Below are 143,524 nucleotides of genomic sequence, written 5' to 3'. Positions count from 1 at the left end.
CATGAAGGCATGGGGGGTGAAGCGTTCAACTTGTACTTGAGAGCAAAAGCACCTGCACTGAGATAGGCAGATGCTGAAGCAGCTGTAATTTCATGAGAAGTTTGAACAGGGAGAGATGGAAGCAATGAGGACTTTTGCTCCAAATGGAAAAGGAGAAAACTTCAGTTCCTAGAGATGCTCCCAGAGATAGTCCTAGAGATGAAGATGAGGAAGACCCTTTGCTCCCAGGGAAGGAGAAGGGCCTCTGTTCTTAGAGATGAAATGCTCCCAGAGATGGGTGAAGAGAACTTATATTCCTGAACGGCTCAACCTTAAAATTTTACCCCAGTAATTTCAAGAGTGGACCCTCGAAAGCAGTTGTGGGAAAAGCTGCAAGTTGGCAGGGGGAAGGGACTCACATGCAAGCAGAGAACCAACCCAGGCGGCTGTCTCATTGTGATAATGTTTTCATAGCATGGACAAGAGAGACTCCTCTTCCTAAATGGACTGAACAAGGTTATTATGGAAGTGGTAAACAGACTGAACATCTCAAGGGTTGTCTTTTTACTTTGTCAGTGGGAGAAGAGAGGAAGGTGGGGGGAGGAGAAGTGTTCTGAAGGTGTGGTATGATTTTTTTTTCCTTCTTTTAGGTCTGTTAATAAACTTCTTTATATTCTTTCAAGTTTGGTGCCTGCTTTGCATTTCTCCTAATTCTTATCTCACAGAAGATAAACAGCAATGAGTATTTTGGACCAAACCACTACAGTAAATTGGTGTTTCTGCCTGGTTACGAACCAAACCCGCTACGCACAGTGATTTCATTTCACAACTGGCCAAACTCATGGTCTGTCACTGCAGTGGAAAATTCAATTGTGGGTCTTGGGGGAATGACACAAAGTTATTTAAGTACATATTTTGTGCTCATAAAAAGTCCAGACAACCGGGTTGCTACAGTTGGCCCACATGTGACTGCTGCGCCTCTAAATTTATGGGGACGTGACATTTTAGCCACTTGGGAGTTGCAATTGGCACCAATTTTTAATAGGGGTCATTGTGCAGAAGGGCGGTTGCCAGCCAGTAACACCTCTACGATGGTTAACTGACCATCACGTGCAGCAAGGACAGTGGCCTCTAACACAACAGAAACTCGCCACCCTGAAAAATTTAGTTGATGAGCAGGTATCGCAAGGGCACATAGAGCAATCTGTCAGCCCTTGGAATACTCCTGTATTTGTGATTCTAAAGAAATCAGGCAAATGGAGATTGGTGCATGATCTGAGACGCATTAATGCAGTCATGGAAAGTATGGGTGCACTGCAACCAGGCATGCCATGTCCTACTATGATTCCTGCAACATGGGACATTTTAGTTGTTGATTTGAAAGATTGCTTCTTTACGATTCCCTTACATCCAGATGACAGACCAAAATTTGCATTTTCAGTACCAGCTGTTAACAGTGCTGCACCTGTAAAATGATATCAATGGAAAGTTTTACCACAAGGTATGAAAAACAGTCCAACTATTTGTCAAATGTATGTGGCCCAAGCTCTATCGCCTATTAGAGAACAATTCCCTAACAGTTATTGCTATCACTATATGGATGACATATTGATAGCATCTCCTTGCAAACAGGATTTGCAAAACATACAGCCAGAGCTTTTAAAGGCTCTTCACAAATATGGATTGCAGATTGCACCTGAAAAAATCCAAACAGAAGCACCCTGCAAATATTTGGGATTAAAAATATTTGAACGTACCATATGCCCTCAAACTGCTCAATTTGACACTACAGTGCACACTCTAAATGATGCACAGAAATTGTTAGGAACCATTAATTGGCTGCGTCCCTATTTAAGACTCACCACTGCACAACTTTCTCCTTTGTTTAATATATTAGCAGGAGATTCAGATTTAAATTCACCAAGATTATCCCTGAAGCTCAACAAGCCTTAGATAAGGTGCAACAAACTATTTCCAGTCACCATGTGTACCGTGTGGACCCTGACATTGATATCGTTGTTTTTGTTGTAATTCCAGAATTTCATCCAACAGATATTATTACACAATGGTCTGATCATTGGTCCCCTGACCCATTGCATATTCTAGAATGGATGTTTTTATCTCACAAACCTAAAAAACAGTCACTACAATTTTTGAATTGATTATTAACTAAGTAATTATTAAGTGTAGACACCGATGCCTGCAAATTGCTGCCAAAGATCCTGCTGAATTTACTATTCCTATTCAGCAAGATTATTTTGAGTGATCCTTGGCCAATTGTTCTGCATTGCAGAATGTGCTGCAGAGCTGCACAGAACAAATTGATTACCATTTTCCCAGTCATAAGTTACTACAATCGCTGAATACCACCCCATTATCAGCAAAACCTAAATTAAGTCGTACTCCTGTAGATGGGCCTACAGTATTTACAGATGGGTCAGGAAAAACAGGAACAGCAATTGTCACCTGGAAAAATGAGGAGGGATGGCAGACTTTGCAGGGTCAGGGTACTGGATCCGCAAAATTGGTTGAATTAAAAGCACTTATTGTGGCCTTTAATCATTTTAATGAACCTTTTAACCTAATTGTTGACTCAGCTTATGTTGCAGATGTTGTACAACGAGTAAATTGTTCCCTTTTAAAAGAAGTTAATAATGCTGATTTGTTTCTTTTGTTAAAGGCTTTATGGACAGCTGTTTTGCAACGCATGTATCCTTTTTATGTTTTGCGTATTAGAAGCCATACAAACCTACCAGGATTTCTTGCAGAAGGTAATGCTCATGCTGATGCATTAGCTAATCCTGTTTGGGCAGTTCCTCAGACAGATAAACTAGCCCAGGCTAAAGCATCTCATGCCTTTTTTCATCAAAATGCACGCACATTGTATAAACAGTTTTCTATAACACCTACAGAAGCTCATGCTATTGTTAGTGCTTGCCCAGACTGTCATAACTTTAATGGACCTTTACCCTTTGGAGTAAATCCCCGTGGCCTTTTGGCCCTACAGCTTTGGCAGACTGTTGTTACACACATTTCAGATTTTGGTCGTTTTAAATATGTACATGTATCCATTGACACCCTTTCTTCTGTTATATGGGCTTCTGCCCATGCTGGAGAAAAGGCCCATCATGTAATTTTGTACTGGCAGCAAGCCTTGGCTGCTTTAGGCATACCTGCCTGTGTAAAAACTGACAATGGGCCAGCCTACGCCTCTCAGAAAGTTAGGAATTTTTATGTCTATGAGGCATCTCTCAGAAATTTGGTATTCCTCATTCTCCCACTGGTCAGGCTGCCGTTGAACGTGCTTATCACACACTTAAAACTGTTCTAGAAAAACAAAAAGGGAGAATGCAAGGGGAAACCCCACAGTCCAGACTTTTGAAAGCTGTATATACCATAAATCACTTGACCATACTGGCTCATTCAAACAATCCCTCAATTTTAAATCAGTTTTATTCCTTGCAGTGCACCAGTGAAACACATTTGCCTCGAGCTAAAGTATGGGTAAGGAATTTGCTTACCAGTGAGTGGGAAGGCCCCTGGGACCTTGTCACTTGGGGACGTAGATAAGCTTGTGTTTCCACAGATACTGGACCACAGTGGGTGCCAGCAAGGTGTGTGCGTCCTGATTTGCGGCAGAATATCCCACCGCCTGTTCGGCCAAATCCTGAGGATAACAGCAACACAGGGATGACCTTGGCAGCATAGTTCGAGCTACCTCTGACCAGAGAAAGCGTCTAGCACCGGTGACCAAGGAGGACTGAATCGCACTGTATATCCTTGTGATCAAGGGGTATTGGCTTGCATTGAGATGTACTGGAGTGCAAATGGCAATGAATAACAGAAAAATGCAGGTGCCAATATGGTACTTGTCAGTTTTGCTGAGCTTAGTGCCTGCTATTTCTGCTTGGCCTGTTAGTCAGCCGAGAACCAATGTGTGGGTTACCCTAGCCAATGCGATGGGGCAACATACTCTGTGCTTAGCCACTGCTACTCCTGACAATCCTTTTCCTACCTGCCTTGTTGGCTTGCCAATAGATGACTGGCCAAAGCCTAGGACAGTTAGCAAGCTTTTACAATCACGCAATCACGCTGATGCTTGGGATCAATGGGTTTCATACCTTCCCCGTGCAACTCTTGAGCTGCAAGAAATAGAGCTTTTAGGATCCGTGAAAATGGACCTTTGTGTTAAGTTTAATTACTTGGGATCTGATCAGTCCAAAGTATGGGATGTTTCTCCTAACCAACCCATATTCGCAAATGAAAGTGCCTGGTGCAATTATACTTCACCACATATTTCACACTCTACTACTGTTTCTCTAGCTTTGCCACCAGGGGTGTTTTTTATTTGCAGAGACTGAACATGGGCTGTGATTCCATCACACATCAAGGGAGGTCCTTGCAGCTTAGGACAACTCTCACTGTTAACACCTGTTAAGTTTTGGTTTAAACCCAGAAAAGCAAAGCAAGCTAAGTCTCCATGCATAAACCGGAAAGAACTCAGAAGGTTCAAAATATCCCCAGAAACGAGATTAAAACCGAATGAGGTTAGATGTTGTTGCCTGTCCGTTTTCCGCGCTTCATGTGTCGGAGGAAAATAACTTCAAGGGATGGGACTATGCAATTACACGAATTTATTGTTTAAAATAACAAACGCATCAGTCGAGGCGTGAGATTTTACAACACCTCCGAGTAATGGTGACTAGTCACAAGATTTAAGGTTACATCATAATTTATAACTTTCTAATCCAACAGATACTTAAAACGACACTTTGTTTTAGATTAATGACCTATCACCTGTGGCACTTCTCACTGCAATGCAGCTATGTCTTGACCAATAACTTCTCATGTCACGTACACACAGATGTCTCTCTTATACCATCTACATTCTTAACTTAAACTATATAAAATCACACTATTATATTTTAAAACCCTTCACCAAAACACCCAGTGTACAATTTAACTTATAATAATAGGAACACAAGTTTGTAATCCTTTTGCTTCAAGTCCACAAATCTCTGTCAATTAAGCCAGACCTAGTCTCTTCCAGGGTTGTAAATCAAAGCCTCCTTTAATTGCAGGAGTTTCTACTCCTCTGTCTCCCACAGTTGCCAAAAAATGGATGTATCTCATTTAATAGTAAAAGAGGCAAAGAGAAGGGAAGAGAAAAGAAAGAGAAAAAGAAACAAAAAAAAAGAAGTGTGCGTGGGGGGTGGGGGAACAGGGAGAGGTGACAGGGGTCAGGTGGAAGCATATCACCCCTCCGAGGGTCCCAACGATGTCTCACTGTTCCCCTCCATCCGGTCTGCTGGTGGTGAGGGTCCCCCATCGCTGCCATGGCCATGCCGCTACATGCTGCCATACGCCACGCCACACCACCACACCACACGCCACCACACGCCACCACACGCCGCCACACGCCGCCACGCTCTGCCACACGCCAAAGAGTGCAGAATTCCGTGGATTAATATACGCTTTGGGCCAGGTGGGAACGCCCACGTGCCTCTCTTGCAGAGGCTGGCTTGACACTGTCCCTTGCAACACTGAGGGTCTGTTGCATCATCTCTGGTGCTCTGGTGCAAGGTCTGGGGACCCCTTTGAGGGGGGCCCCTGTGATGGGCCATGTCACCCCCTTCTGCTGTGGATAAGCTCCCTCCCCCGCCGTGAGGACCCCTCAGCTGGGCTCTGCACAGTTGGAGGGTGGGCAGTCACTGTGCCTCTGACCACAGGCTTTTCCAAGACACCCAAAGCCTCTCCTCCTTCCACCCCTTGGTGCGAGGGTCTGTGTGAGCCTGGCAGCTGATAGCCCTGGGGCTGTGGTCTTCATCTTGGAGGTGTTAAGCCTATGCTCAGTGAATGTCCCCAGCCCTGAGTTGTTACTTTATCTTATCTTCATCAGTGAGCAGTGTCAGGCCTCAGGGCCCCATCCAGGGTCTGGTAGTCTTCTCTGCAGCTTTTGTAATACAGTTTTAAAAGTCTTTTAAGAAAATGTTTAAGTCATATGTTTCAGTCTCTGACAACACCTAACACATCTATGATTTTACAGCATAAACCACGGAGGGGAAAACGTAGCATCCATGCATTTGCCCCTGATTGTGATGACACCACCAAATTTTGGCCATCAGGTACTCGATGGGCTGTTTCCTTCCTTTCTCCACAAGTAACAGCTGCTAAAGCATTGGGACTGTTAAACAAGTTAGGATGTTGGTTAGCTTGGCAAACTAACGCCACTTCGCTTGCTTTAGCTGGATTATTAACAGATGTTGGTTCAGTAAGGCACGCTACACTGCAAAACAGAGCTGCTATTGATACTCTGTTGCTAGCACATGGACATAGATGTGAAGATTTTGATGAAATGTGTTGTATGAATTTGTCTGATCATTCAAAATCTATTCATGCCCACATTAAGGAATTGCAAACTACTGTGTCAAAATTGCGTGAAGAATCAGAATCTGATTGGCTTACTAGTTTGTTTGGCAATTGGCAAATTGTGGGATGGATCAAAAATCTACTTAAAATTGGATGTCTGATCCTATTGGTTATTTTTTGCGTCCTGCTCATTGTGCCATGTTTATTGTCTTTTTTGCAAAGGACCCTGCAAAAGTCAATAACCACTGCCTTTGTAATACAAAAACAAAGAGGGAGGCCTGATGAGGCTGACAGCTGGACTGGAGGCCTCACAGAGTTAGACCTAAAATCGATCAGAATTTACCCGTGAGAATATTGCAGTGAAATTCTGCAGCTTCAGTGAAACTCACAAAGAAGGCCGGGAAGATAATTAATAAAAGAAGATGTTCTGGACATGAAGGGAGGATGTTCTTGTTATGGGACATTTAGAGTGTACAAGGAAGAACTTGTGGATAATATGTAGCAACTATACTTTTGCTTGTATAGCTGATTGTTTTATGGTCTGAATGGTCATTGTTTGTTAGACAGCCTTGTCATTGTTTTCTAAGCAGCCAATTTTAAATTAGGCCACAGCCATTTTGAAGAGGTATAAGAATAGCAGTAGAGAAATTAAAAAAATCTTTCTACCTTTCGACTATGGATTATGACTAGTGTGGCTTTTATGTCTGCCTCGACTACAGCCACACCTCAGTTAGAGAATCCTCTGAGGAGCCCCTGCAGAACTGATTAACCTTGAGAAGTGGAAAAGATCCCAGCTATCCTTATGATCTTTTTGACCCAGGAATTAATGATCCAAAGAAAGAGCTTGATTTATTCCCTCCGGACTCACATGATAAATGGGTTGAAGTTGGATTGCAAGCATTGGAAGCAGGCGATGTAGGAGTAGCACAGCGTATTGTAACTCCTGTCACATACAACCCCCCCCCCCCCCCCCCGTCAGCTAGCTAAGTGGCAAGGACTATCTTTTAATGTTATTAATGAACTCCCGCGTGCCCTTGTGGAGTTCGGCATATCATCACCTTTCTTTACCAACATGTTGGGGTCAGTACTTAAATCCGATACTATGACACCTCATGATTTAAAGACATTTGCAGACTTGCTGCTAACACTCATGCAGAGGACACTCTGGGATGCCAGTCTCACACCCGCAACAGCAGGCAGTGCCGGACTGGATGTGGCAGCAGGCACAGATGTAACTCTTGCTGACACTACTGTTCATCTGATCCCCACGGGAATTTGGGGGCCTCTTGGAGGCAGCTGAGCTGCATTGCTTCTAGGACGATACTCTACTACTATTCAAGGACTCTTTGTGCTGCCTGGCGTTATTGATGCTGATTATACAGGCAAAATCAAAATCATGCTGTGGACTCCTACACCTCCCTGCATGATAAAAAAGGGCAGTCACCTTGCTCAACTCATTTTATTCTTCCCAGCTTACAACAAGCCTTGAGGGAATACAGTCTGTAGAGGATCGCATGGTTTCAGTTTCACCTGTAGTCCATTGGTCTCTTGGGTGCAGCAGATTTCTGATCAATGACCCACACTGCAATGTAGTTTGAAGTGGGGAAGTCACAAAACTGTTTTAACAGGAGTGATCAACACTGGAGCAGATGTCACCGTAATTTTGAGTGCTTGATGGCCTCCTGCCTGGCCTTTGTCATCAGAAAGTCATGCTTTGACAGATGTCTGCATATACTTCAATTATAGCAAATCAGGAAAGAGGTGTAACAATAATCCATACTGTAAGATGACTCAGGATTTTTCCCCAAGTCAGTTATTATTTCACAGTAGATCTTCGTGTTGTAATCAAACCATAACAAATGAAGGCCGAGTGTACTATGCACCCTCAGATTCTCTCCCACAAAAATTGCCTCAAAGGATATTTTTGATTTGTGGTGATCGTGCTTGGCCTGCTTTGCCTTCGCAAGTGATTGGCAGACCTTGCACTATTGGCCACCTCACACTGTTAACTCCTAACTGAACCATGATTATGAACCACACTCATCAGGCAAAGCATGACTGACGCAGGTGTTCACCTCAGGCATTTACTGCAGAGTGTGACCCAAATGCACAATTTTGGAATCCTCCACTTACTGGAGTTACTTCATTTTTTACCCCAGGTGTTGCAGCAGCCAAAACCCTTACAAATTTGCAAAAGCTTGACTGTTGGCTGGCTCAGCAAACAAATGCAACTTCTCTGGTTCTTTCTGGCCTTTTGGCCATTGTAGATTCTGTACACCATGCTACTTTGCAAAATCGTGCTGCTATTGATTTTTTGTTGTTAGCCCACAGTCATGGATGTCAGGATTTTGAAGGGATATGTTGTATGAATTTATCTGATCATTCTAAATCCATACTTGCCAACATTCAGAATTTGGAGGAAAATGTTAAGAAACTGCAGTGGAGTGATGAAGCAGATTGGCTAGGTCAGCTGTTCCAGTCTTTAAACATCTCTGGATGGGCTGAGAGGTTATTATGAGTTGGAGTTTATGTATTGGAAATATTCTTATGTGTTCTTATGATTGTGCCTTCCTTATTGACATGTATGCAACGAATGGTTAGTAACGCAGTTCAATGTGCTGTATGTAGAACAGAAAGGGGGAAGTGTTGCAGAGAAGAATGAGTTAAATACAGCTGACTTACTGAAGTTGGTCCATCAGGAACTATGAGAAAAATACATAAAGAAGGAACTGCAGAAATCACATCTTTCTGCACAGAACAGAACACCCTGCTGAAGACTGCAGAATATCCTGCAGCAAGATAAGCAAGTGCAAAAGAGAAAAAGTAACATTATACCTTGCTATGCATTAGCTAGCATGTAGACAGAACAAGTGGAAATTGTTATGTGGAAGCTAAAACAGTATAAATATCTGTGCCTTTGTCAATAAAACGTCCTTGCATCATCAATGATTTGTCCGTGTGTTTCAATCACTGTCAATTGGTGCCTGTAATTTGGTAACATTGGAGGATAGAAAAACAGAAGTGGGCTGAAAACCAAAGCAAAGTATTTCTGGCTTAGGTAGCCTGAAGCTCCTTTTCCCATCTTCTCACTTACTACTTACCCTAAGACATTCCATGTAGAGGAATTCCTTGTGGAACAGGGGCGTATGGTACCCCAGGAGAGCATGGCCACTCCAGGGTTGTTGCAGAAGCACCCTGACGGGGCCTCAGGCTGAAGATAGGCTTGCAAGGCACCTGCTAGCCAGCAGCCTTGAACAGCCTTGGGAAAAGGTACACACTGGTCAGCTCCCCTGCTGCTTAGAGGCTTTCTCGTGGGAAGGAGGCGTGAACTTTGCAAAGTATAACTTGGTGTAAGTAAACAATAAAACTGGAGCACGATGCTCAAATCGTATTGGTGTTCGTGTTGTGACTCTGGCTGGTTCCCCTGCACCCGAGAACTCCCTCCCCCGGCTAAAATTCCACAGGATTCTTATTTTTTGCTGGATTTCACTAGGACAGAATATTTCACCTGGAGAGTCCATATTTTGTGTACTTTGTCTCTTTTCTGGGGTTCCAGACTACAGCAATTTTCAATCCAAATCTCTGAAAGGAAAACCCACTATATAGCTTGAAGTTGGAGGACTATCTTTTACAAGAAGCACATTGTTTTCTGAGGCTGTCCCAGAATTAAAGATTTTTCTTCTATGTGCAGACTGGTAGCATCAGTGGTGAACTTCATAACATCAACATTGAAACCATAGAGTAAAATTTTGTATTTTCCGTGTGTAGCCCCAATGTTCAAAGAGCTGAGGATGTAGGCACCAGTCCAGGAAAGTATTTTGAAGATGGCTGGGACTTCTGCTGTGCCAACAGAACACCACTGTTGTTTAGGTAGACCAGTGGCCTTGAAAGGGATAAGCTAATTAAGGCAAAGCAGCTAGTACAAAAATAACTACAGACAGCACACATAGTTCCTTCTACTATTCCCTGGAATATACCTATTTTTGTGCTCCCATGTGTTGGGAATTATTAAAGGATCAGGGACATGGATCATTCATAGAATTATGGGATCAATAAAAGAATTGTAGCAAGAGCCTGCAAGCAAAAGGCCTGTGTGAGAAAGACTCTCCATGAGAAAATTCTTGTGTGAGAACCAAGCCTGAGAAACAAAGAGGGAGTTTTGAAATGATGCAGCTGTGCTGATAAGATGTGCTAACCGGGAGAGAAGGGAGGTGAACTTTGAATTCTCTTAATCATAACATAACGGTAGAAGCTTGCCAATGTAAGTCCAATTATGTAGAAGTAGAAATTCGTTTTGATAAGTTTTAAGCCACTTAAGAGTTAACAAGCTGGTATACTATATAAAGCCTCTGGATTGCTAATAAACAGAGTTTTGCTCTTATCAACCATACTGGTTTGGACTGCATTTCCTCTCCCTGCCGGAGTCCCCGGGTCTCTCGGTGTTGGGGTCTCTTCCCCCGCCGTGTAGCCCTGGGAGAGGGGCCCTGAGGGCACAGACACGGGGTTTCCCTGCCCCTGCTCAGCCTTGTTCCCATTGGTTGGTTTGTGTTCCCCTGCACGGGCAAAGGAGCCTTGGTCCGGTGACTGGAACAGTTCCTCAGCAGAGCCCTGGCCATGCGGCTGGAGAAATAAACATCTCTCTGAAACATCTATCAAGAATCTGTCTGTCCATATATATTTCCTTTCCACGGGACTCCTGGTTTGATATATGCGTGTTACAGTAATCCCCACTGCAACGTAATGGTGGGGAATTGCGAGCAGAACCATCCCCGATCCCTAAGCGACCGATTTGTGTGAGTAACTCTGGAAACTTTCGATTCCTCTTCTTGGTTTTGCTTTGCTCTTCCATATCTAAACTATGGAGGAACCGTGGGAAGACTCTTGGCTCTCAGAGCCGCATATGGACATTTATCTTAAAATGATTCTTGAACAACAATTTGTAAATTTTAGCTTGATTCAAGCTCAAAAAGAACTGAAACACTTCCTGGCATGGTTGTTTAAGAACTTTTTCTATGTTTCTTGGGATTTAATTCTTACCAAGGGCTTTTGGGAAACCGTTTGGACACAGTTAATTTTTGAGTCAAAATATATGCCAATGGAAGAATATTTTCATGAATATTATTTAATTACCGAGACTGTTGAGCAATGTCAGCTGTGTCCTGGTGAAGGGAAGCCTGGCTCAGGGACCGTGCGGCCCAGGCCATGTGCACCGAGAGCTCTGCGAGCAGCAGTGAGGCAGTTCCCACACGAGCCGCAGTGTCGGGAGCGGCGGGACCCAGCGGTGCCCACCCAGCCCCGTGCAGCGCATGGTGGAGCGAGCCCCGGGAACGCCTGACCGAGAGGGGCGGCGTGCGGGCGGTGGCTGGCAGCAGTGGCGGTGGAGCAGAGCAGCGCCCAGCCGAAACGTGCGCTGGAGCAGGGTGTGAGGGGGTCATTGCTCCGAGGCCCGGCCAAGATGTGGATGCAGGGCGTGGCATAGGCAGCGCAGCTGAGAGCAGAGGAGGCGACGCACGGAGAACTGAGCAGCGTGGCCCTGCCCGGCCTGCGCAGCCCCAAATGCGACCCCGGGAAGAGCATGCAAGCCCCAGCAGCTCCGAAAATTCCAACACAGGAGCGACCGAAAGAGAGAGCAAAGACGCAGTGAGACAGAAAACAGCAGCTACTTGGAAAAAGGAAAAGATCATAGTAGCTAAGATCTTAGGGATAATGAAATGGTATAATGTTAAGCAAAATTATGGTTTTATAAGAAGGTGTGACAACCAGCAAGACATATTCGTGCATAGAACTGCTATTAAAAAGAATAACCCTGAAAAATATATCCCAAGCTTGGGAGATGGAGAAGTGGTAGAATTCAAAATTATACAAGGTAGAAAAGGGTTACAAGCATTGCAGGTCACTGGGCCTGATGGTGTTCCTGTAAAAGGCAGTATATATGCAAAAAATTGTAGTCATGTTAGACAATATCTCCATTGTAAACCCCCCCTACAGTCTTCCTTTCCTAATTCCACCTTTCCCTTTTACCCTATGTCCTATTACCCCCAGTGTATTCCCAATCCGTTTTTTCATCCATGGTTTCCCTCACAAAACCATGCTTTTGCCAATTGTTTCCCCAAAAATCCCTTTCCAATGCCGAGTGGGGGATGAAAAGGGGGAGGGAAGAAGTTAAACCATCTCCTGCCTCAGTTTCCCCACAAAGCATGCTCAGAGAGTTCTGTCTCCCTTCTGTCAGCCCTAAGATGTTCCACAGAATCTGTTTGGACATTTAAAGACTCAGGAGGGTGGCTTGTTTTTTTTTGAAACTGTTCTTGTTATGTTTATCCAGTTGTTTTCATTCTCCTTTTATTAAAATAAAACGGGTGAGGTGTTGGGGTCCCTCCCCTGCCGTGCAGCCCTGGGAGAGGGGCCCTGAGGGCACAGACATAGGGTTTCCCTGCCCCTGCTCAGCCTCATTCCCACTGGTTGGTTTGTGTTCCCTGCGCGGGCAGAAGGACCCTCGGTCCGGTGACTGGAACAGTTCCTCAGCAGAGCCCCGGCCATGCGGCTGGAGAAATAAACATCTCTCTGAAACATCTATCAAGAATCTATCTGTCCATATATATTTCCTTTCCATGGGACTCCTGGTTTGATATATGCGTGTTACAGTATCCCCACTGCAACATCTCTTCTTTTTACAATTCCAACATTTGGCGCCCGAACTTGGAACTCAGACTGGGACTGGCACTTCGGGTTTTTTTTGACTTCGGTGGGAGCCAACGTGGCACTGATTAAGTGGCGATCGGAGGGCAAAAGGTCAACACCTGCTGGCGAGTGTCTGATCCGTGCCTGGACTGACCTGACATCAGGGGTCCGCTGAATCAGCTGACAAGGGCTAAACCTGCAAGGCTGCATGACCCTGACAGCAGGGACAGCGGTAAGATGTGGATTTTGCGGTTAGACGCAGGGGGTTTGTGGAAGGACGCAGTTAAGGAAACAGAGGTGGCCCTTGGCCCTTTATGCTTTTTAGAAAAGCGGGGACTTAAAGAAGTGCACCTTTATAAGGAACTAGCTGATCCAAGATCGGTTAAAAAGAAAGCTAAAGAAACAAAAGCTCTCAAATTCACCTGGAGAGCAGTAACTAGCACTCTCGCAGAAATAAAAACAGAAAAGACGGTTGCTGTAGCTGCCACAGAGACTTTAGAGAGTGGCAGTGCTGGCTGTAGCAGCTCCGGGAAAGAAACAGACGCAGGTCTTACAGAGAGGCGGGCAGAAGCCAGAGCCAAGTCCGGGGTAGCACGGTCCTTCAGGCTGGCCGCGAGAAAACCGGTTAAAAACACAGCAGCACCCGTCCGCTCACTGCAGGAGCTGCTAAACTCGGCAGAGCCGGATGTTATCTCTCCGACGTCTGAGAGAGGAATGGCTGCGAACGCGGAAGCAGAGACACCAGACTGAGGGGGCGGGGCGCAGGCGGGCCAAAGAGACACAGGCAGTCCTGGTGTCCTGCCGAAAGCAGCAGAGCAACGGAGAGGTCCTAAAACCCGGCTAAAATTGGCAGAGAGTAACCCTCCCCCTCGCCGAACAGCAGGACGTCCGGCAGCAGCGCGGCTTCTGCGGTTTCGTCACCTGCAAAGCCAAAGCCAAAGCCAACCGGGGGTCAGCCCCGGGACTGGGAGAAACACCAAGAACTGATACAAAAAGTAATCAAAAAGCTTGCTGACTTATCTACACAAAGCATTTTGCAGTCTATCTTTACAGCAGATGTCCTGTGTTCAAATGACTACATCAGCATCGTACAGTTGTTATCAACCCCTTCACAGTTCCTGCTCTGGGAACGAATGTGGACTGCAATGCTGCAGAATGTCCTGCAACAACAGGGACAAGTCATCGCTACATCACTGACCAGAGCTGTGTCCAGCAAAGTGGTGCCAGGCTACAGGACCCCGAAACGAGAAGGCACAGTCAGCATCAGCTCCTGAGGAAAGTGAAGCCACTACTTCAACAGCTGGGACTCTGAGACCTGTCCCAAGGAGCCTTGGGAGAGGCTGCAGACGTGGCTGAGTGAAGGAGCTGAGGACTTGCCAGATCCACCACTCTCCGTAGCAGGAGAAATAGTGAGACTCTAGGGTGAATGTAGCAGCTGCCCTGGGTGGTTGCTAGTGACTTGTGGTGGGTGTCGGGGAACCCTTTCCAAAGACAAAACTAAGAAGAAGAATTGCATAAATTTTTGGGTATATTGCATAAATTTTTGGGTATAACACCAAACACAGAAGTAAAGTGAAAAATTGTTTTTTAACTGTCTTGAAACAAGAGCATTAGCAGGCATTTTCAATCAGCTGTCTGCCCATTTAGATCAAGTAAAAGCAGTTAATTTAGTTAGCATTTTTGTTTTCACCTGGTACTTTAACAGCCAGGGCTTGCGGTATTTTACATAAACTTGCTTGCTGGGTGAGGGATAAGTTTAATATGACGTTGCAAATGCTCAATAAGTTAAGTGTGTATGTTATTAGTGTTAGACATATAATAAGATTAAGCAGCCATTGATTTTCTACTATTAGCCCACAGCCACGGCTGTGAAAGGTTCCAAGGTATATGCTGTATGAATCATTCTAACCACTTTTTCCTACTTCACAAGCAGATAAGTGAGTTACATCAATTAACTACACAATTACAGAAAAAAGAAGACGGTCTCAACTTAGAGGGATGGTTTAAGTTATTACATTTAAAATCATGGCTAGTTTTATTTGTGTAGCATTTGATTACTGTAGGACTAGTAATATTATTAATAACAGTGTGTTCACCTTGCCTTCCAATGCTTGCAAAGGATAATATACAAAGTCACTACATCTGTGACCAATCAAGTATTGCTTGTACAAAAAGAAAAAGGGGGAATTTGTTGGGAATTATTAAAGGATCAGGGACATGGATCATTCATAGAATTATGGGATCAATAAAAGAACTGTAGCAAGAGCCTGCAAGCAAAAGGCCTGTGTGAGAAAGACTCTCCATGAGAAAATTCTTGTGTGAGAACCAAGCCTGAGAAACAAAGAGGGAGTTTTGAAACGATGCAGCTGTGCTGATAAGATGTGCTAACCGGGAGAGAAGGGAGGTGAACTTTGAATTCTTTTAATCATAACATAACGGTAGAAGCTTGCCAATGTAAGTCCAATTATGTAGAAGTAGAAATTCGTTTTGATAAGTTTTAAGCCACTTAAGAGTTATCAAGCTGGTATACTATATAAAGCCTCTGGATTGCTAATAAACAGAGTTTTGCTCTTATCAACCATACTGGTTTGGACTGCATTTCCTCTCCCCGACGGAGTCCCCGGGCCTCTCTTCTTTTTACAATTCCAACACCCATGGAAATTGGGAAAGTAGCATTTATTGCATGATTTTCAGACTATCACTGCAGTCATAAAACCCATGGGTGCCCTGTAGCCAGATGCCCTAAATCTTCCTTTGTTGCCTGAGATTGGAATTTGTTATTGGCTTAAAAGAATGCTTCTCTACTATCCCTTTACATCCTGTTGATGAGGAGTATTTTGCCTTTTCTGTCCCATGCATCGGTATCACTGGACAGTGCTCCCTCAGGGGATGATAAATAGCCCTACTATTTGTCAGCTTATTGTGGCCAATGCCCTGGCCCCTGTGGGGTCTTGGTATCCTCAGAGCATCATGTATCATTATGTGGATGATATTTTAGTTTGTGGACAGGATGGTTCATACTGACAAGATACTATTCGGCATCTTAATCTTACTCAGCATGGGTTGCAGCTGGCCCCTGAAAAATTCAGTAGATCCCTCCTTAGAAATATTTAGGGTGGATATTAACTGCACAAGTTGCAAAACCACAGCAATTAACTTTAGAGCCTGATGTCAAAACATCGAATAATTTACAAAAGTTACTGGGATTAATTAAGTGGGTAAGACCCATACTAGGTTTAGCCACTTGTCAATTAAAGCATTCGTTTGCTCAATTGAAAGAAGGCTCTGACTTCCCCACCAACATTATCTGTAGAAGCTATTCGAGAATTAGATATAATTAGCTCGCGAATCTCCACTGCAACAGCAGATAGAATTGTGCCGGCTTTACCAGTTTGCTTTCTTTTATTCTCTACTGCACCTTACCCTGCAGCCTTAATAAGCTAATTTAATAGGGAGACAGAACGATCTACATAGAAGCAATTTTTTTTTACCAAATACACCTAAGAAAAGTGTCACTACCCTGATAGAGCTCTGTGCATCTTTAATTAAGAAGTGCAGAACCTGCATCGTGCAATTGATGGGATATGATGCAGAGGCTAGTCATTTACCACTGTCTCTTGACAAGTTATGAGTATTTGTTAAAAAATTCAGACATTTTTCATACAGCATTGGCAGATTTTCTGGGACTGATTTTCTTTCTCTTTGCCTTCAGAAAAACCATTGCAGAAATGTTGTTCACTTGCCTTTAACGCTACAAACTATCATGTGCTGTAGCCCTATTCCTGGTGCACATAATGTTTTTTATTGACAGAGGAAGATGCACAGTGAAGGCAGTCATTACACGGCAAGAAGATCATGAATGGAAACATGCAATAATTCAAATGGGTGGTTCCACTCAACAGGTTGAACTTCATCCAGCAGTGTTAGCTTTAACGATTTTTACACAAGAAGCAGTCAATATGATTCACGATTCTGAATATGTTGTTTATGTCATTACATGAATACATAGAGCCTTTATAAAGGCAATTAGCTGTAAGATATTTTTTAATGTTACTCATATGCCTTCCTATTATTGTTTGCGGTTTGTTCATTGATAATTTAGTTAAAAATAAATGACAAAGCCAAACTGCTTTAGAAACTTTCACATAACCTTGTATAGTAATCTGCAAGAAATATATCATTTTCAGAAACCTTCCCACCTGATATTAATAGAGGCTTGTTTGTAGGATATTTTAGGGAAAACCCCCCCAGTCAAGACCCTCCTAGGCTCTGGCTAAGCCCTGTCCCCACTGGCCAGGAAGTATGCCATCAGACCCAGGTGTTTCTGTGCTAAAAATGTAATCAAGTCACTTTGACTTGCTGATTTGGGCTTATAAAGGCTGGACCCCCTTTTGGGATAAATTTGGAAACCTTTCCCGGGAAAGGTTCTCCAGGTCCTCACTGTAAAATGGGGCTCCCCAGCAATTGCAGACACTGGGTGATGGTAAAGCATTTAGGCAATTGATGCTGTATCTTTCTCAATCACTATCCTTTTTCTAGTGTACTAATGATTACATGTATTACCTTGCTTATTTTTGCTCAGTGCTAAAGCTGAGCATGTAGTAAGCTTAATGTTTTATTACAGGTATTGGTTTACTTTTGTGTTGCCTTAATGTTCATAGTAAGAGAAACGCATCTTATTAAAACAAAAAGGGGGAATATGGCCCCTCTAGAACAATTAGATAATGCAAGATTTACACTAAGGTTTTGAATGCAGATCATCAATCTCAATCCCCAGCAGAGCAATACTGCTCTGAAGGTTTGCGTGCACAGAACCAATTTCCAAAAGTTTTGCATAAGGATCCACAACTGGGGGTGCAATGGCAAGGCCCAGCTGATTTACTAACCTGGGGGAGAGGATATGCTTGTGTTCTATCCCCTACAGGTCCATTGTGGGTACCAGCTAAAGCTGTCAAACTGTACCATGAGCTGGAAGGACGCCCAGCAGAATCCTGTATAGGAGATGATCAAGCTGAAGCTGACCAACCCATCAACAGGAAAGAAGAGGAATAGAAGTAAAAACATAACATGGGGTGATCTCAAGGCTCTGGATGCTGATGCACTAGAATGATGCAGTGTGTGGGGGCAGAACCCAATGCCACAAATACCTTCTTGGCCTACATGGCCGTTGTATTGGCTAACTCAAAAGTAAGACCTTTGCTTTATGTTTTGCTGTTTAGCTCTTGTGTTATGAGTGTCAACACGCAAATATGCTGGGCTCATGTTTATGACCCTCTGGTGTTTCATCCAGTAACCTGGTGGGACCTGGAAATTCTCATTTCTAATAACAACTCTAAAATGCTAGGAGGGGAATGGCTCCCTCCGTCTGGGTCATTAACTAATGGGGCAGATTGGCTATCAGTTGAAGGAAATCAAACTTTTGGAGCAGATTGCCATCCCTTATGCTTAACTACTCACAATGTCAGTACTTGCACCCCTTTCACATTGCACATGCATTCGGTAAAGCATCATACTGGCAAGAAAACAACCTTACGAGCAATTGAAATTCCAGGGGTTAATATATCACATAACCCTGTCAACACCACCACAGCACTGAGTAATATTCCCATATGTGAGCTTAGAGCCCTCTCATTTGTGTGTGGAAATTTGTTGATATTTGTCTACTCTGACTTACATACATGCAGCAGCTAGTATTGACTGAGGTACATAAACTTCTTATGTGTGTTGTGATCATGTTTAGTACCATACGGTTTTGGAAAATTACTCCTTTCAACGACTCAACTTTTGTTTGTAACTTCTTTAAGGTATTTCTTGTCAAATTTGTAACTCTCTTTATGTTTCCTGAAATTTTTATTATTGTTTCCTTTAATTGTGTTATTCTTAAAGGAGATATTAAGGCTTTGACACAACTGTGGAAGTTTGTTTTGTACTTAACCAGGGGGTTTGAAGGCACACTCTGACCCAATTTTTTCTAAATACCCTTAATGATTCATTTTATTTCTCTAGCATGATCTATAAGCTGTATAGGTGGGACAAGGTAACCCATAGTGCACTGTTTTACGTTATACTATCCAGATAGCTGTTTATGAGCTTTCTCACCTGTGCACAGCCACCAGTAGCTATCTGTCAAGCCACAACTAATACATCGTAAGTTTTCATTACACATAAACCAATGCCATGGGGAGGAGTGGTGATGGTTGTGGTTTAATTGGTACTGGAAAACTGGATGCAATTTGTAACTCTTGTTTTAACATAAATTGTGACTTTGTTGAGTCTGACATGACAGCACACACTTGTTGTAATCCAAAGCCGTAAAAGATTTTTATTTTCTCTACTGCTATTCTTATACCTCTTCACAATACCTGTGGCCTAATTTAAGATTGGCTGCTTAGAAAACAATGACAAGGCTGTCTAACAAACAATGACCATAAAACAATCAGCTATACAAGCAAAAGTATAGTTGCTACATATTATCCACAAGTTCTTCCTTGTACACTCTTAATGTCCCATAACAAGAACATCCTCCCTTCATGTCCAGAACATCTTCTCTTATTAATTATCTTCCCAGCCTTCTTTGTGAGTTTCACTGAAGCTGCAGAATTTCACTGCAATATTCTCACAGGTAAATTCTGATCGATTTTAGGTCTAACTCTGTGAGGCCTCCAGTCCAGCTGTCAGCCTCATCAGGCCTCCCTCTTTGTTTTTGTATTACAAAGGCAGTGGTTATTGACTTTTGCAGGGCCCTTTGCAAAAAAGACAATAAACATGGCACAATGAGCAGGACGCAAATGTAGGTACAAAAATGCTGTTAGTGAGGATCTTCTTGTTATTTTTCTAAGTCTGTGAGAGACTTTTCAGGTAGCAGGGTATGTAAACAACCAAGCCACCTGCAACCTTGGAAAGTCTTGTTTATGGTATAGTAGAAAATATTTTGATAATGGATGTTTTAGGATTTTGGCCAATCAACCCCAAGGGGTGGCTGGTCTTTTGTCCAATTAGACTATGAAGAAAAAAGTCTATAAAAGGTTTGTAAAATAATTAAATAAATCAATCTTGCTGCACAATTCCTGCCTGCTGGATCTTCTCCTCCTCCTCCTCCCTATGGCTGCGGGACACGGTGATATACCGTAGGAACCAGGCCTGCGGTAATATTTGGTACTGCCCGACTTGATTTGCACTCTCTGACGTGTCCTGCTGCTGCGAGTCAAATCGAATTCCTGTAGAGGTATGCTGTTCCTCTTCCCCCCCGGAACCCGAAGGTCCGACAGAACTGAGAAATGGCGAAGAGCGGCTCACAAACCGACACTGTGGTACTGGTCTGGAAAGGTGTGTTTAGCATATTGCGCACCTCCATTCCTGAAAACTCAGTTCGGGAATTATTAGACTGGGCTGCTTTAAAAGGGATTTCCATGGGACAGAGATACTGCCCTGGACTTTTCCTTGTGGCAAGAGCTCGGATGCACTGTCCGACACGAGCTCCCGACTGGGGAGCCGGCAGCGTTAGAATTATACAAAACCTGGCGGTCGTTATTTATCCTGCTGACAGCCCTTGACTGTGATAGCAGGGCTGGATCGCCTATCTCGGTGATGAGTGACGGAGGAATGTCCGAGGGGGGCCTCGCTGACTGGGCTTCCGGGGCAAGTGATGGTGGATTTGGAATAATCCCCCCGGCTCCACAGGCAGAGCCTGCGCCGGCTCACCCTGCACAGTCTCAGGACTCCGCAGCCCCCAGGGACCCCGCGCCGCCAAAGGCGGGGGGGCCAGGGCAGAGACAGGGTGCACAGCCTGCCTTGCCGTTCGGCTGGACGGCGGCCGCGGCTTATCCAGGGCCGCAGATCAGCGGCTTAGCAACTTGGACGCCCAGAGAGCCTCCTAGTTCGGTTCCGTATGCACCTGGATCTAACTTAGCGGGCGTATCGCCGGGCGTGCCCTTCCCGGGACTGCCTGGCTATGGCCCGCTGCCCTCCCTGGCGCTGGACTGTTCTGCGCAGTCGCAGAACCGAACCATGGACCTTTTTATGCAGCATTTGCCCTTTCTGTCAGAGCTACGGAACCTATCCCGTAGGATGGAGGACTTGCTCAGCCTGTTAGAGCGGCGAATGCCTGAGCCCGCGCCAGCAGCGCCGCCAGCCTTGCCGTCCGCGCCGCCCGCGCCCCCCCCGCCAGAAGCGGGAGCCGCGGCTCCGAGCCGAGAAACGGCGCGGCCGGCGGCGAAACCGGGAACAGCTCTGCGGAGGGAGAAGTCGGAAGCGGCGGCGGCGGCTGAGCGGCGGGCAGACAGCAGCGGCGCCAGGAACGGCCGCAGACAACGGGCCAGCAGTGGCACCGGGCGCGTCCACAGAGCGCGGGCCAGAGACAGCGGCGCCGGGCGCGTCCGCGGAGCGCCGGCCAGAGACGGCGGCGCCGAGCGTGCCCGGGGAGCGCGAAACAGCAGCGGAAGCGGCGACCACGCCGAATGCGGCTGCTGTGCAAGAGACGAGTGTGGTGTCGGCCGCGGCGCCGGGCGCAGCCATAGCCCTAGAAACGGTGGCTGCAGCTTCAGTACCGGCTCGGTCGGAACTGGCCGAGATGGCCACCCGTAAAGAAACTGCTGTAAAAACTGCCGCGCAGCCAGCTGCAGTCTGTCCTGTCTGTTCTGGCTCTAGTGAACTTAGCCAAAGTGCCCCTCCTCCCCGCACATTTCTGTTCCCTCCCAGCACCCTAAAGTTGCCTTTGCCTGATGATTCCTCGTCAGGCAGTGAGGCAGATGAGGTTCTGGCCCCAGGTCGTCAGGCGGCTGTAGCCGCGCGGCGAAGAAAAACGCTGAGCCGGTCTTGCCGCTGGACTTTTCCGGACTGCACGGTAACAGTGTGTCCGATGCATTATAATCGCTTCATAGAGTCTCTTAAGATGCGAGCATTGGGGGAGGGTGACTGGAGGTTATTAGAACTCCTTGGAATGCCAAATAGATCTGAGGATTCTGGGCGTAACCGGGGAGCTGTTACACTCCATCCGCCGGCTGTGCCAGAAGTTCAGGATGGTACTGGTTCCCCAAAAGAGATCCAAGCTTTCCCAGTGTATAAGGCTCTCCCAGATTCAGGGGAGCATGACAAGCATGAGGTAATTGCTTGGAAAGTTGCCCAGGACCTCCAATCCAAGGTGGCACAATATGGGCTAGGTTCTGCTGAGGTTATGCAGATAATAAGGGTGATAAATACGGACTTGCTTTCTCCCTTTGATATCAGACAGGTAAAATTCTATTTCAACCTGTACAATTTAAAGTTTTTGAGAAAACCTGGAGAAAGCTGGCCGGCAAGACTGCATTAGCAAATTTGCAGCTCCCTGCTGCTGATCCTAGACAGACAGCAGGAGTGGATGCTTTGATGGGGACTGGTCCCTTCTCTGATCCCGGTCTACAGGGTGCCTTGTCCTCTAGCGTCCTGCAGGGAGCTCAACAGGTCGGCATGGCTGCCCTGTTGAAAACCATAGAGTTGTCTGTCGCGATAGAGGGGAAACCCAGATGCTCAATATGAGTGATCAGCAGGAATCCGATTTATTGATTGTACCAGAACTCCTTATATACTAACAATAATAGGCTTTATGCATATTCGTAACGGCGCATTCTAAGTGGTTCACGTCGACTAAGCTGATTCTAAACCCCTCCTTAGACCCCCTCTCGTGGTCAGCAGTTCTGCCATTTTCCCTGGCCTTCTAACCACAGATGTCCATTGTTTTGCTGCCAAAACCTAACCTTGCTGGCTCTGCAAATAAACCCATAGTTCAGCAGTAAGGCTCAATGGTGGTTCAGTTATTGAGCAAGATACATGTAATATTCTGTAACTTCAGTTGTTACACAGGATGTGTGGTGCATTGTCTTATGAGACCTTGCTCAGCTAGCTGCCCGTTCTATGTGCCCGTTCTCACGTAGCCAGCTTCTCAGATCAGTAAGCTGCAAAGAATCTGTATATCCCGAATCTATATGTCCCTTTTCACGTAACCAATCTCTCACAGTTGTCAGCACCCAGAAAGCAATATACTGAAACAGTTCAAGGCAAATCAGAGTCATTCCTTTCTTTTGTAGAGAAAGTCGCTATTTCTCCCGAGAAGCAGGTTGAGGATGACAGGTTAAGACAGTTGTTGTTAAGGCAGTTAGTGAGAGATAACGCAAACGAGGAGTGCAGAAAAATCATAGATGCCTTACCAGGGGATCCTGAGGTAACAGACATGGTCGAAGCCTGCGCTAAGGTGGGATCTGGGAACCAGAAAAGGCCTGCTTTGGCTGCGTTCCTGCAGCCTCTTCATGCCTCTTCTGGTCGTGAACCAAAGCAACCAAAACAGGTGAAGAAATGGAAGCGGCCTAAGCCGAGTCAAAAAGAGAACACACCGATCCCCCAGTGCAAAAGGTGTGGCAGGCCAGGGCATTACACGGGCTACTGTAGATCCTGGACTCATGCCAATGGTCAGCCTTTGTCGGGAAACTTCCACCAGGGTGCAAGGAGGGGGATTTGCTCTCCGATGCAGTCGCTCCCCCAGAGAATGGCACAGGTACAGGCACAGGCTTACCCAGCCACCCTAGAGACAGCACCCAGGGATCAGACAGTTTTGATGTCCACACCGCAGCTGCAGTCATCTTAGACTCTAGCGGTATTTATAAGCTTCTCTTGGATGCATATGGACCCTTAGCCCGGGGATCCAGTGCGATGCTGGTGGGAAAACCTGATGTTGCCCATCAAGGAACCTTAGTGCACTCAGGAGTTATTGATGCTGACTTTAAAGGTCAGATTTGCACAATGGTCTCCACACAAAAACCCCCTGTAACTATTCCTGAAAAGACCTGCCTTGCTAAATTAGTGCCTTTTAAGTCTTGTGTCCCCAGGATAGAACAAACTCACGAAGATAATGGCAGTGGATTTACGGGACTTCCTCAGGCCTTCTGGACTGCAGACATCTCTGACCAAAGGCCACAGATGACATGTACCCTGATCCTGCCGAACGCCTGTCCACCCCGGACTCAGCTTCGAGGTTTGATTGATACTGGTGCTGATGTAACTATCATCTCTTTCTCTGCATGGCCTCCCTCATGGCCTTTAGCCCTGGTGGGATCGGCCATCGCAGGAGTAGGAGGATCCACACAGAACTATTTAAGCGAACGGCCTGTGGTGGTGAAGGACTCAGAGGGGCACACAGCTATGATTAGGCCTTATGTTACTACCACTTCCCTTAACCTTTGGGGACGGGACGTATTGGCAGCTCACAGGGCGTGGGGCCAGCGGCAATGGCAATGCGGGGCCGCGCAGAGCCCAGACATGCGCTGGAGCAGCGCCCCTTGGAGAGCGCGGAGCAGCTGCAACGCGGGGGCCCGGCCAAGATGTCGGAGTCGGCGAGGCAGTGGCCACGTGGGACCAGCAGCCACGACGAACACGCAAGCATGTGATAGGAGCAGTTGTAGCCACGAAAGTCACAGGAACTGTGAAATGGTACAATGTAAAAAACAACTATGGATTTATAACACGAGATTATACAGGAGAAGATCTATTCATCCATAGAACTGCCATTAAAAGGAATAACCCTAAAAATTACCTGCAAAGTGTAGGAGATGGAGAATTTGTACAGTTTGATATAGTGCAAGGAAAGAAGGGTTTACAAGCAGCAAATGTTACTGGGCCTAGAGGTATTCCAGTCAAAGGCAGCCGTTATGCACAAAATTATGAACAATATCCATCCCAGCAATTTCCCTACCCACAGCCTACTTCCCCCTTTTACCCTATACCCAATATGAACCCTTTCCTAAGTTTACCCTATCCCCAGTTTATTCCTAATCCGTTTTTCACCCCATGGCTTCCCTATACAATTCCCTTTCCCTCCAATTCCTCTCCGATGCCGAGGGGGGGATGAAAAGGGGGAGGGAAGAAATTAAACCCTCTCCTGCCTCAGTTTCCCCACAAAGCGTGTCCGGAGAGTTCTGTCTCCCTCCTGTCAGCCCTAAGATGTTCCACAGAATCTGTTTGGACATTTAAAGACTCAGGAGGGTGGCTTGTTTTGTCTTGAAACTGTTCTTGTTATGTTTATCCAGTTGTTTTCATTCTCCTTTTATTAAAATAAAACGGGTGAGATGTTGGGGTCCCTCCCCTGTCATGGAGCCCTGGGAGAGGGGCCCTGGGGAGGAGACACGGGGTCTCCCTGCCCCTGGTCAGCCTTGTTCCCCATTGGTTGGTTTGGGTTCCCTGATAACGCCAAGGACCCTGGGGTCCCATGACTGCAGAGCTGCTGAGCTGAGCCCCGGCCACGCGGCTGGAGAAATAAACATCTCTGAAACATCTACCATGAATCTGTCCATATATACTTCGCTTTCCATGGGACTCCTGGTTTGAAATATACTTGTTGCAGTAATCCCCGCTGCTACAATAGACAAAAAAAACCAAATCAATTTTCCACATTTATACAGAAAAAATAACTAATCCAATTTTTTAATCTGGTTGTCTTCCTACTACCTTCACCATTTATTTGGTTGAGTGAAAACAGACTGATCCTATTGGTCTGGACTCCAGACCGCAGGATCAGGTTGCTGAATACATCAACAAATCCGATTAGTTTGTAAAAGGACTGAATGACTTTTCAGTCAAAACTTTTCAGAATTTCAGCATGTTCCACTCTCACCAAATGAAAGCACCTTCAGATGGAGCAGATGTAAGGCTGTGAGTGAAATTAAAACCATACTTCTACTGCAATATATAATATATAGTGACTCATATTCTCATGTTCCTGATGCCTCAAATCCATCTAGTCTTTCAATATAATAAAATTATATTATTATATTTCCAACTGTTTATTTAAAATGGCTTCAGAAGTTTAAAGCTGTGTACAACTCTGGCCTGTTAATATGTGTTGGTTGAGCAATATAGTTGTTTAAATTAATAGAGCTCAATTTTCCTAATAGATTTTTTTTCCCCTATGCTTTATCATAACATCAAAGACAAAGAAATTGTCTTCCTGCTTCCAAAATCTCACAGTTACTTTCCTCCTTCCTGCATCAGGAAAAATGTAGTGTTATTAAGGTTTTTTTAACCAAAAATTAATCAAGGCAGGAAAAATGAGGAAGAGACAGAGAGGGATTTGAGCATCCAAACAAAAATGGCCCAGAACTAAGGGCACTCAACTTGAAAAGGAAAGACAGAGGTTAAAATTCAGGTCTCCTGCCTGACGTGGACAAGAGAAATAAAATAACTGTTGGGGAAGATGAAACAGGAAAGCCTTATAAATATGATTGCCTGACAAAAGATTTTGGGAATATGAAAACTATAAGCGACATCGAAATGAAAGCCACCTTTTGAAATACCAAGTCTTAGTTACTGAACAACTGGAAAACAATGGTATGGCTGACTGAAGGTAGTCCCCTCTTGATTGAACAATACCCTCTGCTTGCAGGCAGGTCCAAGGGTCAGAGCAGACCCTACTAGCTCAGCAGAAGGGGTCCAAAGAGTAGTTTTTAGAAGTTAAGATGTAACACTCTATGGTAATATAAGAACTCTTACAGGCTGTATGTAAATGCTATAGGATTTGTATCTTGTATTAGATTGGTTAGTGACAATTAGAATATTCAGTACAGAAGATGATTTATTGTATTGTAACCAGGACTTCAGACACTCTTACTATACTCTACACACATTCTCTCTCACTACTTCTTCACCCTCATTCCTCTCTCTCCCTCTCTCTCTTTACTTACCCGCTTACTCTCTTGCTCTCTTGGGCCAGCTGCAGCTCTAAGCAGTGCCCCTGTACCCACGCCCTTTGCAATAAACCGCATGTTCCAAGATCTGACTACAGAGATCTCTCGTCACCATCCCGACTGTCCGAACCCACCGGAGCTCCCACAATAACTAAGTTACATCCTGTATGATTCTGCTTTTGCTATGAGTAGCATTAGCATTAACCCTAACCTAACCCTAATCTAACTGTAACCATAACCATAACCACAACTGTAACCCTGAATTCAGTGTGATTTCACAGGCCACTTTACAATTTTCAGACATTGTCATGATCCACTAATACAAGCGAGGGTCATGATGGTTTGTTTATAGATCTCAGAGTGTAAAAGGACACAAGGGATTTCAGTTTTAATCAGAACAGTGCACCTTTATTAAGTGCACTTATCTATCACAGTAATGTGATAGAGGAGAGAAAGAGAGAGAGCGAGATAAAGGAAACAAAGTAAAAGGGTAGAGAGGAAGAAAAGGGGGGGGGGGGGAGAATAGCTACAAATGGATGAGACAAAGTCCTCGTGGTCTTCTGCCAATAGATTCATCTTTCTGTGGGGAGATCTTGATCTCAGTTATTTTAGAAAGTCCCTTTATAGTTTTTTTCAGAAGCGAGGGGCAACTAGTCAAGAGGTGGGGAAATCTACAGCCATTGTTATGAGGCCCATTGCTTTGGGAAACGGGTACAGGACAGGTGTACAGGACAGGTCATTCCTTTCCACTTCAGCGCAGTCCTTCCTGCCTGGGCAGCAAGAACGGTGCAGTCCACTGTGACCTGCACTAATTTTCCTCAGGAATGTGTACCAGTTCCCAGCAGGCACACCTGCAGGCAACACTTGGCAGACATCCCACCTCAGCCAGGCCAGGACTCCTGTGTTCAGTCTCTGTCCTCGGCAATGATCATGAGGCAGATGAGGGATCTTCGGACTGTCTCTTACAGACATGGATGGTGCAAGGTTGTGGTTATTTTCAGAGTTGGTCTTAGGTTCAAGCAGTGAAGCAGAAGCATTCTGAAGAGTGGGTGCCTTTAATAGTGCCATTTGAGAGATGGAGGCCTAGCCGGAAGTGGTTTCTGCCAGAATCCAAGATGGCAGAAAGGGCAGAAATCTTATGATGCCACACCAAAGATAGCAGCTTTACAGGAAGTTGCTTTTCTCAACACTCAAAATGGCAATTTTTTGCTGGAAGTTATGTTGATGCCACACCAAATATGGTGACATGGCCAGAAGTTGCTTTTTCAGCACTCAAGATGGTGAGTTTCCCAGAAATTACATATACCACAACAAAGATGGTGGCTTGGTATGGGGCTTTTTCGTTTCTACAAAGATGGTGGCATCATGTGCATGCGATTTAGGTAGGCAGGGAAAATGGCTCCATGAAAGGACCCTGCTCTGCAGAAAGGTGTTAATTTGGCTGCCTGATCCTGATTCTGACTCTGATGCAGACCCTGAGCTTTCAGTGTGATTTTCATCAGCGTTTCCCGGTGTGGGGACACGGGTGGTGGAATCAGTGGCGTTTGGGATGGGCGGGATGTGTGTGGGAGGCCACAGGCAGTGGCTGGGCCAGCTCTGTCGCTGTTGCGCCACAATGCCCAGTATACCATGTGGTGCCAGACCAGGCTCCCTCCCTCCCCTGCCCCACCACCTCCCCGTGCCCCTACCACCCCCCCACTTCCGTACCCCTGGCCCAGGGAAAGGCAGGAAAACACAAAAAGGACAAGGAAATAAGAAACACCAGAGCTGCCTGAGACATCCCCCTGCCTGAAAGGGTGGGAAGGTGTACAGAGCTGGGAGCACCTCGGAGGTTGCAGCTCATCTTTTCCAGGAGGTGAGAAGTGGGGGTGATATGCGGAAAAGTCCACAACTCAGTAAAGTTGTAAAGTAGTGTCAGAGACTGAAATATTTTATTTTATGACTTAAACATTTTCTTAAAAGACTTTTAAAACTGTATTACAAAAGCGAAGAGAAGACTCCCACACCCTGAATGGGGCCCTGAGGCCTGACACTGCTCACTGATGAAGATAAGATAAAGTAACAACTCAGGGCTGGGGACATTCACTGAGCATAGGCTTAACACCTCCAAGATGAAGACCACAGCCCCAGGGCTATCAGCTGCCAGGCTCACACAGACCCTTGCACCAAGGGGTAGAGGGAGGAGAGGCTTTGGGTGTCTTGGAAAAGCCTGTGGTCAGAGGCACAGTGACTGCCCACCCTCCAACTGTGCAGAGCCCAGCTGAGGGGTCCTCATGGCGGGGAGGGAGCTTATCCACAGCAGAAGGGGGTGACATGGCCCATCACAGGGGCCCCCTCAAAGGGGTCCCCAGACCTTGCACCAGAGCACCAGAGATGATGCAACAGACCCTCAGTGTTGCAAGCGACAGTGTCAAGCCAGCCTCTGCAAGAGAGGCACGTGGGCATTCCCACCTGGCCCAAAGTGTATATTAATTCACGGGATTCTGCACTCTTCGGTGTGTGGCAGCGTGGCATAGCATGTGGCGGCGTGTGGCGGCGTGGCCATGGTGGCAATAGGGGACCCTCACCACCAGCAGACCGGATGGAGGGGAGCAATGAGACGTCGTTGGAACCCTCAGATGGGTGATGTGCTTCCACCTAACACCTGTCACCTCTCCCTGTTCCCCCACCCCCCACGCACACTTCTTTTTTTTGTTTCTTTTTCTCTTTTTTTTCTCTTCCCTTCTCTTTGCCTCTTATACTATTACATAAAATACATCCATTTTTTGGCAACAACATCTAACCTCGTTTGGTTTTAATCTCATTTCTGGGGATATTTTGAACCTTCTAAGTTTCCGGTCTATGCTCAGAGACTTAGCTTGCTTTGCTTTTCTGGTGATGCCATGAAGATTTTTGCTTTTTCTTTTATACCCCTGTTATTATACCTTTTACAACTTCTGTATTCCTAGTGCTTTTTGCCTATATTCTTGGACTTGTTTGTCAAGCTAAGAGACTAAACATTTTAGAAGCTTCGTAGTTAGGGATCAGTGTGCCTGAGACCCCAAGGTCTGCTCCAGAACATATTCTGTAAACCAAGATAGAACCATCCAGGGGAAGGTCCCTTGGGGGGGGGGGGGGTGGGTGGGTGGGTGGGGCTCACTTGAGCCTCTCATTGGGGAATCTTTGATAGATATGCTAATTAGTAAAACCTATAATGTTATACCCAATGTTGGGGGGGAAAGGAAGAGGGGAGACACAGAGACACAGGGAAAGACTCGGTGGGGTGCATCTCAATGCATATGACCTGGACGTGTACACCTAAGGATCCTTAAATATAAATACCAAGGTAAAATCCCTTTTCCCCTTCTAACCGTGTATGCCTCTTGATTTTAAGACCAGGAAAAGGCATCACTGGGTCTAAACCAGATCGTAATAAGTAGGTATGTTTATTCAGCGCTGAGGTGCATGGGGCATCACTCCTCCAAAGGCATATGCACCGTCAGTGGTGATCGGCTTGGTATATATCGAGTTACAAGTTACATATTCATTAAGTGCCTCAATATGCCTATACATATTCATTACCCAGCCCCGCCTAGCCCTGCTTCATATTATAAGGAGCCCAAAAGTAATTTCCATATGGTTTGCGTTTGCGCAGTGCCTCCTGGTGGTTGTAGGCAGGGGTTGCAAGATGAACAGCTGAGCAGCTGGCTTAGAGGATGAGGTCATTGAAGCGCACAGGCCCAGGGACACTGCCCAGTCCCTGTGGTGAAGCAGGTCCCTGACAGTGATACCAGGTACCAGAACGGGCCAAGGCAGACCTGACACAGCTGACTCCATGAAATCATACAGCTCTCACTCAGGCAGTTCCTCTGAGGAGGAAGATGAGATGGCTGCTTTAAGCAGGCTAAAGAGGGGAAAGATAACAAGAAAAGCAATGAGGGAGCGAAGCCCAATTGCTAAATGGCCCAGAGCAAAAAGGGAGCCAGTTTTGCAAGCCCCTTTGAGACAGGCTGTGGGTAATCAAGGGCCAATCTACGTGAAGGTTCCATACTCCCTCATAGAGTTAGAACAATGGAAGAGTACAGTAGGAAAATATATAAAGAAAATCTAGACAAAGTGGCTACTTTGGTACAAAGAGCAATTAAAACACAGAACCCTGACTGGAGTGATTTGGCAGCTATGATAGAGACTTTGCTTGACCCCACTGAAAGACAGATGGTAAACAAAGCTATTACAGACTCTGTGGAATTAGGCATAGCTAACGGGACGCTACAAGGTATGGTTGCAGATATTTTTCCAACAGATGATGCAAGGTGGAACCCAAATGTGCCAGCAGAAATGCAAAGATTAAAACGGTATCAAGATCTCATAGTATACGGGTTAAAGAATGGTGTCCCTAAAGCTCTTAACTGGGCAAAGCTTGATGAAGTGAAGCTCATCAGAAGGAATTGAAACGCCTTCTGATTTTTTGAATAGGTTAAGATACAACGGAAGGGGGAAATCATCTGGCTTATTTGTTAATGGGTCAGGCTTCAAATGATATAAGAAGAAAATTGCAAAAGTTAGATGGGGTTCAAGACAAGAATAAATTGTTAGAAGTAGCCTGGAGAGTGTTTCGAGATAGAGACTGCAGTGACAAAGGTAAACCCTGTCCCAGGAAGAAGGATAGTCAGGAAAAGTCATCTAAGAAAGCCCCTCCTCCTAGGGACAAAGACACATGCACTTATTGCAAGAAGAAAGGGCATTGGAAGGCTGAATGTCCAATGTTGAAGAAGACACCTCCAGTTCCACAGCTCCTATTGGAACAAAACTCAAACTCAGAATGATGGGGACCAGAGGCTTCTCCCCCAGCAGAGCCTTCGGTTATAGCCAGGCTGGGGAAAGATGATACAGAATTTCTGGTAGACGCCGGTATTACCGCAGGGCTGGGTCCTAGGGTATATCACCGTGTCCCGCAACCATAGGGAGGAGGAGGAGAGAAGATCCAGCAGGCAGGAATTGTGCAGCAAGATTGCTTTATTTAATTATTTTACAAACTCTTTTATAGACTCTTTTCTTCATAGTCTAATTGGACAAAGGATCAGCCACCCCTTGGGGGTGATTGGCTAAAATCCTAAAACATCCATTGTCAAAATATTTTTCTACTATCCCATAAACAAGACTTTCCAAGGTTGCAGGTGGCTTGGTTGTTTGCATAACTCTGCTACCTCTTCTGTGAGAGAGAAAAGTCTCTCACGGACTTAGAAAAATAACAAGAAGATCCTCACTAACAGCATTTTTGTACCTACAATTCCCCCTTTTTGTTTTATAAGATAACAACTCTACTATTAATTCTAAATAGAAATCTACATCAGTTATTAATTCTAAATATGTCCTTAAGGTTTTAACTATCTGACTCCATAACAAGAAATTTAAAGTTCAGTCTCTGCTTGTGGAAGGATCATCCCAGTCTCTGCTTGTAGAAGGACCATCTGCCTGATGGTTGACATCCTGGTCATCATCAGAAGAGTCATTAGGCTGATGATGTACATTCTGGTCGCCATTTGGATGGTTGGCGTTCTGGCCATCATTGGAGGTTGCCTGTTCTGCCTCTGGTGCCATAGGTCAGGGCGAACGCATTTTGAAGGTAGCCACCGTACCCCAGTATCTGTGGAAATGCAAGCATACCCACGATCCCAAACGATAAGCTCATGAGGGCCTTCCCACTGGTTAGTGAGTAAATTCCACACCCAGACTTTTGCCCGGGGCAGCTGTCTGTCACCTGCAGACTGCAATGAGAGAAAATGATTCAGAATAACAGGATTATTTGAATTTTGTGGTACTGTAAGGTGATTAATTGTATACAAAGCTTTTGCTAGTCGGCTCTGTGGGGTTTCTCCATGCATTCCCCTTTTCTGTTTGTCCAAAACACGCTTCAAGGTACCATGAGCGCGTTCGACAATGGCTTGGCCAGTAGGAGAATGTGGGATACCAAAGGTATGGTCTACACCCCATAGGTGTAAGAACTGCCGCGTCTTCTCCGAGGCGTAGGCAGGACCATTATCGGTTTTCACAGAAGCTGGCACGCCCAGGACTGAGAAAGCCAATTTCCAACGGGCAATGACATCACGGCCCTTCTCTCCAGTGTGAGCAGTAGCCCACATAGCCGAGGAGAAAGTGTCAATAGACACGTGCACATATTTCAGCCGACCAAATTCAGGGATGTGAGTTACATCTGTTTGCCAAATCTGCAAGGCTTTTAGCCCTCTGGGGTTTACCCCCGCTGGCAAAGGCGCAGCGAGTCCGTGACAGTCAGCACAAGCGCTGACAATGTCGCGCACCTCGGTTGGCGTTAAATGGAACTGCTTCTGCAGGGTATGTGCACTTTGATGGAAGAAACCATGCGATGCCTTGGCTTGTGCCATTTTGTCAGGCTGAGGCCCTACCAACGCAGGATTGGCCAGCATGTCAGCCCTGGCATTGCCTTCTATTAGAAACCCTGGTAAATTGGTGTGGCTTCAAATGTGCAGAATGTAATACGGATGCACTCGAACCTGAATTGCAGACCACAAGGTTTGCAACAGCAAAAACAGAGCCGCATTGTTCACCTCCTTCAGAAATGAACAAGCTAAGCGTTGGGTGATATCTGCTACATAAGCAGAGTCAGTGACCAAATTCAAAGGTTCCTGTGAGAATCGCTGAAAAGACATGGTAACAGCCCTTAACTCGACTAACTGAGCAGAGCCTGACTCATGTTCCTTCAGCACCTGCCATTCCGATCCCTCCTTCCAGGTAACAATGGCTTTCCCAGTTTTCCCTGAACCATCCGTAAAGACGGTGGGTCCTTGCACCGGCACTCGGCTATTTCTCGGTCAGTTTTGCCAACTGCAGTAATTTATGGCTGGATGAATGGTAAGTGATCTGCCCTGAAAAGTTTTGCAGCGCGCTTTGCGAAGGAGCACTATGGATGAGGCTCCACTCAAAGTATTCCTTTGAGATCGGAATGACAATTACTGCAGGATCCGCAGCCATCAGTTGCAAACACCGTTGACGGCATTTGATTATCAGAGAAGTGACCAATTCAAACACTGTGGTCACAGTCCTTTTTGGCTGGTGAGGCAAAAAGACCCATTCTAGGATATGCAAAGGATCAGGCCATTGAGCATTCCACTGGCCAATGATACTTGTAGGATGGAGGTCTGGAATAGTAATGAAAACAGTGATAGCAATGGAGGGATCCACTCGATAAACCTGACAAGCGGAAACAGCCCGTTGGACCTCTTGCAGCGCTTGTCTCGCTTCTGGAGTCAACTCCCGAGGTGAATTCAGATCAGGATCCTCTTTTAATGTATTAAAAAGTGGGGAAAGTTGCTTTGCAGTTAGAGCTAAATAAGGTCGTAACCAATTGATGACACCCAACAGCTTCTGAGCATCATTCAAGGTTTTAATCGAATCCAGGAATTGCACCTCTTGGCGTTGGATAGTTTGGTCCAAAATTTTCACTCCTAAATATTTCCAAGGAGGATGCTGTTGAACTTTCTCTGGAGCTATCTCTAATCCATAGGCATGCAGAGCAGTGAGCAGCTGAGGCTGTATTCTCAGCAGCTCGTCCCGTGTGGATGCTGCCACCAGGATATCATCCATGTAGTGGTAGCAGCGTGCATCAGGAAACTGCTTGCGAACTCTGGCTAAAGCTTGGGCAACATACGACTGACAGGTAATCGGGCTGTTCCTCATCCCTTGAGGGAGGACCTTCCATTGGTACCTCTTAGCAGGTTCAGCATTGTTAATGGCAGGCACAGTAAAGGCAAATTTTGGTTTGTCATTAGGATGCAAAGGAATTGTGAAAAAACAATCCTTTAAATCAATGATCAGGATGTCCCACCCCGTAGGAATCATGGTGGGAGAGGGCATGCCAGGCTGCAATGCCCCCATACCTTCCATTACTGCATTAACTTTCCGGAGGTCCTGCAATAATCTCAATTTCCCTGATTTCTTCTTAATTACGAAAACAGGAGTGTTCCAGGGGCTAGTAGAAAGTTCAAGGTGCCCGTGTTGTAACTGTTCCTGAACCAGCTGATGAAGGGCATCTAACTTCTCTTTTGGTAGGGGCCACTGCGGCTCAAAGATTGGTGTGTTAGTCAACCACCGCAAAGGCAGTGTAGGATACTGTGCGCCCTTACGCACAGTGACCCCTGCTAAAAATTTGTCCCAATCCATACGCCCCAAGCTGCCAACACAACCCGTCCCCAAAGGTTAAGGGAAGTGGTAGTAACATAAGGCCTAATCATAGCTGGGTGCCCCTCTGAGTCCTTCACCACCACAGGCCGTTCGCTTAAATAGTTCTGTGTGGATCCTCCTACTCCTGCGATGGCCGATCCCACCAGGGCTAAAGGCCATGAGGGAGGCCACACAGAGAAGGAGATGATAGTTACATCAGCACCAGTATCAATCAAACCTCGAAGCTGAGTCCGGGGTGGACAGGCGTTCAGCAGGATCAGGGTACATGTCATCTGTGGCCTTTGGTCAGAGATGTCTGCAGTCCAGAAGGCCTGAGGAAGTCCCGTAAATCCACTGCCATTATCTTCATGAGTTGGTTGCTCTATCCTGGGGACACAAGACTTAAAAGGCACTAATTTAGCAAGGCAGGTCTTTTCAGGAATAGTTACAGGGGGGTTTTGTGTGGAGACCGTTGTGCAAATCTGACCTTTAAAGTCAGCATCAATAACTCCTGAGTGCACTAAGGTTCCTTGATGGGCAACATCAGGTTTTCCCACCAGCATCGCACTGGATCCCCGGGCTAAGGGCCCATATGCATTCAAGAGAAGCTTATAAATACTGCTAGAGTCTAAGATGACTGCAGCTGCGGTGTGGACATCAAAACTGTCTGATCCCTGGGTGCTGTCTCTAGGGTGGCTGGGTAGGCCTGTGCCTGTACCTGTGCCACTCTCTGGGGGAGCGACTGCATCGGAGAGCAATTCCCCCTTGCACCCTGGTGGAAGTTTCCCGACAAAGGCCGACCATCGGCATGAGCCTGGGATCTACAATAATCCGAGCAATGCCCTGGCCTGCCACACCTCTTGCACTGGGGAATTGGCTTAGGCCGCTTCCGTTTCTTCACCTGTTTTGGTTGCTTTGGTTCACAACCAGAAGATGCGTGAACCGGCTGCAGGAACGCAGCCAAAGCAGGCCTTTTCTGGTTCCCAGATCCCACCTTAGCGCAGGCTTCGACTATGTCTGTTACCTCAGGATCCCCTGGTAAGGCATCTATGATTCTTCTGCACTCCTCATTTGCATTATCTCTCACTAACTGCCTTAACAACATCTGTGTTAACCCGTCATCCTCAACCTGCTTCTCGAGAGAAGTAGCAACTTTCTCTACAAAAGAAAGGAATGACTCTGATTTGCCTTGAACTATTTCAGTGTATCGCTTTCAAGGCACAGACAACTCCATGGTTTTCAACAGGGCAGCCATGCCGACCTGTTGAGCTCCCTGCAGGACGCTAGAGGACAAGGTACCCTGTAGGCTGGGATCAGAGAAGGGACCAGTCTCCATCAAAGCATCCATTCCTGCTGTCCGTCTAGGATTGGCAGCAGGGAGCTGCATATTCCCTAATGCAACCTTGTCGGCCAGCTTTCTCCAGGTTTTCTCAAAAACTTTAAATTGTACAGGTTGAAATAGAATTTGACTTACGTGTCTGATATCAAATGGAGAAAGCAAGTCCGTATTTATCACCCTTATTATCTGCATAACCTCAGCAGAACCTAGCCCATATTGTGTCACCTTGGATTGGAGGTCCTGGGCAACTTTCCAAGCAATCACCTCATGCTTATCACACTCCCCTGAATCTGGGAGAGCCTTATACACTGGGAAAGCTTGGATCTCCCCTTTTGGGGTGTCAGTACCATCCTGAACTTCTGGCACAGCCTGTGGATGAAGTTTAACAGCTTCCCGGTTACGCCCAGAATCCTCAAAGCTATTTGGCATTCCAAGTGTTTCCAATAACCTCCAGTCACCCTCCTCCAACGCTCACATCTTAACTGACTCTAAGTTGAAGTGACTGTAGTGGGTCAGACGCACTGTTACCGTGCAGTCCTTAAAGGTCCAGGGGCGAGACCGGCGCAGCCTTTTTCTTTGCCGCGCGGCTACAGCCGCCTGACGACCTGGGGCCAGAACCTCATCTGCCTCACTGCCTGATGATGAGTCATCAGGCAAAGGCAACTCAGAGATGCTGGGAGTGAACAGAGATGGATGGAGAGGGGCACTTTGGATAAGTTGGCTAGAGCCAGAACAGACAGTACAGACTGCAGTTGGCTGCGCGGCAGTTTGAACAGCAGCTTCTTTACGGGTGGCCGTCTCGGCCGGTCCCAACCAAACCAGTACTGGAGCTGCTGCCGCCATCTCAGGGGCTACGGCCGCGCCTGGCGCCACGCTTGTCTCTTGCACCGTGGCATTGTTCAACGCCGTCGCTGGCCCTTGCTCCATGGCTGCGTTCGGCGCCACCGCCCCCAGCTGCCGTTCCGCAGCCGCCGCCACTTCCGGGTTTTCCTGCTGCAGCGCTACTTCTGGGTTCGCCGCTAGCTGCGCCACTTCCTGGTTTGGAGCCGCAGCTCCCGCAGGAGGCGCGGGCGGTGCTGGCGGCCTGGGCCTGGTGCGCCCTGCAAGGCAGGGTGGCTCTGGCATCCGCAGCAGTAGCAAGCTGAAAAGGTCTTCCAGCTTTCGGGACGTGTTCGGCAACTCTGTCAGCAAAGGCAGATGCTGTATTAAAAGGTCGATGGCTCGGTTCTGCAGCGGTGCAGAACAGTCCAGCGCCAAGGAGGGCAGCAGACCACACCCAGGCAGTCTCGGTGCAGTCTCGCCCAGCGCTACGCCAGCTAAGAAGGGACATCCGGGTGATTTTGGCTCTGTTGGTGCATACACAACCGGGCTAGGAGCCACTCTGGGGGTCCAATTCGCTAAGCTGCTAATTTGCTGCCCTGGATAAGCCGTGGCTGCTGCCAAGCCAAGCGGCAAGGCAGGCTGTGTGCCCTCCCGCTGCCCTGATCCCCCCGCCTCTGCCGGCACGGGGTCCCTGGGGGCCACGGTGTCCTGCGACTGTGCAGGGTGAGGCAGCGCAGGCTCTGCCTGTGGAGCCGGGGGAGTTTTTCCGGATCCACCATCTCTAATTGGACAAAGGATCAGCCACCCCTTGGGGGTGATTGGCTAAAATCCTAAAACATCCATTGTCAAAATATTGTTCTACTATACCATAAACAAGGCTTCTCAAGGTTGCAGGTGTTTCATTGTTTATAGAACTCTGCTACTATCTTCTGTGAGAGAGAAAAGTCTCTCATGGACTTAGAAAATAGCAAGAAAATCCTTGCTAGCAGCATTTTTGTATCTACACACCGGCGTGGCATATTCTGTGTTAAATACTTTAGAAGGGAAACTGAGTCATGAAACTGTTCATGTAGTTGGGGCAACAGGGGTAACTGAAACACAGCCTTTCTTCCAGCCTTTGAAATTTGAACTGGGGAAGCACTGGGTAACTCATCAATTTCTTTATATGCCTAACTCCCCATAACCATTCCTGGGGAGGGATATGTTAGAAAAATTGGAAGCCGAAATTACATTTAAAAGAGGGGAGGGGGTATGAGTTATCATTCCAGAAACTAAATTTGTTGAAGTTGCTGCACTTTTTATACAGGACAGTATATTTCAATGGGTGAAATCCCCATTGAAGTTGAACATGCTGTCAATCCAATTGTGTGGGCCAGTGATGTTCCAGGAAGATCCAAACAGGCAGAACCAGTGAGCATTGCACTAAAACCAGGAGCTACACTGGTAAGGCAAGAACAATATCCTTTAAAATTAGAGAGTCACAAAGGACTGGCACCTATAATTGAAAAATTCCTCCAGCATGGGTTATTAGTGTGATGTGAGTCCAGGTATAACATGCCAATCCTTTCAGTGAAGGAAGCTGATGGTAAAAGTTACCAGTTAGTCCAAGATCTGAGGGCAATTAACAATATTACAGAGGACACACACCAGTGGTTGCCAATCCATACACACTTTTGACCACACTGACAGATGAATTAGGGTGGTTTACTGTTGTGGACCTAAAATATGCCTCTTTCTGCATTCCTGTGCATAAAAAACACCAGGAGCTTTTTGCTTTTGAGTGGGAAAATCCTGAAACAAGAAGGAAAAGTCAGTTTACCTGGACAGTCCTGCCCCAGGGTTTCAAGAATAGCCCAACAATATTTGGAAACCAGCTAGCAAAAGAATTAGAAGATTGGAGGGGACAAGAGCCAGGAGGGGTTATCTTTCAGTATGTTGATGACATCTTGATTGCAGCTAAGACCAGAGATGACTGCATCTGATTCACTCTAAGCTTGTTAAACTTTTTGGGACAGAGTGGGTACAGAGTTTCCAAAGACAAAGCACAGATCGCCAAGGAATAAGTAGTGTACTTGGGACTTGAGATCTTCCATGGACACCAACAGCTCAGCAAGGAACGGAAAGGAGCCATCTGCCAACTTCCAGAGCCCCACACCGTGAGAGAGATGCAAGCTTGTTGGGGTTTTAGTTTAGTCTTAGGTTTTTTTTTTCTGTTAAAGGAATTTTCTCCCATATGCATGTTGCTAGGGGACAAATAGCTGTACTTAAGAAAGACAAAAAGGGAGTGGGGCGGGCCTGGCTACTTTTTTGTCTACACCTGGGTGTGGGGGCAGTTCGCTCTGAGCGTCCGGAGAGAGAAGCTGCGGAGAAAGGAGCTGCTGTTTCTTCTTTTTGGCCGTTCTTCTCTTCCTGCTGGGAACAACGCCGGGACCCCAAAAGCCGCTTTCCCTGCCCTGCTGGAGGCCGAGCTGTGGCTGCCCTGCCCCGCTGCTGCTGCTGCTTCGAGTTTTCGCTACGCTGTAGCCCTGCTCGCCCTGCCTGCCTGGGCATCCGTGGGGTTCTCCCATCTGGATACATCTCGCCTGCCACCCGGGATTTGCGTTCGTCCCTGCCGCTCTAGCCTGCTGCTCCCGCTTGCCGTTTCCAGCCTGCTGTTCCTGAGAGTCCGGGATTGGCTGCCCAGGGGTTTGTGAAGCCTTTGTTCCATCCCTTCCCGGGATCCCAGGGCACCGGTGCCGCGTGCTCCCCGAGCTCGCTCCGGAGCGCCCCCTGCAGCCGCGGGGGAACCATCGCACCTGCCCTGCTCACCGGGAGCCGCCAGCGCCCCTGCCGGCTGCGAGCGGAACTGCACCCGAGGGGAAATAGCCTGACAGCCGAGAAGGCTGGGACTGGGTTTGTGTGTGCTGTTACTGCCATAGTTGTTGTTGTTTTGTTTGACTGGTTATATACATATACATATATATATATATATATATATATAGTAAAGAACTGTTATTCCTATTTCCCACATCTTTGCCTAAAGGCCCTTGATTTCAAAATATAATAACTTGGAGGGAAAAAGGGTTATATCTGCCACTTCAAGGGGGGCTTCTGCCTTCCTTAGCAGACACCTGTCTTTCAAAACCGAGACAAAGCTTTTCTGGGAATGGTAGGTTGGTGTCGTTTGTGGATAGCAAATTATGGATTGTTGGTGAAACCCTTGTGTGGAGCAATAAAAGCAGCTGAAAATGGTATTATAATTTGGACTGAAAGCACAAGGGCTGCTTTTAAACCGCTGAAACACTCTTTAAGGTCAGCTCCAGCACTGGGCTTACCAGACTTGACTAAGCCTTTTGAACTTTTTACACATGAGAGACTTAATGTGCCACTGGGTGTATTTAGCACAGTGCTTCAGAAGCCAATGAAGGGCTGTGGCGTACTTTTCCAAACAGCTAGACAATGTTACCCAAGGGTGGCCTGGGTGTTTGAGGGCCATGAAGCTACTGTCATCCTGATTCAAGAGGCCCAGAAACTCACCCTTGGACAACATATTGTAGTGTATGTGCCACATGCAGTAGCAGCAGTACTGAAACAGAAAGGAGGACATTGGCTGTCCGGCAACCAAATACTTAGATATCAGTCACTGCTGTTGGAACAGGATGATGTTACCCTGAAAACAACTTCTGTTGTTAACCCTGCCACATTTCTGTCCTCTGCCTTGACTGACGATGTGCCTGAGCATGACTGTTTGCAGACAATCAAGGAGGTCTATTCCAGCAGACCAGACCTGAAGAATGTGCCACTAGAAAATCCAGACTGGGAGCTGTTTACAGACAGAAGCAGCTTCATGAGATATGGTAAATGAATGACAGGTTATGCAGTAACAACCCAGGACAAGGTGATCGAGGCAAAAGCCCTGCCAGCAGATGTGTCATTGCAGAAAGCTGAATTGATTGCACTGACAAGGGCCCTAGACCTGAGCGAAGGAAAGAAGATAAATATATGGACTGACTCTAAATATGCATTTAGTGTTGTCCATGCCCATGGAGCCATCTGGAGAAGGAGAAGGACTGTTGAACGGATGGAGAGCGGACTGTTGAACGCTCAAGGTAACCAGATCAAACACGCTGAACAAATCCTTGCCCTCTTAGAGAGCATTAAAAGACCCACAGAAATAGCTATCATGCATTGTAGGGGTCACCAGAAAGGGAAAACCACTCCAGAATTAGGAAATCACTTTGCTGATGAAACAGCAAGAAGGGCTGCAGAAAAAGGTATTCTTGCAGTAATTCCACAAAAAAAGATTGATTTGTCAGGGTTCATCCCAAAATATGATCAGGCACACCACAAGTTAATTGTTTCTTAGGGCTGAGATCACAGAAAATGGATGGGCTGTTGCACCTGCAAATCAAATTGTAGTCCCACCTCTAATCCTTTGAGAGCTAGCTCAAAGACAACATGAAAGCACACATTTCGGGGTTGAAAATCTTCTGAAACATCTTAAAAAGATAGGAAAGGGAATGACAGATATTGTACAACCAGTAGTGAGTAAGTGTGCAATCTGGTGCAAAACCAATCCTGATATGAGGAAAAGAGTTGTTTTAGGAGTAGCAAAGGCAGGGGATCTTCCTGGAGATTACTGGCAAATTGACTTTGTTGAGTTACCACACAAAGAAGGATACAGGTGCCTCCTGAGATTGGTTGACACCTTCAGTGGATGGCCTGAAGCTTACCCCTGTCGCACTAACACAGCCAAGGAAGTGGTAAAATTTTTGGTTAATCATATAATACCAAGGTCTGGGGTTCCTTTGGGTATGTCCTTGGACAGGGGACCACATTTTGTTGCAAATGTGATTCAAGAGGTTAGCCAGATTTTGGGAATTGCTTGGGATCTGCATACACCTTACAGACCCCAAGCAAGCAGTAAGGTGGAACACATGAATGGGACCCTTAAGGCACAAATCAGCAAAATTTGTCAAGAGACATCCATGACGTGGGTTCAGGCCTTGCCTATAGCTTTGCTGAGGATCCACATACAATCAAGGTGGAGGGATAACATCAGTCCCTATGAAATATTGTATGGCAGGCCATATCAAATTCCACATGTTCCAGGTGAAATTCACATGAGGGGAAAATTTGATTTGCAGAGATGGCTTTAGGCTCCAGAATTACATTGTGTTATCCAAACCCATAGGACTGGACACCCCTGCACATCCCTTCCAGCCTGGAGATTGGGTCTATGTTAAGTGGTGGGACAGTGATCCTCTACAGGCCAAGTGGAGACTTGTTGACCACCCTCACCGCAGTCAAAGTTGCTGGCAAAGGACCCTGGATTCACTACTCCAGAGTTAAGAAGACTTCTGCTCCTGAAACAACTGAGAAAACAGAGCCTGATACAAATGAAGATGATGTAGTTTAAATGATTTTTTCCTGTGGTTATTATCTATACAGTTGGTAACCCTGGCTCAGGTTTGGAACTAAATTTTAGTCCAAAGTATTCTAGTCCAAAGTATATCCAAAGACATTCATTTGGATACAAAACTAATAATTGACATGTAAACTGAAGTGAAAAGAGCAACAAAATTTGTTTACAATTTGAGAATTAATTTAGATCTTACATTAGATAACATTCAAAGCTGAAAGTATCTTCCACACCTGTTGGGGTCCCTCCCCCCTGCCATGTAGCCCTGGGAGAGGGACCCTGAGGGGAGAGAGATGGGGTTTCCCTCGCCCCTGGTCAGCCTCGCTCGCCATTGGTTGGTTTGTGTTCCCCTGCGCAGGGAAGGACGCTCGGGTCCCGCGATTGAACAGTTCCTCGGGAGAGCCCGGCCATGCGGCTGGAGAAATAAACATCTCTGAAACATCTATCAAGAATCTGTCCATATATAATTTCTTTTCCATGGGACTCCTTGTTTGATATGCGTGTTACAGTATCCCCGCTGCAACATAATGGCGGGGAATTGCGAGCAGAACCATCCCCGATCCCTAAGCGACTGATGTGTGTGAGCAAACCCTAGAAACTTTCGATTCCTCTTCTTGTTTTGTTTTGCTATTCCATATCTAAACTATGGAGGAACCGTGGGAAGACTCTTGGCTCTCAGAGCTGCATATGGACATTTATCTTAAAATTAAAAAGATTCTTGAACAACGATTTGTAAATTTTAGCTTAATTCAAGCTCAAAAAGAACTGAAACACTTCCTGGCATGGTTGTTTAAGAACTTTTTCTGTGTTTCTTGGGATCTAATTCTTACCAAAGACTTTTGGAACACTGTTTGGACACAGTTAATTTTTGAGTCAAAACATATGCCGATGGAAGAGTATTTTCGTGAATATTATTTAATTACCGAGACTGTTGAGCAATGTCAGCTGTGTCCTGGTGAAGGGAAGCCTGGCTCAGGGACTGTGCAACCCAGGCCATGTGGACCAAGCCCTCTGCAAGCAGCAGTGAGGCAGTTCCCACGTGTGGGCAGAGCCACACGAGCTGCAGTGTCGGTGGCAGAGAGAGGCGCGGAGGGAGCGGTGCGACCCAGCGGTGCCTGCCCAGCCCCACACAGCGCATGATGGAGCGAGTCCCGTGAACGCCCGGCCGAGAGGGGCGGCGCGCGGGCGGCAGCTGGCAGCAGTGGAGCGGAGACGCACCTAGCCAAAACGCGCACTGGAGCAGGGCGTGGAGGAGTCATCGCTCCGGGGCCCAGCTGAGACGTGGCTGCAGTGCTAGGCAGCGGCAGCGAAGCCGTGACCAGAGGAGGCGACACATGGAGAACTGAGCGGTGCAGCCCAGCCTGGCCCGCGCGGCCTTGAGTGTGACCCCAGGAAGAGTGAGCAGGCACGAGCAGCTCCGGCAGCCCTGGCAGCACTGGCAGCCCTGGCAATTCCAATGCGGGAGTGAGCAAAAGAGAAAGCAAGAACGCAGCAAGACAGAAAACAGCAGCTACTCGGAAAAAGGAAAATATCATAGTAGCTAAGGTTTTAGGAATAGTAAAGTGGTATAATGTTAAACAAAATTATGGTTTTATAAGAAGGTGTGACAACCAGCAAGACATATTTGTTCATAGAACTGCTATTAAAAAGAATAACCCTGAAAAATATATCCCAAGCTTGGGAGATGGAGAAGTGGTAGAATTCAAAATTATACAAGGTAGAAAAGGGTTACAAGCATTGCAGGTCACTGGGCCTGATGATGTTCCTGTAAAAGGCAGTATATATGCTAAAAATCGTAGTCATGTTAGACAATATCTCCATTGTAGGCCCCCCCTACAGTCTCCCTTTACTAATCCCACCTTTCCCTTTTACGCTATATCCTATTACCCCCAGTGTATTCCCAATCCGTTTTTTCATCCATGGTTTCCCTCACAAAACCATGCCTTTGCCAATTGTTTCCCCAAAAATCCCTTTCCTATGCTGAGTAGGGGATGAAAAGGGGGAGGGAAGAAATTAAATCCTCTCCTGCATCGATTTCCCCACAAAGCATGCCCGGAGAGTTCTGTCTCCCTTCTGTCAGCATTAAGATGTTCCACAGAATCTGTATGGGCATTTAAAGACTCAGTAGAGTGGCTTGTTTTGTTTTGAAACTGTCCTTGTTGTTTTCAATGTTAAGTTTTACATCTCCTTTTATTAAAAATAAATGGGTGAAATGTCAGGGTCCCTCCCCCCTGCCATGTGGTCCTGGGAGAGGGACCCTGAGGGAAGAGAGATGGGGTTTTCCTCGCCCCTGGTCAGCCTCACTCGCCATTGGTTGGTTTGTGTTCCCCTGCGTGGGGAAGGACGCTCGGGTCCCACGATTGAACAGTTCCTCAGGAGAGCCCGGCCATATGGCTGGAGAAATAAACATCTCTGAAACATCTATCAAGAATCTGTCCATATATAATTTCTTTTCCATGGGACTCCTTGTTTGATATGCGTGTTACAGTATCCCCGCTGCAACACACATCCTGGTTTCATGGTTACCAAACTGACCCTGAATTGAAGATTGTTTATAATGATTGTAATTATAATACTTGTTTATAGATATATACTGCTATTAGACACATATTATTAGTAGATATTTAGAATATTTGGAACAGAGTCTCAACAAGATAGAGGCCTTGTCAAGCCTCCTAAGGGGGGGAAATGATGCCTTAGGTTTTAACTTTTATATTTTTTGAATTCTGTACTGCTTGGTGTGTGACTCTGAAGTTTCTCGTAGCCTGTTAATTTCTGCTCTCTCATGCTAGGCAGACATAACAAAGCCTCTCTGGCCCTGCTTTCCAAGGACACCAAGACTGTCCTAGGCAAAAAGTATAAACCAAAGAGCCGCTAAGGGAGGGGGCAAGCTGAGGGGAAAACGGAAGCTTTAATTGGAGAATTAACCCTGCTATGCAAATGAACCAAACCTATAAAAGGGTGAAGAACTCATGACCTGGGGTCCATCTTGGGGTCCATTTTGAGAATAGCTTCAAGCTCCCCAGGGTGTACCTTTGAAGACCTTTCAAATAAATACCTCTTTTAATCCTTTACTCCTGTCTTGTCTCTGTTTCTAGGAGGCCTCTCAAGGCATCAGTTTTGGCCGGTTTAGGAGTCCAGAAAGCAGGAATCCAGTCACGGTTGCTTCTTTTATCAATAGCCTGGCATCCTCCCTTCCTGCTTTTGGCAAGCACAGTAAGCAAGCAGTATATATCATTCAACAGGCAGCTCCTAATATATTATCTCTTAACTCCTAGTTCCCTTGTGTCAGGGGGACAGGAGCTGCAAGCAGGGTTTCCCAGGCAGGGGGAGCAGGGAGAATTTCACCACCCAGCAGCTCTCTGTGAGTGCTGGATGGACTCTGGGCTCAGCAAGGTGGGAGATGTGGGTGGTGTTCATGTCCCCAGGAACTGCTGAAATGACAACTTGCAGCTGCCATGTGTGTAGGTGTCTGGAACCAGCTCTAATGCTGGCAGCCACATGTGAGCTGGGAAATGAACACCAGCAGGCTGGAAACAAGCCCCAGAAATTGATTAAAATGGGATGGACTTCTCCCAAGCATCTAAAAATCCCTTTTGGTTTTGCTTTAGGAATTCAACACTGAAGTGATTCTCAAGGTTTCTTTTATTGTAGCATTTCTTTTAATGTAGCTTCGGTGAGGTGCTTGCTCAGTACCTTTATTGCAGCCACTGTTGGCTGAGCAGCTGCCCCTGATTTACCTGTGAGGTCCCAATTTCTTCACTGCTTCTCACAGCTCATACAGTAGCTGGAATCCCAGTGGTGCAGTGATGCACTGAAACTTCTGGGTTAATGTTAAGTCTGGCCAGATGATTTTTATGAGGTTAACTTCCAGTGAATCTGTACCAAAAAATATAGGCCCTGAAGCACAAGAAGCTGTGCTGCAGGACCTGGTGGCTTTGGTGTGTCTGCCTGTATCTGATAAGGTGTTTCCCTGCTGTGCTGTTGGTGCTGGCTGCCAGAGCGGTGGCGATGGGCAGATCCAAAGAACTAGAGTTAAACCCCACTGAGCCATTTTGGAGCAGGTGGGTGGGACTGAGGCAAAGCTGCTCAGGGATGAAGGTAGGAACTGAAGCCTTCACAGGGAAAGGTGTCTGATCAATCACAATCCTCCGCTTTTCCTTTGACAGCAGCTGTCCTTGGTCATTCCTGCTGTTTGCAGGGAGTAAAAATTCCCTTGAGGATTTGCTACTGGGAGCATCGAGATCCATTTCCTGAGAGGAGTCCTTGAAACAGAACTGTGAGAAATGAGGATGCTGCAGCTGGAGCGATGGGAATGGCGAGCCCATGGAGAGTGAATGTTGTCTGGTGAGTCTCCTGATGTCCCTGATCTGATGCTGTGTTATCACCAAGTGACCTCATTGTGATTTAAATTGTCTCAATGTGCTGAAAGTGCACATTGAAGTACAAAATGCCTGTGAGAAGCTTCATGTTCCCAAAGGAGTGCTTTAGGGATGTGCAGCTTCTGAACTACACAAATAATTCAGATTCCCACAGAAACCTGCTGGGCCGTGGTTCTGGGCCAGGAGTGTCAAGAAAGTAGCATCTTCAGTGCCACCTCAATAGTTATTTTCCTTGGAGCTGTCAGAATCAGGATGAAATGGTGTTCATGCCCCACAGGCAAAGCATGGAGCAGGATCAGTGCTGTAACTGTGTCTTTTCCTGCTCTCTGCACTCTCTCAAGGATGTCCTGGAGTGCTCTGGCTCATGGCAATTTATTCTTTGTGTGACACCTTCCTGTGCCTGCCTGTTCAGCTGGGACAGTCCCTGGGCATCCCATGGAATCCCTGAGACTGGAGAAGCCCTATGAGACCATCAGATCCAACTGCTGCCCCAGCACTGCCAGGGCCACCCCCGACTCACATCCCCAAGTGCAACATCAGGAACCACCCACTAAGTGACACTAAATGGGGTGAGGGCTGCAGGTACTGACAGTCTCATTGCTCACTGGAAGTGGGGCTGGGGGTTCCCAGAAGGCCTCCAACACCCCTTCCTTTTTTCGTGGCCTTCCCAGGCATAATGGCTGCTCTGAAGAGCACAATGTGCAGGGGGAGCAGCCCAAAGCCAGGCTTGCGACCATTTCCATGTGGTTCAGGGGACCTGTGCCCAAAGCACATTGAACTCCCAAGCACTCGGCACCTTTTTCTGTGGGTTTTTATACACTTTGAAACAGATTTCAGGATCTATCAGTGAATTGTCCCAGCCAGAGACCTTTTTGCTGACCCAAAAGTAGCTTTTAAACCCCAGACCCACAGGCCTTGCAGTATTTTCCAGTAGCAGTGAAAGACACAATGGAAGATCCTGTTCAGTGATACAGCTGCTCACGAGTGCCAGGTCAGCTGGGACAGCCCTTGCTGTTGTGTGTTTTCCTCTCTCAGAGGAGGGAAAACCACTTGGCTTTCCCATGTGGGATCGACTAAGGCTGTGAAGTGCAATCCAGAGCATCTCCAGACTGCTGGTGCTTGGGGCTGTGGTGTTCGGTGCTCAGACAACATTCCAGCCTGTCTGCTCCAGAGTTGGATGTGCATTTCCACAGTTGCTCAGGCTGGGTATCCACCCACTCAGTGCTTCTCTTGATGAAACCCCAGGACCAACAAGTCCCTAAAGCTCAGAGAAGAGAAGAGATGAGTTCAAGGGGAGAATATTTCCATAAAACACACAAAAGGGATATTGGAGCTTTTTCTCAGAGCAGAATTTCAGTTATGTTCAGAAGTACCAACTCAAGGAAGGTCTATAAAGTAAAATCTGCATGGAATGATACTGGTGCATATCCACAAGGCAGGAAATATTAATTACTGGGGGGTTAATGAACGGCATGAACTCTCCTGGCACTGCTCAGTTTGGGTTTCCCTCAGGCTGAGGCAGCCAAACTGACTCCCATGGGTGTCACCACAGCCACAGAATTCCACCAGCAATGGTCAGAGATCATCCAGATCACCACTGGCTGCAAAGAGCTGGGTAAACTGCTTGAAGGTCAGCATTATTATTTCTCTTTCCTGCTTAACCTCAATTATTGGGGTGGGGTTTTCCCATGAACATGATCCTTCCACAGAACCATGTCAGACAAGTCCTGGTTAGATGAAAGATCTCTAGGACTGCTCTTGAACAACTGCTTTTATTTTAAAAGCTGCAGAGATAGTTTTTAACCCTTTTAGTCATGATGCAAGACCAAGAGCTGTCCATTTTTTGATGTTCCTGGTTTATTTAAGTTCCTGATGTATTTATGGAAAACAAAACCAGGTATCACCATCTCCCCATTGCTCTGGTAATCCAAAAATGAAAACAAGTAATTTCAGCTCTTCAGTGTCTTCAAAAATATACCTGAACTTCTTATCCACAGCATGAACAACCCTCAGGATGACAACCACTTTTCTCAGTCAGTTTTGAAACTTTCAGCCAAATAAAGTGTTCAACTATAAATCTAGTATTTCGTATGTGGTGTATATATATATCTCTCTCTCTATCGATGTAGGTATCTGTATCTTTAGCATGTGACCTTTTAATTTCTATTGTTTGTCATTATTGTTATTTTCCCTTCAGGAGAAATAGAAATGGGGTCCATAACAGAGTTATTCAGAGAATTCCATACTGGGAAGACTCAGCTGTGTCACAGCCTGGCAGTCACCTGTCAAGTGGGTGGTTCACTTCATTACAATCCAATATTCAGACACCACAGCCTAGGGATATTTGCTATTTTGGGCACTTTCCTTGACTTTTGAGGTGTTTACTCTCTAGAGGTTGCTATTCCATTAAATACTAGAGGCTTGGACTTAATTTGATCATTTTATTATTATTATATTTATTATCATTGAAAAACTTCTCAGCTCAAAGTTGAGCACCTGTCCTCTTGTGTGGAATCATGGAATCCTGGGATAGTTTGGGTTAGAAGGGACCATCCAGTTCCATGGGCAGGGACACCTTCCACTAGACCTGGTCTTGAGCACTGCTAGGCAGCCACAGCTTCTCTGGGCAACCTGTGCCGGGACCTCACCACCCTCACAGGGAAGAATTTCTTCCCAATACCCCATCTATCTCTACCCTCTGTCAGTGGGAAGCCATTCCTCCTTGTCCTGGCACTCTGGTGTGACAGGTAATACAACAAAGGTGTCAGAGATGGGGACCAGGAATCCTTCCTCTCACTTTTCTGCACTAAATGGGACTTTAATCACAATAACTTGGGATATTATTTTTTCTATGACCTTGGTAAGGGTATGTGGCAATATCTACTGTATTTATGGATACTTTATTCCCTGGTCATTCCTTTCCTTCTCCTTTAGCTCCCCATGGACTGTGGGGGTGGCAAGGCAAAAGCCACATCCATGGACTTGGAGGGGACCTTCCATCCAGAGAAGCTCCTGGCTGTGGCTGAAAGGTGTGTGAGTAGAAGACAAGAATATATTGACTCACTACTGAGTTGGAAGACGTTTTCTGCACTTCCTGGAGGTTGATTTGGCAGGTGTTCCCTTTGGAAACCACTGTTGTTGCTCTTCTCCCATCTCTGCTGTTCTGTCCCCATAGCTCTCATGTCATTGTCTCTCAGCATGAGCTGATTTCCCTCATTTTTGCTACTGGAAGGGAATGGGAGCTTCCCAAGCAGCTGGGGGCAGTACTGGCTGGATCCTGTTAGCTCTTTCTGAAGGGAATTTGATCTGATCCTGCTGGCTTCTCCTGCAACAAGGAGTGCTCCCATGTTCCCTGTCACCAGGGAATATTTGGCAAGCAAGCAAAGGAGAGGAAGTGAAATGACATTTGCAGCAGGCACAGGTCTGTCTGTGCTGCCCACATACAGAGTGTCCTTGGAATCATGGAATTGTTCAGGTTGGAGAAGCCTTCAGAGATCACGGTGCCCAACCGTTCCCCCAGTGCTGCCAAGGCCACCACTGTCCCATGTCTTCAAGTGCCACATCCACACGGCTTTAAATCCCTCCAGGGATGGGACCTTCACCACTGCCCTGGGCAGCTGCACCAGGGATGGACACCCTTTCTACTAAGAGACTTCCCAATATCAAATCTAAACCTCCCCTGTTTCCTCTTACCCATTTAAAATTATTCCAATTATTCCATTCTCTTTTCATCACCACATGTTGCATTTTTTCCATCTGTTTTTATCTCTCTCAGGGATGTGAGTTTTTATTGCCTTGCTCCACCGCCCCCCTCCACAGCCCTGCTCCGTGCAGGCAGTGCAGCCCGGCTCCTCCACCCCCCTCCCCCCCTCCCACCCAGTTCGGCCGAAGATTCATCTGAGGCTGCCCTGCCTGGTAAAGATCATGTGACCAACAGCAATAAGTGAACTCCAGCTGCGGGGCCGGGTGAGATTAACCCTTTTTTAGTGCTGTAAGTTTCCTCCAGAACAGATGAAGCCTGCAGACATCAATCCTCTCCCGAGTCAGAGGAAAGGGAAAGGTGACAGCAAGTGAAGAGAACACCAGAGAGACACACCAAAGTCCTTAAAGAAGGAAGAGCTGAAACCCTGAGGGAGGAGAAAGAGGAGGTGCTTCAAGCTCAGAAGCTGATATTCTGTTGTAAAGCTGTGGTGATGGACTATGATACATCAGAATACCCACTGTTATTTCATGAAAGCATGGGGGGTTGGAGCGTTCAAACTGTAATTGTGAGCAAAAGTACTTGTGCTGAAATAAGCAAATGACAGTAGCTGTAATTTGATGAGGACCCTTGCTCCCAGGGAAGGAGAAAACCTCTGTTCCTAGAGATGAAAATCATGAGGACCCTTACTGCCACGGGAGGAGGAGGGCCTCTATTCCTAGAGATGAAGATGCTCCCAGAGATAGGTGAAGAGAACCTTTGCTTCTGAACAGCTCATCCTTAAAATGGTACTCCGTTAGCTCAAGATTAGACCCTCAAAAGCAGTTGTGGGGAAAGTAAGTCAGGGGAAGGGACTTTCACGTGCAAGCAGAGAACCAACCCGGGCGCCTGTCTTGCTGTGACATTGAAGTCATGAGAGAACTGTTTCTTGTGGAGATGTCTGCATAGCATGAGCAAGAGAGACTCCTCTCCCTAAGTGAGCTGAAAAAGAGATTAATATAGAGGTGGTAAACTGACTGAAAATCTCAAGGGTTGTCTTTTTACATTGTCAGTGGGAGAAGGGAGAAAGGTGGGGGGAGGAGAAGTGTTCTGAAGGTGTGGTGTGGGATATACCCAGCCACTGCCCTGGAGGGATGTCTGCTGAGATAAGAGATTTCGCAATCACCCAGCAGGACTCCCTGGAAAGGAAAGGACTTTGAGTCATGGTGAGGAAAAGTAGACCCACAATCCTTTGGGAGACCCTATGCAGATCTTTCTGTAACCCATTGGTCTATCCCAGACCCTCTGTAACCCATTGGTCCCCTTGCTGATCCCCTGTATCCCTATAAAAGAAGACAAGTTCACCTCTGTGGGAGAGAGCTTGTCACTGGCCTTCCCTTCGCCGGAGGGAACCCCCAATAAAGCTACCTTCGTGCGGAACCAGCCATACGGGTCTTCTCGTCTCTCTCTCCGGTCTGGTTTGGCCTAGAGGCTGCCCTGCAGAGCTGAGCTGAAATCACGAGCTGATAATCACTAAAGAGCTGACAGCCTCTGCAAGGGCCCCTCTGCCAGCAGCTGAGAGGAAGATACCAGACCTCGGGCAGGCGATTCCTTTCGGGACCATCTCCCCGGACCGGTCATATCTTCCTGGGTCGCAGCCACGGACCCCACCACCAGCTGTAATAGTGTGGTATGATTTTTTTTTTTTTTCCTTCTTTTAGGTCTGTTAATAAACTTTTTTATATTCTTTTAAGTTTTGTGCCTGCTTTGCTTTCTCCTAATTCTTATTTCACAGAAGCAAAATAAGTAAGTAATGGATATTTTGAACCAAACCACTACAGGGGTTCAAAAGACTCTTTTATATTCTGCAATATTTATCTCTAACTTGATTTAAAAGAAAAATGTGGTATCATTGTGATTTTAGTGGGTACATTTTAATTGGTTACTTGAAGCAAATTGTATCCCTTGATTTGAGCTGGCAGCTTTTCTTTATTGTCTCTTCATTCTTTTAATTCCCTTTAATTATTTCTTAAGCAATTACTGTAATTAAGATACACAATAAGGAGAACAGCATTGCTGCCCTGCTGGATTGGAAAATTCAAGTCCAGTTCCTTGAAGAGATTGAGACAGGGGAAGGGGAGCTGGGCCTCAGGCTGGGTTTTGGCAGTGGGAATTCAGTGAGGAGGGAAGAGGGGAGATTTCCCAAAAGTGTTTAAAGCCAGTTCTGCTGGGTGTGGGTGCCCCCACCCCAAAAAATGATCCTGGTTAAAGGGGACTTGAGGAAGCAGTGGGATGTGCTGGGGGGCCTGTGCTGGATCCCCCAAACCCTGTTCAGGGATGCTGGGCAGTGTCAGTTTCACAGGGACATTATGAAGGGGCTGTGCTGGGACCCCTCAAATTCCAGCCAGGAATGCTGCATGCTGCCAGACCTTTGGGATGCCTAAGAGAGGCTCCACTGCCTGATCCGGGTAGTTTTCCCATTATTTTCTGATGTGCTCAGCCCCTGGAAGCACTTTATAACCCCACAAGATGAAAATCCCCTGGGAGCAGTTGGAATCAGAGCTGATCACATAAAAACACATCCAGGAGAGGAAATTAGACATGTGTTCCTACACAGATTCATTTTTCCCAATGTGTTTTTAATTTAAAGCAGAACCCTTCTCCTCTCCCCACACAACCCAACCCCCCTACCCCTTCTTCCTCCCCCGTCCCTACCCTGCTACCCAACCCAAACCCCCTCTATTCCCCCTCTACCCCTCCTGTCCACCCTCCCTCTACCCTCACCTGGCCTTTCCCTTCCCCTATGGATCCTGACTCCCCTCCCTGTTCTGGCAGAACAAGTCAGTGAGAATCCAAGAATGGTTGCCACTGAAGCAAAAGCTGGTTTTCAGCAGAAAATGCTGTTTCTAGAGTTAAGATGAAAATGTGAACATTTTATTATATTGAATTACTTTTACAGACTGAATTTTACCTTTATCTGCCTCAAAAACCCGTATTTTTCTATTTTACAGAGAATAAATTGAGATCTGCAGTACTCACAGTCACCCAGAACTGAGACTGAATGGAATTTAATCCTGGATTCCTAATGAACAACTATAAAGCATTTTGACAGTTAATGAGATAATCTGTAAATGAACAACCACACAAATTTTAATTAAAAGTGAGATTGTGTCTATGAGATTTAAAAAGTTACCAACATTATTTCTGTAGAACTGAAACAACTATTTGTTATTCTTAGGTATTAGTGCTATATTTTAATGAGACATGGTATGAGCTTTTTGCATGTTGCAGGTTTACAAATTTTGGGCTTAAATTCCTTGTTACTTTTGCTTGTTTCATTGAGCAATGCAGCTACTCCTTAGAACATTAGTACCTTATAGACATGAGATATCATAATAAATAAGACAAATATAAAGACCTGTGAGGGATTACTGACAAAAGATAATTCATGTGACTTTATATTAATCCAGAAAAGCAGTAAAAGAGACTGAGCTTGTATGATAAAGAGCATTATAACCAGGTGTTGGGGAAGATGAAACAGGAAAGCCTTATAAATATGATTGCCTGACAAAAGATTTTGGAAATATGAAAACTACAGGCGACATCGAAATGAAAGCCTCTTTTGAAATACCAAGTCTTAGTTACTGAACAACTGGAAAACAATGGTATGGCCGACTGAAGGTAATCCCCTCTTGATTAAACAATACCCTCTGCTTGCAGGCAGGTCCAAGGGTCAGAGCAGACCCTACTAGCTCAGCAGAAGGGGTCCAAAGAGTAGTTTTTAGAAGTTAAGATGTAACACTCTATGGTAATATAAGAACTCTTACAGGCTGTATGTAAATGCTATAGGATTTGTATCTTGTATTAGATTGGTTAGTGACAATTAGAATATTTAGTACAGAAGATGATTTATTGTATTGTAACCAGGACTTCAGACATTCTCTCTCACTACTTCTTCACTCTCATTCCTCTCACTCTCTCTCTCTCTTTACTTACCCGCTTACACTCTTGCTCTCTTGGGCCTGCTCCGAGCTGCGGCTGGCAGCTCTAAGCAGTGCCCCTGTACCCACGCCCTTTGCAATAAACCGCATGTTCCAAGATCTGACTTCAGAGATTTCTCGTCTCCGTCCGTCCCGACCGTCCGAACCCACCCAAAGCCCTTACAACCAGGGAATAAATTGTTGTAATTAAGACACGACTTAGTATTTCAGAACCGTTTCAAAACTGCATCCAGGACTACTCTTGTGGTATATAAATGCATAACCCTCTAATATCTTTTTAATTAAAACTGCAAAATTTTCTGCTGAGATTCTAAATGTTAAAAAAAGAGCAGCAGCCCTACTGCAGCAATACACTTTTTAGAATATGATCTGTAGTTCATGAGACAGAGCTGAAGACATCTGCATAACACCATGCACATGTCAGCATGTCCCGTGCCTGTGTGAGGAGAAGCAATGTTCCTGTCTCCCACCAGGCTCAGCAGAACACTTACCTGGCTGGCAGGTTCCTGATGGGAGCAGGGTTTCCTTTAATTTCTAAATTTCTCAAAATAAATTTTATTTTTTTAAATTGCATTTCAGCCAATTCTAACTGTGTGTGACTACATAAATGATCACAGAAATGCAAAAGCATTGTGCTTATTCTTTCCGTGTGCCAGGAAACAGTGTCTGGGCTGTTTGTGGCCTTCTTGTCCCTGCCCTGCAATATCTGAATTGAGTGCCAGGCTTCAAATGGCATTGCTAAACTGGGGAGCTCTGCTTGGTAAATGGTCAGTAGGATGACAGGAGAATCCCTTCTGGTTTGAGGTGGGGAGTGAAATAGAATTGGTACCAAGGAAGCTGCCTCCTGAGAAACATGGATTTGATAATTGCATTAGTATTGAGCAAAGATTTAATGGCATAATTGAAAGAAAGACTAATTTTAATACTTTTATGTATCTCAGGGTAACATTTTTATATGAAGTAGGTCTGGAAAAATTAAGTCTTTTTCATGCAAAAGCTGACAAGGATTATATTGATATTCTGTAGACCTGCTGTGCCACATAAGTTATCACTTCACTGTGCACATACTACTCATTCACTTGACAGCGTATGTTTTATGGAGGTCTTATAACTGTGACTTTTAATCTTTCTCATGTATGGCATTGTGAAAAAACAATGATGAAGTCTATATTTGTATCAAAATTAAGAAACCACAGAGTGTGGAAAGTCAGACCAGTCTTCCCTATATATATTTTGCATAACTGCTGTATGTGTTACAGTACACAGCTCACCACCAGAGCTGCTTACTTACCTGCTGTAGACGTATTTGTATCAGGCTATAACTGCACTTTCCTTGAGTTGCTCAGGAGATTATAGTGCTCTTGCAAAAAAAATGAAGTAAAATCTTTTATAGCATCAACAATATTTTTTCCCGTTACTTTCATAGTTCCAATGCTTACATTTCATTCTGATAACTTACAAGATCTTTATCTTGGTTTAGCTATAAGAAAGAAAATCAGGTAAGCACAAAAATGTGTGACAAGTAGCCATAAATGCAAATGTACTGACCTCCTTAAAAAATGAAAGATGTGCCTAAAAGCTTCCTTGAAGCAGTGCTCCTGAATTTTCACATCAGTAAAGTGTTTGTAACTCTAGGCCCTTCTGTGGTAACCTTCAATCGGCAGGCTTCATTTGGGAAACCCTACAAAGGTGTAAGAAGTAAGCAAGGAAGTCTGTGTTTATATGGGGAGATAAAGCCTTCTCTGTTGCCAGTGTATATACACTATACTTAACAGTGTATCTGTGATAGAACCCCGACCCCCAGAGCAATCCCTTCCTGTTCAAGTTCTGAAGAATAAGAAAATTGGAAGTTGTGTGAGAATTGTTTTCTGAGAAAAATATCCATCACTTGGCTGCTGGTAAGATCTGACACCTAAAAAGGCAGCTGAGCAGTGATGGGTATGGGATTCAAGGTTACCAGAGCGCAGGTCTTTCTCAGACTTCAGAGACAAGCCAAACAATGAAGGACAACCAAGCCATTCTTGTCTGATATTAGTGGACTCCTGTGGCAGAGAACTTCCAAAAATCTGAGAAACAGTAATTTATTAAGATGTGCTGCAGCTCAGTGTTGAATAATTGTACAGAATTACAGGGACCTAACACAGATTTCAGGTGGGAATGGTGGATCCAACTTGATTTTCTTTTCACCTTCACCGGTGAAAAAGGGTAGTGATACCAAAATTGTCTCTCCCACCAAGGAGGTAAGTACTCTTTTCCTGTACTTTTACCCAGAATAATTCCCTAGACTGTACACGTGCAGAGCCTCTTATGGAGGTACTGGTTATATAAATTGTGCCTAGGCCCATCTGCATTTTAATATTTTAATATAAAGGTTATGTATTTATCTCCTGCTGATAAACATATATGGCTGGAGTTCCAGAGAGTTGCACTGGTCTTCTGAATAGTATTTCACAGGGACACAGTTTTGTTGTGGTCTTTGCTGAGATTCATTTATGTTAATGGTAGTACATGCCAGACATGTAGATTTATTTGGTGCAAACCAGTTCTTCTGCACTGTCTCCTCCTAAAGTGCTGATTGTGATTCAGGATGACAGCCTTCCCTCACAGGTCCTTCCCCACAGACCTGGATCTTCCAGAAGCCAGTTGATGTATGGTGTGCACATTAATCCTAGCACCACCCACAGCCCTGCTCTCCCTGTAAGATACTTGGGAAAAGGGAAGTGGAGTACACAGAGGTCAGGAAACAAATACTAGACAGTGCAAGCCCTGAAAAAGAAGAATAGAAAGCCACTCTAGAGAGACTGATGAGGATCTCCCAGCCCATAATGTGATTAAGCAGACTGAATAATCCAAATGGTCTTTTCCAACCTAAATGATTCTATGCTATGGTTTCTATCTCTCTGGTTTTGCCCTTTTAGCAGCTGACTAAAGGCACTGAAAGGCAAACTGAGGGTGAGAGCTTTAGAATTTTAATACTGCATTCCTAGGATTCTCCTTTTTATTTGTGAGCTTGAGAAATGCAACGCTATTACTGTCTCTGTCTGGCTCTGTGGGCTTACACGCGTGCACGCACAAACACATGGATAGCTTCAGTAATACTGTTGGCAGCAAAGAGGCAGGAAGGTTCTTTGCATGGGTACCCATCAGAGCATTTATAGCTTCCACACCGTGGAAGGGTCCAGAGGCAAAGACAAGAACAACGGCGAACCCAGGGTTTTATCTGGGGGCAGGGAAAAGGCGGGACTAGGGAGCAGGGACCAATGGGGAAGCTCTGGATAGAGGCTAACAGCCGACCGGAGAAGCCAAACTGGGATGGATTACTATAACAGAACAATGCATCCTGGGAGAAGCCTTTCTGGTCACCTTAACCTAAGAGGTTCTTGTGGTACTAGGGACTTGTCTTACTGAGCGCTTTCTGTCCCTTATAACGTAAGTTCACTGGCCACCACACAACGCGGTAGTGGGTTGACACTGACCAGATGCCCAGCACCCACCAAAGCCTGTCTCTCACTCCCCTCTGCAACTGGACAGTGGAGAGAAAGTCTAATGAAGGGTTCATGGGTTGAGGTACAGACTGTGAGAAATCACTCAACTACCATCATGGGCAAAACAGGCTCTAATTAGAGATACAAACTGAATTTATTACTAACAAAACCAAAGCAGGATAATGAGAAGTAAAATAAACCTGTAAAAACACCTTCCCCCCACCCCGCTTTCCCAGCTCTACCTCCTACCCCAGCGACGCAGGGAGACAGGGAATGGGGGTTATGGTCAGTTCATCATCCATGGTTTCTTCTGCTGCTCATGGAGAGGAGTAATTCCTTTGCTGCACTGTGTGGTCCCTCCCACGGGAGACAGTTCTTCGTGAACTTCTCTAACTTAAGTCCATCTCACAAGCAACAGTTCTCTGCAACTGCTGCAATGTGAGTCCATCCCACAGGCAACACTCCTCCCCAGACTGCTGCAGCATGGGTCACTCTTCCACAGGGTGCAGTCCTTCAAGGACAGGCTGCTCTCTCCCCATGGGCTTCCCATGCAGTCACAGCCTCCTCTCAGGCATCCCCCTGCTCTGGCGTGGGGCTCTTCCACAGCCTGTGGGTGGATTACTGCATCTTCATGTACGTTCATGGGCTGCAGGGGCACAGCTGCTTCACCATGGTCTTCTCCACAGGCTGCAGAGGAATCTCAGTTCCAGCTCCTGAAACACCTCCTGCCTCTTCTTCACTGCCCCTTGATGTCTGAAAAGCTGTTCTTCTCACATATTCTCACCCCGCTTTTCTCTGGCCATGATTACAGCTGTGCAACAACTTTTTTTTCTTTATTCATAAATCTGCTATCACAGAGGCATTACCACCATTTCTAATTGGCCTAGCCTTGGCCAGCATTATGTCCATCTTTGGTGCCACCAGGGATTGGCTTTACCAGACATGGAGGAAGCTTCTAGCAACTTCTCACAGAAGCCACCCCTGTAGCCCCCCCCCCCCCCCGCTACCAAAAACCAAGCCATGCAAAACCAGTACAGCTGGTTTCAGCCTCTGCCTCCCAAACCTTGTGAGTTTTAGCTGCTGCACCTGAGAGATCAGTGCATGACTGTGTTTGCCCTCAACTGGTATTCAGTGTTTGACTCATCTATGTAGGGTAGAAACAGTTTTCTGTCTTGTCTATTTAATATGCAAATAAGTGCATACAGGCCTATGTGCTTCCTGTGGAAGCAAGTCCAAGGAGAAGGTGGGATTTGTGTAAGAAAATACAGGACACTCCTTTTCTTTCCTTTTCTTTTTTCCAGAGCACGGTGTTAATGGAAACAATGATAAGAAAAACAGCTGCCTGGAAGACTCTGTAATAAACTGCCACACAAACCACCTTCTGATATCGAATTGCTGAAGTCCAACTACATTCAAGTTGTAAAGGCTGAGGACTTCAGAAGGAAGATGACTAAGTTATTTTATGGCTCATATTTTTAATGCAGGTAACACATCTGCCTAGCAAAGGCACCATAAGACCAAAAGCACTGGGGACAAACAAGAGTGGAGATACTGTGGCCTTATGTACGAGAACAAGAAATTTCCCTAGCAGAACAGAAAGTGTGTTTCTCAAAATAGCTGGCATTTGTTAACAGGCTAAGACTTGTGTGTTCCATGTGCCTCAATGAGCATATAAAAAATATTGATTCATCTCTGAGAAACTGATGACACTCTTGCTAAAAATAAATGAGTTTAATATACAAAATGTAAGCTCTATCTGTGCTCACAGGATGTTCTGATCCTTTCACTGTTTTTTCTTTAGCAATTGTATCAGTAGCTTATGTAGAAAAATAACATCAAAAATAGCTAACTCACCAAACCACAAATGCTATCTCTTTCTGTCTGGTAATAAGAGCCCACTCTAGTATTACTAACTTTCAGTCAACTTACTGATGCCCTTCAGTGATTTTCCTTTTTCTTCTGTAAATGCTGTTTCCTTCACCTGCTAGAATCAAAGAAGAGTAGGGAACATCATTATGGCATGTCAGATTATAAAAGCCTCTGAGAAAGCTTGAAAAAAATCTTTTATAAACAATGAAAAGATAGCAACTTCTTTTTACAAAATCTGTCTTCTTCTTAAGCAATTTCAAAAAAATAACAGTTGAAATGTCAAATTAAAAAAAAAATCCTTAAATGCTAGGCTTAATGATGTAATTCTTGATGAAAATTTACCAAAACCAGAAGAAAATTTACCAAAACAGGAATAAACTGTACTGTACATTTACAATACAGAAATTTCAGTGTTTCCTGCTGAAATTGAACTGCTGGAATGATGTTTAACAGCTTTTTACCAGTAGAGTAATGGGAGGAAACTGAGAATACTGTGCTGAAAAGAAATTTAAAACTGGAGGAGGAAATTCTTATAAAAAAGGTGGGGGTTTATTAGTGCTGTAAAATATTACCATGTCCCACAGCTGTAGGGAGGAGGGGAGAAGATCCAGCTGGCAGGAACTGTGCAGCAAGATTGATTTATTTAATTATTTTGCAAACTCTTTTATAGACTTTTTTCTTCATAGTCTAATTGGACAAAGGATCAGCCACCCCTTGGGGGTGATTGGCTAAAATCCTAAAACATCCATTGTCAAAATATTGTTCTACTATACTATAAACAAGGCTTCTCAAGGTTGCACGCGTTTCATTGTTTATAGAACTCTGCTACTATTTTCTGTGAGAGAGAAAAGTCTCTCATGGACTTAGAAAATAGCAAGAAAATTCTTGCTAGCAGCATTTTTGTATCCACAGGCGCTTGCATGTGTGCCTGACAGAGAAGAAATGGTATATAGAACCTGGTAAAAGACTAACAGAAATTACCATACAGCTATGATCTCCAAAAAGTAATCTCAGCCCACCTAAACAAATTTTGATGGGTTTTCACTGAAAATAATATTTTGTGGACTGTTTATCAAGCATATGCTGCAGCTACATATATATATAAAAATATGTATATTAAATATATATTTGTGTATTATAAAATTGATTTTTGTTTCTATCTCTTTTGAAAAGCCACTGAGGAGTATAAAACATGTCCCTCTGCCATTACCTGAACAATATACTTTCTAAATAAAATCTCTGAGAACTGAGATCTGAATAAGCAGCAGCTCCTTGAGAGCCACACTAATATAAAAACACCCAAACATGCTTTATGCATTTATTCATGTGTTAGGATTAGCTAAGGTTGGCCCTTGATTTTCCTGTGGGAATTGACAGTCCTATTTCTTGGAAGATGCACTGGGGAAGTCTTGTGTTCTCAAATCAACCAGTACCAAACTTGGAGTCTTTATGGATAACATAAAGCAAGGATAATTCCAGGAAATCATCAGCACATTTTCTTTTATTGCAGAAATGTGATATGACTACAGAGATGTAAGACATTCCTACCTTTTACATGTGGTAAGAGTGCTTTCCTTGGGAAATTCAATCGGAAAAATTACTCAGATGGCAGTTTAGTCTTAATGTAATTACTGTAACTTGCATGAGAATGGAGGATGCACAAGGTCTAGTGGTTGGAACAGGAGACCAGACTCCTCATCTTGCCACTGCTTGCTGTGTGAACATGAAAAGTTGCTTAACCTTTACAATTTAGCTTCCCCTGCAAAATGAGAGTAAGCTGTGGGTTTACATGCAGCTAAACAAAGGTACTGACTGTATCGCCTTACCTGTCTCTCATTTTCTCCCAGTTTTATAGTACATGAGTAAACTTCCCAGAAAGGAACAAAAATTACATTGTTAATTTAGGTGGTTTTCGGCTTTATATACACACACACACGCTGGAATTCTTATAAAATGTAATAGTCTTAATTGTTTATCATCCCAGCATATGTGTTACCTTCCTAAGCTCATTAAGAGGCTGCTGTAAAATGTGATGCAGCAATGCTATGAAGGAAAAGAACAAACTTCAACCTAAGTCCCACTGGAGCAAGAAAAGGAAATAAGGAGTCATATTTCTGCTTTTCTGTTGAGACAGAATAGAAAAGGAAATACACCAAGGAAGTAAAGTGTAAGATAAAGAGGTGGCAGCATATGGCTCTTGGCAGAGGCTCCTGCCCCTGCCCAGCGGGACTCAGAAGCCAAGGAGATGGTTACTTCGGCAGAGGGCACTGGAGTAACAAGGATGTGGTGTGGTACTGGCTCTGCCTTGCTCTGCCTAGTGAAACTACAGACTTGCTATGCTGCAAATTCTTGTACTTTCTGTTGCTTCACACTTTTTATCCCAAAGAGAGAGGAGATGTGCTGAATGACACTGGAAGGTCTGGGATTGGAGCAAAGCAGGCAATGACATGTAAGCAAAAAAGGCAGTAAGGAGGAGAATCTGGGGCACGTACTCCTGAGTCAGCATTCTGCATGCCACATCACCAGTGGGACAAGGAGGATGATGAGATGGGGTGGTTAAGGAAGTGAAACCTCTAATGAGAAATCATCAAAGCAAAGTTTCTTACCTTCCTTATAATTTCTTCTTTTTCCACAGCAGCTGCAGTCAGAGGATACATTTACATAGATCTTTTGCATTCCAACTAGCCTGAAAACACAAACATTAATAACTGCATTGATATTCTGCAAATTTACTATGAACAGCATCAAAGAACTGCAAAAAGTTTTTAAACAAATCTGATGTTTGGTGGGTTATATAGTATTATTTGTGTAAATTGTGAATTTGTGAATGCTTGGGAGAGCAGCTTTCATGGAGGAACACTCATTTTACACATATGAACTTCACATTCCTTTAGATCCTCTAGGCTTCTTTTGTATACGGGAAATTGAAACCTTGTGTGTTATGGTGGAGGTACTGAGCATGTCCGCAGTGTAAGGCTGTATTTTGCTAACATTGTTTTATTATTTAAAATAAGCATATAAAACTAGCTCCAACAGTTGCATCTGTATCCCATGGGCTTGGATGACATTCAGCACGCTCTTTAATGAATGCTGTATTTTTTGCAATGATTATGTTGGATGGATACAGTCTTCTACTTTTGTCAATGGAATTTTATAAAAGCGCAGGAATTTAGGTTTTGTTAATGTGATGGCCAAGCGTATACAAGTGCTATTTTCTTTTCTTTTCTTTTCTATTATTCTGTGGTTTATGTGCAAGAATCTTCACCGTGTGAAATAACAAGGACATGCTAGCAGCCACCTAGAGAAGTATTTAATTCTTGCCTTCCATTCTGATATCACAGGTTTTGAAATGAGAATTTTTCCGTTATTATCAGATTTACAGGTCATGTTGATAACTAAAATAGCAAACTGAAACACTGCCAAGACATTTAAAAAATAGACATTTCTTTTTATTAAGACAGCAATCCTGGTACCACAGTTCTAGATCAGTTTTATATGGAAGGAGTAATATAAAAATTGAATGGTGAGATGATACCACTTGACAGTTACACTGGTATTTTATTTCTCTCAGACATAAAGGCTAAAATGGGAAGTAATTTTTAATGTATAATTTGAAGAACATTACTAGCATGGCCACAAATGTCAAATCTTAGAACCATGCCTACACATTATCCCCTTTTGCATGGAAAAAAAAAAGAAAAAAAGTAATTGAAAATTGAGACTATATGTGGTAGAATCAAAACGAATTCCTGTGGGTTTTTAAGAAGATAAAAGAAAGAGCAATGTGAACAAATGCAGATAAATTATAGCAGATTTAATGATAAGCTGAAATGATATTTGAAAACAGTAATCCTAAAGACAAATAATGTTTTGTGTTTCAAATGCTACAGCAGTGTATCATGCAGGAAGAAATGCTGCTTAACTGGGGAAAGCAGACACAACAAATAATCTAGGCTATCTAGTGGGATCAGTTCCCAAGAAGAGAACAAGCTCATCTACAAATTTCTGAGCTTTGGGAAAACATAATAAACATTAGAAAAATCTGACTCTGATGGAAGTCTAAAGTGGGGTTTGAGAATTAACGTGCTCATCTGTACAGTGTTACATAATAAGAACCATAGGTCATTTCATATCCCACTTCTTTAAATTTCAACAGTGTAGTGCTGTGGTAACCTATGCTGTAATACTGAAAATTGTCATTAGCATGTTCATAATGGTAATGGAATTAAAAGTTGAGGAAAAACATAAGCTACATGAACAATGAGACCTTTCCACAATACAGGAACCAAAAGAGAAAGTGGTAGAAGTCCCCAAGCTAGAGTATTAAAAGCCAGACTGAACAGGACATCAGAACACTGTACAATCACTTGCTAGAAACTAGGAAGTAACAGGATGTCCTCAGGCCCTGACTATTTCCAGCTTCTGTGACTTTAAACCAAGGTTGCAAAGAACACCTTCCATTTTAGCTATTCCTAATGCCATCTTCTGCTTCTAATTAGGATACTGACAACTCCAATAAGGTTCACATTTCTACTGCAACATTTAAAGAGGAGTCTGCAAAAATGGCAATTGCTGATTGAAAAGCTTCTGTGGTATAGAACATCAGACTGCTTTGGGTTGGAAGGATCTTAAAGCTCATCTTGTTTCAAACCCTGCCATAGGCAAGGACAGCTTCCACTGGACCAGGTTGCTCCAAGCCCTGTCCAATCTGGCCTTGGACATTTCCAATTTACACTTCTTTTCTAGCTCACAGTAAAGATCTTGCTAAGTCAAAGGTGGTCTTTATAAATAGCTTAATCTTCTGCATTTGTAAGATCTCAAATGCCTGCGACTGTGGCTAGAAAACTCTGTTTTCAGAAATTAATAGCTTTTCTTAATATTATTTTATTTAAGCTCTGATCCTTGATAAACATTAAGGTTGCTTTGGTGGAAAAGCTCAATAACAGAGATGATTTCTTTAGTAAAACAGATAGCACTTTTAGTTACTACCACCACATTTCTTGTAAAGTTAATGAAAATCTGCCTGTGATCAGTACAAGAGTCAAAAATAAGAGCTGAAGAGTAACCTTGAGCTACATAGTTTTTCCCCGTGTGTAGGAAGTTCCGTCTTCTGTCTGCATGTCACAACCCAGCTTCCTTTTCCAGGACGGTCTCTCGAGTCCCCAGCTTCAGGCATGGCTACTTCTGACTTGATGATGTTCTATTTAAGTTGTATTTCCAGGTCATGCAATGCTGCACTTCAGATGTTAGACTGATAATAATACACTGTGTGCTCCTCACAGTGTTACGAGAGGAAAATAGAAATGCAGTGATTCCCTGCACAGCATCCTGCACAACGTTATCACACCAGGATTGATCCCACAGAGCCTCTAGCTGGGCATAGACATGATAAAATATATGGGCAATAAAACGGGACCACTGAATACCATTTTACGTCTGTAATTTAAATATGGCTAAATTCCTTAGTATTTTATACCATATTCATGTTCTCATAAATGGGCATCAAGTCGAGGTTACCTTGAAATATCCTGATGCTAAATAATTAGCTCTTGTAAAAATTTAAAACTGTCAGTCAGGACGTGTTCAGTAAATGCTGCAAGTCAAATGACTGCAAGACATTCAATAATTGCGTTTTAAAATTTCTTCAGTATCCCAACTAGTTCTGACTGTGATACAGGAAAGCTTGGTGGGTCCCCAACCATCTTACCAGTGGTGTTGGTTCAAGCTGAGGATGATTTAAGTGTGTCCTGCAGCATACAAAGCTACAGCGGACCTTCTCCAGCAGCGAGCGCACCTCTACCTTTTGCCCTCGGGACTGGCGGGCAAAAATCCGAAAGCTTTGCCCTTCACGGCCACGGAAGTGTAAAACTTAATTTGTCCCTGGAGTATGAAAAGTAACCGGCTTGAAACAGTAAGATGTGATGGCACGAGGCAACCGCAGGGGGCAAGATGAAGGGAACCGCAGGGTTCGCCAACAGAGGCCCCTGAGGGAGAGAAAATGGCGGGCGGGGGCCCTCAGGAAGCTCCCAAAACAGAGCGCCCCTCAGGAGCCACTCCGTGTTTGAAAAGCCTCGACCTCCACTCCTGAGCCCGCTAACTACGACAAGAGAAGGTGAGAGAGGGTAAAAATACCCCACCTGAAAGGAGGAAGGCAGCGGAGATTTGAGATCATCCCTGACGGAGCGCGAGGTACCCTCCCCAAGACTGCCGATAGCTTCCCCACCCCACCCTACCCCCAGGGACTCCTCATAGGCTCCAGTCCGTGACTGGGCTATTTCTACCCGTCCCGTCCTGTCCCATCCCGTCCCGCGCCGGCTGCGGGGGAAGGCGGGCGCAGGAAAGGGCGGGCGGTGCGGTGAGGAAGGAAGGAGGGAAGGAGGGCGGGCCGTGAGAGGAGCAGTCGACGCACAAGATGGCCGCTGCTGGAGTGGCAGCGGGGCGGCGGCGGGCGATGGCGGCGCTGCCGCGGGGCCTGCGGGTACTGCTGGAGGAGCGGCAGCAGCAGGGCGCTGTGGCAGCCCCGGTGTGCCGGAGCTGAGGGGGCCGGTGGGCGCTGCAGGAAGCCCGGCCCGCGTGGTGAGTGCGCCGCCTCCGCCGCGGGATACGGGGAACAATAGGGCGGGAGAACTCTACCCACCTTGCCGAGGAAGGAGGCGGAGGGGCGGACGCTTGGACGAGATGATCTCCAGAGGTGCTTTCTACTTCTAACAGTTTTGTGACTCTGTGCCTCGCCAAGCTTCAGACTCCTAGCGGGCGCGATTTCCGAACGCCCCGGGCAGGTGGGGAAGAATCGCGGGTCGCCGCGCCCAGTACGGGGGAGGCGGAGACGGACTGGGTCCGGCTGGGGGTGGGGAGAGATGGTGTCGCCTCAGGCTGCGGCTGCCGGGGGGCAGGCGGCTTTTGTGTGTCCCCTCTGCTGGCTCTTGTTTTTTCCAGGGGCTCTGCGTGCCTCTGCGTGAGAAAACTCATCGCGTTGTGTCGCGTTGAACAACAGAGACGGAGGGAAAATAATGACAGAGCCCTACCCGTCCCCAGGACACTTCTCCGCCCTGGGTTGTGGCTCTTTTGTCTGTCGTGCCTGAGTGAAGAGCGAGGTGGCCCCGGCTCCCTCTGCATGGGGACAAACAATGGTGAAACCGCACAGGATCTCCCTGATTTGCGCTACTTTTCCCACCCTGGTATTGTTTTGGCTGTTGGATTGCACCCACAGTGTGGGTAGGGTTCCATGCCGGGGGTGCGGTGTTCGTATAGCTGGGTTTTAATTTGCTCTGATGGTTGGGAATGTCCTGGTGTCAGGTTTTGTCCTCAAAAGCCATTGTGAGGCCTGTCCTGTTTTAAACCAGGGAACTGATGCAGGGTTTTTTTTTTTCCTAGAAACGTTTTGTTTTCCTCCGCATGCCTTTTTCTCCAGAGTGTATCTCTTATTTTTATAAATTTCAGTTAAGTACGAGTGACAAATCATTTGTTCCTCCATCAGAAGCTACGGTTTTCTGTGTGTTTTTGCCATATTGAAAATGGCTGAAATGGGGGAAAAATTAAAAATTTGCAAAAATACTTAAAAGGTTCAAAGTAACCTGGATTGTGACTCAGCTGCTTTAATCGTTGTAACTGGTGTAGCAATGCTGTCATTTAATGACTCTGCTGGAAGAGAGATGCAGCTGTTAAATTCAGTATTTATACTTTCTGCACATTATATGGCTATAGAATTGTAAGATAACACAGGAATACTATGAGGCAGAAGTTAATGTGTTCCTAAACTTACCTTTCTTACTTCTTTCAGGCTTATAAGAATGTGGAAGTCGTTAATTTTGTCAGCTATAAATATCTTTATTACTGCATTTGAAGTCAGTGAAGCTAATATGGGACTTCATAGCTGTGTAAATAACCTGTGTTCAGGAGCAGTCTGTATATTATTGCCAGTTTCTAAGTTTCACCAGGAGCATCACGGCTTTCTTTGGTGCGTTAATACACAATGCTGATAATGAAATTATGGTTCCCACTAACATAAATAGGAGCAGACCTTATCAGGCACCTTTTCCTTTCCCAATGATAGCTTTATAGCTTTGCCTTCTGTCCTAGAAAAAGGTCTGTCAAAGCATACAGCCTGACAGGCTGCTTGGAGGGAAATTTAGAAAGGCAGGTACCATCAGAGCAGTCTGTTTTGACAACCAGAGACTTGAGTTTGTCACTCATTTATGAGCTGCAGGAACCTTCATCAAGATAAGTGGGAAGTAACTTCTATGGTTTCTGGTGTTTCGTTGTTTATTTTTGTGAGGTTTTTTGTCAGCTTTGTATCCAAACTAGCTTAGTTTAAAACTAAATAATTTAGAAATTTTTGATGGGATTGCTATATGCTGGTAATTTAAAAAACTAATGTTCCAGTGAACAGATGGACGTTTAAATCTGGAAATTGCAGACATTAATATGGCAGAGTTTAATTTAGGGGCATTTTGAGACATGTATGTAAAAGTGCTCATGCTAAAGCAAATGAAGAGAAATGAGCAGGATTGCTTTTGGAAACTTCTGACGTGTTGCCAGTGATTCACCAGCAGTCTGGATGGAAGCCATTATCAATCTTGGTTGAATTAAGCATCACAGAAGTTGAGATTCAGTGAGTGTGTATATTAAAATAATGCTTTACTTACTTTGCATGTGGTTCAGAAGTCTTGGGTGACACAAGTGCTGACTACCTTTGATAGTGATGGCAAAGACTGACATCCCATTTAATTGGGGTCTCTATCTCTTAACTAACCAGAGCTGTAAAAGGGTTTTTCATGATACTTAGAAAATTGACCTTTCCCAGTCTGTAATGTGTAGTGATAGGAAGGATAATTACCTTTGTTTTTTTTTTATTCCGCACCAAGAATTATGATTTACATGCTGGATACTTGAGGAAAAAAAGTTTCATCCGTTTGAAAGAACTTTTGGAGTCACAGCTTTCCAATGGTATGATGTGTAAAGCTGAATTAGAAAGAAAGAACTCACCTGCATGTAGGTTCCCAAACTACCCAAGAATCTCAGAACAGTGATGCAGAAGCCACTATAAAGTATCTTTTAAGCAGGTGACCTTTATAAAACTTTGTAATTTTTTGCAAAGCCTACTCATTGTTTAAAATTCTTTTGCATTTTGAAATTAATGTCTTGCACTGTACTAGGTAATGAATGTGAAACCATTATCATACAGGAATAAAGATATAATATGCTCCTATTGTGAAAGATCATTGTATAAACATGCTGCACCAACTGAAATTTCAGTATGACCTTCAAGATTCCATGTAGGCTCTGTTACAGTAATGTAGTCTGAAGTCTAGGGACTCTGATAACTGAGAAAAAAACCCACAAATGTTTACTTACGTTATATTACTTTCCTTTCTGTGCAGAGATTCCACAGTGTGCCCCAAATTAGGTGCAGTTCCCATCACTGAGTGTGACCACTTGTTTTTCTGAAGAAGTGCATCTCTTGATAATTATCTTTTGCATCAGTTTCATTTTCTTTGTTACCAGTACAGTAAAAGTTGAAATGGTATTAGATTTCCAAGGGCTAACTGATTTTCTAATGAGGTTTATTTGTGGAAGTGTGTTAATGGGCAAGAAGGTGCAAAAGTCCTGATAGTTTATTATAAATAGATTTTTCTGATATAAAAATAATTTCTGGTTAGAAGGCTTGAGGAAACAGCTTTCCTGTTACTGCGTGGTAGCAACATATTTGGTGCTATCAGCTGGAGAAGAAAGAGATTTTGGTGATAGAAATAGCAAGAATTCGAAATAATTTGCTGTAAATGTGTGTTGTCGGAGGCAGTACCAGTTGTGCACTGCTCTGTGTTAGAATGTGTAGAGGAGTGTTTCATCCAAGTACAGTGGATGTCCCGGCCTCACATTGAGATTACTTTCTAACGAGTGAGAAAGAAGGCAGCTGCAGGGGGTCTAGGGAAATTTTCAGTGGGTAGAGATGACCTATCACATGCATCAGGGCATATATGCATATACAAAAGGGCCTGGACATCCCATGCAGACTTTTACATGAAAACTTCTGCCCCACATGCTAGGTTAGCTTTTCTTCCCCCATAAAGAAAAGGTATTTCAGGAAGCCTAAAAACCACATGGAGAATAAAATCTCTCTTTATCACTTGATTGTACAAAATAGGTAGAGGCCCACAACGTAAGCTACCTTGTTAAAATGAAGGCTTTTTTTAGGAACATGGAGAAAAATCTTCATATGAGAGAGCGTTGTGAGGTGGAGAGGGGAGACAAGGGAAGAGGGTTGTTTTGACACATAAAAAGATTCTTTTTTTCTCGTTCTGCTACATAAGAAATGGAAGATACGCAGTTAAACTGAAAAGTAGTGGAAGTGTTGCTGGAGGAACAGATCTTTCACTTGCTTCACATAGATTGTGACAGTTGCCATGTAATGTGATACAAAGAACACAGAAGAGAGTGTTTGTGTCGGAACACTGTGGCAAGTCTGGAGTTGAGCATTACAGAAGCTGGAGGGTTTACTGACAGTTAAGCCTTCCAGCCGTGGTCACTAAAACCACCATAAGGATATGTTGTTCTTGCTTCTTGCTGAACAGACCCCTCTCACTACACATTGCTTGTGAAACCACTTCTTAGAGTATTATATTTTGGTTATTGAATTTCTGGTGTTTGTGGGGTGCATGCTATATCGATCTGAGACAGGACTGCTTCAGCTGCAAGAACTGAAGGAACAAAGCATTTGGTGTAGCTGAAATGTGCTAGGCTGCAAAAATTAGATCTCGCAGGTGGTTCCTGATTTCTTTTAGTTTTTGTTTTAACATGGAAAGTCTGGTTGGTCTCATCTCTCTACTATTACAGTTTAATAGGTGTTTTTAAAATTATCTAATTAACTACTCTTTAAAAGCAGGCTGTTAATCTTCAATTAAAATCTGGACCTTCCAAATGTAGTTATTTTTCGGGATGCTTCTGTGTCTATTAGACCCTGTCAGGATAAGCTTTTAAGATTGAGGTATGGTTGTTTTTAAACCTGTTGTTGTTAACAAAATGCTAGTTGATCAGCTGATGGAGTAGGAGTACTTGTAGCCTGGATCTAAAGGTCTTCTCGGCACTTTCTCCTGAGCTCATTTTGAGCAATTACTTCAGTTCAAGTGGTGAGCGAGTTGGAAGGGTTTTCAACTACAACTTTAAACTTCCTTACTATTTACAAAGGAGGCATCTACTAGAGTAGCAGGAATCCATCTCTTTGCTGTGCATTGGAGGTTTTCAGAGACTTGTAGCTAAATATTTTTGATAAATTGTGGCAGCCAGTGTTGGTCCCCAACTCAAAATTAGGCGCTATCTTTAGGGCGAAAGGAGTGAGGGTCAGGGAAGTTATTACAAAGCGAATGAATTGAAATTCATACCAAGGAGGATGGTCTTAATTACCTGCTTGTTAGTAAACCACGTTCTGTGGAACACTCCCAGTGTTCATTAGCATTTAACTTTCTCCGTTCTTTGTTTTTAGAGTTACTCATAATGACTTAGCATTCTTCACTTCTTGTAGCAATTGTATTTGGATGAGTAACTTCTCCATGTCTTACTACAGTCAGTGTGTAATATAAATGCCCTTCCAAAGTGACTGAAATAAAGCTCTTGATGTTGACTTACTTTTCCTGTAAGTGACATTCTTTCAGCTTGTTCTCCCTCCACTTCTTTTGTTACCATTTTAGAATGGAAGTCCTTCAGGTACTGTTTGATATTAGAACTGTACCAACAAATGGAAGTGTTAGGACTTCATTATCCAGTTTGTATCTAATGAATCTGGCACTCACAGTACAGCAAGTCTAAAGTGTTTTGTCCTGTGGGTTTGTTTTTTTTTTTTTCAATTCTGTGCTAAGATGCAAGAACTAAAGGAGAGACCTTGAAGTTAATGGAAACTAAATTGTAAAACAATAGTAGAAAGTCAGTTTGATTAGCTTATGTGGCATTCCTGAATTGTGACATGTTGCATAAATGTTATTTTATGACCATTAATGATTCTGGCAGTTATGCAGGCCTAATGATAATTAAATCTCACCTTTCTGGGTATAAGCTGTTCTCTGGGAGGCGTAGTAGAAAAGGGTTCCCCTGCCTTTATAAGTGAACATTATGCTAATGAAATCTTGAAAAATCTGCTTATGTGTCCGGTGAAGCAATTATCTCTGTTTGTGGAGTGTCACAATTTAAAATTCCTATTTCTTTGTACCAAAATCAAGCCTGGGTTTTGTGCCAGAGATTGAAGCGATTTGAGGAGATAGGAAGCAGCAACATGCTGTCCTGCTTTACAATCTATGTATGGAAGAAAGAGCAGGAATTGTGAAGCAAGTCTCAGCCTCCACCCTCTACAAATGAAAAATCTTCTGAGCTGTGTATGATGTTGCATATGTATTTCTTGAGCTTTTCTAGAGCAATTGTTTGTTTAACTTACCGTCTGGGCAGTTGGTTCTAGATGTGTCTGAGGGGCTTCATATCACTTAAGTCCCCTAAATGTAAACAGAACTAATTAATTACATTTGAAAGATCTTGATAAATAGCTATTTATCATCATACAGAAATTGTCACTGGTCACCTGCATTGTTGTTAATTATTGTGTGGGTAGACAAAATCCAGAAAGTTTTGGAAGCTGGAAAATTACTTGCTCTTATTTAGCAGCTCTGAAGGACAGTAATTCTTGGTCTTGCTTGCTCTGTAGAGGGGATGTGGATTTTGGATCAAAACCAGATGAGAACAGGGCAAAGTCGCACAAATTACTAAAGCAATTGCAAAGGAAATACCACTCTCCGATGTACCTTTCCAGTCTTGAAATAACTTTTCTCTAATGAGTCTTTATCTCTTTGCTTGCTAACATGCTCCGTTTTCTTGTAGTTTTTTTTTTGTTTGTTTTTTTTTTTTGTTTTTTTTTTTTTTTTTTTTCCTGGATGCATGGTTGTCTTTACCTCTCCTGTCCTCTTTAATGATCTTTCATTCTCTGGTATTCCCTATTTTTCTTCTAATTTTTTCTTTTTCATTTAACTTTGTTCTAGTCTGAGCCACTCATCAATTCAACCAGCTAATGCAGATAACAGAGATGGCTTATTGCCTCTTAGTTTCATTGCTTTGTAGTTCAGAGTTGCAGAATGGATAATGGAGCAACCTGTGGTAATCTTTGTTCTTGGGCTTTACTGAGAATTATCGAAACATCACCGCTTCCTCTGGAACTGGTGAGAAGTTAGGGAGCATTGTGACCACTTTGGTGTTACAAATTTGGAAGGAGAAATGGAGAAAGATTTGAAATAAGTTAGGCTATACTGGCCTGATGAAATGGACTGGATTAGTTAAACCAGAGGCAACAACTCAGGCTGTCCTTCCTGTTTTATGAGCCATTCTCCCATTTAATTGTGTGAGAAGGCCTCCTGTAGAATTAATTTGAAAGGAGGCCTTATTAGTGCTGCAAAAACCTATAGTCAATTTTAATTTTAGTTGTCATTGTTTAAACCGGGCCTTGTGGATAGAAGCCTCGACACTGTAACTTCTTTGTAAGTGAATCATAACAGTGGAAAGAAAATGTTATTCAGGAACGTGAGAATTACTTAAACTTTGGTTGCTTGGAATTGACCAGACTATTTAAAATGAAACTGGTTTGTTGCCAGCTATTGTCAGATTCTACTGAAGAGATGTGAGCCAGCAGGATTGTCTTCTGGACTTGCTAACCTGTGTGAATTGTTAGTTTCCTGTACTTGTGTGCTGTATTAAATCATGCTAGCTGAAGATACTTCTTCCATGCTAACTTTTAATGCTGCTTATCCACTGTTTTGTAGTTTATACAAAGCCATTTCTTGACTTGAAGATGTCTTACTTTATGATTCCATCTGTTTTTGTCTCCTGAACCATCTATTCCATTTTAAGGATGTATTTGTGTTAAGAATCTTCAGGGATATAAATAATTTCAGTGCACAGAAAAAGTGCTCAAAGTACGCGTTGACTGTGTTTGGAAACCCTCTAAATCATCCCATCTCTGTTTTTTTTATAAGAGGTTTGCTGTTGGTAACAGTATGAGAGTGGAGGTATGTGGAATAACTTAGTTCTAACTTGGGTCAGAATGCGTTGGGAAACAGCTTTTCAGTTTTCCCTTCAGTGATATTGCTTAGCATTTTACTAGTGACCTGCCTGTAGGCATAAAGGTTGTGTTGGAGTGGAAGATACTTCTTATTTTTATTAAAATAATAAAGTGAAAGGCTGTGGACAAAGCTCTCAAACACCTTAACCAGAAAGCAAAAAGGCACAGTCCAGTTGGTTGCAAATCAAAATAAATTCCTTAAGTTATACTTGTACTAAATTTACCCCTTTTCTCTGATTATTACTAGACTTAAGACTTATTTTCTCTCTGGCCGTGTGATTTTTGCAGAATATATTCTTAGTGGGGGGGGGAAACTTGGCAAAATTTTAATTTGTCCTTAAGGCATGATGTTCTTTCTCCTTTCTGTTGCATTTGCGAAAAGGAAAAAATAAAAATAGGACTAATAAGATGATATCAACACTGGCAAGTAGCTGTCAGGCTTTTTTTTAAAGCATTTATTCCTTCACCAGGAGTACTGAAAGTTCGTCAGTTAAGGCAGAATAACCTAGGTGTCAACATCTGCACTGTAGTTCATAGGAATGAGATACTTCCCTCTTGCTTTTCTGTAAATCTGGGTATTTACATGACTTCAGCAAACAGAGATCTGTAGTAAGCTTTTCTGTCACTCCTTTCTCAGTGGAATTTCTCTGTCAAATGCTTCTAATAAAATAGCATGCAAGGGCTGGGTGGGGATGTCTGTGGGTGTGTTTCTGAGGAGAGTTGTATGCTCACAGCCATCTTTATGTGAGTTTTTAGATTCACTAGACCGGTTTAGAATAGAACAACTTGAGCTCTGTCAAACTGAAGCTTGGCCATGATGTCGGTGATTTCGGGACATACCAGGAAGAAGGACTTCCACAGAAATCCTTGGTATTGGCATTTGAGGATGTGATGATGTGGCTATCGCATTAGACACTACAGGAGAAGAAAGGGATGTGGAGTCAGGATTACTCACCAGGTATTAAAACAGTCACAGGTATATTTTAGCTAAAATCTCAATTGAAATAAAAAACCCCAATGTTCTGCAGTGTCTTCCTGTGAGTAATACAGGTATTCACCTCATAAATAAAAATGTGACTTGTCCTTCCCCAGGAAAGGGGGGTGGATAAAAAAGCCATCCTTATTTACCAGCTTATATGATAATTGGGTGCCTTATATGGGTAATTGGGAGCCTTCAGGAAGGGGAAGTGAGTGACAGCAATCCTTTCCTTCAAGCATATCTGATAATTCATTAATGTAATCTCAGAAACTTGTCATAGCTTTTGAGAAGTGGGAATAGTCAGTGATGTTGATGTGACAAGCTGCTATGTGAGTTGTCATTACAGAATAAAAATTGACAGTAAACCCATGGAAATCCAGTGACTCTAGTATGCTAATAAATACATCTAAATACTTCGTTCTTGTAAGGTTTTGCATGCTGAATAATTCCCAGTGCAGTTATGAGGGCTTCACTAGTGCTGCTACACGTGCCTTTGGCTTACCCATTTTGAGAATTTTCTCTTTTGAATTGTTTGTCATTAGGTTTTAGTTTACTGTCATTGCTTTTATTCTAAAAACAGCAAGTGGCTGAATACAGGAATGTGTAAAGGGTTATTGACTGCATGGATTATAAAAGAGTTTCAATGCCTAATTTTCCTTTCCTGTACCTTATCATGTATTTGGAACCTGCTGTTTAACCAGACTTACACAACACAAGTCAGAGGAAATTTAAATGATCAAATCATGCAAATATTGGCTGTACGTTGCTGGCTTGACATTTGTCCTGGTTTGGACTGCAGCAACAGTGGTGCAATGGGCAGCTCAGTTCTATTTTAAGACTCTTAAAAGTAGGAAATTCGGAAAATGGAAGGATCTGAGTAGTCCATGTGTGTCATAACTGTAAGATGTCATTCAGATGTACTCTCAAGGTACTGGAAAAGGTAGTAGCATGCAGTCAGGGTGTGTGAAGGCTCAAACATTTGTAGTCTCATAGCAGTCTGGGGCAATGCCTAATATAAGCTCATGGTGAGCTGTTGCTACTTCAAGAAGGAGATTGTTAGTGTAAATTTAATCACCCAAGTGAAGTACAGAGTTGCTTGATTTTGCAGCTACTATTACTTTCTTTCTAAGCGTATTTCAGTCGTATCTTAAGATGCTGGACTAGATAAGCCTTATCTAGTGCGGTATCTTCGTTTTCTTTGAGTGAAGTCTAAATTTCTGTGAATAAAGTTAATTAATGCAAGTTTATCCTTTGCTTTTAAAAAGTTAGGTTGTTTCAGCATGCTGTGGAAATCTGTGTACTTTTTAGTAACACAATTCTGGCAGTAGTCTGTGAGATTGTGTCCTATGTATTTTTTATTTTACATCTTTCTGGTTGCTGATACTGCAATAATGTAGCTGTAATATGTTTTAGAGATGAATATATCTTTGAGGACTGGAGAAGAGAAAAATTGTTCTTTGTGGACTGCTCCATTTAGAATAACTTTCATGCAAAGTAAGCAGTAAGAGGACTTTCTTTTAAAATACAAAATTCCCTATTTGGAGGAGAACTGTTTTTACAAGTCATAAGCAGCAAAATTCATCAAGTTGGCACTGGATTTTTAGTAGATTACTCCCAGGATTATTGCATTTTGCCTTCTTGATTGGATGATTTTCAAGTTATGTAACTTTAAACTTCTATAACTAGGGTTATAATTCAAAACCTCTTTATAAGAGTATGTAGGATATTCTTTTTCCCAGTTAAATTCAAGCTCCTGCAAAGAATAAATATACCTCTTATCCATTACTGATGGGAGGATCAGTGAGATGTTGGGGGTTGGATTTTTTCTCTTATACATGACTGTCTTATGTTGTTTGCTCTGTTAAAATAGAAACGTAAAGCAACGGCTCTCATTTTTGTGGTTAAGCTTGAAATGTTTGTTACTGGTTTAGGAGTAGGTGTTTAATGGAAACCCTGAGATTTGAGCCTTTTGTTTCCACTCACTAAAACCATGGGTACTTTTAATGATGTTGTCAAGCTGTAAAGAAAAGATTCTATTTTTATGAATCTGGAAGGTGAGACTGACACCAAGCCTGCAAAATATTTAAGGGTGGGATTTTTTTCATGTAATTGAAGGTTGCATGAAAAGCCTTATTCAAAAGGAGTACCTTGCCCTGGGCTATTTCTGGCCTCTGGAACTGCTTTTTTTAGCAGTGCTACAAATTGAATCACCGGCTGCCAGTATAATTTAAAGCAAGTGAGACTCCATTACATTGTGAGTCAGATGTACCTGAATTAACCTGCTTTTCAGCAACACTTGTGTGACCTCTCCTACTGCTACTTAAAGACTTTAGGCCCTGTGTGAATGGTAATTTAACGCTGCTTAAAAGTCTTGAGCAGGTTTGTCAGTGCTGAATAGTGTTCGGATTTTTACACCAAATCTCTTAGAGGTGTGGAGAAAATCTTGTATGGTGTATTGATGAGCTAATTTTTTATTTATACAATCATTAGCAAGAGAGCTGAGATTCTCCTGGCTCGGTGCCATTTCTGCTACAGCTGCCTCTTGACCTTGGATGACTTCAGAGCTGTAGTGTAGACTAGGTTGTGTTATTAAAACATATTTGCAGCCTTTGTCATAGAAACAGGTAGAATACTAATCTCTGAAACTTATGTTCTTTATCTTAATATTCCTGCTATTATTGCAAATGAAGCTATTACAGGACTCAACAAAGAAGTATATTTGGTTTTGTTTGGGCCCTGTAAGCTATTTTTGTATCAACTATTGTAGCATTTACAATTGCTTCCTTATTTGCAACTAGGTTCTAGAGGAGATAAGGTCATATAAGTTATGGACTGCTGGAGCATTCTTTCATCTTTTCTGGACAGTACTTATAACCGCAGTGAGCTGAAAGGATGGTTTTGTCTGTATTTGCATAACTTGCACCATTAAACACTGCTTAAATCTAGCATTGTTTTTGAAATTAGATAATTTTGGTGTGAATTTAGTATAAAGTAACAATTCCACAAATTATTGCTCATGTTCCTTATTCCGTTTCACCTACTCTTACCATTCCAGCCTGTTAGTGTAGTCATCCTTATTATTAGGATTGGTAAATAGCATTTAGGTAGCTAGTTAAAATTCAGTCAATACTTTCAAGATGGCTTTCATTAATGAAGAAATGCATAAGAAGTCTGTGTTGCCCTGGTTGTGCCCAAATAAACTGCTTTATGACGAAACTGTATGGCACCATCAGCTTCAGAGAAAACATGCACGTTTACAAACAATGTGTACAACAGAACATTTTGTAGACTTGATCAGTAGACTTGACAAGTCTACTGATGCTAAAAGTGTATGTCTTGAAGTTCCTTCTTCTGTGCCTCCCCCATTCTTGTTTCCAGGACTTCTCAACCATGTAACAGTTCTGGAACATCTTTTGGAACCTTTTGGAAGCAAATGTGGGAAGGAAGGGAATTTGGTTTGGATATGTCCTTAGCAGACATGAAGCATGGTCATGGAGAGTACTTTCTGAGAAGTAGTTTAGACTTGCTCTGCCCTAAGCCTATGCTTGAAAATGCACTGGAAATGCCAAGTAGGTGAAGTTTCAATATCTGTCTTCCTTGGTTGTAGAATGCAGATATGAGTCTGGATGCTTGGGTTCTCACAAGGCTAAGGTGGTTAACACATACTAGTTTATGGTAAGCAATGCAGCTCATTATCTTCTGTGTTTGGACAGATGACATTCTGTTGCTGCTGTGCAAAATCTCCATTTTACACTTTGAATAACTATGAAATACAATTCTTGCCTATGCTAGGTAGTAGCATTTATATTCACTTAACACTGCTCTTACGGTGTATTTCAGCATTTCCTTACTATTGCACCTGGAATTTTCGACACAGGAGGTTTGGTTTTTTTAAGTCTGCCAGTCAGTTTGAAAACAAATAGTAGAGTGACAGGTGTAGTGCCAACACTTGGACATAAGGGGAAGGAGGCAGGGAGGAAGCTCAGACTATTGCTTGATTCTTGCCTTATAAGTTTATAAAATAAAATTTTTCTGTGATATTTTCACAGTACATTACAAAAAGGGAAAAATTTCTGGATTACTTTTTCTTTTTAGAGAGAGTATTCTTACATAAGTTTGCTGGGGAGCAGGGGATGGGGATAATTATTAAAGGTAGTATTATAGGTTAAAGGGCTTTTTGGGACAGTTTTTGACCAGTATCTCCAGCCGGACTGTAAGTCGCACTTCTGTCTCATTGTTTCACATTGCTGCTGTAATGTTACTGTAGCTGTAGTGTCACTGGCATCAAAGCAGAATTAGCTGCTGAATTAAGTGGGGAGAAAAGCTATTTCTGTAGAGCAGGTTGCAAGCAGTACTTTATACTTTTTTGTTAGATTGGGGTTTTTTTAATGCTTTCTTTTTTGTTGAATTGTGCTGGGTCTTCTCAATGATTCATGTCTAAGGAAGGATAAAGGTATTGCAGTTGACACCAAGATCTTCCCCTCTCCTTTCCTTAGCTTACTTTTCGTTTTCATCTACCAGATGCCTGTAGGAGTAGTTGTCAGGTAACTGTAGATTATTCTTGCATGGAAAAGAACGATACTGATCTCCGTGATCCAGATCACTGCCCACTTCAATTGCTTTCTCTTCCTGAAGTCTGCTGCTTGGAGTTATTTTAGACGAGCTGTTTGTGTGGCTGATTTGTTGCCTTGTTTTAGTTAAAATGAGGTATTGGTTGTGTAATTGCTGTCCACCCACATTTCTGCCTACCTGTGTTTATTAATAAAGATCTATATTTAAAACTTCAGCTGGGACAACTGTGCAACCAGTCCTGGAATATCTTAGAAAGGAATGAGAAAGAAAGAGTAGTGACTTCTCTAGCTGACACTGAGAGGTAGTATCTGTCTGTACCCTTGAATCTGAAGACTTCTACAAGGTTGTCTTCTTTACTTTTGCCATGGCTTTTTTCAAGCATGTATCTGTTCTGGGAAAAGCAAATTATTTGCTTGCCTCCTTGACAGCAGGATTGAGAGCTCTGGAGGATTTGAGCAGTTGAACCCAAGTCCCTGTCCTGAAAACTACTGTGGATTTTTGAAGTGCTTTCTGCCTTTCTTCTCTTAATCTGTTTGATTTTTCCTTGATTTTTTAAAATACTGGTTTAATCATTGTGTTACTGTTATAGTTTTCATTGACAAATGCACGAGCTCGTAATTTGAAGTGAAAGGAACATGTTGTAGAGATGTTGTCTGCTATTAACTCCTTAGACTTTATCACCTATTGGTAGAAAAAAATTTCTAGGTGGTAGATCATAAAACCACTTGCTGTTAAGAATTGGTCACTTCCTCTTTCTTTTAAATAAGCTGTAAGGGATGTATACTATCAACCAGAAATTATGAAACTGGTCATGTATATCTTCCCTGAAAATTTATGATTATATTCACATGCAAGTCTTGTATTTTGGAGGGCAACTTAAATTTTATCTATACATGTGTTGTCTTTTAATGTTCATGACCCTAATATGGTACAAGACTAGTGATTGAATGTTGGGTGAGAAGAGGGCTCAAGAAAATGATATACCATGTTTCAAAAATTAGGTATCAGGTTTCATTCCATGTTTTTCCTGTTAAAAACTGTATAAATAACTTCATTCAACAGTTTTCTCTTCTGTAGGAAGACATGAGGTCTTGCCTCACAGCATGTTGGGAAGTTTAAATCATTGTAAATTCAGAGCATCTGTTGGGGAGGTACTGTGGTAGAGTTGTGATGTTGATTGATTGGTTTCTTGTTTTCCTTGTGTTACTACTAGGCAGGAAGCTTCAAATAAGAAATAACATCTTCTCCTTAACTGTCCCCATTTTCCTAAGGTACTTCACTGACTCTACCAAGTAAGAGACTTCTGCATGAAATTATAGAAATTTCTTCCTTTGGTTTTGCAGTCAGAAATTACTGAGGAAAAGAGAAATAGAACTTGTATCTGATTTAACTAAGCTTCAGTTACTTTGGGACATAATTTTGATGATGTTCAGGATTTTTTTTTTAAGAGCTTTATTATACAGCTACTAAAGCCAGCAAATACTTTGAAAGAAGGGTGGGAACATGCGTTAAGTACAGACTTGCAGGTTTTGGTGTTGGGTGTGGATTTCTTTGTTGGGGCTCTGTGCTGTGGGCAGTGTTCAGTGGTGTTGGGTGTGTGCCCCCAACACGCATGCGTGGAGCAGGAATGAGGAAGTCAGGCACTTGCTCCCAGTGGAGAGTTTACAGAGAAGTTTGAGAGAGCAAACAGGAAGGGGAAAACCCCTGAATCTATCGGATATACTCTTCTGGGCTTATGGTATGTGTTGTTCATGGAGCTTACTAGGCAGAGGTAAGAAGCTTTTTTATTGTACCTATTCTTCTACCTCTGATCAGGTATGGACTTTCCATCTCTCTAATTTTTTTCAGAGGTTTTTCTGTTGAACTGGATATGGAAAACACAGCTAGCGTGACTTATCCTTTTCTGTGAACCGTGAAGTTGGCACTACAGGGTGCTTGTATAAGAACACATTACTTTTAGCTGGTCAGGGCTTCCCATGGGTTGTCAGGTCAATATTCTTCTAATATGAAATTCAGGACTTTTAAAATTATTTGCTCAGGGAAAAGAAGAAAGCTGCTTAAGTGTACTCAGAAATACTGTTCATTACGACGAGCATGCTGGAGTAGAAAACAAAAAGTTCTGTGAAGCACCAGCAAAAATTTGCCTGTTTGGCACTAGACAAGAATGGAGAAGGTTCAGCTGCTGGCTGGAATTGTACTATGGGTATCTGGTAATCCTTATGAGTTAGGAGTTGCTTTACTGTTGTCTGTTAATTTAATTTAGGTTGTTGATTTATTTTTAATCTCAAAGTGTCAGAGAGGTTTTGAAGAAGTTAATGTACCACAGAATCAGTCTCTCAGAAGAGAGAGCTGTGCCTGGTTACTTTTTCTTAGAAAAGTATAAGTTATTATCAAGGAGTAAGAGTCTTTAAAAGAATTAATGAAATGGTGTTTTCTTTATTAGAATAAATAATAGATTACTCAAGGGTTGTATCTGCATGAACAGTTTGGTTGGCAAGCCTAAGTTTATTTTGGCTCTGAGGAGCTACTGTAATGTTAAGCTTACCACTAAATAGACTTGTGTTCACTGGTAACTGCGACAGGAAGCTCTGTTTGTTTTAGCTTAGGAGTAAGACTCAGCAAAAATGAAACAGCTTCAGCTTAACTGAATTTTGGTTAAGAAGGTGATGATGCTGTTTGGGTAATGAAATGCTGTGGGAATACATAAAACTCAGGAGGGAGTAATGCTCTTAAGAGCTGTATCTACTGAATTGGCAGGAGCTGAGCAAAGGGTGCCCCTTAGGTGTGCTGAGTCATCTGCTTAAGCTGTGACATGACTTGCTGTGGGCTGCTGCTGGGAGAGAGCAATGTGAACTTGGTAGTGACGAAACAGCATGTGATGTGTCCATGCTAGAGCATGCTGAGTCCAAATAACATGTTTGTGAGAGAATTTGGGGTGTGCTTGGTACCTGCACCAGAGGACTCCCTCAGAGATTGCACTTAATTCAAACTGAAAGCAGAGTTTTCCTGTGTGTCATCGTGTGTGAAACTTGATGCCAGTGGATGTTGTTACAGACTGTTCCGCATTTTACAAACATCTTTTTGTGAAGAGTTGAATCTGCAAAGGACATGTGGAAGACTCTAGTTGCCACAAACATAACACACCTTGGACTGGAGGCTATTTCAGCCCTCTGCACTGTAGTCCAGCAGAGTAAGGACTGAGTGGTTGTTCCACTGGTTTATGGAATAATCATGTCTTTCTCTGAAGCTCTGGCAGGGTCCCAGAGAGACAGGTCACTGATCTGATTACAGCGTGACATTTCCAGTCGGGTTTGAAGGATGGAATTTCAAGGATTTTTTGGGGGCTGGGAGGCCCAGAAGAGAGGAGACATTTTTCCAGGCGGTTCTAGATGTGGATAAAACAGCTTATGCAGGGCTAAACAGGAAGATGAGACTTGCATACAGGTATTTTATATTTTCAAACTCAGAAATAGCAAAATCAGTCTGTCTCTGGTTTCAGTGTAGTACTCAAGGTCTGTGTCTTGGGGCATCTTCAGTTTTAATTACACCTTTTTTTCCTTCCAGTTTAGGTACTGTGGATGTGTCTTTTTAGTTTTTTGCTTTCTTGGGTTTTGACATATCTATTTTCTTCAATCATGCACAAAGAAGTGTTACGGATATGCATTTTACAGTGCTAGAAGCCACTGAGTGTGAAATACTTAGTGAATTGAGGTGGGTTTAAAATGTCATAATGTTATTGGGAGGCGGGTTATTTAAATAGTTATATCTTTTATAAATTTTTGCATTCTGTGTGTTTTGCTCACCTCTGGTATAATGATGAAGAGAAATGTTTTTTTAAAAGCATTGTACTATAAAAGTGAATATACTTTTCCTACTGTACGTGTTGAAGGGAGTGTTCTCTTTCTGTAGTGGTGATGGTTCCAATTGCAGACAGTGATAATGAAACTGTTTTATTTCCATTGTTTCTATTGTTGCAATGTCTCCTGTTTAAAGTAGCTCTTTGAAGTTAGACACTGGGTTTTTTTCCAGTTATTTTCAAGGTCATAATGAGTCACAAACCTTGATACAAGGCATAGGTATCTTTCACAGTTTCACTTCTTTACATCTGTAAGCTTTGTGCCTGGAAGAGATTTACATTGTATCTCAGTGCTTGGTTCGGCTCCCTTGTCTGAAGGTTGAAGATCTGGTAGGAAAATAGGACCATATATGTAGAAAACTATGGTACCAGCAGTACTTGGTGTGGTGCCAGCTTGTGTGCATGTGGCTTGTGAATCCTCAGTCCCTGTTATGCCATTCCTGTCTTGTGTGGGACCAAAGGAATGCCACAGTTTTGTGCTGATCTGCTGTGGAGATTCATTAGCAGCACAGGGTTTGTTTTTCCAACTGCTATTGTTCTCTTCTGTGGGGAAAAGGTTGGCTGCATCACACCAGTTAGCTATCTGTTCCCGAAGCTAGACTGTGCTGAAATAGATGACTTTCTGTGGTTTCTCACAGCTGTATGTTCTATTGTCAGTGCTGTCTGTGGCCTTCCTTTGGCATTTAGGCACCAGGACACAACCACAGACACTGCGGAGTCTCTGAGAGCTGTGCTTATGTATAAGCTTTGCTTCCCTTGTTCCCCAGCCTTTTGAGATCTGTCTTGATACAGGATCACAGATGCCACTAATTAGTCCCTCCGTCTTCAGACTCCCTGAACTTCTTTTTCAACTGTTGAGTTTGTAAATAAATATGACCTATTTCATTATGCCAGAGGTACAGGTAAGCAGCAACATGGTTCTGTTTGCTGTTTGTTTTTTTTAATTAGTTAACTAATGTTAAAGTTGCATTCAACTCCTTTCTTCCAGTTCACAGCTTGGGATAGTGAAGTCTCCGTGTTCACATCTGCTTTCTAGACTTGATGGTACAGCTTCATGTTAGCTTCTGATTTTAAATCTCTTCAGTTAGTAGAAAACTTCTTTTCCTGAATGCTTGGCTAATAATTTGTTTTAAATAGACTGTTCAGTTTGTTTCTGAATTGCAGAGGAGTCTGGGAAATTGTTGCTAGATACTCTAATAGCAGTGTGGTCAAAAGGAAGAGCTATGATTCAGCTCTTAAATTTTGAACCTCAATTGATATTTCATAGCACAGCCGTACATACAGTAGATTTATCAAGCTGTGTACTGCTCTTTGCAGAAGGAGTTTTGTGGAGTTTCTTGGCAATTTCTGTTGCAGATCAGTTTACAGAGAAGAATTCTAGCTTGTTACCAAACTTTACTCAGTATATAAGAGGGCAGGTAGCCGGGAAAGGCTTGGAAGTAAATATGCAGAATGGTTTACGTCATCATCTCTTAGTGAAGTAACCTAAAAGCATAGAAGATTTCATTTGGGTTATGGTGATACAGTAGTAATGGGAATGATTTGACTGTATGCTTACAAGATGGAAAAAAATGACTGATTTACCATTAAAGAGGTATTTTGGAAGGGGGAACCCTGAACAACCTTGACATCTTGTCGTTGTGCAGTTGTGGGGGTAGGGTTAACCACATGTGGTGCCTCTTCCTTGTACCACCCTCCCTGGGTAATACTGATTTCTTATTGATTCCTTATTGGCTGGGAACCGGAGGTTGTGTGGCATTATATATTGTCTTTTGAAGAGAGAAATGATTTTTTTTTCCCCTAGAATCATAAAGCATCCTGAGTTGGAAGGGACTCAGAGGGATCATCATAGTACAGCTCCTTTTGATTAGCTTTAGAGCTAAGGTTAGGTGTTTGATGAAACATGGCTAAAAGCTTAACTAGTAACACTTAATTGTTTACCTCAGCAAAATGATGTTAACTGTGAACAACATTGCACTAAATTCTGAAAAAAAGGAGCCTTTTGTGGCAGAGGCTTTTCAGAGTCTCTATTTTAGCGTTATATAGGTTTTTTTTCCCTGTTTTAAAATGCCTTGACTCTGAATTGCACAGGTCCTGATATAAAGTTTCTCTCTTCACCTTTAGAACGTAGATTTTAATTGTAAATGTGTTTTTTAAGCTGAAGATTTGATTAAAAGTTGCTATTTTGCTTTTGGAAGAATCTTCCGTCAGAATAGATGCTAGCAAGCAAGTGTGCAGTCTTTGGTTTGAAACTGAAGCCAGTGTTGTGTGGGAAAGAGAAACTAATACATACGGGTGGTTGGAGTTGGGTTTTTGTTGTTGTTTTGCTGCTTGATCTAGAAACACTGGTTCTGAATCAGTGACTTGAACTTTTTTTTTTTCCCCCAAACTCCACTGGTGAAAGTAAGGCAGACATCAGAAACTATTTTATTACCAGTTTTCTTTTTGATAATGTTTTTTTCATATCATTTGATCTATCTACTCTTCTACTCATATTTCTCCTCATATGAGTTCTGCTTTTTTCCTGTCCCAAAGGGATAGCTTATCTTCCATTCCCTTAGAATGAGTAACATTTGATCTTTTTAGTATTTGATTTGAAAGTGCCAAGTAATAAAGACCTCCCAGCTTTTCTTCCATTGTAGTTTCAGTGTGGTTTCTCAACAGAGTAAAGATGTTGCTTTCTCTGTCACTATAATCTCTAGGCAGGCAGTGAATGATATAAATTGAGTTACAAAAGGAATGGTTAAGGAACAATTGTCAGTCTTCTAGTCATAAATGATTTCTAGAAATGGTCATCCAGCTTTTGAAGGATGGAGGCGCTTGGATGGCAGACAGAGGGCAAGTTAACAATGCTGAATTCCATGCAGGAGTGCATGCAGACTCCCAGGGTATCTGAGATGTGTCTGGATGGGTCCATGTGGCACTGTGCAGCTCAGTACAGATCAGATTGTGTGAAGGTGCTGTAGTAGCAGCACATAGTATCACGGAGTGATGTATGAGAGCTGTATTGCAGTATCTGACTGACCCTGAACCATTTATCCTATCCCCCTTGAGACTTGGGCAGCTCGCAAGTTTCCAAAGTCGTGTCAATCCAGAGCCCACTGGACTCTGAAGAAGGGTTGCTTGTGGTAGAGGTTTTGGATGAAGCCTTGTCTAAGCAAAAATATTTAAATAATTATTTATTTATTTATTTTGTACAATAAATACTGTACAAAAGTGGATTAGTGGAATTGTCTTTTATATTCAAATTTTGGTGATGTCAGTTGGCTCATTTATAAAGAGAGAACATAAAAGCTAAAAGCTAATTTGTCTTAAGACTTCAGTGTGATAGTTATCTGTCTTGCTTTATTTTAAGCTGTATAGTAGCAGAAATGGTTTACAGTGGCTTTTCCAGTGCCAGAGACCAGCTGGAACTAAAGCAAGTCATGACTCACTCCAGTATTTAATGTTGGAACTGCACTCCTAATTCAGCTACACCTCGATGAGTGGTTATTTCCCTAGCACAAAGAAGCTCATGTGCCTGTTCCAGTACAGAATGCTAACTTTGTATTTCTTTTTTCTTCTAGGTTATGTTTCACACTATGTGCTGACTGTCTGTACTTACAGAAGATATTTAAAACCAAACAGACTTTTTTGCAAAATTCTGATTCCAGTGGAATCTGTGCTTTAGATTTTTGTCTTGTCAATTAACTCCTGAAGCAATGCCTGTACAAGCTCCACAATGGACGGATTTTCTCTCCTGCCCAATTTGCACACAGACTTTCGACGAAACAATCCGGAAGCCCATCAGCTTGGGTTGTGGCCACACTGTCTGCAAGATGTGCCTCAACAAGCTCCACCGTAAGGCATGTCCCTTTGACCAGACCACTATCAACACTGACATTGAACTCCTTCCTGTGAACTCAGCCTTGCTGCAACTTGTGGGTGCTCAGGTATCCATGCCTTTTTTTTAAATCTGTTTCAGTATTTTCCTCCTTTTAGGAGGACAAGTCAGGAATAATAAAGGATACTGTGTTAATGATGTGAAGAGAAGGCATCTATCTTTTTGTAGATGTCTACAAGAAGTAGTAAAGGTGCCTGGAACAATAGTTTAAATCTTGGTTCTGCTGGTCACTGACTGTGATTTTTGTTACGTCTAATTCTGTGGGCTGTTGCCAGAATGGGTTTGTTGTGTTTCATTCCTTTTTCCCTGACTCTTACCTAGCCACGCTCTGCCAAAAGGATGAGCTGGATCACTGAGCTTATTTTGTGGGAAGACATTTTTCTGTGGTAGGTTATGTGCTTTACTGTATTCACCCTGTGAGACCTGGGGTCAGTTGTCCCAAAAGCAGGAGGGGAGTGTAAAGAAATGTGGGACAGATCTCTCTGGTAGCAGCCTTCGTACAGCCTTATTTGAAACTATGCAATGGAAATACAACTTCCTGAGCTGACACATTACTCTAAATCCATATTGGTGAGGGAGGGAAGGCTGCTTGAGATTCCCCTTTTTGCTGGAATAGGTACTGGTGAGGTCACTTGAAGTGGTGATATGAGAGGGATGAGTGGCACTGGTACTGATGACGAGCCCCAAGAAGGGGCAGGGGTGTGTGGAAAGCAGGATCACCCTGCTCAGTTGCAGCAGAGACTTAAGCTGGCAAAAGCTTATTGATGTTAGGTTTCAGGTAGCTCTCTGTGACCTACACCTTCCAGGGATTGTGGTCTTGGGAGAGGAGGGACAATCGATGGGTGAGGAATGAAAATGTAGATGGGATGCAGTTACCATAGAGGGGTTACTGTTTTATTTTGTACTGCTTCAGTGTCTGGGCTAAGTGAAATTAAAGGCAGCAGAAAAATTCAATGAGATACGTAGTTTGGGGAAAAAGAATGAATTGTGGAAGAGCTGTAAAAGGTGTGGGGGAAAGAGAGATGTTCTTATGTTGCTTTTTATTAGGCACTGGGACTTACAGCTCCAGATGTGATTTTGCCACTTGTTAGTTTATCAAGTAATATGGCAAATTTGTTGTTTTTCTTTCATGGCGTATGGCCCAGTGGTTATTTCAGAAGCTCAAAATCAAATGGTGTTTCTGGCTGTGCTAAGTGACTCATCCTGCTCTGCAAGAGGAGGCAGTGAGATTGTGCACTCCAATTTCTGTGATATGCTGCCATTTTTGAAGAGCTTTTAAGCAGTATGAAATCTGTGGGTGATGTCATTAAAAAATGTTGTAATTCTCTTTCTCTCTTATATGCTCTTCCTTCCTCTCTGCAGTTTCTTGAATAGTTCCAGTTGCATCTGAATGTCCACATTTGTGATAAATGTCTTTTTTTTCCCCTTGCATTTTTTGGTTGTTTTGTGTGCATTTGTTAAGCTTTATGAGAAGCTGTATGATAACTTCAACTTGACCTCTGCCAGAATTAAATTTTTATAAAAACAAGATTCTCTGGAATGAGGTGGAAACCCACCCTACCTCTGTATAGGTAACTGAGAATTTTTTTCTGGTTTTCCTAGGTAGCCAGACAGAGTTTTCTCGTCCATGTGTGTGAGGTATGAAGAAAGGTTTTATAGTAGTGTCTGTCTTGAGAGCATTCTGAACTTTAGGTTCTGACTTTGCACTAATGACATCATCTTATGCTCCCTTTTTGTCTGAAAATTTTTTGTCATTAAGATTCACAGGACCATGTTTCATCATGACCTTAAAGCTGCAAATGCCAACAAAAGATACATTATTCCAAACCCTGTTCCTTGCCACTCATTTCTGATTGTTTGCTACTCCCAGCATTCTGTTACCTGTAACAGTAACCACGGATCCTAGCTGGGTATTTATTACTGACAAACTTTCCCCTTAAGAGAAGTTTGAACCACCTTTCCTGCCAGCTCCTAATTTCAATGAGCATGTGAATGAAATCAGTGTTCGGTATAGCTTGCTCTCCTTTCTCTTCCCTTTCCTGTCCTGGCACCTGTTGGTAGTGTTTACGAGACACTGGACTACTAGAAAATAAATACACTACTTTGCTGTGAAGGACAGGGAAACAATTGCTATTTTCCAATAGACTGTGTAAGGCCATTTAGAAAAAATCTTTTTACAGAAAAAGGCTTGATTAAAGACAGATTAAAAAAAAAAAGGGTACTTTAGAGAAACTAGTGATTTTGAACTGTCCCACTGAGAGAGTGCACTCTTCTGCTGTTTCAGCAAAAATAGTCTGTGAGTAGCAATCCAGCTTTCAAAGCATGAGTAGGTGTCAACTTCAGTTGAAACCAGTTTTGTTTTTTCCACTTCCGGGTTTAGTTTCAGGGGCATGTATGTGTCATTAGTGTCCCTTAATCTCCAACAAACCTTTGTACACCTTAACCTGAGTCCACAGAGACCTATAATACTTTATTTGTAAATGCTAAATTCCAAAAAAACAGGTTTCATTTTAGAAGAAAATACAGTAAAGCACAACTAAAGCTTTTATCTGTGAGGGGGAAGAACAGTTTGTTCTTTTCCCTTTGTAGTGACTTCTGGGGAATTCAGACATTTATACATGTTAAGTGCTTTTTTTCTGGAGGTTGAGGAGGAGACCAGGCAGTTTAAAGAAACAAATCTATTCTGCTGTAACTGGCAGCAGTGACAGGATTCCAGGGCAAGTCACTTTGGCTTTTGCACAAGCACAGCGGGTGAAATAAGCAGGATTGTACTTCTGGGAAAAACATACTGAATTTGTCACACAGTTACCCAGGAAAGCAGTAACATGTTTCTCTGACAGTAGCATTCTCTCTCTGGATAGATTTTGTCACTCTGATGGTGAAAGGAGTTGGTTTCTTACTTGAATTAGACTCTTTCTGAGTTTTTCCTCTCCCCACCCCTTTCTGAAAATGAAACCCATTGCCCAGTTTATAGCCACCCTTGATGTCAAAGTTAACTGTTGCAGACTCAGATTTCTGCCTGCTCCCCTGTAGCATAGTACACATCAACACTGGTTACAGGGGCTGTTCTGGAAGGCAGTGGTCAAAGAATCACAGAATGGCTTGGGTTGGGAGGGACTTTAAAAGCCATCTCATTCTAGCCCCGTGCTGTGGGCAGGGACACCTTCCACTAGACCAAGTTGCTCCAAGCCCGATCCAACCTGGCCTTAGACACTTGCAAGGATGAGATAGTCACAGCCTCTCTGGTTAGGTAGCCCAGGCCATGTCTAGATAAGTTTGGCTGCATAAGATGAGGGGGGGAAAAAGGGATCATAAGGGGAAGATAAGAATTATTACTCCTGGGGAAGCTGGACATAGCTGAGTACCTAAGCAGGAGTTGTGAGGGAAGGACGACACAATGGCGTTGGACACAAATCAACAAGGCGTTCATAGCATACCTTGCTTCTTAGATTGCCTGGGTAAAGGAATCCTTTAAGTTTTTTTCTGTGGGAATAAGGTTTTGAGTTTTAGCTAATCAAGCATCCACATATGACTGACTATATGTAACTATTTTAAGTGTTCACCTCGCCAGTGTTTTGAGGGTACCTAATCATGGATCTGTTGTCTAAGCTCTTCCCTTATGTATTTTTAACTCACGAAACAGCAGCATGCTCATTCCAAACAGGTGATGCAGAATGGCAGAAATGCCTGTGGTGCTTTAATTTTGGCATAGTCTCCTGCTGGACATGATAAATATGATTCTAGACATTAGGCATTGGAGTTGTGCATGATGAGAGACTCGGTGGCATGATCTTAACTCACAGCCCTTTCAAAAGGGGAAGATTGCAAGTGCGGAGCTATTAGAGTCATGTTTGATAATTTTTTATTGTAACTTGGTGAAATGAAGTGCCACAAAAGAGGAATTATCTGTGTAAAAAGTTGTCTGTGATGTAAACTTTTGAGGAGCTGAAGATAGTAGGCTTTGGGTTTTGTTTGGTTTCTTTTAGCAGGAAGCAAATCATCCATTTGCAGGGAGGGGGAGGGAAATATTGCTAGAAACAGTTTTCAAACCATACAAAAAGGGTTTGTTTTGTTTAACATGTCCTCATTCTGTGCAATTAGACATCCATTGGTAATTACTGACAACTCAAGCAGACTTCCTTCATCAAATTACACTTAAATCACCACTTCAAAATCACTGCCTGGTATGAGATGATGCTTTAGCATTCTTTTCCGGTCCCCTTCCTTATGCTGTCATAACCTGTCTCTTCCCACAGCCACAAGCCATGCTGATGGGTAACATTCCGCTGCCAGGATACTTGGCAGTCACTGCCAAAGCAGATACATGCAAAATCACAGATTTAAAGCAATCAAACATCTGAGATCATTTTTCTGTCTTGCTCTCATCCCCTTTGGGAAGTGTTGATTACATGATATGAATATATTTGCAGTGGAAACTGTCATAAGGGTGTGATGTCTGAGAGAATGGAATATGGAATGAAGGTGAAAATAACGAGCTCATTCTGTGGGGCATCTATTCTGAGGCTCCCGAGAGGCATTGTAAACAGCAGTGGCCATAGGGTCATGCATGCTATTAAAAGGATATTTTGGGAGGGAGGAGTGAAAATGCTTTGGAGTTCAGTTATTTCACAATTGTCCCTCAACAATTCCATGATGGCACCAAAGTCAAAATGCACATTTCCTGTCACTTTTATGAATTATGGCTTTATGATTTTTCTCTTGGTAGATGCTGTTCTTATAATCATTCTAATGCTAAAATATTAAAATAAGTCTTGGAAGTACATATAATAGAACCAGCAAAAGGAAAATTACTTGTAAATTTTATTGTGAGGTGCATTGCATGAGTGAAGTGTGTGTGCATGAGAAATAAACTCTCTTCTCCTGAACACTCCTGAAACCATAGAAAAAACATACTGTTTTACTCTTCAGTACTACACTTACTCCAGTTTAAGATGAAAGTTTAATCTCTTTTCGGCTCATTTTGCAAACAGTACAGTTGCACAAAGCATTTAGATTTTTACATTGAAGCTTCGCGTGAAAAGAGAAGGAATGGGAATGATATGCAGATAGTGTGTGGATAGCTTGATTAGCTCTTGGAAGTTTTTCTCTGCCAGCTTTTCCCTGGGGGGAGGGGAAGCTTTTTGTTAGTTGCCTAGACAGTCCTTGTGTCTCTCTGGTGGAGTTGTGCTGTGTCTGGCATTCCAAACCACTGCTCTGAATGTGTACTAAACCCACTTCAATTCAGGGTTGAAATCCAGGCCTGAACATGACTTCCTGTCCCACATCTGTTCTGAGCCTCCTTTGTCTGCTGGGGGTTGTGATGCTGTTGTTGTATTTTGGGTTGTCACCGGTGCTAGATGGAATGCTGGCAGGAGCAAGTAGGAATTTGCACAAAATATGACAGCAGTAAATAGGGCAGAGATGGTGCAGTGTCTGGACACATATGCTTGAGAAGTGTCATTTGCTCAATAAGTCATTTCTGCTATGCAACTTCCCTGGCAAGAGCAGACTGCTAAAATGGCAATGCCTTTGAAAAGGTGGTGGTGGAATATTCTGTTAAGATGCAGGCAAATATTGCAGGAGTTAATAATTGTTCCCCAAATCCTAAGAAACCACTCGAGATAAGGCTGTTGTGATGGTTTACTGCTGATCACTCTAATAGAGTTGCAAAATCTCCTTTTGCTGAAAGTGTTCTTGCTTACAGATGCAAAAACCTCTCAAACCGAAAACCCAAAATACCCCCGAACAAATGCTGGCCCAAAATTAAAACCAAAACCCCACAGAACATCACAAGTTAACTTCTGTCAGTGAAAAGTATTGAGGCTAACCTTGTTGTCTCCGTGTGATTGAACTTGGGTTTGTTTGTCTCTTTAGTAGGAATGAAAGCCTAGGTCACACACAGCCTCTATCTTGTTTATGTTAGTTTTTGGGATAATACTAACTATGTTAATTGCAGCCGATATGTTGCAGTCTGAGACTTTTCTTTGTTGCCTGCTGGAAAAGCAAGGTAGTAACTTTATGTTTTGCTCTACTTGTCAAATGAGAAACTTAGCATGGTGAAACTGTTGCCTATGGAGAAGTGTGATCATATGGCTGAAACATCGCTTTCTATTAAAATTGATAGGAAAGCTGGTCACAGTGATGATGGCAACTATATATGTGTTTGTATATGTTTTTTATATATATTTTCTGCTTTTATTTGGTGCTGCTGTCATAATGCTGCTCTTGCCATGGCTGGATTATACATGAAGGTGAGCAGGTTTGTAGCTGTATTTAACTGAAGCATTAAAGGCTTTTCCTTTTAGATTGAAGGCTTGGGTTGATCCCTGTAAGCAGCTATGTAGGATTAGTGTGCTGTTATTACCACTGGTATGGGGATTGACTTGGAAATAGTAGTCTGAGATCAATGTGCACTTTGGCAGCATATGCAAAAAGTGCTTGTCTTTAGTCTTTTGACTAAATGGAGGAATTCCAATTCTCTGTACTGTTGTCTTGGATTGAATGCTGAACAGCGATGTCGGGAAGTGTTAGAGTACAGTGCTATACTGCATCCCCAAATTTGATGAAAGCTTTAAGAATTTATGAAGAGAACAGTAGAAACAAAATTTTAACTTGGGGGAGGGGTTGTCCAAATGCCTTGGAAAAATCCTGATTTCTGGTGAATGTCTGGAAGAAGAAATAAATGTCACCTGACAAAAAACCAACACAAAACCTAAAACCCCCAAGAATGTAGTTGGCCTCTATCATCAGATAAATACTCATGGGGTGTGTTCATATGCACTAGATAGGATAACTTGGTCATGCTGCTTTGTGACTGGGTCTAGTCAGAATATGTTCCAAGGGTGTCTTAGTGTATTTGCTGCTAAGTCTTTCTTCCAGTAGTCTTAAGTAGCTGCAGTCACTTACCTGTGGATGATTGTAGAGCTGTGAGGCCCTAGGTACAAATTTGTACTTACCAGCAGACCAGAGTTCTCCTCTTTTTTTTTTTTTTTTTCCCCCTCTGAGCTTTTTGGCCAGTCAGCTTTGGGGATGTTTCAATGTGTTCTGTTTTAGCCAAAGTTTTATAGTTATAGGAAGTGCCAGGTTAAGCCTTCTGCTTCTAGTTCCTTTCAGCCTCTAAATAAAAGAAGTCTACTAAACATAAGTTCTGTCTTTTGGTTTTCATTTTCACTGGGGTTTTTTTATGCTATTTGTTCAGTAAATAAGCTGAAAAAATGCTTACTAATATAGAAAAATCACAGAAGGGGGGAAAAAACCAGGAAATGCATTATAGTAAGAAGTGTTTATAAGCATGGTTGCCACTTATTTATACATATTCATAGTAGATGTACATGTCATCTCTCTTCAGGTTCCTGAGCAGCAGCCAATTACTTTATGCAGTGGAGCTGAAGATACCAAGCATTATGAGGAGGGCAAGAAATGTGTGGAAGAATTGGCATTGTACCTCAAACCACTCAGCAGCGCAAGAGGTAGTTCCTGCATTGCTTCCTTGGAAAATGAAAGCAAAAAACCAAATAAGATGCAAAACAAACTACCCAAATTATTAGTTAGTATATTTGAAAAATAGATGTAAACCTAGTTCAGAAACAAATTGAAACAGATTTCTTACACATTAAGGTTATGTTTTCCTGGAGGGGAGGGGGGTGTAGAATTGGAAGGTGTCAAAAATAATTCAGAGGAAAGGCTGAGGTGTTTGGCCATGGTGTAGTGAGTTGAGACAAACATTTGATCTTTGCAGAGTAAGTAAAAATAGATAATTTTGCCCTTTTTTTTTCCAGTTCTGCTTTGTGGTAACTGTAGTAATGCAGCTCTTCTGTAGAAGATAAATTAACTGATATGAGAAAGTTACTGCTTATAAGATAGATAAGGAAAGTTATAAGTAATACTTTGTTTATACAAGGTCATATACAAGAGCTGGGTCAATCTGGGTAATTTTAGTGGTTTGGTCCAAAATACTCATTACTATTTACCTTCTGTGAGATAAGAATTAGGAGAAAAGCAGAGCAGGCACCAAACTTGAAAGAATATAAAGAAGTTTATTAACAGACCTAAAAGAAGAAAAAAAATCATACCACACCTTCAGAACACTTCTCCTACCCCCCACCTTTCTCCCTTCTCCCACTGACAATGTAAAAAAGACAACCCTTGAGATGTTCAGTCAGTTTACCACTTCCATAAAAACCTTGTTCAGTCCATTTAGGAAGAGGAGTCTCTCTTGCCCATGCTATGAAAACATTATCACAATGAGACAGCCGCCTGGGTTGGTTCTCTGCTCGCATGTGAGTCTCTTCCCCTCCCCAACTTGCAGTTTTTCCCACAACTGCTTTCGAGGGTCCACTCTTGAATTACTGGGGTACGATTTTAAGGTTGAGCCATTCAGAAACAAAAGTTCTCTTCACCCATCTCTGGGAGCATTTCACCTCTAAGAACAGAGGCCCTTCTCCTTCCCTGGGAGCAAAGGGTTCTCCTCATCTTCATCTCTAGGACTATCTCTGGGAGCATCTCTAGGAACTGAGGTTTTCTCCTTTTCCATTTGGAGCAAAAGTCCTCATTGCTTCCATCTCTCCCTGTTCAAACTTCTCATCAAATTACAGCTGCTTCAGCATCTGCCTACCTCAGTGCAGGTGCTTTTGCTCTCAAGTACAAGTTGAACGCTCCATCCCCCATGCCTTCATGAAATTACAATGGGTACTCTGATGTATCATAGCTTCACAACAGAATTTCAGCTTTAAGCATCTCCTCTTTCTCTTCCCTCAGGTTTTCAGCTCTTCATAGCACTAAAAGGGTTAATCTCACCTAGGCCTTGCAGCTGGAATTTCGCTGATCGCTGTTGGTCACATGACCTCTGCCGGACAGCGGTGCAGCTTTAGCTGAATCTTGGCCACCCTGTAGAGGGGGAGCTGGGCTGCTCTGGCTGCAACATAGCAGGGCTGTGGGCAGGGTTCCGTGGGTGGAACAGGGCCCATCGGCTCCAGGATGGCCGTGGCCTGGCCCGAGCAGGGCCTGGGCCAGGCCTGCCGGCCCCCCGCACGGGGCCCGCAGCCACCTGTCCCAGCACCGGAAATGAGAGATGGGATCTGCCTGAGGTTTGTCTATTCTTAAGTGTGGATCACAGAGGCAGTCACAATTTTAAGTGGCTCAAAGAATTGTTCATATTCAAAATGTCCAGCTGATAGGTTCTGTTAGGTCACAGAGGAAGCTGTAAGCACCCCTTTGCAAGAACATTACTTCCAGGACTATGCTTGCTAACCCATGACAATAATTCCAAGTTAGCAAACCTGCACTGTGTTGAAGAGTATGGATATAATATATATTACATGTGCTGGATTTGGGCAGTTTGTCAGCCCAGGTAGTGAAGTTGAGCATCATGGGCATCAGGTTTTCAAAAATTAATTTTTCTGAGAAGCTGTCTGAGTCTTTTGCAACCAGTGCAATGTGACAGCAGTTTCACTCTGGGAAGTGGTGGCCCAGTGAACAAGCTCTGGCTGTAGAGCAAACTCAGCATGGCAGCTGTATGTCTAGTGAGTCACTCATTCCTTTTACCTGAATATAGTGGCTCTCAGCATGTTTGTGATTCAGAGTTTTGGCACATAATTAAACATCACCCAAGCAGTTCAGGACTCATGTAAGCTCTCAACCAAAACAGTGAAGATACCGCATGTAGGCAAGAAATGAAATGTGTTGTGAAAACAAACGAATGTCCAAGTGATCCCTAAAGTCCATTAATAAGGGATGAACTGGGAATCTGTACCGGAGAGTGTGGAACAAACTACCAGCGTGGGGAAAGGATTCACTACAGGTTCCATCTTCTTAAAAAGCTGGATCAGTCAATCACAAAACTTAAGCCTGTGGGGAAGCTGGCTCCCAGAAGACTATTTTTACTGCCAAGTGAAACAATCTGGCAGAAATTAACTTCTGATATGCCTTGACTAGTATTCCCTTTGACAAATGGACACCTGGAGAACTAGGTTTGCACTTGTCCAGTAGAGTCACTGAAGGCTGGCACAAGTAGAGGAATATAAGGTAGCTTATTCTGTTTCATTTTGTTTTGAAGGTGTGGGTCTTAACAGTACTACTCAGAGTGTGCTGAGTCGTCCCATGCAGAGGAAACTTGTGACATTAGTCCATTGCCAGCTGGTGGAGGAGGAAGGGCGGATCAGAGCCATGCGTGCAGCACGGTCACTGGGTGAAAGAACAGTCACAGAGCTCATTCTCCAGCATCAAAACCCTCAGCAGCTCTCCTCCAACCTCTGGGCTGCAGTGAGAGCCAGAGGGTGCCAGTTCCTTGGGCCAGGTAAGTGACATTGCAGTATCACAGCTGTACTAGAAGCAATTTAGAACTGAGCAGTTGATAAATGCCTGTCCAATTGCCTAAGTGATTTTATTAAGCAACAGGTAAATTTCTTAATAGTAGTCTGCAGAATTAATTATGCATCTGTTGGGCTGCTGCTGTTGGGTTTTCTCATAGTTTTAATGCCTTTTCAAGTCTCCTGTAAAATTCAGAATAGGTGTCCTTCTGTTCTTGTCATAAGATAAATGACATTGCTTCTCACTTGCTATTCCTTGAACACCTTTCTAGAAAAAATAAGGTTACTGGAAGTGACTGGCATGGCTTCTTTTCCTTCTCTCGCAATAAACATACAAAGCACTTGTGGGGATAGATTTGTTACAGTTACATGTGCACATTTTTAAGAAGTTGTGTATTTATAAATTAAAATCAATGTTGTTTAAAAAAAAGTCTCATTATTGAAAATACAGACTTCACTTGTTGAGCCTTGAAATATGAAGCCAATTTCTTAAAGAAAAAATAGTGAAGCTTTTCCTGACTGAAACAGATGAACTTTGAGATATTAACTTTCATACCACTTCAGGAAGGAGAGAGGTTGGTTACATAGCAAAATAGTGGTGCTGCAGTCTGGTTGATTGGTGTGGGCACTCAGTGGTATTTTTTTTACTTGCATGGGAATGAACCTTGTTCTTCCTTTGCCCGTCAGCTTTTTCTTCTGGGATAAGTGTGGGGCATAGGCAATACACTTTGAAAACTCATATTAATGATCAAGAGGTGTACAGACAGGAACAAAGGAATCTTATTATCAGATGATACCCAAAATAGATGATGTAGTAGTAGTAACAATAATGATAATAATAATAATACAATTTTAAAAATCATAATAATGATAGTAATTTTAAAGGTAAAAAGTCGTATTTTCCTGGGTCACAGTCTGGGAATCTGGAAGGGTTCCTTCTCTCTTTGCCCTCCCTTTTTGCTCAGCTCCCTTTTTTCTCTGTGGGTTTGTGTGTCTGTTGGTGGGAGTTTTTAGCTGTTATCCCAATTGTAGGTGAACAAGAAACTGCTAAAATTTTGCTTAGGCTTCTCTCATCCTTTGTCTCTTTTTGCATTTCCCCTGACTCTCAGCAATGCAAGAGGAGGCTTTAAAGCTGGTTCTGCTGGCTTTGGAAGATGGATCTGCTCTGTCACGAAAGGTCTTGGTTCTCTTTGTGGTGCAGAGACTGGAGCCGCGATTCCCTCAGGCTTCCAAAACTAGCATTGGGCATGTTGTCCAGCTCCTTTACAGAGCCTCGTGCTTCAAGGTATGAAGAAGATTCTGCCTGGAGGTTTCATAATACTATGAGAACCATTGGTTTTCACTTTCAATTTTCATTGTCCTGTAACATTAAATGTGCCTAAAAATATGTGTAGTTAGAGAAAGTATTGCTCATTATGTCCCACATGAATTTAGAGAGTTCTTTGTTGTTCAGCTGTGATGGCAGTGTAGGCTGAAACAGTGACGTGAAGCTGTAAAGTTAGGTTTTGCCTCTGTTCAGTTTCGTAGAGGCACAGTTACAAAACCTGTATATAAGGCAGCATACTTAACCTTCTTAGAAGTGGCTTAAAGCTGAAAAATTCCTAATTCTATTAATTCAGTTGTGGTGTTGTTAGAATCAAAGAAATAGGAGACTTCTGGCTGTCAGCTGTAAGAAGAAAACTGAAACTGCTTAATGTGCTTTACAGTATTTAATATCTCTTACTGGATGCTCAACTCAAATGTCATTCCCTTTTGCTAAATTAGTAGAAAAATGCTTTGTTTTTGCTAATTGTACCCTCAAGCAAAATTCTGCAATGCAAACAAAATATTTTGATTGAAGGTGTGGATGCTGTAAAGTCATTTAGGAAGTGTGACACTTCGACCAATGTGAGTCACAGTCCGAGTAAATAATGCTTTGTATCCATTTTATAGTAGTTTCACTATATGAAGCATGTGTTACTTTAGTAGGAACTGGTGTTCACTGAGTAGTGTCGCAGTTGATTTTAGTTTGGGAGAGGGACTTAGTTGCTGACTGAAGACATCACCTACCTTGGACTTCACGTAATCTTGGGCTTATCCTGCTTAATTGTATTTGGCTCATTTCTCCTTACTAGGTGACCAAGCGAGATGAGGATTCCTCCCTGATGCAACTGAAGGAGGAATTTCGGACTTACGAAGCTCTGAGAAGAGAACACGATTCCCAGATAGTTCAAATAGCTATGGAAGCAGGTTTGCGCATTGCACCAGACCAGTGGTCCTCGCTGTTATATGGAGACCAGTCTCACAAATCCCACATGCAGAGTATCATTGACAAGGTAAAGCCACCTAAAATCAGCCCAAGTCCATCTTGTTTGCAACTGTAGTAGGTTTAAATGTTTGAACAGTGCCCACGTGGACTTGCCCATTAATCATTTGTCCTGTTATTTCAAAGCTAGTTATGCTCTAAATAATTAGAATATGTATTTGTAACCTAATGAATCTTGCTCCCTCTACCATCCTGACGTTTCTTGCTACTTTACTTCTTTCTGCAGATGGAAACGCACAAAGTTTAGCTAAACAATTGGTATGTGACCTTTATGAACAGCTGATAAGTGCCAGTGTAGTGACAGAGGCTAATGGTCCATGTTTCCGGGCAGGAAGTTAGAGCATAAGTTGGAAAAAAAATGAGTCCCCATGTCTGTATCTGAAGTAAGACAGAGAGGTAAAAGCACATTTCCTAAATAAAATACTTAAGCTCTGGAAATGCCCAGATCTCTTTGCATTCAGAAACAACATAGGATAAATGGACTTTAAGATTAGGGGACTCATTTGTAAATGCCTAAATTAGGTGGGAAGAACTGAACATTGTTGAATGGCTACGAAAGCTGTGAAACAACTGCTTTGTCTGCTGTGCAAGAGGATTAGCTTCAAGATGGGTCTGCTATGTATTTATGCCCTTGCCCACCTTTTCAAGTGTCCTGCCAAACATCTCCTGAAGGACCTAGGTGGAATTAAGGGTGTTAAATACTGGAATTATGTGATGTTAGGAGATGGAACATTGCTAGCTATCTTTTCCTTCGACCGTCTTGTTCTTTATTTTCTGCTTGCTGTGCTCTGTTTAAAGCAGGGTGCCAACCTGTTGGTTTGGGGATTGGAGATATTAGACTCTCCAGAAATCTAAATTAAATGGTTTCTAATATGGCCCATTTTTTTTCCTGGGTGGCAGCACAACACAAAAGAAATAGGTTTTATTGCTAGCAATAATACCAGCCTTAATTTTGTCTATTTAGAGGTGTAATTTAATGCAGTGTCAAAGAAGTGTGCATTCTTAATAGAAAGGGTTCGCTGGAATGGGCTTCTGTGAAAGATGTTAATATTCAGTTTTGGGAGACAATTCTTGTGAGCTTGTGGAGCAGCCTTCAGAAACCATGAGGATTACTATGCCTGTAGAAAGTTAATTATGATAATTTTTTTAAGTTGCAGACCCCAGCCTCCTTTGCACAGAGTGTTCAGGAATTAACCATTGCTCTTCAGAGGACTGGAGATCCAGCTAACCTGAATCGTCTTCGACCTCACCTAGAACTCCTGGCAAATATTGATCCCAGTCCAGGTAAATCTGGATGTTTTTATGAAAACGTTTAAGTTCAGCAAGATGAGCTTAATACCGTTCAAGGATTGAAAGCTGATCATCAAGTGTAAGGAAACATCCTCCTGACTCAACTTGAGAGTTTTGGATTCCAAAGTAGAATTTTGATAGACTGAAGAGAGAGAAGCTGGGCAAAAGTCAGTCTGGACAAGAATGGTTCGTTACCCTATGGAATTTAGTATTTTTCTTGTTCATATGTAGTTCTGCAAAGGTAGGAAAGAGTCTGGGAAGTGGAAGATAGTTGGAAAGAATTTAACTGAGAAATAAAACCTAAGCTGTTGACAGAGGAGAGAAGGATAGAAATTGTTGAAAAAGTCAGCAGTGCTGTGAGGATGGACCACCTGAGGGGGAAGGAAAGGGACAGAACAAAGTCCTATGGCTGAAGTTTTATTTTATACCTGCTAAAATTTGTAATATCAGTATTATATATCAAAATAGTAAAAAGATACAAACTACAACTTCAGGAGATGAAAAGTTGTGCTTTGTTTAAACAAACAGAAGTTAAACTTCCTTTCCAACGAGGACCAGCTGTACTTCACAGCTAAAGGAAATGCAGTGCTTTCTTCCCAAATCTTTCATATTGGAACAAGCTGGGGACAAACCTGTGTACTGCAAATTTGTTAGCAAAAAACTGATATGGAAAGTGGCATCACTAATAGCCTCCCTTGGTTTCACTAGCCAGATCTGGTCTTTGTGGTTTTTTTCTGTACTGTTGAGTTGCCTAAAGAACAGCAGGGAAGCACACTGAAGTACTTCTGGAAGAATTTAGTCCCTGTGAGTGGAATATAATGTAATTAATTCTGCTAAAGATCTTGAAAGGCACTTTGAACTGCTGTACTTTGCAGCAGAATGTGCAGGCACACAGTGGGAGTGTCAGCTGTTGGAACAGATTCAAAAACTTAGAAAAGTAAATCGGCTAAAAAGAAAAGGTGCTCCTATAGAATTGAGACTGTACAGTTTATTCACGGTGTTTTAGATGGTGGTCTGATTCATAGATTTGCCTTTTGATTTTTTTTCCACATGAGAAGCATTAATTTCTGTTGTTGTTCCATGTCTGTGCTTGTGTAATCAGGCCAGCGATGACCATATTCATATGGAATGATTTTACCTTCAGGAGTCTGAATGCAAAGAGGGATTTTGAACCTGATGTTTCATTGTGAGAAGAGTTTGTGCAGTGCCTTTACTCTGGAGTTCTGAAATGTGAAAGTTCTTGTAGAAGGAAATAATTTGATATGCTAACTATAGTCTTACTGACTCATTTGCTATTTTGTGCAGTTCGGTCTTAAGTTTGTAGATACCGCTATTCTGTAAGAGCTAAATGTCCCAGAATTAAGGTGCTGGATGCTTTTTATCTACTGATAAAACATTTTTTATAAATTTGCCTAGTCAAGTTTTGTGATACTGATGGGGGGGGGGGTTTGTACCTGGTTTTAGAAAATGCTTCTGATTTTTCTTTTTGTATTCTGTGTTTGCTGTCCATGCAACAGATGCTCCGCCTCCAACATGGGAACAACTGGAAAATGGACTAATTGCTGTGAGGACTGTGGTTCATGGCTTAGTTGATTATATCCAGAATCACAGCAAAAAAGGAACAGATCAACAACAGGTAAAAACTGAATCATTTGGGAAATATGTACCCCTAAGTTTTGTTGACTGTGTCCTATAGTAGAGGTTTACTGATGTCGTCTGGAAAGATTTGGTTTGAAAGGGAGCTGGTAGAAAACATCACTGCTGAGTCGTATTTATCAAAAAAGAAACAAGAAAGGGAAAAACCCGAAACAACACATATTTACCCCCAAAACCTGTTGAATTAATTTTCACAGCTCACTAGGATGGAAGGAAAACAGTCGGATCCAGCTTCAGGCTTCGGGAAATAGAGAAGAACCTTTCTGAATAGAGGGTGGGGAAGGGATGCTAGGGTGCTGCTGGGATTTGTGGGAATTTTCTTGGTTTTGTTGTAGCATGACATATTTTAGTCAGCTGGCTCTCTGTTAATGAAATTTTCCTTATACTTGTGCTTAATGGTCTGTCAAGCTTGAAGATTTACAAATATACTTCATATGAAGGTGCAATCCAAGTTCCTGAAACAAATGTTTTTGTTTCAGTAATGAAATTATGTTGCCAAATATTATATATTAGCTTATCTCATGGTTACCTTATCACACATTCCTTTGATCTCATTTTGTTGTGTAGCTCAGTTGATGTAAATGCTGCTGAAATACAGAGCTGCCTGTCCCAGTCCTACTCTTCCCTTGCTTTGGCATTCATCCTCTCAGAGAGCTGGTTTGGCGAGCTCAACTAGTTAAAAGATTATCTCTGCCGAAAAAAAGAGGGAAAACTAAAGTGAATTATTTCTGCTGTTTCACCTTTTTGCATTACTTGGGATGGATAATGAGCACTGTCACCAGCACAAGGAAAAGTGGTAGAAATGTGTAAGTGGGAATCTGGGAGGGGAAAACAGCAAGAATTTTTCTTGTGGAGAACCTGTGGTACATGCGGTGCTTCTTGGAAGGGAACCCAGAGCCTCCTGAGTGGGAAAGGGATATCTGCTGACCATTAGGTAAAGCTGCGCTACCTGGCAGCAGTGGCCAGTAAAAGGCTGTGTGGTTTATATTCACCCTGCCTGGATCTTCTCACTACAGTAGATGGCAAAAAAACTCAAAACCCAACAGTTTGCAAGTGACTTCTTACAGATACACACCTTTTGGCTGAGCTTCTCAGAAAGCGAGTTGACTTTTACAGACCTTTCCCTTGGTGGGAACTGTTGATAGGGTATATCTAATTATTGGTAATTTTTTCATCCTGTATCAGTTTTGTCCATTTAACTGTGTCCTAAAATGTACAGCTGTGTTCCAGCAAGCTCTCTGGTAAGGAGTTTGAATAAAAATGTTATAGAAACCTGAGAGTGACTTAGTTGTCAAAATATGTACTCTTGAATCTGTTGGTTCTGTTGAAGAACCAAATTCAAGTACTTCAGTCATTTATTTCATATTAGGTTTTCCAGAAACACTTTAAATTTGATGAATTATTAACAGTCAAACGTCAGGCCTTTGATAAGATGATACATTCAACTTGGTTAAGTGAACTTTCATGTTCAGGTATCTCACCTGGTTTCTTTAACCTTGTCAGCCCCCTCAGCACAGCAAGTACAAGACATACATGTGCCGAGACATGAAGCAGAGAGGAGGATGTCCCCGAGGGGCCAGCTGCACCTTCGCACACTCACAGGAGGAGCTGGAAAAGTAAGTGTACCTCTGCTAGTAGAAAGCAGTCTAGTAGTTTCATCTTGTCTGTAAGAGTTATTTCTCATATCTAGGAATGATGGGGAAAGGAGTTACAAGCTGGCTGTTAAACCAACAAGAAGTTGTGATAAACTTGTAACAGTCATCTCTTAGGCTATGGAGCTACTTGTTCTTCCATACAGGATATTTGCTTTGTTCAGCAGTAACACAGCTCTGAAAGTTTGATGTTACACAAATGTTACCCAAGGTTTTTGGAGGTGGGCTGTTTTCCTTACTACTTAAGTCTGACTAAACGTGCTGAATGATGGCATTCACAGTGGCTGTTATTTGGGAGTACTTCTCATCTTCTCTTTTTATTCAGGTAGGTTGCTGGCAGTTTTCCAAATGTAAGGAATGTGTTGGTAGCTCTCCAAAGAGCTAAAAACTAACTTTCCAAGATTTTTTCCTGCAACAATTCTTTGTGTAGTCTGTCAGAAAGTTTCATGCAGGAACCTTCAATTGGTTACATCTATTGTTGTAGAGTTAAAAAATGATGATCATATCAAGTCTGCAGTAAATAATCTAGATCCATTACAGATTTAGGAGGGCTATCAGTTATGCAAGAGCAAGATGCTGTTGTTCTGCAGGTTGTTTTAAGTTTTTTTTACATGAAATGGATTGTTTGGGGGCTGAAAGAAATAAATGCACAGTGTGTTTTATGTAGTATATTAGCTTGTTGCTTGCTTTTGGGACTAAAAAAAGCACGTTTTCTTTGAATTATAATGAGAAGAACACTTTAAAAGGTTTGGAATTGGCATGCAGTGTTTCTTTTTCCTTTCTTAATCTAAAACTCGAAGCATTAATGTCAGTTCATGGGCTGTATAACCAGCATGCAGTGCATACACAGAACACGAAGAAAGAAGGGCAGAGCGTGTGGTGTTAGAATGACAAAGGCAGTTATTCATATGAACAAAGAACAGGACTTCAGTACTTGCATGCTGCCGAAACAGTTGGAGGGTTTTTTGCCTTCTGTCATCATGGTAATGTAATGGAGATCAGTAGTGCTGTTTGGGATGGTTTTGTTAACCTATGTTGGGTGGTGGATCAGCGTTATGCCTCTGAGCCAGTTGTATGTATCAAGGACTGTTTGTCAGCTTTGCAGGTGAGGGAGGCCTGTTGTAGCCAGACTGACTTGCATGCCCTAGTATTAATGTCATCCTGGGCTGAAGAGAACGTTTGTTCAGTATCAGATTCCAACAGCTTCTGTGGGTGGTTGGGGAACTTGAGAGTTCTGACTGTTCCTTGTACCTTTTATCTTTGCTTAATTCCTTTAAGTAGCTATTGTGTTAGTGCTTCTCCTTTTAAAAATGCTTAGTGTGAATAATATGCATTGCTGTTGCTGTGTGACTCCTGTATCTCTCTCTGTAGCCTTAAGTTTGGAGGAAGGTTATGGGGAAATGTGTGGTAATGCCTTAGATAGCAAATTATAATCTAAACTTGCTTAAACAGCAGCTCATCCCCCTCTTGGCAAGGGACAAAGACCCTGTGTGCATAGGCAAGTACTGAACTTTTTAAAATTAATGTATGCCCTGCCCATGTGGAGACTGTAAGAGCATCTAAAAAACAAAACAACCCCAACAATAGAACACCTTTTTGCCTCTGTTGTGTTGCTGTTAATGCATGTGGGCAACTAAAAAGATTATCTGAAGATTGAGTAATAACTGGCACCTTTTTCTACAGTAATGTGTGTACCTTCCTAGTCTGGGTTCCCATCTCACTCTGATTGTTATTTATAATATGAAAGTGTTGGTTTCAGCCCTGCTGAAGAAATAGCCTCTTGTACAGCAAGAACACTCAGGTCTGCAAATATGCCCTCACACTTGCATTCTGGGATCTGAACTAATGGCAGGGTATTTAGTGGAGGACCTTCAACTCTGGAATTTGCTCTCCAGTACTGTTGGCCTACTGGTTTTTGTGGAATATTGGTTAAAATGCCTGTATTTGTTCAGGCTTTAGTAAGAAGTAGTTAGATTTTTGGACTTGCTGCTTGTTCATAGAGTTTTTTATCTCTGCAATCACTTTATCAAACAACAGAAATTGTGTAAGCTGCATATTGATATAGTAACATCTTAAACTGTGCTTTAAAATGTATCACATGGTAGTAAACACTTGGCTTATTATTGGACAAATGGAGCAAAAGGCTATAAATTCATATTTTTCACTGAAATTTTCTGCTATTAGTTTCTTCTCTGAATAAAACAAGCTTGAACAGTCTGTGATTCTTACTCTGAAGCTTGTGTTACTGTATTTTATGTGATAGTAGTACTTTGTGATGCTTGGTTTTGGTTCTCTTCTCTTGAGATGTGTATGTGTAAAGAAAGTAGGATTTGTAAATTCGCTGTGTGAAGTTTACCTGTGAATTCTTGATGTGCTTGCCATTAAAAGTCCATCCTTGTTCTAACTGAAACTGCTATTAATAGATCAGCTATCAGGGAGGTTGTATTCTAAGAGGTATTCTCACAAGCTCCATGGGGAACTTGAATAAAAGGAAGCTTTCAGTAGAATCCATGTTTGAAAAATCTTTAAAGTACAGCTCCTTTTACTTGTTTGGGTTTTTTTGTTTCAATTTTTGATATGTGTTTTCTCTTTCTGAAGATTCCGTAAAATGAACAAGCGTCTCGTTCCCAGAAGACCCCTTAGTGCCTCCCTGGGCCAGCTGAATGAGGTGGGCCTGCCTTCAGGAGCTATCCTCTCAGAGGAAGGGGGAGTGGATTTGTCCAATAGGAAAACTTCTGCTCTGCCAAATGGAATTGTGTCAACAGGCAGCACGGTGACGCAACTAATTTCTCGAGGGACTGACTCCAGTTATGAAACTGCCCTGAAGCCAGGGAAGATGGACCATCTGAGTAGCAGCGCCCCTGGATCCCCTCCTGACTTGTACGGGTCTTCCTACCTGTTGTTCAAATTGTTGTGTGTGTAAATCTGGAGTAGAAACAAAGTAAACCAGTTCCTTAAGATAAAGAAACAGAATGGGGATTGTGGTTGTTCTTGTGTTTGGTTGGGGATTTTTTTAGTGATTATATACTAGAGTAGAAAGCTAAAGCTAAAACTCTAAACTGTGTTAATTCGCTGTTTGCTTATATTTTAATTGGAGAAGGTGATAGAAGCCTTCAGAAGGTGGAGTGTAGACAAAGAACAGTGTGTTAGAGTACAGTGTGCTATACCAGGCCTTAATGAGCAGTGCCATCTTTCCACTTTTAGGCTGGAATCTGTCCCCAAGAGCTCTATTTCTGCCTTGCCAGTGAACCCTCATCCTGTGCCTGCTCGGGCGCCAGCAGATCTGCCCTCAGTGTCTGTCACCAAGCAGTTGCAGATGGTACCCCGAGGGTCTCAGTTGTACAATGCACAACAAGCAGATATGTTTTATCAAGACCCCAGAGGAGCTGCCCCATCATTTGAGCCAGCACCCTACCAACAAGGTAAGATTGACATGAAACTCTTTCATCCTCAGGCTGATTTTAGTCTTTCTTCCCACTTTGGTTTTTAAGCCTTCAAGTTGAAGTTTTCTTTCAAATGACATGGACTAAAGACACTAATGTGGTGATGTCATAGTAAAATGGAAATTGGCAGGATTTTATGCCTTTACTGAGGACTTCCATGCAAGGGAAAACAGTCCAAGTGTTTCAAGTCCTTCTGTCTTCAGTTCTTCCTAACTGGGTTGAATCAGGAATCTGATATGGTAAACCTTAATTCAGTTTGACTCAGGGAAAATGGAAATAAAGTGTGTGTGATGATAGAGATAAATGAAATTAGAGAACAGTGTTCACAAGAAAAGAAAACATCATAAAAAGGGAACTAAGAGGAAAAACTCTAAAGAGAGCACATTGGGAAAGATAATACTGAAGGGGATTAAAAAGAGAAGATATGGCAATGTATATGAAAACAGGGAATGATTCTTAGGCAACGTAAGGTTGCAGAGAGAAATGAGATGAAGTGAAATTAATATGAAACAAAAATAAGCAATGGGGAGACCAAAGGAAGCTGAAAACAGAAAAAGCCATAGAAAGGAAAGGCAAAATGGGGGGAAGCCATTTCTGAGAAAGTTGCAGAGCATTTTGAAGGAAAACAAACTACTTACATTTGTTTATTATGTGCCAGTGAACATTTGAGTTGTCTACAAAATTTTATGTCATGCACATATTCATGCTTATTTTAAAATTATCCAGAGATCCTAGATAGAATAATAAAATCTTCAGGCAACCAGGCAATGTGATCTTAAAAGTTTTTGGTGGTTTACAGTTCTGAAATGTCTTTTTCCTCTTCAAGACGTAGAACTCTAGATAACTTTATATCCTAATAATCCAAGTTTCTTTACCCAGCCAGCAACTCTGATATGTTGGGACAAATTGAATTTTAGTTGCATGGATGAGGATGTACAGGACAATCTTCAGTTTACTTTTTAGGTCTTACTTAGCTGAAAGCATTTGTAGCAATCTGCAGAGATATTTTGGTGATTTATTGCTATTCAGTGTACTGGCAGGACTTGTGGGGCACCTGTGGTAGACTCAGTCTCATCATCTCTTCATCAGCTACTGTAACATTGACACTGTGCTGGTATCTTAGATAATGATACTATGTCACTTGAGCTTTGGATCAACTTTTGCTTCTTCAGGATTTTTTGCAGTCAATTTTTGTGGACAATTGTGGTAATCACTTTCTGTATCTTGTGGTTTTTTCCCCCCTCGTCTTGCTTCAGGAGTGTACTATCCCACCCAGTCCATGTCTCGCTTTGTCCGACCTCCTCCATCAGTGCCGGAGCCGGGCACACCATACCTGGAGCACTACGGGCCGTACCTGCCAGAGCGTGTGGTGAGCCCACAGTACCCACAGCCACAGGGGTACCCGACCCTGGCGCAGCCCATGTACCCACCACATTACGATGGCCGCCGCGTGTACCCCCCCATGCAGCCCTACCAGCGGGAGGATGTGGTGCGGGGCAGCCCAGTGCCCATTGACATCCCACAAACGGCTGTGCCCCTCTACGTACCTGAGTCCAGAGACAGATATCAGCAAACAGAGGCTTACTGCCCAGTGGCTCCACATCTTGGCCCGATTAGACCTTCGTGCCACAGGGTATGGGTTCTACGCTGCGTTTTTGTAGTTGTTTTGAGAGAGAAACTATAACTTGCTTGAGGAATTTAATATTTTTGTACCAAGGGGGTGGCCTTTGTGAAAGTCTGAACTTTAGGAAGTAGATCAAAAACTGGAAGGTAATTTAGTTACTGGTCCACTCTGCAGTTGTAATGATGTTAATATGTAAAAGTAGGCTGCTTTAGTGCTCAAAGTAGAAAAGCATTGTAATTCACTTTGGAAGTCTCTGAAGTCTCTGACTTCTCCAGCAGAGATTAGGCTGAAGAGGACTACTCAAGTGCAGAGTAAATACAGTGTGTGGAAATGGTCATGTGTGCATTCTTGTACTGCCTATCTGTGACTGACCAACTCTGTACCTAAATAATAAATATTAAACATACCTGCCTTGATAAAAGATTAAAAATTCCACTCTTCCGAATTTTTTTCTAGTTAGATAGCTAACTGGAGGGTATTCCTAGTATAAGTTTACAAACTTGTTTTGATAATCACTGAAATGGAGTTCTGTAGAATAGTTGGACTTAGGTCATTCAGATTAAAGGCTCTAAATCCTATTGCTGAGTGCAGGAAGTGTTTTTAACATTACTTACAGATTTTTCAGTTTGAGTGTGCCATGTTTAATTGTATTACAAAGTGAATAATAAATGTGACTAGGTTTTGATCTGTAGAGTTCTACCAATTTACTCTATATGACTCTAATGGGGACTTGCTATGCTGAACATGTTCCAGTGGGAACTTTGCCAAGTTGGAACACATTCCTTGTTTGTGGGGTGTCTTGAACTAACACTGGCCAGTGTAGGAACATGTATGTCCTATATGAAATTAACAGGTAGACTTTAAGAAAGTGATCATTACTTGTTACTTTAATGATTCTGTCTGTCCTCTGTATTTCCCTCTTCTTGCAGTGTATAGCGGCCTTATTTTGTTCAGGTAAACAACACTTAGAAAATTATTCGTTTTGTGCATTAATGCTTCAGGAGCTCTGAAACATTTTCCTGTCTTCATTTCAGCCTCATCCCAGCCTGGATGAGCTTCACCGACGAAGGAAAGAGATCATGGCCCAGCTAGAAGAGAGGAAGGTGATTTCTCCGCCTCCTTTTGCACCATCACCAACATTGCCTCATCCTTTTCACTCAGAGGAGGTAAGCATATTTTGACAAAAACATGAGATACTGGCATGTTTAGAAAATACTTTGGAGTTTACAAGAAAATCAGAACAGTACAGCACTGGCAAGTGTTGGGGCAAGTAAATTTTGTGCCTAGGTGGGAAGCCCTTGTAGTACAGTCTCCAGTGTTTCAACTGGCTGTTGATCTACGACTGGTCCTAAGCTCTCTGCTTTCAGTGCAATGAAGGAAATTAATTTTGAGCCATTACTAATTGAAGTAATCGCTCTTTGCAGTTACTAGACTTTGCTCCTGACATATGTAACAGCTTGATATTTATTTTTTTAACCAGCGACAAAATATCACCTTCAAACTGGCCAAGTGAACAGTCAGCACTGGGAGCACAGCCAGGGGCTCAGAATTCCACGCACTTAATGCGTTCTCTGGCTCAATTCCAGAGGGTGATGTATCTGATAAAAAATAATCCCAGTGGTGTTTCTCAAGTTCACTGCTGTTGAAGTGAACAGGGATGGCTGTGAAACTACTTCTTCCCCTTACTTACAGAACCAGGTTTTTGTTTTTGTACAGTACTTGGATGAAGACCTGAAGGTAGCTGGGAAATACAAAGGAAATGACTACAGCCAGTACTCTCCCTGGTCCTGTGACACCATCGGCTCCTACATTGGAACCAAAGATGCAAAACCCAAAGATGTTGTGGCAGCAAGGAGTGTGGAGATGGCGGTATGCAGGGATAAGGGGAAAACAGAAGAAGAGTGGATAGTTCTGTGGGTTGGGAAGGACTTATATTTGCTTTCTACAATGATGGCAGTGCTTTTATTTAAGCTCGAAATTGCATTGCGGTCACAGAAAGCATTTACAGGTGTATGAAGCACTTTGTTTTCAAAGTTATGAACAGTCCTACCCTTGTGTAGCTTGTAAAAAATTCTGCATATAGATGCAGGATAACCACTCTGGTCTGAAGCCATGGATAGCAAGAATGTTTGGCAAGGATTATTCATTGCACGCACTTGAAATGCAAAAATTATTCTGTCCTGGCAACTCGTTAATAAAGCATGTCCATTTGTTGCTGCCTGTACCTCTTTCTGTCAGAAGAAGGTGCTGTAACTTAACTTTAGGCAATTAATTCCTTTTAAGGTGGCTGTTACTGCTGTTAAGGGTGTTAACTAGTTTTTATTTGAAGGACTCTGATTTGTGGTCACAAGAATACCCAAAACTTGAATGAAGTTTTTGAGAAAAGCACAGTCAGAACATTGTACTAGGCTGTTAATTCTTGAAGGCAATTTCTAGCTCTAGGCTGCTCTCATTCAGCCCTTCACTGAACTTTGGGAGGTGGGCTGTGATCTTGTTTTGTGCTGCTCCATTTCTGCTAGGTCAGTGTTGCAAAATGAAGGGGCTGCTTGGGTGTTATTGTTGGGAGTCATGAATGGAGAAGAAAATAAAGAGGAGTCTGAAATACCACCACTATTCAGTTTCTTCCTAACATTCAAGCATCACTCAACATGAGAAGTAGGCTGGTAGCCCACGCATGTAGGAAGTCATTCAAGTTCAAGAGAAAAGACTGTTTAGCCTGAGGAACTATTTATTTATTTCATCTGTTCTCCTTCATCTCCCATCTGCAAAAGTGATCTATTGACTTTTATTTTTGTATTGTCAGTTATGGTGACCTTTCTTTGGACAATAAGAGGTGGGGGGGGAACATTTCTTATCAGAATTCATTCTTCTGTGGACAGGTGCTCACCTGTTGCAACCATATAACTAAATCAGGATTTTTTTGGTTCAGCTTTTCCTCAAACAGGCTCCCCTTTTTCCCTCTGCCCCACTGGAATTAAATTTGTCTTTTTTCTGTCTGCCAAACTGCTTTCCTCTTAAAACCTTAAAGGCACTGTTGGAAGTGGATGCAAAAAGGAGGCTTTCTCCTAAAAAAAGCAGAGCAAAAAACTGCATTTCATCTGCAGCTTTGGTCTTTTTTACCTGTCCTCTTGCTCTCAGTCCTACACAGTGTGGTTGCCTGGAGCTACTAGACTGTCACATTTGACCTGGGGAAGTACTGGGATTACAGCTTTTTGCTGTCCAAGTGACAGCATCCAGGAATTGATAAACAGCTCTTGGCTTTCATCCCTGCTGCTAAAAAACTGCAGCTCAGTTAAGAGAGGTAATAAGGTTCTGGAGAAACAGCCTCCTTTTTCAAGGCTAAACAAAGTATTCTTCTGCCTCAGAGCTAAATTTCAAATAAGCAAAATGGGATCTCTGCTGTTTTCAGTTTTTGTCTCCTCACAGGAAAAAATTATCAGGAGACCTTTACTGAATTAATTCTTCAGTATTTTTTTTTTTTAATCATTCATAAGAGATTCCTTTTTTCAGGGACAATAATAGTATCATCTGAGAGTGCATAACGCTGAATATTCTGCAGCTGACATGCAGCTTTTCTGAGTAAATAGAAACTTATTAAAATTGGTACTACCATCCAATGGCCCTGAGATCAAAATGTAATTTTTTCCAGAATTCCAAAGTAGATTTTCCCTAAGGTGTCAGTTTCCGAGTATTACATTTATTGAGTTTAGCTTTCACCCTACCTCAGATATGTTATCTTAACTCTTTCTAGCAATCCTTATTCCTTGATAAGGAAAGCTTATCAGAAAGCTTGCAGAGTTTTATTTTAATATTGGGCCATACCGAAGTTTGTAGCCTTTAGACAATTTTCTTGATGTAGTGGCCCCACTTACCTTCCTCTTTCTGTTTTATTGTGTACAGCTTTACTTCTTTAGCAAAGTCTTAACTTGATTTTGGCAATTCTTACCATGTTACATTTTCTGGTAGCCAACAGATAGCTTTCCGATTTAACTCAGCTCTTTGGGGAGAGAGTGAACACTTTTGTCTCTTCATGTGCTGACCCATGAAGGTGTTTGAATCTGAAACTTGTTTAGAAACCAGGATCTTCCAAACAGTGCTGCTGCTTAATGAAAATGCCTGAAAAGATATACTAGACATGTCCAAGTAAGTGCTGTATAGAAAAATTCCCATTCTGAGTCATTTGCAGGCTGTTAGCTGATGCAATTCTTAACACTGGGCTTCAGAGCAATTTCTTTTGGATTCTAGAATGTATTCCTCAGAGATGCCCACTGATCTCTTCTTTGAGTTCATATAAGAGAGAGGTTTTTTTGCTCCTTCTCTTCCCATTAGACTTTCTCTATCAGTTTCCATTTGCTGCTGCTCTCTTCTTCTGGATTTGATCACAATTAATTTTGCAGCTTTTTCACTGTGGTGTAGTAATGGTCATCTTAAGTTAGACCATTAAGGAGAGGTCCCCTCTGGCAGTGGAGTTAGAAACTGAAGAATAGGAAAGCTAGTGGCAAAGTGAAGGGGATAGAGAATACAAGAGAAACGTACTGTACTTTTACCAAATTGTTGTGAAAGGAATGTGAACCTCTTACTTTATGAATGAGTTTTTGAGTGCCTTTTCCATGTCTTGTCCAGAATGTAGATAGTAAAGCCATGCGTGAGCAGCGGCTGGACATGCAGCGACGAGCGGCCGAGACAGGGGATGATGACCTCATTCCATTTGGAGACCGACCAACTGTTTCAAGATTTGGGGCCATCTCTCGTACTTCCAAAGCCATGTACCAGAACTCTGGGCCCATGCAGGCCATGGCGGTTCAGGGAGCTGCCACTAAATCCATCATTTCAGGTATGATCTATGCTCTTGGATTTTGCTGTCTGTTGCTATTTTCTTTACTGTTAGTGTTGTACAGGTTGAAGACAAACCCTGTAAACTTGTATCTTGTCTTAGAAATACAGCTGTGGTGTGTGTTAATGCCGCTTAAAATAACTTCAGGTAGGGTTATACTGAGAAGTCTGAATTCCTGAACAAGGTTGCCACAGCTTTCTGAGATCACTTGGTCTGCTCAGCATGGACAAGAGCAGACTGAGGGGAGACCCCATTGCAGTCTACAGCTTCTTCCTGAGGGGAAGCAGAAGGGCAGGCCCTGATTTCTCTCTGGTGACCAGTGACAGGACTGGAGCTGTGTCAGGGGAAGGTTAGGTTGGATATCAGGAAAAGGTTCTTCCCCCAGAGGGTGGTGGGGCACTGAACAGGGAATGGTCACAGCCCCAAGGCTGGCAGAGCTCCAGAAGCATTTGGAAAATGGGATTGTTGGGGTGTATGTGCAGGGCCAGGAGTTGGACTCTTGTGATCCTTGTGGGTCCCTTCCAACTTGGGATATTCTGTGACATGTTTGTGCATACATAGTGTATTTGTTAGTGATACATTGTTGCTGTTTGGAAGAAGTTACTTTGTTCTGCCAGCCCCTCTGATAAGAAGCTTATTTTAAATCCGTAGTAGCAGAATCCAGAAGCTTAGCACTTTCCCAAATACATAATGCAAAACTATCTTGATGAAGTACTGTACTGCTGCTCTTCTGCTTTATGGGTAGCTGCTCCTGCAAGCTTAATGCAACCATTGTCTTGTGTATTCTTAGGCAAAGCAAAAAAGCAGGAGTAGTTAATTTCCAACATGTGTATTTTCTAATCACATGTATAATATAGCTGTCTGTCTTACTTCAAAAGATTCTGTTTCTTGAGGTGCCCTGAATAACCTTAAGAAAATATTTAATTATTATATACCCCCAAACTTGCCTCTAGATTTTTCAAGCAGTAATCTTTTAGACTTCATTACAGGGAGAGCTCTGACTTCCCTGAAAACTTAATCTTTAAATTGTAGTTACCTAGGTAGGTCAGAATTATCAATGAATTCCTGAGTTGTTTAGGAACTTCAGTAGTAAAAACAACTGCAGTCATAATGTCTGTAAGTTTCGTTCTGTGTTTGTTCATCTGCCTGAGTATCTGAAGTCCTTCACAAACTCAAGACTCTGGAAGGCTGTCACAGACTGTTAGGCGTACAGGAAAAGTCATTTATTAGGCATGTGAGACCAGTCACACAGAGTATTTCTGTGTTCATTTAATCATAAGAGATGTTAAACTTCTCATAATTAGAGAGCTGGCCTTTCTTCTTCTTCTCTATGTAGTTCTGTGTTGGCTGAACCACTGACAGGGTGATTTTGTAGTCATGCAACATGGTTTTCTTTCTGTTCCCTGGTAGACTACAGTCCTTATGGAACCCATGGTGGCTGGGGAGGCTCTCCATATTCTCCTCATCAAAATATACCTTCTCAGGGACGTTTCAATGACAGGTGGGCTTGCTTTATTTTTTCTTTGCCTTTTTCTAAATTTTGTTTTATCTATTTTTTTTATGTGCCAGCTGAGTAAAGATTTTTCTTGAAATCTTCTTATTTTTGCTTTTCCAATCCCAAAGGGAAAGACTCTCCATGTCAGATGTGGCTGGTCATGGGAAGCAGTTGCCCTCAGCTGAACGAGAGCAGCAGTTGCGCATGGAACTGCAGCAAGTTGACCATCAGATCAGCCAGCAGACACAAATGCGGGGACTGGAGGTTGGTACCAGCATTTGGAGCAGCACTGAGGGGTGGTGTGGAGAGAGATGAAGCTGGTAAAGCTTTTCATTGGCTGACCTTTGTAGTAATATTCAGTAACAATACTTAATCCTGTGATGCCAGGCATCAGGGCTGTGGTACAAGTGTCAGCCTTTCTGCTTAGCAGCAGAAACTTTCCTGCACTCCACATGCAAATCAACACCATACTTGAATTTGCAGTCTGTGCTCAGTCTTGTTTGCTGTCATTCTCTCTCACTCCCCCTCTGTTCAGCTCTACTCAGAGACAAACTTGTGGTGTAGGTGCCTGTTCTTCTTGACTTTACTGCCGTTGGAAATGTCTGATTTTACGTACAGAAAGGCATGAGCTTCATCTGTTTCGTGTTTGGCTTTGTGTTTGTTCCCGTTTCTTCTTAAACAGCACAAGCCACAAGAGTCAAGAAAGTAAATATGTAATATATTTAGCTTGAAAAAAATTAAGGCTTAATATTTTAGGTCTCCTTGCTTAGAAGAAACGTAGTTGTAGCATAAGGAAGGGAGTGTGTTTGTAAAAAGAACTAATGAGCTGAAATCTTTTGATTTTGTGAGACCCAGAAGGAGAAATGTCAAGCCATAAGGAATGAATAGTTTTAGAAAGCTTTAGTTACTTTTTTCCTTGTAGGAAAAATCAGTAAATGGTTACCAGAAAACTGTTCTAGGTACCTCAGCAACTATTTGTGTTAATATTTTCTCAGAAGAAATTGCTGTAAGTAGTGGATAGCAGCTTCTGTGGTTACCTAACAACACATGTTACAGAGAAGGGTTGTTGCAGATTAGTTTATGAGCTCACAGTTAAGTCACAGCAGTGGTTACAGTAATATGTGTTTCTTGAAACATAGCTTGTGTTCTTGTGGTCTTGTTTGGGAATGAGAGGATAAAATGTTTTCAATCTTGCATGTCTGCCTTTGCCATAATTCAAGAGTATTGGAAAGTTGCAAAACCTGTAAGTGGCCTTCCTCTCCTGCTCGTCATTGTTTGATTGTGTCAGTGTTAAATCCTACAGAGTTGAATGTTGAGCCTTGATTTTGCCATAGTACGAATTTTGCAGAACTAGTCAGTTATTCGAGTAACAGCAGCTTTCAGTTTCTCCTGTTCAAAGCTGCAAGTAAATATTGGAAATCGAGGAGTCTTCACAGGTTTGCCTTTTACAAGGTTGCAGCCAGAGCATGAAGAAATAGATCATTTTGCTTTTGCATTGCATGAGCATTTCTACTTAAAGACCGGCCAGATGTCAGGTTGTGTGGAGTACAAGATGTACAAGGTGTATTTAAATGCGGAGCACATTCTTGCAGAACTGCTTTGCAAGTATTAGCAGATTTTTAGAATGGCTGACGTGGCTACTGCTTTTAGTTACTTGCAACTTGTGAATGACCACAGTCACTTTCCCCTCTCTGTTCCTCTGCTTCAGTGTGTGGGTCAGTAGAGACCTACATATTGACAACTACATCTCTCAAGATGTTTTATATGATGTAATAATAGTTCTGGCTCTGCTGTAGAATTCTAGATAAATTCTACTGCTGTAAAATAAATCAGCAGACTTGCTTATCTGCAGTCTGCTTTTGTTGAACATAGAGCTCAGAAGAGAGTAGTGGTTTTGTTCGTGGGCTTAGTCTTAGTTTTGAGAAGGGAGTGGTATATGAGGAAAACATATGCAAATTTATGACAGCAAGAGGTATTTAAGACTGCCTGTTTAAAAATGAAAAGACTTGTTGTCCATGTGTAAAGAAGCATGTTGAAACTTGCGCTGGAAGTGATTTCAATCGGGACATTGTGAAGTGTGGTGAGAGGTGGCCTTGGTTTTGCAAATGAGCAGTACTCTGGAATTATGGCCTTAGAGCTCTCTGTGCTTGGTGTGTCATGTGCTCAGTTGTGTATGTGCTTGGCTTTATGCATTTAGGCTGTTAGTAACAGGCTGCTGTTGCAGAGAGAGGCGACTACCCTGGCAGGCCAACCACAGCCCCCACCCCCACCTCCCAAGTGGCCTGGGATGATCTCAAGTGAACAGCTGAGCTTGGAGCTACACCAGGTGGAAAGGGAAATTGGGAAGAGAACCCGTGAGCTGAGCATGGTGAGTGCTGGCGGGGTGGGAGGCAGAGATGCAGTGGAGAGCCATGTACCTGGCTGCAGCCTTTCACCCTGGCAGAAGGGCTTCCTGCTGGATACCCACAGCTGAAGTCATCCATCTTTCTCTTCACCTCTACTCTTCAAAACCTTCTGAGGAGTTTCTTGAGTCTTCTTCATGAAGAAGTTTAATGTAGCACTTTAAAATGCTGTTATTTTGTCACCACTTGAAATAAGCGTGGTGTTGAATTTGATGGAAACCAGGTTGTCTCAAGGTCACTGTGCCATGAGTTCTATAAACTGCTTTAACATAGGAAACATCTTCTGCAGGTACAGGCTAGTGTTCAGAAGTCAATGTGCTGTTATAGTCTGTGGCCTTTGCTTGTTGTTACAAGGATCATCCCTTCCTTTTGGGAAATACTGAGTCCTGAGAGGATGAGCATATCTAAAAGTTTGTTTTTGTCTCATGGCTTTTGTGGGTGAAACTGTATGACTGCAATTTACAGGCTGCCTTCATCTTCCGTAAGGGATGAAGTCTCCAATTCTTTCAACACACTCTTAAAGAATTTTTCTTCTGTCCTTTCTTTAAAGGAGAGCCAGTCTTCGCTGGATATGAAAAACAAGCTGGGCAGCACTAAACAGACAGAAAATGGACAATTAGAACCACAAAACAAGGTTCCAGCTGAGGACCTTGCACTGACATTCAGGTAACACGGGCCTTCAACCTGTCTTTGTGTAGCAGGAGACTGACTTGTTCAGGGTCACTCTCCTAATGAGTGAGTAATTCCCCTTGACTCACATCAGCTATGATGGGGAAGCGCCTACTACGAAAAGAGGATACAAATCAAGTTTTTATAGTGCAGGCATGAATTAAGGATCTTTCTAGCTGTGGAGTAGGTGAGTGGAATAAGACTATATAAATTAATGCAACAGAAGACTTGCAGTATCTGTCAGAGAGGAATCCATCTAGTCAGTATTGGATGATTAGTAGGGAGAAGCAGGAGTTATGCAGCCACCACAAAAGAAATCCTTATCTGCTGTTTTAGTTTCAAAGAAAAGAAATCTCCCAAATGTGAGAGGAAAGTTAATTCCATCCTGCTAAGGTTTGTGATGTGGATGTTTTCTAGGATGGCATGCACTTTGAAACTAAGTTGACTTTTAGTTGTTGGTAGTGGACTTTTATCTGTGTAGATGCTGGGATTGATTTCAGTTCACGTTTAATAGACAGTTGGAATAAGATGTTGGCTGGGAATGCTGGAAGTCTCCACAGCAAGTATTTTCAAATAGCAACATACATCTACATATATTCAGACTAGCACTGAACAGAGAAGCTCGGATGTTTATATAACAGTTTGGAATCTTGATATTTGAGGAGTTTGGAATCTTGATATTTATTCAGAGTGAGCATTTTCTGAATAAATACACTATTGCTGATGAAGTCTGCACCTTCTTTTTATAACCAGTTCTGGAGTTCTGTGCTGCACTGTCAGATTGCCTCCAGAGCAGGAATTAATTTTTCCATATGGTGCTGTGAAAGTAATGAAATCAAAACAACTGTTTATATTTTTAAAATTAAGAAAAAGATAAATTATCTAGGTAAGTTAAATATTCTGGAATGTGTGCACTGAAGTCCTCTTAAAAATAAATGAAAAGTCTCAGTAATTGCTTCTTTTCACCCACTTTCCCTTTCTCCTCAACTTCCCTTCATCAGTGATGTTCCGAATGGATCAGCTTTGACCCAAGAGAACATTGGTCTCCTGTCAAACAATATGGCATCTCTCAGCCTGTCAGAGGACCCCGAGGGAGGAGGAGATAGCCATGATTCCCAGCGAGCGGGAGTAATACCCACATCTGCTCCATGAAGCGAGGCCAGCACACCCTAGAGTTCCTTCTGCTGGGGTGTCAGCAGCTTCCATCGTGTTTTTTTTCTAGGGGTGATTGGAGAAACACAGGAGCAGCAGCAGTAGCAGAGCAGCAGGTCCAGAGGCAATGTGCACAAACACAACTACTAGAAAGAAATCCTGCACATAGTTCACATTAACACATTTTTTAATTAAAAAAATGAAAATTAGCAGTATCTGCAAGCAATTCAAATTAAATTTGTTTTTGTTCTGTGAATGAACTTTATTTTAATAACTTTGGACGCCTTGAATCCCAGGGCTTAAAAAAAAAGATATTATATATATACTCTGTTTGATTAATTGTATGATCTTAATGAAGTAGGTTTTTTCTTTTATTTTGGTAATATTACATACCCAGTGCATAATTCCTTACCACCTTACTAAAACAAGCTGGCCGCTTCCTTGTATGGTTTAAGGGTAAACAAGGAATGGGGGTTGGAGAGTAGCTGTGAATTGCAGTGTCAAAAGATGTGCAGCAAACTTCATGCTTAAATGTAACCTGAGCTTCTTGCTTAAATTGCTGAATTTAAACTACAAATGACAGACATGACACCTTTGCAAAGGTGTGGTCCTTTTTAGAGGTTGGCATTGTTTAAGATCTATGCATGTTAGAATTTGACACCTGAGTATCAACCTGCAGTTTGTCAGGGCTGTAGTGAATCCACCCTGGAGCCCTATTTGATGTGGGAAGAATTGCACCAAAATGGCCACTGAAGGTGCACCACAGATCCTGCCAGAAGTACTGAGAAGCAAATTCTGCCTGATACTTCTCTAAGTAGATGCTTTGTAGGCATAAGTCAGAGAAGCCATAAGTTTCTTTTGATTATTTTTTTTAATTAAAGATTTTGCTCTTGCTGCACAATTTTTTACTTTTTTGGCATATGCTGAGGTAAGATCCTGGCTATGAAGACCTCTTGAGAATTATTTTTCAAGTGCTGCTCCCTTTCTACCTTCTTGGCCTGTTCTCATTTTTTCTTTCTGGGTTAGACTACTAAGTGGGAAAGCACTGGTTATGTAATAAATTACTGCATTGCTTTGGTTGGGTAAAGCAAGAGTTAACTTTTCTTGGGTTTTAGTTTTTTTTTCCTTAACCTTAACTCCTGCTGAGGTCATAGCAACCTTGGGCTAAGCTTTGCATTCATCATACTGTTAAATAAAACAAAAGGGGGGGTGGGAGGGGATACAGTCCCACTATTGCCTACCAGTAGGAGAGTCCAAACAGAAGACTCTTTTGAGTAGCAATTATTTAATTTGCCCAGTCAAGGCACCGCGTTTATATACTATTTCACATTGAATTTGATTATGCCCTACAGACCTGGCTGGTCAAGGATTTGATACACATATTGGCTTGGGATTCGAGCTTTCTTTTTTATTTAAATAAAAATTTATATATAAATATATATATATATATATATACATATATACATAGTTATATCTGTATATATATTGGGTATGTTTCAAGAATTTTTTCGCGTGAGCGCAGCTGTTGTGATCAAATGTCTGGGAGGTAGAAGCACTGAATGAGAATAAAAGCATTTTTCAACACACCCCTCCCCGCACACTCTGTATGTCTTAACACGGGTTTATTTTGCTCTTAGTTGAACTTTGGCCTCTTAATTGCCAAGAGTAGTTTGAAGCTTGCTTTTTTCTAACCCCTCTTCTAACTTTTGGCAAAGAATCAACTTTGCACTGAAACAGCTTCATCTCCCCTTGCCCCACATCCATCTGTATCTCCTACTTGAGGCCAAGCATTCCAGCCACTCCCCTTGGAGCTGAGCAGATGAGTGATGGAGCTGGGAGCCCATCAGGTCTATTCCTCCTTTCTCAGCTCTGGGCATGAGGAGGATGAAGGTCTTTCCCTGGCCGTCTGCTCCCTAGTCACCTGATGCAGGCCCTGGGCCCTCTCATCCTTCAGTGCAGAGCACCACCTTCAGGTCAGCCTTTTCCTTGATTTTAATTAGTTTGCTCCTTCCTGCTGTGTCTTTATTAACACAAGGAGCTTATCTTAGTCAAGATAATTAGTGCAATATTCTAATCTAGGAGGACAAGCCCAGAATGTGCCTTTTTTTGACTGTAGTAATTGTGGATGTAAAATTAATTTTCAAAGTTGTTTATGATAGGTTGAACCCTACAGATTAATTTGTAATACTAAGAGGAAAATCTGGAGGGTCAAAAACCTCTTTACCTTTTATTTCCTAGTTCCCTTGCCAGGTTAGGGATTATTCTTTTCTCCATATTTTCTCCTGGAATTCTTCAGTAAGCACTATTCAGATTGCTGGATAATTTATGATGAATGCTTCCAAAATCCGTGGATTAGAAGGGAGACCTTACTGGTTGCGGTTTTTTTTCCTTCATCCAGCTCTGTGTTGTACTTTGTGCATAATGTCCTTGTTGTGATCAATATGTCCAGGTGAATGCCCTGTTTGCCCAGAATTACAGTTTGGCTTGTTAAATAGTTTGTTTAATATCTACTAACAGTATTGATTTTCAACTTTGTTTCATCCCCTCTACCTCTTTTTACCCTTTTTCTGCTTTCTTTTTTGCAGACGTTTGGTTGATTAAACAAATCAAACAGCAAAATGCAGTACATGCTCTTAAGTATTTTTCTGGAAACTGCACCTAAAATGTTCCAGTTTTGTGGAAAAACTGGGAGACCTTGGAGGACAGATAGCTCTACATGTAATGGCAGCATTGATGTTTACAGCTAAGAAGCGTGAAAATGTCTGGAATGACTCTGAATCTTGCTACACTCATTGCTGTAGCCCATCATTGTCCCAGTTGTACAGGAATTCTGGCCACCTCAGTGAAATTGGTCTTGGCTACTAACTGGTTTAGTTCCTTCTATTGGGCAAGAAGAAGCAGCATTACCATGGTGTTGGGGCACTGCTGTGGTAGGTAGGTTAAATTTTCTACTTTGGTAGGTAGGTTAAATTTTCTACTGCACCAGACAACTCTGAACCGTCATTGATACCTGGGTTTCAGCCAGATGGACAGCATGGGCAAACCTTCAGAATAGGAAGCTTCAAGTGGTAGGTTAAGCTTCAGTGTGTCTGTGATTCAGTCAGTATATAGATGGTGTCTGTTTATTCTGTGATGTTATTTCCCTCCTTCTGTCAACATCTCATCTGTCTGTCCTGTGACCTAGTTCTTTTTTTCTTAATAGGAGAAGTTTAAGCTTTTTCTTCTGCCCTTCTTGTCCCATTTCAGAGTAGGACTTTTTTTCTGTAGATCAGAGCATCTTTCAAGCTAGCAGCACTTATATCCCTGTTTTTCTCAAGCTCTTCTCTGTCGTTTTTTCTGAGCTGTTGATCCCCTTTTTGCGTCTTTTTCTCCTGTGGCTTGCCCATCCACCCTCCCTGATTGTGTAACAGTGACAGCTTGCTGCCTCAAAACAGCATTCAAATGAATTCGCTTAGCCAATAACTTCTGTGAAGTTGCCTTTTCTAATGGTGTTATTACTCAGTGATGCACAAATGTGATATTGCCCCTACTGGTAGGCAAACGGGGGATCTGTATAAACGTGGTAAACTGCTGTTTTTCTTTAAAGGAGAGCCAAAGACTTGTGCTTTACACTTTTTTTCCCCGGTGTAGCCATTTTGATCGTCAGACATTTGTGTAGGGTATTTATGAGTTGACTGTATTATCCTAATAGCAATTTCCAGAAGTTAATGATTGTCAAGCCTTGCCCATGCATTGAATTGTGGAAAATCATTCCATCTAGTCATACAATTTGCAATGTACTAAGATATATCTATGGTGTGATGTGTTTTCAGTCTCATGCACTCTCTCAGCTGTTTGAATGGCTCATTTAGAGAGGGAGAAGGAACATAGAAATGTTTTAATCCAAGAAGCATTGTCCTTAAGTGTTTCTAAACTAAATACTGATTGAAAATTTCTTCAGTTACAGTAAAAGATTTACAAATGTAAATCTGTAAAAGTGTTACAAATGTGACTGACTTTTAGGTCCACTGGGACTGAAAAGATTTGTGAAATGCTAGCATTGCATTAAATTAGATGTGGAAGAACCAAACTTGTGATGATGATATTGTCTCTTGACAGCATGGACTGAGTAAGGTGGGGCAAATTTTCTCTTAGGGCCAGGAGTGAGGCTTTTATTTGATAATACAAGAAAGCTGCTTACATTTCCATTCCTTGAGCTACTCAAACTCTTTCAGACTTGTTACTAAAGTTTTTAGGTTCAGAGAGAAATCTCTTGAAGTCTGAGCAGCATAAACCCTCATTTCCATTGCCATTTATAGTTTTGGACATACAACAAAGCAGACCTACAGGACAGTCATCTGAAAGACCCCCGTATAAAGTATCTTTCCTGGACTGGCTCTTTCAGACCTGCTTCTATGGTCCAAGTAATGCCATGCCAGTGTTGAGAAGGCTGAACAGAGGGAGCGCCAGCCATCTTCTCTGCTCTAAAATGGGAGAAAAGACCCAAATATATGCAGAGTGCAAGTTTTTGTGCTTGTCTGTGTGTGTACGGAGAAGTGTTCGTGGTCCTAGGATAGATAGAAGGAACACAGAGCAATGCTGCTGGGGCATGATGTTACCTTTATATTCAAAGGTTGTTATCATTCACTTTCCAAAACACAGCCTTCCATTCCTGCCTCCTAACGTTGCTGATTTAAAAGCAACCCAAAAAAAGTCAGTGTGACAACAACTTAATTTCTTCTATCACAGTAAGTCAATTCCCCTGAGGCAAAAAAAAGGGAGCAAGAGTTCTTGAGTTGTCTACATGGTAATGGAGTTACAAACTGGAAAAACATCCACCTTGCTTGAGTAAGTGTAAACTGAATTTCTGAGGAAAGTGAAGCAGCTCTTCTAAGCCACCTTTTGTGTACAGCCATGGTGCCAAGAGATGGGTGGTTGTTACTTGTGGCAAATCAACATACAGATTATTATGTAGCACAAATTGATTTGCTCTCAATTCAAATAGACTCCTAAAATGTCAAAAACTTTATTGGGAATTTTCATTTCAATAGTCAACTGTTACCAACTGCATTATTTTCTGTTGGAATGTCAGGGGATGACAGAGACTAGAGTAAATTAATTCTAATTATACAACATAAGAAAGGGATTTGGGGAAACGTTATCCCAGCACAGTGTCCTTCTACAGTTAACATGTGGCCTTTAGCCTTCTATAGGCAGAAGAATGTAACTGCTTAGTGTTGTCACAGTCTTCAAGGCACTTCTTGTGATGCAGGTAGAACCTTGGTTAGCAGAGAAAGGAGAACAAACTTTAATGTTTATTTTCTTTATCATTTTGTTTCCTAATGGGAAGTGTAGTATTGTGCCATGGGAAGTGTAGCAAACAATGAGGCTGCAGCTTTTTATGTAATTTCCCAATAAAAAGAGCCCATGGCAATGTGGATTTGTCTGAATCAGGAACATCACAGTCATTTGACACTTAAAATATGTGGCCGTAATAATCAAAACTGGATGTCTGTAGCTTAGTAACGTGAATTAACTGATCTTTCCCAGGCAATCTTTGCAATTTCAGTGAGTTTGTGTATGATTTTTAGTGCCAATTGCCAGGTGTTCAGCAGTTGGGAAAGATACACTGTTTGGATGTTTTCATATGCCAGGAAACAACTGTTTCGAAGATCTGAAAGTTTTAGGAAAACACAATTGTCCACTTCAATTTGAAAAATACAGTATTGGGAGAGATGGAAGCAACAGGTAGTGCAGCCTCTGGAAATAAAAAGCATTAGACATGATGGAATTAAATGTGAAATGTATATGGGGTAAACATATCTGTAAATGGGGAAAAAAAAGATATTTTGGAGTATTTGATGTTTGAGAAATTATTTGCTTCTTTGTAATGTTAAAAAGATTTTATTAATAGTTCTGTGGCAGACAGTACTCACAAGTCTTTGGCATCCAAACCAGATTGTATATCAGATGGATCCCACAACTGGATGTGTGCACTGACCTCTTTATTTGTAGATTTTAAAAAGAAATTTGGCAGCAGCTTTTAATAAATGCATGAAGCAACCTGAGAGGAAGAAGAAATCCTGTTCACATCACAGCTGCTGCATAGCTCACAATTGATACCATTCATCTGCAGCCTCTTATAAGTGAAGCTGCTCAACATGGGCAAAACCAATGGCAATGACTTTCAGAGTTTTTCCTAATTTTAAGGAGTTTGCATTCCCTCTTTAGCCTCTGCTTGCTGTGTAAGCAGCCTCCATGCTGAAAGGATCTTTCCTTGAAGTCAGCTTAGCAATTGTACTGTAGCTTGGCTATTTTTCCCTATTTTCTTTAACTGGTAGCATTGTGTTAAGCTCTTCTCCCCATTGTATTTGTTGCTATGGGGAGGAAGAGGTGAAGCAAGACACCTGTAAGAGGAGGGAGGAAGAACTGTGGGATCTATGTGACAGCTCCCGCTTCTTCTTTGAAGTCATCTACTTCCAGTTGTGGGATTTCTCGATATATGATTTTTTTCCTGGTTTTTGTAAGCCTAGTTTTCTTTGATCTTGTTAGTTCCGTACACGTCTCCCCGAGACATTCTGCAGTCATTATCACCTTTTTGGGTGAAGTTTATTTTATTTTTTTGGGTTGTTTGGTTTTTAAAATAACTTTTTAACATTGGTGCATATAAGCTTGGGATAGAGCTCATGTAATTTTCCAATCGTATTGATTGTATGTGATTGTGCCCTGCAGAGGTATATTTAACAAAAAATAAAATAAAGGATAGTCTAGGTAATAAAGGAGACCATGAGGTTCGTTGAGTCAGGTTATGAACTATTTCTTAAATTTATTTAGGATCCTAGATAAATGAAATTCCATCTGCTGTTCTCATGAATCAGTGCTAAACAAAATATCATTCATTCTCTCCTTGTGTTTTTCCTTGCTTTTCTTCTGCTGTTTTCTTCCTTTCCTGTTTCTCATAAACAAAAATTCTCAATCTTTAATGGGAATGGCTGACTCTGGGTTGATATTGTGGATATTTATTGTTTGTAACTATCAAAACATTCACAATAGGAGTAGAGATGAAGTAGAATGTATGAGATGAATTCCATAAATTGAACTCTTTGCCAGGTCAGGGGAATTACGAAGTCTTATACAGGCCTGGTCATGGGGGAGATGTTCAGAGCTACATGGGGAATTGCTATGTGTTTTCCAGGAAAGGTTAAATGCTTTGCTACCTTTTGGGAAAACTGAGATAACAAAAGGAGTAGAAGAAAGTTCTCTATTTCCAACTCCCTGTGTCTTTACTCCTACAATATACTTTTTAGACTTGAAAGAAAAACCTTCTAGATACTCTGCTGAAGTGAGACAGTGCATTGAAGGAGGCAAAAGGCAAGAAGACCCAGAGATTTGAAAATCAGAATTGGTCTCCTTTATTTAATTCTCAGACCTATAGAGCAAACAGTGTCACTTTTGTATGAAAGAACAAGGGAGTGAAGACCTACTGTACATGCATGGCAGTTACATAGAAAAAGCCATATGTCAAAATGCTATTTCTTCTTCCCTTTTCACCTTGCTTTTCTTCCTCTTGAAGCTGACTCAGCCTCACCTTGCTCTCACAGAATGTCTAAGGGTCCTTTGAGTTGCAGATTGAACAAAAAAGAAGAATGGAAATTCACTATTTGGTTTGTAAATAGATGGAAATGTCTACAAGATCTTACCTGCTTTTCTGTCAGCATTTATATTAAATGATAAATTAATGAAGAACACTTTGAAATATCTCTCATTTTCTGTCTGGGATGAATGTGCATTCTTCTAAATTTTGTATGACGTGTAAGACTGTGGGACCATCTGCGTAAGATTTTTCACCTCCTCAAGGTGTGTGTGTTCTCTGCCAGGCTGGAGCATAAGAGATGCCAAATAGCAGAGAAGCCACATGTCTCCTGGGTTTGGTCTGCTCTCTTCTGACTTCACCCATAACCAAAGTGGCTCCTTCACTTGTTCACCTCTGATGAACAAGAAAAGATATTCAGAATAATCAGTTCTGTTAACTGCTCAGAGTATACATATTTAAAAAGCAAACCAGACCCTTCAGAGCAGGGAGTGGGCAGTATTCGTCTAATGTTGAGCCTGGTTTGGAACTTGCCTTAAAGTGAGAATAAGTTTTGCTCCACAGTCTGCTTTGTGGTTTTTAGTCTTCTCCTTTCACACCTTTTTGTGGGCTTTAACAAGTCATTATCTGTAAAACTGAAACTGGATGTGCTGAAACTGCTGCTTCACTGAAAAACTCTTCCTTCTCCTACTCCAGGGCAAGCACAACCTTCTGCCCTTGGAGTTTGTGCATAATGTTCATTACTATTGTCATTATTCTTGAGCCTGAGCACCATGGATCTAGGTAAGGTGTGTTTTTCTGGGCTGAAGCCCATCACTGGTCATTATTAGGCCCACTCACACTTCAACACTTACTTGCAGGATGACTCGAAGCATTCAGTTCCTATAAAGGAATTGTATTTAGTGGGAAATCCAGCAGAAAACTGTGAGTTTCAGTTGGTGATGGTTTCCTTACCCTTTCTCCCAGTAGTCTGAGGATTCAGGATCCTCATGTAGTGACTCACTTTAAAAGGAAAAAAAAGAGAGCTGAATTCCTGCAGTGTCTGGCTTTTAAAAGGAAGATCTGAAGTGCTGTGGAGAGTCAGGAAGGAAGCAGTGGGTGGTCTGCATCAAGAGAGATTGGCGGAAACTGTCTGGGTTTCTTTATGTGGAAAAGAAGGGAGACCAGCTTCAAGTGGATGGTACCTGCTGGAATTTTTTCCCCTGGGGTATGGATAGCAGGATAGAAAGAATCTTGCAAAGGCTAGCTCATGAGATTCCTTGATCCCATCTTGCTCTGTGAGTGCAAGAGTCGTCTTCCCTGTGCATAGCCATGAAACTCAACAGTGAGTACCCAAAGCACAAAACAAAAGGCAATTTATGTTCTTCCTCACCAATCAGGTATGTTTAAGAACTGTTTCTTTCTATCTAGGATGTGTTCAGTTGTTTCTGTAACCTCCTTCCTCCTAACTGAACTCCAGCTCCTTTGTCTGCACGACTACAAGTGTGGGAGAGACTAAAACCAAAGCATGATGCTTCATCTGCAGGCTGCCAGGCTTTGATACTTGATGGTTTTGAGCCTCTGATCCTTGCTTTGGGTCTGGGAGCAGCAGCTTTGGGAGAAAAACAGCCCCTATATTAGAGCAAACAAGGCATCTAACAGTTTGTATTAAGACACTGGCCATCTTGGATGCTTCCTTTGGGATAGCTCCACTCAGATGTGAGTGCTGGGTTGTTGCTTGATGCTGAACCAGCAATAAATTACCATTTACTTGCTGCATTCAAAAGATAGATTCGCCCAGCTACCCTGGCAGAAGTGCCTTGGGAGCTCTGTGGGATGTGCATAGTTGTTTGCTTTTGGTTTTTACTGCTTTAAACTACCTCTGAGCACTGGGTAAATGGAAACCTGTGCTTGGATGTCTGCCTGGGTGTGGAGCATCCCTAATGCACTCTGAAAACCCTGGTATCTGTAAACATGTGAGTTACCTCAAAAAACTAAACCAGCACCCACCTGAAGCAACAAGGTACAGTGTGCATGTCCTTCCTTTCTCATGGAGAATTTATCGCCACAGTCCCTGTCCCATTTAACTATATCCCATACTGATGGAGTAAGGTCTTTCACTTTACCCAAACCAGTTTGCAACTGCATTTTCCATTAAGGGAAAATGTTCCTCTTACTGGAGGCCAGGAACAGGACAGCTCCAGCACCCACTGAGCCAGCCTGCTCCTGGGATTTGAAATTCAGGGAGCAATGCTACTGAATTTGTAGAGCAGCTGCATTCTGGATCTGAAATGGTGTTCAGTCCTGCTCACTACACTGCCTTGTGAATCTGGACAGGAGTTAGGGGAGCTGGTGTTAATCCTTTCCAGCAGTGCAAGTAAAAGGTCACAGGATCACAGAATATCCTGGGCTGGAAGAGACCCACCAGGATCAGAGAGTCCAACTCCTGGCCCTGCACGGACACTCCTGCAATCCCACCCTATGCCTGAAAGTGTTGTCCAAACACTCCTGGAGGTCTGGCAGCCTTGGGGCTGTGACCATTCCCTAGGGAGCATGTTCCAGGTGAGTGTGTTTAAGATAGGATGTATTTGAAACTGCAGAATGTGAAGTGGGGCAGCTTCTCCCAACTTGTGTCTGTTCAGGAAATGGGGAACAGGTGACAGGGCTTGGGACAGATGGGGGAAACATTTTGCTTAGCGACAAGATCCCAAAATTAGATCTACAAATACCTGGTATAACTTTTATTCAAACTCTTTAAGGTTTTGAGGTTTTTCTTGTGGGATAAGCAGTTCATTTTCTGTTGGCAAAAAATGAGGACATGTGGCACTTGTGTGGAGTAGATGGTCAAACTCTCCCTTGTCAGACTGAACTTTAAAACCTCTTTCAAACTAAACATTGCCTCTTTTTTTTCCTACTCTTTGCTTAACCTTTGGCAGCTGGTCATCAGCCTTTGGCCTTAGCATCCTACTCCCCTCCCACCATCCCTTGCTGCTGTCTCAGCTCTGCTTGAGCACAGAAATCCAGTGGGGAAACTGCTTTGGGCTCAAGCAAGACTATCCTCTCAAAAATTTCCATTTACCTCCTAAAAGCAGAAGGCTGGAGGGCAGGTAAGAGAAACAGATTCCTCTAATATTTCATTGTTAATTAATTCCTTGAAACGGCTTCTTTTCCCTTAGTAGGAGCCTGTGAATTTTAGCTGCTGCCAGAGTGGCTTTTTGCTCTATTAGAGAGGGTCCTCCTGCCCCAGCTGTCATGAAGGCTGGCTTTATAAATTGTCAGGCTTGACTTTTGTCCCCAGCCTGCAGCAATGCTTCGTAGTGTGGAGGGCAGTTCGTGAAATCAGGATGTCCTGAGTAATTGCTGTCTGTGAAAGAGCACTGCTGGCTTGCTTTGGACTCTGCTGTTGGGGTGTGAGGCAGTTTCTCAAGAGCCTAAATTAATCGCAAAATGGTTTGAGCTATTTTACATTAGCTGGGCTGTGCAGCACACTGCGTAGGTGCTGTGGGACATTCCCACCACTACCAGTAGCCCTAGTAGGTTCAGTAGGGTGGGTTCCAGGGATTTTGGAAGCACAGTTAATCATCCTGTCCTGCAGCCATGGAACAGCAGGATGGAATTGGCGTGTGCTGGTGAGAGCCTAGCTGTGTTGCACAGCAAGCCGAGGGATGGGGGAGTTTCTCAATGCTTCCCCAGAACCTTCTGATTTTGAGCTGAATCAGCAACTTGTTTCTTGGTTTTCTGCACTTTTTGTTGCTTCACCCTTGTAAGAGCCTTTTTAATTTCTGCATTCCCCCTTGCCAGTAACCCCTTTCAGGCAGTGCTGTTGTGGGAATACTTTTGGGATTCTTCCAGGTTGACACATGGAGTGCAGAGGGAAAGGGAGTGTTGAAGGCCTGTGGGGGGAGGAGGAGTGGGTTTTGGCCAAATTGTATGACAAAGAGCTGGTATAAGAAATAGCAGGGGCTCTTGCCTGTAAGAGACAAGATTGGATGTGTCAGAGACCAGATCAGCCTTAATGGATGGTAAAGTAGATTTAAGGCATTAGCAGAAAGTCCTGTGTCTTCCCTGAATTGATGAAGTCAGGACTTTACTGGAGAGTAAAAACAGGGAGTCTTTCTCATTTATTGAGGACAGGGTGAGCATGGAGGTGCCCTCCCTACTCTTGTGCTCTGGCCTTTAAATGTGAAATTTGATTAGCAGTAATTTGTGTGATGGTGGACACCACAAGTTGTTTCTGGCTTGACAGAAGCAGGTGTTTGTTCTTGTACAGATAGGGTCAGGACATGCCTTTCCCTGGAGGTGAGTGGAGTGACAGGGCAGGAACCATGGTGAGGTTGTCTTTTCCATGACGGGACTGGCCACAAGTGTGTCAGTACTGCTGGAGCTGCAGGACCAAGTGTGGTTGAGGGAGGGCTGCTGCAGGCAGTGAAAGGCTCTGCTCCTGGCCCCAGGGTTGTGGAACTCTGGAGTGTGCTTGGCTTGTTGCTGGCTGACTTTTCCTGTGGAAGTGAAAGGTTCAGAAGAACAGCACTTCCTGGAGTATTTTAAACTGTCTTAATAGTTTTTCCTTTCTCTTGCCCTTGGTGTTGTCTGTTGTTTCTGTTAACTTCCCTCCCTTTTTAGATTTTTTTTTACCTTTTGTGGTGTTGCATCTGTCCTAAACCTTTTGCAAGATAATCTATGTGTCATTACCAGCAAGAGCTGTGGCTGTGGTCTGAGTGAGTCCCTCTTGTTTTGCTGTGCTATCGCACAGCCTTGGTGCTCTATGCAGTCTTGGTGCCAGATAAGGTAGTTTCTGCTTTTGCAGAGGAACTGGAGCACAGATGAAGTAATTGGCGAAGAGCCCAAGGGAGGGGGTTGTGGAAGAACCCAGAGGTCTCCTTCATCCCAGATTAGCCTTTCAGCTGCTCCCATTTTCCTCCAGCAGGTGCTGGCCCATCAGCACTGGAAGATCACAGACATGGAGGCCACCAGTGCTAAATGCAGGTGACTTTTAATTTAGTTTGTCAGAAGGTAATGCTTGGTAGCCATGGCAGTGAGTATGTGGGGGCAGGCAGAGATGTACCCGACATAGGCACATGTTTGAAAAAGTGTCCTGTGGTGGGCCAGGCTGCCAGCCCCTCCCAGTAGTTGTTTCCCAAACTGTTGTGGCTGTGGGGCTTGAGCTTCCTCCCATGGGGTATGTGAACAAAGCAGTCATGCAAAGGGCATCTTAGAACCACAATGTGCAGGACATGCTCTTTCGGCCCTGGGATGGCTCATGAGACCTTGCTGCCAGAGCAGGTGGGTGATGGGATTTAGGAGGAAATTCTTCCCTGTGAGGGTGGTGAGGTTCTGGCACAGGTTGCCCAGAGAAGCTATGGCTGCCCCATCCCTGGAAGTGTCCAAGGCCAGGTTGGATAGACTTGGAACAACCAGGTCTAGTGAAGATGTCCCTGCCCATGGCAGGGGGTGCACCCAAGGTGATATGTAAGGTTTCTTTAAACTGAAACCATTCTGAGGTTTGATGTGCTTTAGCAAATGAGAAAATATAAATTATCTCTCTCGCTGGGAGATTTTCAGACACCTGCTTTTGCTGGAACACAGTAATTAACATTAGCCTGCACTCTTTAGGTACCAAGGACAACCACTTTGCATTGAGGTGGTATGAACTTTGGACAGGAATTGGTGTGATGCACCAGCTATACCATACATGCTTATAAAGTACATTTTTTTGGGATTAAAGATGCTCAGTGCATGGAGAGACCAACTTCCCTGGAGACCTTTTCCTTATTGCCTTTCTTCTCTGCAATAGCATCTCCTGCATCAGTAACTGAAAAATATTGTAAAGCTGAGGTGAGCCTGGCAGGGTCCTGACACTGTAAGGGTCCATACCTGTCAGAGTTTGATGCTGGCTAAGCGCCAGGCACCATGAAAAACTATTCACTCATTTTCCTCTGCTATAGCTAAGCAGAGGAGGGGACATTGAAATGAAAACTTCATGAGTATTAGGGGAAAAAAAACACTTTAAGGGCAAAACAGGCTCAAAACTTAACCAGTATAAAGAAAATTTATTATTAACAGAATTAAAAGTAAAAAGGGAAATAAGAAGTAAAATAAACCTTTAGAACACTTATTTTCTTCCCAGCCCTCTCCCTCTTTCCCACCAACAGTGCAAGAAGGCAAAACCTGGGATTTTGGTCAGTCTTTCACTTTCTAAGAATCTTCAGTTCATTCAGGGAAAGGAGTTCTTTTTCTGTTGTTCTGATGGGGTCCTTCCCACAGGAGACAGTTCTCTGTGAGTTTCTCTAGTGTGGTTCTAATTTTCACGAAATAGCAGTCCCGCCTGACCTGCTTTAATGTGAGTCCCTCCCACAGGCCAAGCAGTCTTCCTGCAACTACCTAGCATGGGTCATTTTAGTTCATGGGGCTTAGTCTTTTAAGAATAAGCTGTTCTAATTTGGAAGCAAGGGTTCTCTATCTCTGGAAGCAAGGGTCCTCTCTCTCTGTTCGAGTTTTTCACTAGATTACAGCTTTTCAGCATCCACTTGCTCCAGCATGGGCACTCTTTCTCATGAGCTGCAAGTGGATCTCTGCATCCCCCCATGCACCTCATGAATTACAGGGAAATAGTTTGTTGTATTATAGTCCTCACCATGGCTTGTAGAAAAATCTCAGCTCTGACACCCGGAGCACCTCTTCCCTCTCCTTCTTTTCACTGACCTTGGTGCCGCCATGTTGGTTCTCCTCATGTATCCTCACTTCTTCCTCCTCTCTGACTCAGAAGAAAATTGTTGTCCATAGGTATTACTATTCTCAAGTTCTATTAATTGAAAAGTTCTTATAGAGCTTCGCTGCATTGAAAAGGCTGATCTCATTTGTGTTCTGTGTCAGGGAATTTTTTGCCTTGTTTTCGTTGCTGGCCACGTGGTCCCCGCCAGCACCACACAGGCGGCCCCAGCTATGGGAGGGCCCTGGCCACACGGTTCTGGCCTTGGGAGGGCCCTCCCGTGTGGCCCCGGGTGGCCCCCGCTGGGATGGGCCCCGGTGACCACCTCACCACCCCTCAGGAGAAGAAAGAGCTTCCCATGCTTTTTCCTTTCTTAAATATTAAGAGGCGTTACCAACATCACAGAGGTGTTACCAACTTCTCGAATTGGGCCAGCCAATATGTCCATCATCAGAGCTTTCAGGGATTGGCTCTGCTCCTCAAAACAGTGGAAGTTTCGAGGAGCTTCTCTCTCAGAAGCAGCCTCCGTGGCTTCCTCTGCCCCCCACTAAAGTCCAGGTTGTGTTAAACTAACACACCATCTCACTGGTCAATGGGGAGGACTCAAAAGTTCAAATCATCCATTTTGGTATAAACTTGTCAGGGCTGAGCCTGCTGCTTAAAAAAGAGGGCCCCCAGGTCACTGGGAAAACACTGGTTTCAGTGTATTGCTTCTAAAAGCATTGTGTGCTCACAGCCAGGCTTGTCCTCCTGCTGTCTGTGTGTCCTTGTTTATCCTGCAGGTCCAGGGCAAAAGGATGATTGGAGAGGACTGTGGGGCTCCTATTACTGTGGTGTTGGCTGGAACGGGTCCGTGGGCTGTGGGCGGCAGCATGAGTTTCATGGACAGGCAGCATGTCTAAGCTCTCTCTCTGGTTCCAGGACTATGCATCTCTTTGTGGTGTGTCTGCTCAGCGTCTGGGGGCTGGCTGTCCCTGAGCACTACACTGTGGAAGACATCTGCACGGCAAAGCCACGCGACATCCCAGTGAACCCCATCTGCATCTATCGCAACCCCGAAAAGAAGCCCCAGGAGGGTGAAGGACAAGACCCAGCAAAGGACAAGCTCCCGGAGTCCACCAACCCCCGGGTCTGGGAGCTGTCAAAAGCCAACTCTCGGTTTGCTGTCATCTTCTACAAGTACCTGGCTGACTCCAAGGACAATGGGGAAAACATCTTCATGTCACCCCTCAGCATTTCCACAGCCTTCGCCATGACCAAGCTCGGAGCCTGTGGCAGCACCCTCCAGCAGCTCATGGAGGTTGGTGGAGATTCCTCAGCCTTTTCCTGTAGCAGATCTGAAAGACAGGAAAGGTGATCATGGCTGATGGCTGCTCTCAGGGTCAGGACAGCTCCTTGCCTTGGGAAGGAATTCCCGAGTTGGAAGGACCTTAAAACTCATCTCGTTCTACTCCCTGCCATGGGCAGGGACACTTTCCACTATCCCAGGTGGCTCCAAACCTCGTCTCTGGATTTGCTTAGATCCCAGCTCTCTCCCCTTACTCCCTGTTTGGATCCCGCATTCCTTGGTTTGAGAGGTTAGTTTTCATCTGGAGGAAAGGAAGCCCACTTGGAGGGTGAGGGAAGGGAATGGGAACAGTTTGCTTCTTGCAGATTGAGCTAAGCTTTTCCTTATGTAAAAAGCAGGAAAAGCCATGATATCAAGTCCTATTGGGAGAGACTTGTTCACGTTCCTTCTCTCTCTTCCTTGGGACAAAAATCAGACACATGGGAGACCCTGCAGCCCACCTGACTTCCAGGGCAGAGGAGGCTGTACACAGGGAGCCTCCCCTTCCACCTGTGGCCCCTATACTCACTCAGGGGATAGTTCTGATCCCAGACAAAGAGGTAATTCTGAATTCTGGCTCTTCCATGGGACTAATTTAACTCCCTGGATGTCCCAGCACGCTTCTCAAGGTCAGACCCACTTACCTGACAACTCCCCTGCTATGTGGGGTTTGATGCTGCCTGTACCTTTTTCTCCAATGGGAGACCTCAGTCCAGAGGAGCCTTTTTCCCTGCAATGAGGAGGTGTGAATCAAACTGCTCTGCTTGTCCCCTCTGTTGCTTTCCTTACAGATCCTTTCTCTGGAAAAAATAATGTTGGGGAGTCTCCTGCCGTTATCCACACAGCCTAAGTGGAGCAGCTATAACCACATCTCCAAAATCTTCACTTGTGTGTTCGCTTCTGGGCAGGCCTTCCCACTGGAAGGGCACCCTTCTCCCACTGAGCCACCCACACCTGCACTCCTAATCCCCCTTTTTCCCATGAAAGGGCTGCTAACACCACCTTTGCCTCACAGGAAACAGTGCTGAAGATATTGGAGGTTCATAAAGAGCAATATGTTATGGGATTTTCTGTGCCTTAAAGCCCTGAGGTTGGATGGCAGTAGACAAATCATATTTGTCCTTCCAGCTGACAGCTGGGAACAGATAAAAAATTCCCTGTGCTGCAAAAATCTACCCTCAAAATGATTGCTAAGATGTACCAGAAGTACTCAACAGGCCATGAGAATTCCTCCTGGGAAGGAGCAGCCTTTAGCATTGTCACAAGAAGGTTTAGCACATATGAGTCCTCCCATGACCTGGTATAACCCAAGAGCTGCTTCTAGGCCCTGTTGGTGCAATGCTCATCTCTGGGGTGTGGTAGGGAGTTATGAACACTGTGTTAATTTTAACAGCACTTAAAGGGGAAGCTGGGGCCAGTCAAAGGCAGGGTATAGAGAGCAAGAGAACTGGTGTTGGAAAGAGGAGCAGCACCTCCATGTCTGTGCAGACTTTAATCCTCCATTTAGACTCTCCAAAGGAGGTCTTGGGCTGGTGATGTGTTGATTTTCCATAGATTAGGGTTCCCAATTACACATGGAAGGTGAAGCTCTGAGGGCCTGCAGATTTCTTGCTGTTGAGGCAAAGGCTGCACCACCACTTGCTCTGGGATCCAGGAGCACAAGAGCCTCCTCATGGATTCCTTGTTGCTGTTTGGCTTGTCCAGGTTTTTCGATTTGACACCATTTCAGAGAAGACATCAGATCAGATCCACTTCTTCTTTGCCAAGCTGAACTGCCGCCTTTACAAGAAAGCCAACAAATCCTCAGAGCTGGTATCGGCCAACCGCCTCTTCGGGGAGAAATCTTTGGTGTTTAATGAGACTTACCAGAACATCAGTGAAATCGTTTATGGAGCAAAACTCTGGCCCTTGAACTTCAAAGTGAGTTTGAACTACTCAAATTTTGCTGCTTTGTTTGGTTCCACCCCCCACCTCCAGTCCTTCTGCTTTAGCTGTATCCCTGTTTTTTTGTCCAGAGGAAGTGCTCTGCTGTGGGTGTGTGGAACATGGGTGAAGGCAGTAGGAAATCTGGGATGCAGCTCCTCTCGCTTCATCTCACCTTAACCACAGCCACATCCCCACTCGTCATACCTAAACTTCATTGTTCTCCCCCAGCACATACCCTGTGAACCTGTCTCCTGCAGGAGGGGTACAAAGAGGTGTTTAAAACCCTTGGTTTAACCTTTTTTTGGTCTCTTCTTCTAGGAGAAGCCAGAACTTTCCAGGCAGATTATTAATGAGTGGGTGGCTAATAAGACAGAGAAGCGCATTACAGAAGTGATCCCAGAAAGTGGTATTGATGATCTCACTGTCTTGGTCCTGGTCAACACCATTTATTTTAAGGTACAGCTAAAAAACTGGAAGAGCAGCACACTTCCCTGGAGGAGACATGGTGCTCATGTTTGTTTTCCCCCCCTCTCCTTTTTAGGGGCACTGGAAATCGCAGTTCCCAGCTCCAAACACAAAACTGGATACATTTCATAAAGCCAGTGGTGAGACCTGCAAAGTCCCAACTATGTACCAGGAGTCCAAATTCCACTATACATTCATCCCCCAGGACAAAGTCCAGGTGCTGGAGCTGCCTTACAAAGGGGACGATATCACAATGGTGCTGGTCCTGCCCAGTGCTGGGACACCATTGGAGGAGGTGGAGCGAGACCTGACGTCGGAGAAGCTGCAGGGCTGGATAGACTCCATGAAGGAGGTGTCTCTCTTCGTCTACCTCCCTCGTTTCCGCGTTGAGGACAGCTTCAGTGTCAAGGAAAAGCTAAGGAAAATGGGGCTGGAAGATCTCTTCAGTCCGGAAAATGCTAGACTCCCAGGTGAGATGTGGAGATAAGGCAGTGCAGAGTAGAGGTGAGGGGTAGCCATTCCTCCCTAGATGGCAGGGCAGTAGGTGCAGCAGCACATGAGGAACAAGAACATGAAAGCATTTATATGTTGCTGCAGTCAGTGACGGACTCTGGTAAAGTCCCACCATGGACACTCAGCCCTGCTCTGCACTGAGGATATGGCAGTTTAGCAGTCAGTTGCACATGGAGGTTTTTGTTTTAGGGCAGCTATGCCGTCTCGTCTGCCTGATTCCAGGCCGTGAAGGATGGGAATGTGTTCTTTCTTGAGCTGCCTCTAAACTCAGAGTTTTACCTTTGTATATTTTTGTATTTCAGGTATCATCGCAGAGGGCCGCACAGATCTGTACGTTTCTGAGGCTTTCCACAAAGCCTTCCTTGAGGTGAGCCTTGTTTTGTGCCGGTGTATCTTCCTCTTGCTTTTTAAAAACATGAAATGTTAAAGGAAAAAAAATAGCTCTGAACCTACACTGTTCACTTCCTCACCCATCTGGGGCTTTGGAGGGAGGTTGGCCCCTGCTTTTTGTGGAAGAGGAGGGTGAGCCCTCTCCATGCTGCATAATGCCTGTATTTTAATCCCATCTTCTCTCTTGGTTGGCAGGTGAATGAAGAAGGCAGTGAGGCATCAGCTGCTACAGCTGTTACCATCTCTGGCCGTTCTTTCCCTATGAACAGAAAAATCTTCAACGCCAACAGGCCCTTCCTGCTTTTCATCCGGGAAGCTGCCCTCAACACCATCATCTTCATGGGCAGGATAGCTGATCCTTGCTCCTAAAGGGGCTGGTAGGGCCTCGCTTCTCCCTCCTCTGCCTCAGGAAAATGGGAGGTGGGGTATTGCCACAAAGCATGGGCTGCTCCTGGGGTGGTTGGTCTTGCTATTTGGTGCCAGCTGCAGGGAGGGACTGTGTCCAGTTGGGCTGTCCCTGCTCCTCCCTGCCATGTTGGGTGAGGGGGCTCATAGGTCACCTCACCTCACCTGTCCTCCATGGCAAGGAAAGCTGAATTTCATCTGGCACCAGTATTTCATGGCACCTAAGTCCAGCACTGCTGTCCTTCCTGTGCCCAACCTTCCTCCCTTTCAGGCCTCAAGCTGTAACTCTGATCGCTTGGTTCATTAAAACCTATAGATCTGTATGTAACAGACTGCTCTCTGAATGCACAGTTTACAGTAAGCCACTTCCTAGACTTACTTAAATTCTTCTTTTCCAACAAAAGGGGCCCCACATTGGAGAGGTCAGTGGAACAGCAGCAGCCATAAGGCTTGCGCTGGCTGGTCCACGAACACCCTTCTGCAGCTCCGTGTGTGTGGAGGAGCTGCCAAACAGCTGTGCCCTGCTTGCCAGCAGCTCTGGTATATCCTGTGTGCCCAGGTACTGAGAGTCACTAGTGACAGTCTTGCATAGCGAAGGCTTTGAAACTCTTTTTTAATATTAAGACTTCAACTAACAGTTACTATTGCAGTGGTGCCCATGAACCATGACAGTGCCCAGGTGAGGTAACCAGTACCTGTAGCTTTGTTAAAAATATATTTCACTTGCAAGTTTACTTCTGGAGCTGAGATGTCCTGCTGCCAGGCCACATGTGATCAGACCTCTAGTCTTCTCAGGGTGGCTGTCCTGAAGATGCAGAAGATTTCGAAGACTTCTCCATTTTAGACAGTTGTTTCAAACCAATCAGGCAGTGAAAACACAGTTCCTGTCCTCTGTAGGTGATGGAAGTGGTGCGTGCAGACAGTGGGTTGCACTCCCCAGTGGGCCATTTACTCTAGATTTTGTAGGACCAGCAAAATATCCATCTTTGTAAAGACTTACCTTGGCAGGAATTGCCAGAGCAGCCAAGCAGTGAGAGAGTTAACTTGGATAGAGCTGGTAGGTCAGATCTTAGGTCACTGGGTCTCTAGTTTTGGAAGCTATCAGGGGTTTGACTCTCTCCTTTTCCTAATAGGAAAGTTAGAGCTTGTGTGGAAGAGGTGTATGATTGGGACATGGAGAGCCACCTATTCCATTGTCCCACAGGCTATGGCAAACCTTACACAGAGCTTTAGGGGCTGACATGCTCCCCTGGAACAGTACCTTGGAAAGAAGCTGTGAATGTAACACAGGGCTGGGACCCTGGGAGAAAAGGAGAAGCATTTTGAAAATAACGAAGAGTTCAGAAAGCAGCTTTTCCTCTCCCTGCCCTCCTCTGGCATTTACCACTGTGGCTTTTCTTGCTGGATCCCATCTCCTACCTGTGAACATCACTGAGGGACACACAACCCCCTGTAATCTCTGCCTTTTTCAGTTGTGCTCCAGGCTGTGGAGGTGCACGCTAGTGAGAGAGGAGGGCTGAGGCAGTACCTGGGTCTCCCTAGCATGGCACTGAAACAAAATGCTTCCCCTGCCATAGGCAGCAAGGAAAACATCCAAAACTTGGCCTGCAGCAAGAGCACAAGGCTTGTTCCTCCTGGAACAACTGAAAAGGGCTGAGCCTGCTGAAGAGGTGAGACAAAGCTCATCCAAAAATGACAGAAGCCATCTGAGTTGCCAGGAACAACAGCCTGGCACTGTGCAACCTCTCCCAAGCTGCTCAGCTTAGGACAGTGTGGAGCTGCCCACAGCCGGGACCAGGATCTCCCCTCAATGGCATGGAAAATCCATGGGTCAGGACCAGTCAGCTATAAGACACAGACAAGGATTTGAGTATTAAACCATTTAATTCTCAAACCACTCACATGCATAATGTTCTTTTACACAGTGTTAAAAGAAAGAAGAAAATGCAATTTTTTTTTAAATACAAACAGAATTTCAAGTATACATTTATAGAATTTTCCAAGATTCCTACCCAAGTTGCTAAGTATTCATTCACATTGTTCTTAAAGCTGTCTGATGAGAGCGCTTTCTGCTAAATTGCTTTCAATGCAATTGTACAGTCCCCTCTACCTTGGTTTTATTTCCCCTTTTCCCAACTCTGGTTCCCCTGCCACCCCTGCCCACCCCCCTCCAGCAGTGCCGGCTGTCCCTGGACCCAATGGCCATGGAGCTTCTGTCGGCCAGTGTCTGCTGGAAGGGGAAAAGGGAAGCAGTCATGGAGGACCAGTTTGGGAACAGCTTGGAAAATCACTGAAGAACAGTCTGATATCCACAACTTACAGCAGGCTCACTCTTCAGCCTACTCCAGACTAGTCTGAACACAGACTTTTTTCTTGAAATAAGGACTGCAATCAAAAATAAAATAATAAAAAAAGAATAATTAGTACAGCAGGAAATTTCTTAACTGTGAAAGTAAGTCTTGAGTGTTAGGACACTTGTCCTAAAAAGGTTTGATTTATAGGTCACTAGTTGAAGGTGACAGCACAATTTCTGTTAAAAATGGTTACTCTGCAAACCAGCTCAGAACAGAATCAATGTAGGACACACAAACTTGGATTAAAAAAGAAAAAAAATACTGAAGTGACAAGGGTTCCATATCCATGTTATGGAAAAACCCCACAACCCCAGTAACAGCTTTCTCCTGGCTTTGCTGTTCAGCTTAGCTCAGCCCTGGGCTGCCAGCTGGGTTGTAACTGGGTGCAACTTCTGACCTGCTAAAAAACGGGGTTTAAATCTTCTTGACAGGCAAGGGTGGGTTTCTCTTGACAGATTACAAAGTCCCCTGACAGCCACCAGCCCCGTTAGTGCTTGGGCATGGTGGGGCTGCTCTGGGCAGCATGGGGGCTATGCCAGCCTGGGGGCTGCCAGAGGTAGAGCTGCCATGCCCAAGGGTCTAGCAACGTTGTTCCCCCTGAGCTGTGGCTGCCCAGGAGCTGCCTGCCTATACAGCTGTGTCCCAAGACAGCCACAGCTGTACTTGTCTGACCAGTTAAAGTGCATTGCTGCAGAAAAGGGTTTGTTTTTTTTTTTTTTTTTTGTTTTTTTTTTTTTTTTAAGAGGAACCTATTTAAAGTGCTGTTCTAGTTTGGAAAGGGACTCTGTTTAGAAAAAAAATGGCACCTTTTCACACGAGAGATTTGCTCTCTATATGTGTGTGTGTGTGTGTATGTATATATATATATATATATATATATATATATATATAAAAATTTGCAAAGTCAGATCTGCTGACTAATGAACAGCATATAAAAGTGTTTGTATTTTATCTTATTGCTTTTTTTTTTTACTGCTGCCTGCTACCTTGGAGGCAGGAGGGAGATGGATTCTCCTTCACCTTTCCCACCATTAACTGATTTCCCAGTGCAGGAATGTGGTCTTACAGCTCTGGCTCAGGGAACAGTTCACTGTCACACAGCACATGGGAGGTGACAAAGCCCCCTGAACTGTCACAGCCCCATGGCTAACCTGCAAAGGGTCACAGTGAGGAACTGGAGGCCAAGAAGGACTCTGGACCCCACGGGGCTCCTGTTGCTCCTGCCAGATGCCATTTTCATAGTCACTTTACAGAGCAGACCTGCATTTCTGAAACACAGAGGTAAGGAAAACAAATCTCTTTAAAGTGAAAGCTTTGCTGCTAGAGTGTGTAGTGTGGTAACCTCAGCACTCCAAGAGAGAGAGAGGTAGTTACTGTCCCGTGATTATGCTGCTACTTAATGCAACTCCATTTCTGGAGTGATTGCTCAAAAAAAAAAAAAAAAAACAAACAAAAAACAAACAAACAAAAAAAATTCCCGTGCTCTTTTTTAAGTTATCCTAGTTAAATCTTTCTGGTAAAGACATACTTGACTATTTCCTCTAAGAGGCATTTATATTTTAGAAATTGATTGTCAGTTAAGCTTGTTACAAGATGAAATTTGATTAGCAAATTGCTATACAAAGCCGCTTCCCTTCTTAACTCTTAAAATTTTCTCCCACTATGCAACTATCTGTGCCCTGTTTGGGGGTCACATCCCATCTGCTCCTGCAGTAGGACAGCATTTCCTGCTCTGAGCAGTTTTAATGGAGAAAAACAAAGTTTTAGAAAGAGCTACTGAAATCATATTC

At 43.2% G+C, this 143,524-nt stretch overlaps 2 protein-coding genes and 1 long non-coding RNA gene across 16 annotated transcripts; 2 read left to right on the top strand and 1 right to left on the bottom strand.

Moving 5' to 3' along the window:
- Positions 1-59,038: 59,038 nt before the first annotated feature.
- LOC309576182 lies at positions 59,039-66,663 on the bottom strand. Its single transcript, XR_014226657.1, has 4 exons — positions 66,526-66,663; positions 62,495-62,574; positions 61,437-61,601; positions 59,039-60,003 (listed from the first exon to the last, which is right to left on the bottom strand). It is a non-coding gene; the product is annotated as an uncharacterized lncRNA (long non-coding RNA).
- On the top strand, positions 66,302-121,276 carry RC3H1 (ring finger and CCCH-type domains 1). 9 transcript variants are annotated; one of them, XM_082287271.1, is made up of 20 exons: positions 66,302-66,464; positions 86,951-87,316; positions 94,616-94,736; positions 97,322-97,561; positions 98,684-98,859; positions 99,689-99,889; positions 101,031-101,163; positions 102,687-102,805; positions 104,329-104,441; positions 107,076-107,357; positions 107,682-107,899; positions 109,177-109,553; positions 110,579-110,710; positions 111,261-111,413; positions 114,168-114,378; positions 115,789-115,879; positions 116,002-116,137; positions 118,098-118,241; positions 118,826-118,941; positions 119,946-121,276. In XM_082287271.1, the coding sequence occupies exons 2-20, from the start codon at positions 87,086-87,088 to the stop codon at positions 120,094-120,096; spliced, it is 3,345 nt and encodes a 1,114-aa protein (XP_082143397.1). In that variant the 5' UTR covers positions 66,302-66,464; positions 86,951-87,085; the 3' UTR covers positions 120,097-121,276. The 9 variants fall into 9 exon arrangements, with proteins under 9 accessions (XP_082143397.1, XP_082143390.1, XP_082143398.1 ...); XM_082287264.1 differs by having other exon boundaries at positions 111,243-111,413; XM_082287270.1 differs by lacking the exon at positions 66,302-66,464 and adding an exon at positions 66,528-66,579 and having other exon boundaries at positions 111,243-111,413.
- A 54-nt stretch (positions 121,277-121,330) lies between these two features.
- SERPINC1 (serpin family C member 1) lies at positions 121,331-139,701 on the top strand. 6 transcript variants are annotated; one of them, XM_082287277.1, is made up of 9 exons: positions 129,583-130,207; positions 130,582-130,752; positions 132,570-132,631; positions 135,276-135,654; positions 137,386-137,601; positions 137,926-138,063; positions 138,149-138,542; positions 138,888-138,952; positions 139,171-139,701. In XM_082287277.1, the coding sequence occupies exons 3-9, from the start codon at positions 132,606-132,608 to the stop codon at positions 139,342-139,344; spliced, it is 1,392 nt and encodes a 463-aa protein (XP_082143403.1). In that variant the 5' UTR covers positions 129,583-130,207; positions 130,582-130,752; positions 132,570-132,605; the 3' UTR covers positions 139,345-139,701. The 6 variants fall into 6 exon arrangements, with proteins under 6 accessions (XP_082143401.1, XP_082143400.1, XP_082143403.1 ...); XM_082287275.1 differs by lacking the exons at positions 129,583-130,207; positions 130,582-130,752; positions 132,570-132,631 and adding exons at positions 121,331-122,069; positions 122,682-123,030; XM_082287276.1 differs by having other exon boundaries at positions 129,583-130,752.
- Positions 139,702-143,524: the final 3,823 nt, after the last annotated feature.

This window comes from Coloeus monedula (assembly GCF_965178545.1).
Source record: "Coloeus monedula genome assembly, chromosome: 9".
Taxonomy (NCBI): domain Eukaryota; kingdom Metazoa; phylum Chordata; class Aves; order Passeriformes; family Corvidae; genus Coloeus; species Coloeus monedula.
This window is presented reverse-complemented; position numbering and strand designations above follow the sequence as displayed.

Bases quoted from the DNA above. Each gene is read 5' to 3' on its own strand.
- RC3H1 (XM_082287264.1), top strand. From the start codon at position 87,086: ATGCCTGTACAAGCTCCACAATGGACGGATTTTCTCTCCTGCCCAATT. The intron at 109,554-110,578 runs GTATGGGTTCTA...TCTTCATTTCAG, and splicing joins TTAGACCTTCGTGCCACAGG to CCTCATCCCAGCCTGGATGA. The intron at 118,242-118,825 runs GTGAGTGCTGGC...CTTTCTTTAAAG, and splicing joins GAACCCGTGAGCTGAGCATG to GAGAGCCAGTCTTCGCTGGA.
- SERPINC1 (XM_082287275.1), top strand. From the start codon at position 122,855: ATGTCTGGAATGACTCTGAATCTTGCTACACTCATTGCTGTAGCCCAT. The intron at 137,602-137,925 runs GTGAGTTTGAAC...CTCTTCTTCTAG, and splicing joins TCTGGCCCTTGAACTTCAAA to GAGAAGCCAGAACTTTCCAG. The intron at 138,064-138,148 runs GTACAGCTAAAA...TCTCCTTTTTAG, and splicing joins TCAACACCATTTATTTTAAG to GGGCACTGGAAATCGCAGTT.